The sequence below is a fragment of the Schistosoma haematobium genome, chromosome 3, assembly GCF_000699445.3.
Source record: "Schistosoma haematobium chromosome 3, whole genome shotgun sequence".
Lineage (NCBI taxonomy): Eukaryota > Metazoa > Platyhelminthes > Trematoda > Strigeidida > Schistosomatidae > Schistosoma > Schistosoma haematobium.
This window is the reverse complement of record NC_067198.1, coordinates 12,453,412-12,592,655: the sequence shown is the minus strand read 5'-3', so window position 1 is coordinate 12,592,655 and position 139,244 is coordinate 12,453,412. Positions and strand designations below refer to the sequence as shown.

General features: G+C 34.9%; 4 protein-coding genes across 6 annotated transcripts; 3 read left to right on the top strand and 1 right to left on the bottom strand.

Annotated features, from left to right (window-relative positions):
• Positions 1–13,782: 13,782 nt before the first annotated feature.
• On the bottom strand, positions 13,783–34,135 carry MS3_00005014 (uncharacterized protein). Its single transcript, XM_051213023.1, has 8 exons — positions 33,899–34,135; positions 33,770–33,862; positions 33,603–33,706; positions 30,899–30,988; positions 27,213–27,326; positions 25,163–25,229; positions 18,575–18,674; positions 13,783–16,071 (listed from the first exon to the last, which is right to left on the bottom strand). Exons 1-8 carry the CDS (start codon positions 34,035–34,037, stop codon positions 15,996–15,998), a joined length of 783 nt encoding a protein of 260 aa, XP_051068959.1. The 5' UTR covers positions 34,038–34,135; the 3' UTR covers positions 13,783–15,995.
• Positions 34,136–52,513: 18,378 nt separating this feature from the next.
• Positions 52,514–106,934, top strand: CABIN1_1 (Calcineurin-binding protein cabin-1). Of its 3 annotated transcripts, XM_051207974.1 has the most exons (33): positions 52,514–54,262; positions 54,512–54,634; positions 55,338–55,445; positions 56,886–57,066; positions 60,114–60,243; positions 60,284–60,329; positions 62,926–63,038; positions 63,896–63,953; positions 66,379–66,690; positions 67,341–67,540; positions 69,493–69,611; positions 70,968–71,106; positions 71,966–72,259; positions 73,381–73,487; positions 75,440–75,510; positions 76,922–76,997; positions 78,311–78,450; positions 80,144–80,529; positions 81,988–82,440; positions 82,755–84,675; positions 87,105–87,203; positions 88,591–88,733; positions 89,680–89,742; positions 91,658–91,769; positions 92,824–92,985; positions 94,520–95,038; positions 96,338–96,525; positions 98,950–99,275; positions 100,376–100,500; positions 101,495–101,671; positions 102,593–102,756; positions 104,380–104,881; positions 106,664–106,934. In XM_051207974.1, the coding sequence occupies exons 20-33, from the start codon at positions 84,001–84,003 to the stop codon at positions 106,766–106,768; spliced, it is 3,360 nt and encodes a 1,119-aa protein (XP_051068958.1). In that variant the 5' UTR covers positions 52,514–54,262; positions 54,512–54,634; positions 55,338–55,445; positions 56,886–57,066; positions 60,114–60,243; positions 60,284–60,329; positions 62,926–63,038; positions 63,896–63,953; positions 66,379–66,690; positions 67,341–67,540; positions 69,493–69,611; positions 70,968–71,106; positions 71,966–72,259; positions 73,381–73,487; positions 75,440–75,510; positions 76,922–76,997; positions 78,311–78,450; positions 80,144–80,529; positions 81,988–82,440; positions 82,755–84,000; the 3' UTR covers positions 106,769–106,934. The 3 variants fall into 3 exon arrangements, with proteins under 3 accessions (XP_051068958.1, XP_051068957.1, XP_051068956.1); XM_051207975.1 differs by lacking the exon at positions 52,514–54,262 and having other exon boundaries at positions 54,408–54,634; positions 83,826–84,675; XM_051207976.1 differs by lacking the exons at positions 52,514–54,262; positions 54,512–54,634; positions 55,338–55,445; ... (22 more) ...; positions 94,520–95,038; positions 96,338–96,525 and adding an exon at positions 97,823–98,643.
• A 1,779-nt stretch (positions 106,935–108,713) lies between these two features.
• Positions 108,714–117,880, top strand: UPP1 (Uridine phosphorylase 1). The gene is made up of 7 exons (XM_051213022.1): positions 108,714–108,847; positions 110,044–110,193; positions 111,187–111,301; positions 112,874–112,944; positions 113,898–114,039; positions 115,133–115,279; positions 117,092–117,880. Exons 1-7 carry the CDS (start codon positions 108,737–108,739, stop codon positions 117,235–117,237), a joined length of 882 nt encoding a protein of 293 aa, XP_051068955.1. The 5' UTR covers positions 108,714–108,736; the 3' UTR covers positions 117,238–117,880.
• A 4,369-nt stretch (positions 117,881–122,249) lies between these two features.
• On the top strand, positions 122,250–126,440 carry MS3_00010580 (uncharacterized protein; the record flags this gene model as incomplete). Its single annotated transcript, XM_051218955.1, has 2 exons — positions 122,250–122,793; positions 126,101–126,440. 2 exons carry the CDS (start codon positions 122,250–122,252, stop codon positions 126,307–126,309), a joined length of 753 nt encoding a protein of 250 aa, XP_051068954.1. The 3' UTR covers positions 126,310–126,440.
• Between the last annotated feature and the right edge of the window lie 12,804 nt (positions 126,441–139,244).

The window sequence follows — 139,244 nt, the reverse complement described above, 5'->3', positions numbered from 1 at the left end:
ATCAAGCATACCACATCGTACCATAAAAATAGAAAACAACATTTTGTACAATATTCAACAAGTGAACAGATATCGACCAATAGGAAATATCCATTTAAAGTCCAAGGACACCATTGGACTTAACATGATAATTATTGGTCTATTCCTCCGCATCCACAACAGTTAAGTAACTAAACTGCTCATATTCATGTCCCTCTTATTATGAGCTCTATTTTGACCTATGAACTATTATTATACGATTTACCATTCTTGAATTATGCCCTGTCTATTAATTGCTATCTCCCTAATTCACAGCCACACTTGGCTAATTCTTGTACAAATGTTGTTTCATATTTTATGGTACGATGTGGTCTGTCTGGTTGGTATATAAAACCAGTATGCTTGAAATAAATGATTCTTATCGCATGGGCTCGGATCGGTGTTCTGGACTTAACTGGCTGGGCTAGGCGGAAAGCTGGAAAAGTCAGGACTCTCGACTGCTCGCATGTGTTTTATGCGTCATTGGTCCGATCGATAATTCAATGCTCCCTAATTGGCGTTACCATTACATGTACATTAACAGGGCACACAGGCCACAAGTTACAAGACATAACTTAACATGCAATCTTGGCTGGAGCAGAAGGAAGATGACAAAAGATAGTGGTGGGTAAACTAAGGATGTGGCATCCTTCCACGAAGTCAGTGATTACTGACCTGAGCTATGTCGGTAAAGGCAGATTACCTGGTTAGTAATTCATTAATAGTTCATCTATTTTGTCAGTGGTCACACTATAACCTGACAAATCTCTACGTTTTTTGCATACATGCCTGAATATTAATGTGGTTATTTCGAGACCACTGTATCATAAACTGTTCTAAAAGCGTTAATGACATTGTCAAATAATGATATTATACACCGTAGCTTACAAATAATTGAAACTGGTGTTAACATTCCAGCTCAATGGTAAAATCTTTGACTATCGCATTTGTTAATGAGATTTGTAATCCTACAGAGAGCTTCAATTACTACAAGAGTGGAGATACGCCCTGCTGTCAGGCGATATCCAGCATGAAACAGACTTCCGGTTCTCTGTTATTTGACTTCAACCACCTAATATCAAAATGTTGAGTACGTAATACTGAGTAACTGAAACTGGTGGCCTCATTGTAATCGATCGGTAGAGTTTAATCAATGCTAGGAATTAGAGAAACATGAAATCGGCTGCTAATCAGGGATTAATCAGTGTGAATCAAGAGATTTTAGTATTTTGTTAAATGGTTTAGGCAATAATCAACTATTTCATTCTATAATATACTTCAACATTTGAACTTAAATCATTTTCCCCTGTTGTAGATTCATGTTTTTTTGCATTAAATACAAAAAACCAATATTCGCTTTCTAAGTTTTCTATTACGTCATTATTCTAAACCGAATTAATTTATTACCTTGTATGTAGCTCGGTGTGACTCTTCCTGGAGCCCTTATAGGTTTAGTGCCGGTTTTAAGCCTGGATAAATAATCAGGGTTGGGCATGGGGTTAGCAACCCCACATCCTGTAAAACAGAACCTTGCTAAAAAAGTTATCAGCATAATGAGCCAATCTCTGTTGGTTTAAGGAAAGAAAAACCAAAAAGATAGCAGTAATTAACAGTGGGACGAGAGCAGAGAATGTCAAGAGACAAGCCGAATACACTAAAGCAAACAAACGAGTGATGAAGGGAATTAGAACTGATAAGTGAAAATATCTAGGAATTACAACGGAAAAATCTACAAGAGAAGAGGATGTGAGACAACCGTACAATACAACGACGGATATAACAGGAAAATATATTAAACCCGAGAGACCAGTCAAGGACGAGGAAGGCAAACCGATCACTGAAATTCTAGATCAGATGAACAAGTGAGTACAACATTTTGAAGAGATCGTCAAAAGTCCAGTCCTACTGAACCTACCAGACATCAAAGCAAAACACACAGACGTTCTTTTGGGTGTTATTTCATCAGCGATGAACAAAATCAGAGTGGTCATCAGACAGATCAAGCGAGGGGAAGCAACAAGACCAAACGGCATAACAGCCGAAGCTAGACGTAGATGTAATTGCAAAGTTGCCCCACGTTATATTCAGAAAGGTTTTGGAGGGAGAACAAATACTAACAGACCTGTCACCTGTCACGCTTACGAAGAAATGAATATCAAAGCCATTCATGGAGGCAGCCCACAGATGCATTCCAAGTGAAGAGTGAAGTTGGATAGAGTAGCCGCTTTCATCTTTCCTCTTTCTTATGCTAATTAATGGAATTATGAAGACCTTCACAAGTTATGAGAACCAGGGGATACACTGTATAGCCTAGATGCAGTTAGATGATTTAGAGTTCACATATAACCTAGGACATTTATCCCATAGTCAGCAACAAACGAAGATGAAGACAGCCGGTTTATCATCAGGCTATGTAGCAGTAATCCTCAACATTAAAAAGGAAACAGACGAGATCCACATATACAACACAGCGAGTAGCAACCAAATCACTATTGATAGCGATGTTTTGGAAGAGGTAGAAACTTTTACGTACGTGGGCAAAATCACTGATAAACAATAAGGATTTGATGCAGATCTAAAGGCACGGGCTGGCAAATCAAGGGAAACATTTCTATAACTGAAGAACATCTGGAACTCAAAACAACTGTCAGCAGACATCAGTCATATTTTTCAATACAAACCTCCAGTTAGTTCTACTGTACGTCACTGAGACATGGAGATTTACCACAATCATCATCAAAAAAGTACATGTATTTTTAAACATTTGACTATGCAAGATAACCTATATACGGTTGGCAAAAACTTTCGGAAATAATCTACCCTGACAGAGAACAAAGCAGCTGCCAATTGAGGAAGAAATTAGAAAATGATACTGAAGGTGAATAGTTCACATACTATGAAAATTATTAGACGGTATCGCAAGACAAGCCTCAATTAGAATTCGTCAAGTAAAAAGGAAAAGTAGCAGGTCAGATAACACAGAGCGCCTTGGTTTAAAAACAGCAATCAAGATCATGAATAGTACTTGGCAATAACTGGAAAGGAAAGCTCACAACAGAGTCGGGTGGAAATTCTTGATCGATGGGACGTGACCCACGAGGGGTAACAGGCGTAAGTATAAACTAAGTCAGGTATCTCAGAGTAAAGCAACGAAATACGATGAAATTGTCGTATTCTGTAAACACTGTCGTTCTTTTGGTTTCTATAGTGAGCCAGTTTCATAAAATTACTATTACGAAACTAACAGAACCCTCTGATTCATGTAAAATAATAATACAATATGGTAATACATAATTGGCTCCGCCTGAAGCCTTTCTCAGATTACTGTCTGTGTCTAGGTCAGGTAAAGAAGCAGGGTTATGTGAGGTGTTTGCAACCCATTCCCGTAAAAGAGAACCTTGCTAGAAAACACTGACCAGAAAAAATCGTAACCATTAGTACATTACTGTTATTATTATTAATAGCTATATTCAATATTATATTTTTAGTACTACATTGAATTTTAAGCTCAAAGTATTTCAACAAGCTTCCTTTTCTCATTTCTTGTTCAATCTTGAAAATAAGTATTGAGTGATCGCCTGTTAGATGTTGACAGTTCAGTCAATCAACATCGAAATATTGTACATCCTTTTCACTGCGTATTGCCAGCAACCGTAATGTCTCTGATTGGGCTTTTCGTAACTTGTAGAACGAAAGGTTGTCGACTTTTCAGAAACTCACCTGAATCGGTTATGCGATTAATAGCCATAATGATGTAGTAAAAAAATTAGATAACTTGTTAAAATATCTACATGGCAGGAACAGGTAGCCCAGATTTTCAAGCAGATCGCTGTTAATTCTTTCCAAGAAAGTAACAGAAGAATTAGTCCAGGAAAAAATCTGAATGTCATCAGTTTATAACAACATTCATTCATATTAAATTAAACACTACTGAAATCTTTTTGTAAGCAATGATGGATAGTGGCTAGCAGTGGGATCCAGGACGCGCGTTTCGTCCTATTTGGGACTCGTCATCTGGGTGTACTTGCATCTCAGAGTTGATGTTCACTCTGGGATTCAAACCCACTACCATTCGCTTCAAACGCCATCGCGTTATCCACTCAGCTACTGAGTCCTGACAGCCAATTGCTTGTGCAATGTGGTGAATTTAAAATCACTTGATATTAATCAATTAAATTATGATCATTTATTCAAATTCAAAATACACTTCATAATTCAGCAAACCATCTCATTGTTTCATCTGAATTCAATTTAAGAAGTTTCCAACGATACAATTCCGATGAAAGTAGAAATGTTATGATTCAAGTATTCATCATTGAGATAAGTCCTAGTGTACATTGTGCATTACTTGACTTTTTTTCTTTCTTTTTATCAGATTTGAATGATAACTAAAAGTATTTATCAAATGGATTAACAATAAAATCTCAGTCTACATAGTTCATAAAAGAAAAAGAATTCTATTCTGTAATTGATTGATATTTAACCGGAATGTTGGACAATTATTGTATACAATTACAAAAGAATATTATGAGCAATAACAATAGTAACTATGCTACAGGAATGAATGATATTTGTAAAAAAAATACAGTTATTATTTAACAATTAAATCATTTCAGTAAGGATACTGAATACTAAGACGTGTATCATAATAAATATTCGCTCAATATTAAAGAGAGTAAGATTGAAGATTGGTGCACAATAATATGAATTCATTTGTATACAAATTTACATGGATCTCCCAAACCAGCCACATTGGTAGAACAGAAAGGAGAGCCTACGTCCGATTCGAACAACATATTCCGACGAGTTTAGGATCAAACAGATTAAAAGCATTCAGCAGTACTATCGCAAGACATCTTTTTGACACAGGACACGAAGTCGATACACTGAAGTCCTTTAAGGTGATTAACAAACAGTCAAACTCCAACCTCTTGAAATTTGCCGAAGCGATAGCAACCAAACGTCTAAAACCAGATCTATGTATACAGAAAGAGATAGTAATAATTCTTTCTTTGCCCTAGTAATATTAAACCCCACTTTTTAATTCTTAAATTTTTTTATTTATTACTCATTCATTATTCCAACTCTTTCTGAATTTTTAAAATTACATCATTTATAACTGACTTATTTCAGCTCATATCTTTCTTCATAACCATTCATCTATTTTCAGTTGCTTCATTACACAATCGTCTAATGTTGGATAACTTCATGAGTTCTAATCATGATTTCGATGTTCTGGAAGTTTCCCTCACAAACTTTATTTATTCGAAACAAACAATTTTTATGACCTTATTAAATCTGTTCAAATCTTCGCTATATAATAATACATATAGAATGAATTTATATTATTCTGCACCAATCTTCAATCTTGCTCTCTTTAAGATAATAAAGGGAACTATGTGTATGAAAATTCATTTAATAGTTGAGATCATAAGTCAGTCGAAGCTAGATCACCATGGAAAACCTGAAAGCACTGGGCGGCGAGGCGGGATCGTGGATGCGCACTGCTGAAGAGTGCCACAATAGAACGAATTCATATTATTCTAAACCAATCTTCAATCTTGCTCTCTTTAAGATAATAAAGGGAACTATGTGTATGGAAATTCATTTAATAGTTGAGATCACAAGTCAATTGAAGCTAGACAATCATGCATAGCCTGAAAACACTGCATGACCGTTTCATCTTATTGTGGGACTCCTCGGCAGTTCACCGTTAAATGCCGGCTCAGTAGTCTAGAGGTTAAGCATTCGCGTGCGAGACCGATAAGTCCTGGGTTCGAATCTCACGAGGCGGGATGTGCACTGCTGAGTAGTTCCATACTATGATTGGACTTTCATGATGGTCTAGCTTCAATTGACTCATGATCTCAACTATTAAGTTTATTATAATGTCCACAAAAACCCCTTCTGATATTAATATTCCTTTGTCAACATAACTTACCATTTATACAGGATTATTGAAAAAAAAAATCCATTTAGAAATATTCAACACATGATCCAGTAAAATAAACACAAACTTATTTAACAATGAAAACAAAACACTTTCAACAAACATTAATCTTTGTTCAAACAAAATGCAATTAGTTGTAGTACACACACAATTAACAAACTATTTAGGTCAAGTAATCATGTAAATGAATATGAATAAATTATATTCACTGTTGGTTTGTTTTTCTTTCCATCCGTTAACGCAATGAAGCTACTGAAGACGAAACAATAATAATAATAAAGATTTCATTTTCCGGTTCATAATGTCTATATACACAAACATAGTTGTCTAATGGAATAATACACATAGATTATATTGCCAATCAAATATATAATGTTTTATGTGTAACTTCCTAACTGAAATGACATTTTATATTTTGTAACTATGTCATACTAGTCAATTAGGAAAACTAATTTACAGATTATTAAAACAGGTACCGTTTATTCTAAATGTTAATTGTTCTATTTTAATAGTGTTTAAATATAAACAGAATATGTACAACAATAAAAAAATGTACTTCATACAGTAGCCAGAATGTTTAGAATGCGCTTTTCTCCATCTAAATTCAAGCTGCTGCTTCAGGACTGGTCTGTGTCAACACCTCAACTAAGGATAGGGAGTGAAGTAGTCGAACGCGTTGACAACTTCACTTATCTTGGAAGTCTGATCAGCCCTAATGGATTGGTGTCTGAGGAAATCACAGCGTGAATTCGAAAAGCTCGCTTGGCTTTTGCCAACTTACGTCACGTATGGCGAAGGCGAGATATCTGTCTAGCAATAAAAGGACGAATATACTGTTCTGTTTTAATTTACGGCAGCGAAACATGGCCATTAAGAGTAGAAGACACTCGTAAGCTACCAGAACTTGACCACAGATGCCTTAGAAATATTGCTGGCGTCTGCTGGGATCACCGGGTAAGTAATAGAGAGGTTAGACGCAGAGTATCAGGGAATGATGGTAAATCAGTTGATGAGGTTGTGAATCTTCATCGACTGAGATGGTCGGACCACGTGTTACGTATGCCTGGACACCGATTACCACGACGTGCAATGCTAACCGGTGTTGGAGATGGTTGAAAGAAAGTTAGGGGCGGCCAAACCAAAACGTGGCATCAGTGCTTGAAGTCACTAACTTCTAGTCTGAGCCATGTTGGTAGATGCAGACTACTTGGTTGGGGTCCGCGTGACTATCGTAACCAATGGTTGGAGACTCTTGGTGACATGGCTCTGAATCGATCACAATAGCGTAGGTGTATACACTCTCTGTCTTCCCTTAAACTAAGAGTTTAAAATGGATTCATATCTTTCTTTCTATGAACTAATTCTTTCTTCCTGTACTATATCCTTATTGCAATCTTTCTTTTATATATTTCCACCTCTGAATTAACTACTTTTATGAATCCGGTGTCCATTTTGTTGTGTTAATGAGGTATGGCAATTTGGACTGATGCATATATGTGCCTGGTCCTACGTTGTAGCTGACTGACTGACTTCATACAGTAACCAGTCATATATGTAGATGAATTCTTCTCTCTACTTATATGATCTCAATTGAAATAATAAATTATACGATGATATTATTAGGTAGTTTACCTTTGAGATTTTCGTTCGTAAAAATGTATAACTCGAATACATTTTATCTTAATCTTAGTAATAATGACCTTTGGATTTGTTAATTATTGTCAACAACATATACGGGTTATTTCAAACTACAGACTTGTTTTTTTAACATGTTAATGTTTATTTTCAAATGAATTTTTAAAAACTGAAAGCTTTAACCATATGATAATCTCAATTAATGGTTGAAGATGTTAGATGACATGCCTAGGGATCGGTTACAATGCACCAAATGTATTCACTCTTTATCCCTTTTTAAAATCTAGATTATGTTACCACTTGTTTTTTTGAGGATTCATCTTGATAATTTTATCTCGTTGTAATAATGTTGTATGACAACTTGAACCGATATACATACATGTTTTTACAATTAATTGATCATTGGGTAGTAATCAATGTCAAGTGTGTTAGGTCCTCCTTAGTACAGATTGAATTCTATCGACCAAGTTTTAATGTGACCACTGGAGTAGATGAATGGAAATCGCGTGCACTATCTCATCTCAACACAAATATGTCGTTTTGCATGGCTGATTAAGATTATCAGCTACAGTATTTTTCCATACATACCGTTTCAATATTTAACCTTTCTCATTATTATTGTTACCACAACTATTTCGTCTTCTTTGACATTTACATCTTTAATTCCATTTCACCGTGTTGATGGGATATGATAAGTTAAACTAAAGTACATTTGTCACAGACTTTATATCGATTCTAACTCACTGATAATTTCGCTCAAATACCTTAAACCTTGATGATTATTTTCACAGATTTTATATGTAATATACGTTCATAATTTTTAATTTTATTCCTTATTAATAAGGATTGAAGTTGAAACTGCCTTCAACCATTATTAGAAAATATTCTAAGGAATAAAAAGTATAAATTCATTTATACGTATTTTTATTTAGACGATAAGACTCCCATAACTTATGTAATATACTACCGCAGTGAACAGAACACGAGTGGGGACAATCGAATGTATCTAGCACAACATTACAGAGTTACTTGGTAAAATAGAAAAACTATATAGCGAATCGTTAATTTGCAAACTATCAATCCATCATATCAACTTGGACTGTTCCTGTTGCAAACATCAATCCATTGTCTCACATTTCATTGTTCATGCGGTTTCTTACAAATTGCATTGTGTTCTCGCTCTTCCTTTCTTGATCTTCCCCCATCTTCTGCTGCCAGACATTACGTTCCTGACTCGCGTCATATACTGCTTACATCAATATAAGTAGCACGCACCACACTACTTACCTTATTTATTTGTAAAGAAAATTATGTAGTTCATCGTTTAACTTTAACAAATTTATTTAAAATGATTATTTGTTATGTCAGAACCATCATGTGCTCACTAGTGATTAGCTTCAAGAGGTATTTCCTGAAGTTCTAGTGAGAAGTAGTGACCAGTGGAGTTCAACCAGGTCTGTTATGAGATAGTAACTCACTGAAAACAATGATGGACGTTAGTGCAATTTCGTGGGTTGGTTGAAGGTAGACATTAACACCGTTGGATGCCGGCTCAGTTGTCTAAAGGTTAAATGTTCGTGAGCGATACCAATAGGCCAGCTAGTGCTCTGTTTTTCCATGGTGGTCTAGCTTTAATTGACTCATGATTTCAACTATTAAATTACTAAAACTCTCCACAAAACCCTCTTCTGATATTTACTATATGTTGATCAGTATTTAATAACCAATCATACTTCGAAAAAAGTAAACATATAAGACTTTAAGAATCAGTAAACAATTATCCAAAAAACAAAAAGGGAAAAAGGCTCCAAACATATGTGATATCTTTGATATTATTGCTAAACAATTTAATATCGATTTTCTTTGGAAAGGGATACAAATTTCATGATGGAAATACAAAATCTAACAAGTATTCATTGGAAATGATTAACTAATGGAAAATCAATCAAACAGATCTATATTACCGTTGTAGTATTTTACATAAATCTAAGAAAAATGTCACTTGACATTATAAATAATAATGATTATTTTGTATTAGAAAGATAAACATAAGGAATTGAATATGACAAACAGACTGTGACAAACAAGGGAGTCCAAGATGTGTATCTTGACCCATTTGGGACTGGTCAGTTGAATGGATGTACATCTCATTGTTAATGTTTACATTATGACTTGAATTCAGTACCTTGTAATTCAAAATACAAGTAATTATTTTTCGATTTCCCTTGGACTGTTATATTTCGAAAATACCCATCATACGGATATAGTCTATAAAGTTAAAATGGTTAAGAAAGTAATCGGTTGTCATAAACCAGAAGTAGAACGCCATTCCTGGTCTCCTGAAACCACACTCTAAACTACACGTAGGAGCTTTTAACGTACGAACACTTTGCCAAATAGGACAGCAGGCTTCCTTAGCTAAAACTTTAGAATCTCGCGCCATCGATGTGTGCTGCGTCTCCGAAACGCGCATACAGGATCCAAGTATCGTCATTCATTTGACCTCACCATGCCAAAATAAAGAACCGACTCGATTTACGCTTCGTGTATCTGGAAGCCCTGATTCTGCTTCCCGTAGCCTCGCCGGCGTAGGTATAGCATTGAGTCCTAGGGCAGAACTAGCTCTCTTAGAGTGGATCCCAATAGACAGTCGTTTGTGCGCTGTCCGACTGAACGGAACAGTAAGAATCCGGAAAGATAGGGACACTCGTCGTTGCCTCTTCGTCGTCTCTGCCTATTCTCCCACTGACTGCAGCTCAGATGATGTAAAAGATGAGTTTTACAGAAAGCTTTCGGACCTTCTCCGAAAAGCTAGGCGCTCGGATGTAGTAATAGTGGCCGGTGACTTTAATGCTCAAGTAGGCAAACTAAGTGATAAGGAAAGACACCTAGGTGGGTCCTATGGTGTCGTGGCTCAAAGAACAGATAATGGCGACCGTCTGTTGCAGCTATGCTCAGATAACCGCCTGTTCCTTGCAAATACTAACTTTAAGCATAAGGAAAAACATCTTTTAACATGGCGACCCCTTAATTCGTCCCAACGTTGGACCCAACTGGATCACATCGCTATCAGCCACCGATGGAGGGGCTCGATAGAAGACTGTCGCTCATTCTGGAGCACATGCCTAGATTCAGATCATGCTCTAGTGCGAGCGCGTATTTGCTTGCGTCTTACTGGACGTAGGAAAGACGCTGCAAGTAAACCTCTTAGGGCCCTACTTAATGATAGTCAAGCTAAGAGTATATTTCAGGAACAACTAGGAAAACAGTTAGGCAGCCATGTATGTGATGCCCACCCCGATGCAGCATGGAATGATATCCGAAAAGCTGTGGAAACAGCAGTGATATCTGCTAGTAAGGTAAACCAGAAGGTTAGGGAGCAACACTGGATCTCAGCAGCATCTATCTCACTGATAGATGCTCGGAAACACATTCCACCTGGCTCTGAACATAATGAAGAGCGGAGTCAGCTTAAGCGCAAGCTGACAAGAAGTCTACGCAATGATCGCGAACAGTGGTGGGTAGCGAAAGCAAGAGAGATGGAAAAGGCAGCGGCAATAGGTAATAGCAGACAATTGTTCAGACTCGTTAAGGAAACCGGAATTAGGAACCCGACCGTTAGCGAAACAATCTCAGAGAAAGATGGACATATTATTCATTCTCAATCCAGGAGATTGGATCGATGGGCAGAACACTTTAGGGATCAGTTCAACTGGCCTTCAGCCACACTTCGGTTTCCCACGATCTCTAGTCAACCTGAATGGCAAGTTAATGTAGGTCCTCCGTCCCTTTACGAAGTTGAAAAAGCCATAGGAAATCTGAAACGAGGGAGAGCAGCAGGCCCTGACAGGTTTACTCCTGAGATTTTTAAGGTTGGTGGTCCAGTATTAGCAATGAGATTAACCGAGGTCTTAGGTAGAATTTGGGAACTGGACGTAATCCCATCTGACTGGTCTCAATCACTGATTGTGCCAGTTTTTAAGAAAGGACAAAAGTCCTCTTGTGACAATCACAGAGGAATCAGTTTGACTAATATAGTGTCTAAAATATTAGCTTCAATAATACTTCGACGCCTAACTAAAGCTCGTGAAGAGCAGACTAGAGAAAACCAGGCTGGTTTTCGACCTGGACGTGGTTGTATAGATCAGATATTCACACTACGTCAGGTTCTAGAACACAGACACACATTCAGACGCCCCACAATGGTAGTATTTCTCGACCTTAAGGCGGCATTCGACTCGATTGATCGTGAGGTTCTATGGCAGTGTTTGTCACTGAAAGGAGTACCACAGAAGTACATTAACCTTATAAAGGCTCTCTACTCGAACACAACTGGTCGAGTGAGAGCTTATGGCGAACTGTCATCAGAATTGATCACCTCAAGTGGTGTTCGTCAGGGCTGTCCACTCTCCCCATTCTTGTTCAACTTTGTCATTGACGTACTTTTAGAGATAACACTCTCCTCATCTAAATATACAGGGGTTGAACTTCTACCAGGAGGTTCACTTGTTGACTTAGAATATGCTGATGACATCGTTTTATTTGGTGAAGACACTGACAAAATGCAGAGTCTTCTGGCCACTCTAAGCAACAATGCAAGCATGTTCGGGATGCGATTCGCTCCCTCAAAATGCAAAATGTTGCTTCAGGATTGGGTTACATCGACACCCGAACTAGTGATAGGGAGTGAAGTAGTTGAGTGTGTCGACCGCTTCACTTATCTTGGAAGTCTCATCAGCCCTTGTGGTTTAGTGTGTGACGAAATCTCAGCACGGATACAGAAGGCTCGACTAGCTTTTGCCAACTTGCGTCATTTATGGCGTAGGCGAGATATCCGTCTATCAACCAAAGGACGTGTTTACTGCGCAGCAGTTCGTTCCGTCCTACTTTATGGGAGTGAAACATGGCCGGTAAGAGTAGAGGATATCCGTAGGTTACTAGTATTTGATCATAGGTGTCTTCGAAACATTGCTCATATATCATGGGACCATCGAGTAAGTAACACAGTTGTTAGGAAACGGGTACTAGGTAAGGATGGCAAATCAATTGATGAAGTAGTGAAACTTCATCAGTTGAGATGGCTTGGACACGTATTACGTATGCCCAACCACCGACTGCCTCGACGTGCTATGTTCAGTGGTATAGGAGTAGGTTGGAAGAAAGCTAGGGGCGGCCAAACCAAAACATGGCACAAGTCCATGAAGTCACTGACAAGTGAACTGAGTCATGTTGGTAGGTGTAGACTACCTGGTTGGGGACCGCGAGATGACAGCAACCGTTGGTTAGAGACCCTGAATGACATGGCTCAAAATCGTTTGCAATGGCGCAGGTGCATCCACACTCTGTGTTCTCCCAAATTCTAATCTTCTGAATTCTTCATGTCCCTTTTTTTTTCCTCTTTCCAAATTTCTTTCACTGGATTATACTCTTTAAATAACATCTCCAAACCCTAATCTTCCCGATTACTGCTTATACTCTTGCTACCTCTACCACTACGGGATTTGAATCGACAAGTGCATCTCTGTGCTAATGTGGTGTGGCAACTCGAACTGATGTACGTACGTACGAAGTTCTACGTTGTTACTGACTGACTGACTGAACCAGAAGTAGATAAATCAGTATGAAACTAAATGGCAAAGATGACAGTACCATATCGATTAGTTGTATGTATTCTAATATAAATTACTAAAATATTATCCATTTAAAATGAAATAACATTGAAGTCAAAAAGAGATTGGACAAATATCATGCATACCGGGTAGTATCATGCTTAATAAGTGAAATTAATGCTTTTGTTTATGACCACATTAATTACCAAGATGATGAACGGAAAACGAAAGCAGACACATTGAGAAAATAGTGTTGTTTGGTCGAGATTGTTCTTGGTTCTGAGGTATCCATTTGAATAGTCGTGAAACCATTCTGAACAATAATCAGTAATATATCTAAAAGCATTATGCCTACTACGAGACTCGAAAGTTCCGCATTCGATCCTGTATCGAATAATGATGGTGCACTTTTAAGAGGTGTAAAACGAGTGCAAAATACCTACTAAGTTATCCCTAGTAAATAATAAAACAGAAATTCGAGTGATGCTATTCTCATTGAGAGAGTCAATCAGTTAGTTGTCAACGTAGGTTCAGAGACTAGTGAGATAGTTACAGGTAAACAAAAAATTTTCTGAATCAGTTGTTAAAAAATCCTTTGTATGATATAATTAGTAAGAAAACCTAAAAATGTTTATACATACAAACCAGATAGTTAGTTATTGCGCAGCATCTAGGACGCAGTATGATTATGTATCTGTCTAAGTTGCCACACGTGACATTAACATATCGGGAAATACTCGTTTTCTTATCCATTATAAAAGAAATCAAATCAATGATTAGACTTGGTACAATGTGTTTACTTTTTTCAAAGGTTTAAAGCTGATAGGTGACATGCTATAAGAATACAAACGATAATATAGTAAAAAATATGTATGTATATATCAAGATGCATGTAAGAATATAAAGCGAGAATTCAGTTGACCTTTGAACAATATTTTCGTCCTTAAGAGAAAGATTGAAAAAAAAGCAACTTTTTAAACCTTTAAATTTCATTGATTTTTCGGTTTGATATTACTAAGGGCACAATAAATTTCATCGAACTATGCTAACTATCTGTCTACTTTGCTATGTAGTGAATTCATTGTACCGATGTTTTGGAAATTACTATTGGGTAAAATGATGATCAATATTTTCCTGTAGTGTTATTTTGATGTATATTAGAATGATAATGAAATTTAGTGTATCCGTTTAAAATTTTGTATTAAAATGACTGAGCTTATTTATAACCAAGTGTCAGTTTTCTGACATATAAACCCTTTATAAAACTGGGTCGACTGTTTTAAATCCATCATTGCTCAGACTAGAACCCTATTCCATCTATTTTCGCTTAGACAATCGGATAGTAACACGAACCTCCAAACAAAAGCAGATTATATTTAAAGATGTACTTAGAAAATGTGTCATATTGAAAATTAGTTATTAGTAAAATTTATTTTGAAGAAATCATTTACATTCAATTACAAGACGTTAGTAATGCAATTTTCTACTCATTGGGATATTACTATATATATATAATCTTTTAAACATATTATTAGGTATTGTGATCAAACAGATCAATCTAAACTGAATAGAAATGATATATTTTATTGAAAGCAAATGAAGCGTAGAATAAGAGTGAAATTTAGTGAGTTTCTTTTTTTTCCTCATAAACTCCTGGATTACAACTAATCAGCATACAAAAATATATTAATGCTGCAATAGGTTAGTTAAATTGTTTGTACAAGCTGAATGGATCTTTTTTTTCACATATTCATATTGAACACATTCAGGATCATGATGTTTATTTTATCTTCTCTGAACAAACAAAAACAAAATAACGAAATCATATATATCTAAGTTAACAACAACATCAATATTTGGATCGTAAAGCTTTCAGGTATTGACACTTTATAAAAAACTGATAAATTGATAAGATTAGAGTAAGTCAAAAAACTGAAGTTGTTATTCTACAAACAACTGATTTCATAAAGAAAAGAAAAAAGAAAGAAATGATTCGATTCATTCTCATTCTTCTCCAGCAGTTACTACTCATCAATATGTGAAATTAATGATAAAAAATAATTACTCTTATATTAATTAATATCATTAAATTATAAATTAGATGATACATAATCAATGTCAATGTCAAATTGAATAAAAAGTACTCATTGGATGGCTTGAAATCAAAAGAATATACGCTTAATAGTAATAATAATAATAATAATAATAATAATAATAATAATCCAAGTTTAGCTTATTACACTATACAACACAATTAAAATTTTAGTTGTTTACTGTTTAAAACAACACAACTTGTACAATATTCAATAATAGATTTAATATAGTAAAAGATTTTGTAAAAGAAAATTTTGCTTCTTTTATATTAACTGTGCATGACATATAATGGTATATGATTATCACTGGATTAAACAATGAATAAATCAGATTCCATATATAGAAAAGGAAAGAAATTCACAATAGAGAAAAATGTGAAATAACCGAGAAAAAGAGGATGAATGATGGAGAGTAATTGTTTCATAGAGATCTTTTCTAGATTTCTCATCATTATCATAACAATAAGACATATTATGTTTATACATATACATTAATTGGATAAATAAGAGAAGGCAAATAAGGTGAGAATGAGAACGGGGTATAATGACAATCGGATATAAGAAATTAGATAATCTTTTAGGTGTTCTGTTTTCAACGATTGATGATCATTTTTTGTTTACAAATCTGTGTATATCTCATTATGTAACATGGTTGTTGTTATTTTGATTCTGATCATAATATTTATCAATTCAATCCATTGCATATGAGACAATTGCCATTGAAGTTAAACCAAAAAACATAAGAGTTAAATGAATAATTGATTCCCTAAAAATAACAGAAGGCATAATGAATGAGTTATATATATGATTAAGAAGTTATTTATATAATAATTTAACTATTGAGAGTTTGCAAAAGTATTAGTGTGATAAAGCATTAGGTTAAGAAATATCAAAAAAAAATTTAGTAAACATTTTATTTTAGTTACGTTTCTAAGAAAGAATATATGCAAATTGGTTTACTTAGCGATTAAAGAAGGGCTGATGATAACTGTTTTATTCAATTTCTTTTAATTATAGAATCAGATATGAAAAGGATGAATAACAACTGGAAACAGCTGGAAAAGATTGCCCAGGACAGGGTTGGATGGAGAATGCTGGTGAGCGGCCTATACTCCTTCACAAGGAGTAACAAGCGTAAGTAAGTAATAAGCTACACTTCTTTGAGTTTTATTTATAGTCAGAAGGGGTTTTGTGAAGATTTTAGTAATTTTATAGTTCATGAATCAATTGAAACTAGACCACTATTGAAGACCTGAAAGCGCTGGACGGCCGTTTATTTACAGGTTAAACCCGGGTTGTTTAAACATAGAAAAAGGCTGATATATTAGATATCACAACTTTTTATTAGATGAGTGTACAGTTTAACTTAAAAGCTAATGAATAATTATGAAGATATAATTTTTGATTAGAAGTTTTAATAACCCTAACTTAGAAGAATTTCATTAAAGAGAGAATTGGGCATATATTATTAAAAATCCCTATAGACTATTGAGAAATGAGGAATATTTAAACGAACAGTTGTTTTCAATAACTTCATCATCAGGCTCTACATTTATAAGTCCATAATTATAATATTTTAATAACGCCAAAATAAGGCATGTATTAATGAATTTGACAATGTTATATGTTAAAAATGTCACCACGTTTACATCTGTTACGACATATATACTTCAAAATTGTATTATTTGACAAATTAGAAAGGTCATTCAATAAAGGTCAGGATGATTTGGAGTAAAGTGTTCAGTCACACTAAGTATTATAGCAAAGTTGAAAATGCAAAAAATTGTGTGAATAAAATGCATACTAGAAGAATTTAATCTTGTCAATTGAGATAATAATAATAATAATAATAATAAGATTGACTCATGATTTCAACTTGTGAAATTTCTAAAAATCTCCACAAAACCCATTCTAATAAATAATAAGATTTCACAGGTTGAAATCATGAGTCAGTTGAAGCTAGACCACCATGGAAAACCTGGAAGCACTGGAGTCCCATACTAGGACGAAACGGCCGTCCAGTGCTTCCAGGTTTTCAATGGTGATCTAGCTTCAACTGACTCATGATTTCAACCTGTGAAATTTACTAAAATCTCCACAAAACTCATTCTGATAATAATAAGATTGTTGTGTGAATATAATATGTAATAAGGAGGGTGTTATCAAGGTAATTACGATAAACGAATTGGGAATGATGGATGTGAAGATAGAGATAATAAAAAATATGATAATAAGGAAAATAAATAGAAATAAAGGAAGGGGGTAAGAGGTTTACAATATTCAGTCTAGGTATTCGGTGATCCAGTGGTAGGCCAAGGTAAACAAAGAGACTGGATATATTTTTTCTGGATACATAAATTCCATCTTCTGGAGTTGATCCAGATGGCTTCGGCTATGTAAAGCAGTCGTAATCTGGCTCCTTGAGGTAGATATTTTGGAACGTGATATAAACAGAGAGAGCTTCTGTAGTATCAGTTATTATGCCAAGCCCATACACCTTATTCGAGCTTTCGGACATCCCATTCTATTCATTTTACTTGAGCCATACATTGACCTTGTTATTTATTCGCTTATCAATCTAGACTGTTATTATATGAGCGTATATGTGTGTGCCCTTCTTATCCCATTAATCACATGTCTGTAGCTTTATTTTGTCTGACTATAAATATTGAGTAACGCTTGACTAAAATGGAGTTGGCTTCCCGGCCATCTTCCATACGTGTCATTTTTGCTTTGCTATGCTTCATTCGCTTCATTTACGAAATATATGTATTCTCAATCAATTCTCGTTATTCGACTTATTTAATTCCGTTATTGGATAACGCGATTTAAGTCGACGATGATATACGAGAATCAGCGATAGCAAACATCCATACAATCTAAAAAGGGAGTCAGATTCACGGGCCTCCCCACTTCCTCTATTTTGATATGATCTTCACTATCTACCAAGTGAGAAAGAATGGTGCTGTTAATCGATTTGGTAACTCCTTTTCCCAACCAAGCTGGTACATGTTCTAATTTGCAAATAATACAATTTTGAAGTAAAAATATATCGTACCAGATGCAAACGTTCACCATTTTTAACACATAACATTATTAAATACATTAATATATGCTTTAATTTTGGCCTTTGTAAAATATTATAATTATGGACTTATAACTGTAGAGCCTGATGATGAAGTTAATGAAAACAATTGTTCGCCCAAATATTCTTCATTTTTGAATATATTATTAACATTAGTTGAAATTATAAAGTTTCTACAACTTACTTAAATGATAATTCTTTTAAAATATCAGGCAGAAGAGAAACCAATGCAATGTACAGAAAGCCACCGGCAGTAAATGGAAGTATCCATTTTGTTGTACAGCCTGTAAAGTTGAAGAAAATCACATTATGGAAAATTCCAAATAAATAAATAGATTATGAAGTATATATAGACAATGATAATATTGATTAGCGTATAATTAGATGATAGATCAGATTACTATCAAAAATAGTTGGTTTATATTATATAGCCAATGTGTTGGATCACAGACAAGAACTTAACAACTGTATTTCAATGCTTTCCATCAGTATCACCAAAGTACAGTACATATGAAATATATCGGAAAAGTACAAATTATGGTAGAAATACGGGAGAAATTAAAAGCCTTTCCTTAACTTCTTAATTATTTGTCTTAGTTATCAGATGTAGTAAATGTTTATAGTTTCCAGTATTTATAATAAGCTTGCTGATGCATATATAAAATAAATTTGAGTTCAATGGCAGAAGTATAAAAAGTAGCTCACCAATTAACAAACTGCTTTGTTTTGGGTATCCAGGTAGAAACCCAGTCCACACAAATATTTATGATCAACAATAATGAAACCTAGATGCTATGACACTTCCAAAAATTATACATTGAAATCTGTTCTATTTAGGATTATTTAGTTACTTAATATAAATTGGGTTATTATATTCTATTAAAATGTTGAAATACTTCAAAAAACTAATAAATTAAGCATTTTAAGGTGCTTCATCAATATATATTAGGGAGACATTCATTTAGTTAGCAAAAGCAACAATATCTTACTTACTTACGCCTGTTACTCCCAATGGAGCATAGGCCGCTGACCAGCATTCTCCAACCCACTCTATCCTGGGCCTTCTTTTCTAGTTCCATCCAATTCTTGTTCATTTTTCTCATGTCTATCTCCATTTCCCGGCGTAATGTGTTCTTTGGTCTTCCTCTTTTCCTTTGACCTTCAGGATTCCATGTGAGGGCTTGTCTTGTGACGCAGTTGGGTGCCTTCCTCAATGTGTGTCCTATCCACTTCCAGCGCTTCTTCCTGATTTCTTCCTCCACTGGGATCTGGTTTGTTCTCTCCCACAGTACGTTGTTGCTAATAGTGTCCGGCCAATGGATCTGAAGTATTTTGCGTAGACAATTGTTAATAAACACCTGTATTTTCTGGATGATGGCTTTTGTAGTTCTCCAGGTTTCCGCCCCATACAGTAGAACTGTCTTGACATTTGTATTGAAAAACCTGACCTTGGTGTTGGTTGACAGTTGCTTTGAGTTCCAGATGTTCCTCAGTTGTAAATATGCTGCTCTTGCTTTGCCGATCCGCGCCTTCACATCTGCATCAGATCCACCCTGTTCATCAATGATGCTGCCCAAATATGTAAAGGTTTTTACATCTTCCAAATCTTCTCCGTCAATTGTGATTGGATTGGTGCATTCTGTGTTGTATCGGAGAATCCTGCTTTTCCCTTTGTGTATATTGAGACCTATTGCTGCTGAGGCTGCTGCCACACTGTTCGTCTTCACCCGCATCTGTTGCTGCGTTTGGGATAGAAGGGCCAGATCATCTGCGAAGTCCAGATCGTTTAACTGCATCTTAGATGTCCATTGTATCCCGCGCTTCCCTTCAGACGTTGACGTCTTCATGATCCAGTCGATCACCAGGAGAAAGAGAAAGGGTGAGAGTAAGCAACCTTGCCTAACACCGGTCTTCACTTTGAACGACTTTGTCAACTGTCCTCCATGCACGATTTTGCAGTGTAATCCATCATATTAGTTCTGTATGATATTGACTATCTTCTGAGGCACGCCGTAGTGTCGAAGAAGTTTCCATAGTGTTGTTCTGTCCACACTATCAAATGCCTTTTCGTAGTCAATGAAGTTGATGTAGAGTGATGAATTCCATTCAATTGATTGTTCCACAATGATCCGTAGAGTTGCGATTTGGTCTGTACACGATCTATCCTTACGGAATCCTGCCTGTTGGTCACGAAGTTGGGCGTCTACGCAGTCCTTCATCCTGTTTAACAATACCCTGTTGAAGACTTTTCCCGGTATTGAGAGAAGAAAAGCAACAATATCACGCTTATATAAATGTATAAAAAATAAGCAGAGATCGAGTAAGGACGCGTCAGTGAGTTGAGTTGTCTAAAAAATCTAAAACCTGTGATGATGAAAGTGACTTTCCAACCTTAAGTTTCCGGAAAATTTCATCGAAATATGAAATGGCAAACAAGGGAATTAAACAGCACTTATTCTGCTTGATTTCAGTACTATAATTGGTTGATCAAATTACGACAAGATTAAAAGAGTTCGGAACCTGTGGGCATCTTTGAATAACACGTTGTTGAAAACAGTTGTGTAAGTAATTGTGATAGTATGACTAGTGAAATAAAATCCTCTATACTATAAATCAGACAAAGTTGTGCTAATCTGTATTATTATTGCGATGTTAGTTTGGTTATAAAGATTTGGTGCAGGAAGTACTTCTAGGTGAATGTGAAATCTATACTCCAAACTGAAGATTTTCAAATGTAGTTGTCTCATAAGAGATGGTCCAATTTGGACACTACGTCGGGTAAATAGTTCTAAGGTACAGCGAAAAGTGTTTCAGCTTATCGGGATCAATATTTAAACGTTGAAAGTAGTTTAAAACACTGGTTTCGGTGATTTGAGAACGTTTTACGTACAACATTTATATGATCACCATAGACAGTGTTGTTTGTTACACCAGAATGAGTAGAAAAGACAAAGAGAAGTCAAATAATGAGATGGCGTAAGAGAAAGCTAGATTTTTCCATCAGAGTGACATCATCTAACGAATTATAACCTATTACATTCGATCACAGATACCATGCTACTAGTTGCTTTGAGTTGACTCCAGTTATGTTTTGAATTCAAACTCAATGTGGAACCTGTGGAAGCTTTCTTTACTAGTTTAGTTAAACAATAAAATGTACCTTTCGATAAACAAAATATATGTTTAGCAATCCTAAACATCAATAAAAAGATTCAAACAACCAATACAAAAATGAATTAAAATATATCTTGGTTATTTTTTTTCATTTGCACTATAATAATTTACATAAATATTCTTAATTCGCCGTTACTTTTTGCACAAGGATATTTGCTTAAATTGTGCGCAGGAGTTTTAGGTACTTCAGGACCTCAGATTTATTATAGGCACTCTTTGTGCCAGGTTCTACTTTAATATGTTCACGTGTCACTCTATCAAGTTTTCAGGATAAAAATATAGAATGTATGGTAATACATTCCAACTTTCTATGAACTAATATCAATGTTTTGAAGTTCCGTACATTTGCACTAATATATATAAGTCTGAATATTCGTCATACTTTGAACAAATAGCTCGATTATTACCCTGAAGAAGTTCAAACAAGTTTGCTGTACGCAATGTTGAAGTTATTAAGACTTCAATTGCTGAAATTATTTTGAATACAATTTTTATAAATAATTGAATTCACAAATTATTTGTATCGGTTATTTGAATAATCCCGTTGGTGCTATGGACTGCAATAGATCGGTCTCGTCTGGGATATATGCATCATCTGAGGATTGTCTCGATATTGTCATTAAGTATGATCAAGACTGATCGACTGCAGTTCATAATATTAATGAGAAGATTAGAACAACCAATACAAATTAAATTAAAATTATTACTCATTGTACAAGCCAGTGGCTATCTAGGCTCGGTAGCTAAATGCATAAGACGTTGTTCATTGGAAGCGAAAGATAATGGGTTCGAACCCTGGTGTGGAACTTGACAAATACCTCCAGTTGACGAACCCACAATGAGACGAACTATGTGTTTTGGATACCATTGTTAGCCAGCACATTTAACTTTGCTTAAAAAACCGTACTTATAACAAACAGTTAAATTTACATAAAAACTATAAAATAATACTATTTCTCTATCTTACACAACGTAAATCTAAACATTAGTTACAACAGTCTATTTAACATAATCAAGTGTCATTAAGCTAATCATAGTTTAAATAAACTGATTGTAGCCAACGATCTAAAAAGGATGCTTAATTTTGGTCGTCATTTATCATGAATTATTATCATTGTAACTGGTATAGACCATATATGTATATGTATAGTGTATTGAATATGGCCTTCATATACTTTATAGATTATTTTATTCATGTATATAATATGTAGCAATAATCAAGTCTAGTATTATTATTATCAACAATAACAATCATAAAAACATATTGTTTATAATAGAATTGGAATTGAGAAATTTCAAATGAAACTTATATCAGATTAATTCAATTTAAACAAACATTAATGTTCTGTGAATTTATATAAAAATTCATTAAACAAATGAATTTACTGTACATGTATATGCATATCTTAAGATAACGCGATGGCGTTTGAAGTGAATGGTACTGGGTTCGAGTCTCAGAGTGAACATCAACTCTGAGATGCAGGTACATCCAACTGACGAGTGCCAAATAGGAGGAAACGCGCATCAAACTGCATTCCACTGCTAGCCACTATCCATCGTTGCTTACAAATAGCTTGTGAATTAAGTTAATATCGAGGTATACGCACAGTATGCACATATGCCAATAACAGACTGATCAATTGCAGTCTTAAACCTCAATGGGAAGATACAAGCCAAACAATATCAAGTGAATATCTTAAGATAGTTTTTTCAATGTAATTTATATAGAATGTTTTGTTGGTTGTCCAGAATCGACTAAGACAAGGTAGAATTATTAAGAATAATTGATTTAATTTATATTGTATTACATTTCTTGATCTTAAGTTGGTGAACAAAGTTGGTAGGAAGTTTTTGATGAATTGTAATTTTTGAGCGAAATAGTACAATTGTGAAGCTCGCATTTTCTTCACTTTATGATGTTATCAACATAAACTTATTTTTTTTAAAGTTGGTACTTTCTAATAAGACAACGAAAACTTTTACGATTGAACTATCCAGCTCAGTTAATGTAATGACACTGAAATGTTTTGAACTTTAGAATTCGGATGGTACCGTGGTGTGTACTACTTATATTGACATAAGTAGTATATGATGTTAGTCGCGAACAGAAAGTCTGACAGCAGAAAGACAAGAGGATCGAACAATAAAGGATGAAACAGGATGGAATTTGTATGAAAATGCGAGAAAAATGAAGTCTGGGTCATTTTGAGACAATTGGTGGACATTTTGCAAATTAAGGATTTACTTTATGATTGTTAGATTTTATTAACAAGTCCTGTAATTTCGTGTTAAATTCGATTCTCCCCACTGGTGTTCTTGCTCACTACAGTACTAGTTGCTAAATTGTTGTCTGTGAATATCATCATTTGGCCATATATTCAACTATATAGTCTAGTTCTTTTAGGTGTTTTGTACTTCGCAAGATATTACGTTAAACCTATTAATGTGAACATCAGTGATATTTATCAGCTCTTCAGACTAGAATAGGAGAGAAAGGCCTGAGTTGTAATCTAGTGGATTAAATCCAAACACATAGACTACTAATTAATAATGTATCATGAATTAGAATTCTAAACTATATAACTCGTAAAATGTGATTGGATTAAAAAGTGGAATATTTACTGAATATTTTAGAAGCAGATTACCAAACAGTTGACAATGAATTAATAATTAGTCATTATAAAACTACTAAACAGTCCCAACTAAAAGATATGAAAAGTTGGAGAAGACAGTTGTTCATCAATATGATGATTATTTAAGTAGACTAAAAATAGAAATTATACTAGCTTTCCTATGTTATCGTTCACTAATTTTCTCAGTGAGTCAGAATTACAAACAAGTAAGCTCAACGAAGCCCCCAAACGCCCTGGTATGGTCGAGAGCGGGGTGGGTTCGCCCTCCCTCTCGAAATACTCTCACACGGCCGCGCGTATACAGCCTCTGTCAGGGAAGTCCTACTCACTGCCTTCTCGTGGCGGGGGTGTTGTTTACGAAAATGAGAGGACGAAAAGCGAATGTCCGGTGCTTTAACCTGATTCCAAACCAATGGTGCACATGGGCACCAGTATCCTGAGGGAACAAATGGCGTATGAACCAATCGTTGGTCACCGGCTACCATGGGACTGCATCCCCTTACGATGCTCCACTGCCTTGTGGGTTAGACCTTTAGGTCAAAGGCTTGGGGTGTGGCCCCCTAAGATAACCACCTGCTTCGGTCTGGGCACCCGGGCAGTAACGCAGCCCACACGCAATTAATGAACTGAAATTGTGTGGCGCATATATGTTTGGCGCACTCCTGTACCAATATATATGTGTTCAAATAAAATAAAATAAAATAAGCTCAACGAAATCCTGACAAACAAAATATTCAGCATGTCGGAAAGCGAAAGTCATAAAAACGTTGGTGATTAAAATCTGATTTTATCAATTTATTGAATTTTTTTCGTAGAGCAGTTGTTGAATAAATGAAGTATAAAAGCATCATAAATTGTAAATGGTGCGGAGGAATTACAAATTACTTCCAAACTATCTCTGAGAGTTAAGAAAAGTTTAAAATAATTGGAATTTAGTACATCATTCTGGCTGCATTAATACTTACCGGTTACTGAAGCATTAGCACAAAGTGTTAGAATGGCACCTAAAGTAGATCCAGATGCTGTAGCTAACTGAAACAAAAAACGTTAGTTTATAAAGAATTTATTAGCAAGTTAATTGTTGTTAAGAATAACCTAATAAAACTCAATAATGACCCATATGTTCTTGTACTCAAATCTTAAAACAGTTTGTGTGGAAGGACTGAAGAAACTAACGGCTACCTATAATAGCGTAGTTCAAAATAAAATGAGCCACAGATATATTTTCGTTAGGAAAGAAATAATGACAGGAATTATTTATTGAAGGACTAAAATAGCCCTTCACACTTAATTCGGTTAAGTGACTAGCAGTATTGATCTGACATACACAATCCTGCAAATATCGATAAACACTTAAATTGACGATTTACAATTAACACAAGGATTATTTCAGATTAACATGAATATAGTTAGGTCTGCATTTTTGAGCTGAGTCATGTATTCCAATTTAAAGCAATAGAAGTAACTGATTTAGTATCTTCGTAAAAATTCCAAAAGGCCACTTTTATTTGAAGTTGGCGTTGGCTATGGTATATGCAGTGATTATGAGAACCTAAGACTTAAAATATCTAACTTGAATAAGGTAATACAAATATTTTGGGTATACTAAACGACCATTTTCCTCACTGTGCTATGCTGTTTAGAAACTGGCATAAACATCTGAATGGTCACAGCTACTCATTGTATCAGTCATTTTAGTTTAGCTCTACGTATGACGACGTTTTAATCATGTGTAGTAACAGAGATCAGGTTGGTCAATTAACTGGGTACCTCAGTTTAGTTCATCCAGATTTAAAATTCACCTGCTGGGATGAAATCTAAAACGGGACAAATTTCTTGAACTTAAAGATAGCGAGAAAAGTAGAGGGTTCACAGCTTGACATTTTGTTTAACTGGTGGTGACAATATGTGGGTAAAGACAACATTTGCCCAGTATCATATTGAAAAATACACTTCATTATTTCACAACTATAGAAAATAAAATTGGAACAAGATCCCCATTAAGTTTGGCTGGAAACATCTTAAAGCAACTAGTCGCATGGCGTCTTTGGCCAAATGTAATAGGTCATAACTAGTAAGATGATGTTACTTTGATGGAAAAATCTAGCTTTATCTTCCGCCATCTTATTACTTGATTACTCTCTGTTTTTTTACTCGCTCCTAAGGTTTGAAAACAGTGTTGGGCGAGGTAACTGCAAATAGATCATCCGCATAATAATTTTGAGTTAACTGTAGTTACGTTTTAGGAAGCCTGGGGTACAGCACAGAAGTAATAACATTGAAATTAAAGTCCTTAAATACATTCCTGAATGTTAATGACTAAAATATTGTGTCTTGAATTCATTCCAAAAGGTAAGTTATAACTAAATTGGACAATGTTTACAAGTAACCGATGGTTGGATTAGTCTCTGATTCGTTTGATTGAAAACATACGTGATCGCAATCTTAAGAATTCATAATAAATTTTATTCATCTAATGTTATAAAGAACAACTTTGACAGGTCTTACAACTACATATTACACACATTAAAGTTTTGTAATGGCGATTCTGTTGGTTTTATCCAAATATTTTGATCTGATATTGGACGACTGTTAACCTGTTGGTCAAACAGTGTAAGGATATTTCGAATATAATATCAAGAGAGTGTAACTTTGAGGTGCTCACGTAAAAGAACTAAATATTAAAGTTTTGTGAAATTACAAAATTCTCATTCAGTTACTATAACTCATGTCAATTACTCTTTTGCATTTGCTGTAAGGGCCCAATAAGTTTCCATTTCAATTTCATAATTCATTTTCTTTTGTAAGTGATATTATCCACTTCACTGTTTAAAAAAAATAAAGACTAGAACTAATGCTTTGTATTGTAGTGAGTAAGCGTCTATTCATTGGTCAATAACGAATTAAGTGACAAACTGAAGCCAATTGGAATAACTGATAATTAACTCGAATGAGAAACCATAAGAAATTTGTATTTTAATGATACTACAAAAGTTGGTGAAAATCTTGACTTACTTGAGCTTTAGCAGCTTCCCACCGACTGAACCCACTTCGGAGTAAAATTACAAAATCAGCCATTTCATGAGGAACTTCATGGACTAATATGCAGGTAGTCGTCAAAATCCCTAACTGAGATAGTCAGAATAAAATACTGCCATTTATTTGAACTGATGACATTTACTAAGTAAATATATACACATATGAATTGGAAATATTTCAGAAACTCATATATTAAAACGAAGAGTGAAATGATAGTAAGTTAAATAGATTTCAATTCATTTTTGTATTGATTGTTTGAATCCAACTGTTCGTCCAGCTGATGAGTCACAAATACGATGAAACGTACGTTCCGGCCCCAAATGCCCTGGGATAGTCGAGGGTGGAGAAAGTCAGCTCTCCCTCTCAAAATGTTCTCATATGACCACGTGTATACAGCCACTGACAGGGAAGTCGTACCCACTGTCTTTACAGGGTGTGGGTGTTGTTTACGAAGTTGGGAGGACGAAAAGAGAATGTTTGGCGCTCTAACCGGGTTGGTGGATACGGAGGGGAATCGGAAAACCCTGATTCCAAACCAATGGTGCACATGGGCACCGCGACCCTGATTGAACAAATGGCGTATGAACCAGTTGTTAGTCACCGGCTACCATAGGATTGTATCTCCTGACGTTGCTCCACTGTCTTGTGGGTCAGACCTTTAGGTCGATGGCTCCGAGTGTGGCCCCCCTAAAAAAGCCACCTGCTTCAGTCTGGGCACCAGGGCAGTACCACATACAAATGGAATGAAATGACAATTACTACTGGAAATACTATTCTTGCTTCAATTAAAATTCAGACAATTCACATTCATTTTCATTTTTTTATACACTACGTCACTTATGTACTCTCTTCTACTCTCATTTTGCGTATTCTTATTTTATCAACTTATACACCAGATCGCCTATGGTGGGAGCCCTGTCCTATCTAAATAATCTCGAGGCACTGACTGGTCAAAAGTTGAATACTACCACTGAATACGAATGCTGAAAGTCTTTCTGAAACGAGGTATACCATTCAAACTGGCTCTCTTCAACGTTCGCACATTATTGTAGATAGAAAAACAGATAGGGTTGGCTGTCTTTAGAAAGTCTTAATATTGACATCTGTTGTCTATCCGAGACCCCTATTCAAGACTCTAGTAAAGTACTGCAAATTCGCTCTCCATCTGTAGTCTTGAAAGGCTTGTTTCACGTGCGTTTATCCGGGGACCTGTGTCATATTTGTTGGTGTTGCGCTAAGAGCTAGAGCTGAGGCAGCACCGATCGGATGGATTTCAATTAACAGTCATTTATGTGCTGTTAGATTGGAAAGTTCCATCAAAGTGCGAAATCGGTGAGAAACGCGATCAGCCACCGCTGGCGTGGTTGTATACGAGACTACAGCTCCTTTTGGAGTACCTATTTGAAAACTGATCATTCTCTCGTTTGTGCGAATCTCACTTTACGTTTCAGTGGTTAACAAATTCATCATCCTAAACGGATCGATGTCAGTAAATTGTTTGCGGATTCTGTTGCAACTAAATATCAAACCGAGCTAGGTTTAAGGCTAACTACCATCTCATCGAAAAGTATAGGTGAGCACTGGTTGTAATTGCACAACGCCATGAAAATGGTAAGTAAAGTCGCTTGCGACTTCGTAAAATATCCAGCTTATAAGCACTGGGTTTCTTCAGGCTCCTTACAACTCATTGAAGCCCATCGGTCGACTCCAAGTGACCTCGAGTTTGACTATAAACGAGAACCATACAGTAAATAGTTAATTTGCAAAATATCAAACATTCGTCTCAAATTTGACTGTTCTTTAGTAAATATTATTCAATTGTCTCAGATTTCATTGTTCATGCATTTTTATACCAACTGCGTTCCGTTTCCGTTCTTTCCTTATCAATCTTCTGCTGAAATACATTCTATGCCTGACCACCGTTATATACTACTTATATGGATTTAAATAACCTACACCACACCTATCTTTAAAAAGGGATCACGTCGTTTCTGTAACAACTGTCTGGGGAGATAAGTCTATTTCCAACTGCTTCCAAACTATTGGCTTCGTTGTACCTCGTAGATTGTTGAAAAACCGAGAAGCAGGCTGGTTTTCGTTCTGGTGGAGGATGTATTGGTCATATCTTCACCCTCCACCAAGTGTTAGAACAGCGTTGTACTTACGCCAATCTGGGCCATCTCTGGCGCCTTCGTGATGTTAGTGTAGCTGAAAAAGGTCTGATCTACAACGCGTCGGTGAGAGCAGTTTTTCTCTATGTTCGTGAAACCGAGCCTCTCTGAGTTGATTGTGTTATACGACTCTCTGTGTTTAATCATCGTTGTCTCCGAAGGATTGCTGACATCCAGTGTCAACACCATGTTAGTAATGTGAAATTTCAGCACTACGTGTTTGGGCAAAGCGACGGTAATTCAGTTAGTGTCTCTATCTTGAAGCATCACATCCGGTGGTGTGGACATGTTCTGCGAATCCCGTCTCGGAGAGTTCTACGTCGTGTATTATTTGCCGACGCTGGGACTGGTTGGAATAAGTGGAGAAGTGGTCAGTGTATGATATGGTGTTGTAGTATAAAAGAAAGCTGTACAAGACTGGCTTTTGTTGATCCTTCAGGACTCCCTGGTCGGGATCCTAGGGATGATGCAACACAGTGGCTTGAGACGTTATCCGGTATGGCCCAGAATAGAAACCAGCGACGATTCTGCCGAAACTTTCTTTTATTTTCTTCATATAAGTGGGAGTAACTTATTTAACTGGAATTCTTCCCGATCATATTTCTCTTAACTGAACTACTTTTTCCAGTATTATTATTATTTCACTCTCATACACTAATTTCTGTTCGTTATTGTTCTCCTTTTTCTTATGTGCACTTTACAATCTCTATCTCTTTATATTCTCATTGTTATTGTGGGACGCATATATATTTTGGTGCTGCTTTGTACCAATATTTGTTGTAAAATAAATAATAATAATAATAATAATAAATAAACTGGATTCTATTGCTAACCACCATCTATCTCTGCTTTAAATATACATCATTTACCTGTGACCAACGTTTTGTTATTACAACTGTTTAATCAAAAATTTCTATATTTGTGTGAGAGTTCTGATGCCCAATCGTGATACCCATATTAGATAACTATGAATGGAATATTTATATCAATCATATTAGAAGGATGGAATGGCGAGAGATGAAACCAAGAGTAGCCGTTGTCACATAGTGTGTTGTCATATAACAGGTAAGCGGAAAATCAAAATCCTATCATTAGTCGTAATTAACTGTGTTGAAAATGATATGCTGCTCATTTACGACAATTATTTCATTACTCACTGGTCCAGCAGCAACACAATTTATAAAAAGTTTGGAGACTAGTGAAGATGAACTCTGAAGCTATACTATCTCTTATCTGGATCAAAAACACAAAGGCAATCGTTGTATCATTTAAAAACAAATGTACGTTTTATGATCTACCTCGGTTGTAATAAAAGATAGAAAGGAAATTTATTTTTAAGGAATATTTAAAAGTACATATCGCTGGAGCAAGAAGTTAAAGACGCTTGGAGCATAAACATACCCAAAAACGTTCATAAATTAAGTTTTTTCGTCATTCTCACTTTTACGCACAGGTTACAGAAAGCTAAAAACTTCGTAAAGGTCAACTTACACGAAGAGATACAAGATAACTTCCAGCAATAGCCACACCATGAGTAAAGTTATCAATTATATTGGCAGCAAGATTGAGATAACCTTCGACCTGAAAAAGTAATAATGCAAACTTTAGTCTTCCTGAATCAATCAGTTGAACTGGGGGTGAAAAAAACGCTTGGTAATAATCACATGAAACCAATTGACAGAGTAGCTAGGACAAACACCACAAATAACTTCAAGCAAGATCTCAGATAAAAGGCCATGTCATTATCTGCACGAGACCACGAACATGGTTTGATAATAGTGGAAAAAATAAGCAGAATCCAGAAGATATTGGAATTCATATCAGTCATAACGCAAAGCTGGGATCAGAATATCCGAAAACCTCAGAAATAATGACATATAGCAGTGGTTATTATGGCTCAAATGGCCAGTTGTTTAACCCTGTTTAGAAACATTCTAATTAATCAGAATCGATTCCCTGTGGACTGAAAATTATGGTTGACTGCGTTATACACAAGGGAAATTTAGAAAATTGTTATCTACTATATATTCCATGTGTGATAATCGACTAATTTAGCTAATTAAGGTGAGCTTAATAAAATGTTAATTACTCCAAAATTAGTAGTAACAAACGCCATTAACAAAAAGCTTGAAAACAAAACAGATTTATATACTGAATGTGTTTCCTCCTGTCTAATTTATAACCAAGCCCAACGAATAACCTTAATAGTCTAAAAAACCGTAACTACTTACCTACATACTGGATTACAAAGACCTCCACATCTGAAGGGAAGCACGGAATACGATGGAAAGCCTTCATGTAGCTAGACGACCTAACACTTCTATGCCATACATACAAACAAATGCAGGTCAAGACAACCAGTTTAGCAGAAGCCTCTGCATCAGTAGGCCTCAACATGCACAAGAGAAGAACCAAGATCTTCAAATACATCACGAAGAACACCAACCCAACAACACTTGATCGAAAAACTCTGGGAGAGGTGGAAAACTTCACATATCTGGGCAGCATCATCGGTAAACAAGGAGGATTCGATACGGACGTAAAGGTAAGGTTTGACAAAGTAAGGACAGCATCCCTACAGTTGAACGACATATATAACTTAAAACAACTGTCAACCAATATCAAAGTCAGAATTTTCAATACGAACGTCAAGAACGTTTTATTGTACGGAGTTGAGACTTGGAGAACTACCACAACCATCATCAAAAAGGTACAAGTATTTATAAACAGTTGTCAACGCAAGATACTCAATATCCGTTGACCGAATACCATGAGCAACAACTTACTGTGGGAGAGGAAAAACCAACTACCAAATGAAGAGGAAATTAGGGAAAGGTTCTGGAAGTGGATAGTACATACACTACAGAAATCATCAAACTACATGACAGTGTGAGCACTAACTTGGAATCTTAAAGGGAAACATAAAAGAGGAAGGCCGGAGAACACACTACGTCGGGAATCGTAAGCAGACACGAAAAGGATGAATAGTAACTGAAAGGAACCTGAAGGATTGCACAGAACAGAGCTGGATGAAGAATGCTAGTGTGCGGCCTATGCTCCTCCACGAGGGGTAACAGGCGTAAGTAAGGACAGTATCATACTTATTTTGACTAGCTCTTCATAAGGTCATCTTGTTTAAATATTACAAAGTTCACACGCTAGCTTTGATTTAGGAGTCTTGGAGCGCGACTGTTACGCCCTAATGGTAATCAATCAAAACGCATTTGATGGGTAGGTTCTACTTCGTGTCATTTATTGTTTTATTTGCGTGACATGAAAGCCGATCATTGGTTTGTATTTCTTTTATATAATTTCGCTTATATGGGGATAGTTTGTCGGTAAATCTGCTCTTAATATAGTCTCTGACGGTGTTCAGAGGAAGATCTTGGTAACACATAATGTTAAAAAGTAACAACTGATAAAGAACAATAGTTAGATTGATTTTCTTAATGGTACGAGTAATTCTGTGGATCATTTTTACTGGTGTTCAATTATAATTTATGTGTAGAACTGTTTGACTAATAGGGAGATAGTAGTTTATACTGGATAAAGAAAAACTAAATAGCATTACGTCATCACACATCATAGTCAAACTTCTGAGGTTGTATCAGTCTTTTACAACCACAGATAACATGAAACGAAGACAGGTTCTAATCAGTAAGTTTCCTCAATTATTACATTTATTTTGACAGCTTTGTAATAATGAAGTCGAATTTAAAACTATAGACAAGGGACTGAGCAAACTTGAACACGGTTTATGTATTCAAATACTGTCGGTTTTGAAGTTATGACTAGAAGGGATGTACGTTCACATGAAAATCTTTCTGGTGATACAAACACATCTAAACATTGTCTCGATCAAAATGTAAGGGTCTGTTTTTTGCCGAAGTCCGATTTTTGGCACTGATCTTTGGTTTAAGAGTATGACCTCCACCAACATCTAACGACATGCTAATAAAGTGAAGTTGGTACCAATGTAAAATATCTTAAAATTCGTCATAGACCAGCGGTTAGAATCACATGGAAAGCTGTTACAAGAAAGAGGCCGATGTCGAAACTCACCCCAGAACGAGTCATTATCCACAACTGTACTATAATAACATTTTTATTTTGGAGACAAAAGTAAGACAAAGGAGCAAATAGGTTTACATTGTTAAGATGAAGTACTTCACCATATGTATAGTGAAAGACGTACCTCTTTTTCAGTAGAATCATTAATACATAACTTCTCGATAATAAAAAACAACAGAAGTCCACTGAGTATCCAAAATCCAGGAATCTGAAATGTGTCGATGTCACCTACGAATTATAAATAGCCAACAATATTGTTGGTTTGTGTCGTTAACATTTAGCCACATTTACTGTTAATCCAGGATTCTGGCAGAAGATGGATAAAAACTTCACCAAGAAGACTTCCAGTAGCATAACTAAGCCACCTATTGAGAGAAATGACATCTGGTTTTGGAAGAAATGACGGTAATACACAGTTACCTTTTCTAGGACAAATGCTATCTAGTGGGAGAAATAGAAGCGGGACTACACCACTAAGTCCAACAACGAATGCAGAAAAAATGCACAAAAGCCCTCTCCCCCAGCTAAGAGAGCCAGGGGATAAAAGGATCTCTAACATCGTCCTAATTAATTACGAAAACACCGTCACATTTAAAAGTGTTTCTAGTTGGAAGAGTACCGCATCTTAGTTCACTGAAACAAACTTATAAACCTTAGTCATTCCGTGTCAAGGATTAAGAGTTGTGGTAATGAAACTTTGAAATTTTTTCCTGCATCCTCAAAAAGTTAACTTCGGGCTTCATGTGGAAAATTAAACTATGCTTGAAGGATAAATAAATGTGTAGCCTGTATACGTTTTTATTTACGATCACGTATTCTCAGGAAAACATCATAAGACCCAAGGTTTCGATTTCATTTACTAAAAGACCAGTACAAAGTTTTTCTGGATGGCTAGCAAGTTTACTCAGTGAATGCCTCTGCCTCTTCAACTGACATTGACTAGACATTGTATGAAATATTCCGATGTCAGTTATATTGACTGCTCTGGATTTCGATTTTATGATACGGCACTCGTTAACTAAACGCGTCCTCATTTTTCATATACCATCACAGGTTTACGTATTAGTATTTTAGGAGATACTTGCCCATAATTCCTTGAGGGTTACTGCAATTCAGTGCGCAAATTTAAGTAACATTTCTTAGGTTCACCTGCGCCCGATCAGCGACCGAGGACAATCTGAGTTATCTCCCTGAGTATATCTCCGATTTAGTGATCTTATCATCCTTGGTACAGACGTGAATGGTTTCCAAGTACTATCGAAAAATTTTGTTTGAACGACTATTTATCTTTCATTTGGCAATGCAAAATCAATTGTTGGGCTTCAAACATAAATATATAGGAATACGGGTTTATTAAAAACATCAATAAGCTTTTATACCAGCTGGTATTTTTGTGCCGAGGTGTGAACGATATATATCATAGCCACTTTCTTGAATAAGATCGCGAATTTTAGAAGAGGCACAAGCCTTGTGGTGTGTCGGCTCACTGTATTAGTGTAGTTACTGTTTATAAAGTTCAGCACATTTTACCTATCATCTCATTCAGTGATATTGTGGGACTATAATTTAGTAGGAAATCGTCGAAATAGCTTTGTTCGATCGTCATACTTACTCCTCATACTCATACATAGGGTCGTTAAAAGTCACATTGGTCAGGAAAACTAATATTGGAGGAAAACGAGACAGAATATCCTAACAGACTATTTTCAGTCTCCGTTGAAAGTGATTTCTTACAAGAGTGGTGTTATAGGAGAACTGAAGACTGAAGATTAAAACTTTTTTATTGTATATTAATAATTTACTGTGTTTTTGGATGTATTTGTTTTACATAACTTTTGAACTTGTTTGTTTATATCATTATTTCGGACATTTTGGTTTCCCTTTGTCGTTGGTTTGGTATTTGGTAGTTTTGCTCTGGGAACCTACAAAATTGAAGGTTTGTTTTGTAACTGTTATAATTATTGTTGTTAAAACGACATTTGGTCGACTATTTGTGAATTGCGAATAAATTTGGTATCTAAATTGGAGTTCGGTTCTATTGTTAATTTGGGTTCGTAATTTGCAAGTAGATCGATAGTTCGTACTTCAATAACTGGAACGGGCAAAACTTGGACGTAACAAGTGGTGATTTCACTTAAACAGGTGTGGTCTGATATGACGGAAATAAAAGTCAATGTTCGATTGATTTACTCATTATGAGTTTTATTCAAGATTACTTCCGTTTTTATTCAGTGTAATGATTACTCAATGTAGTATTTGTTTTCTTTTCTCGTATGATATTTTATTCTGTATAATATAAGATATTCTTGTATTCCATTGACATGTACTATGCTCAGTCTGTGATTTGTTATAACTCTAGGTATTTTTCATATATGTGATTTCATCCTAATTAATAGTCAAAATTGGTGTACAATCAATATATAAATGAGTGTATTTTCGACTAGAGCTGTTGTCGTCGTCTTGTTTTGGGGTTAATAAATCATCATTTATACCAGTCTTTGTGTTCTTACTTTCGTGTTGTGGGAATTGCATATGTCGCTCGTTCCGAGTATATGTGATAAACGTTCCGACATAACAATCAGCGACGACCAGATACAAAAAGTAGCATTAAAAGAACCAAGACAACAAGCATTCAAACGACAGGTTATAACATGGTCTAGTTTCGGTTTTGTTAGAACTTAATTTCAATATTCTGGGCGACGAAGAGACAACTCAACATGTGAACCCGTTCAAATTTCACCAACAGTGTTCAAGTTAGCGTTCCATCGTTTTAGTTATGATATACTTCATTATAAATAAATAGAAAAATGCATCTGAATAACCACATTAAGTTTCTAGAACTTTTTCGTAGTTTTCAAAGTAGAAACGACGAAATTCGTTCGATCCTTATCATCAGAACATCAACTATCTATGAAGAATCTGCTTGACACGCTTACAGTAGATTATATGTATGCTAAATGGTATCGGGTCGGACAGACATAAGATTACTCAATTTTTTATTACGCATTATTGTACATTCATACATATGATTACTTGTGAATTTGTTTGTGCATGTTTTCAAGTGAGTGTACTTATTCCTTCATCTCTTTAACTATCTTACCTTATTTCGTCCATGAGGTGTAATAATTCAGAACATCTATGTAGGATCCAAACCACGTTTGGACTGCTGGACAGCTGTCTGGATAAGTTCGATACGCGCCCTCGCCCGTTTGAAACCAAAACAAGGTAATCGGGTAAGATGGCGCGTATCGAACAGGCAGCTGTCCAGCAGTCCAAACGTGGTTTGGATCCTACAGTTCTAAACAAATATTACTTGGCCTAAATCCTTTGGTAATCGTTCGCGGATTTTCTGGAAATAATTGGTCGTTTCGCTTATAATGCCAGTTAATCGTCGAAGGAGATCAGGCTCAAAGTTCGTCGATGTTAACGAAGAATCCCCTATTGTCAAGCAAGTGCCTTTTGATGTCCTTAAGGGTCATGGTTCAGACTTAAATAGGGTTAATTATCAGGGCAGTGATTCTAGTCTTAATTTGATGTCAGATGATGTAAAAAATCTTAGTTTAAAGGAGGAGCAAAGGCCTGAATTACTAGGAAAGAGCATGTCGCCTATAGTCCACGTTGTTGGCCCAGAGCTACCAAAGGTTGAACTGAGTTATTTCGATGGAGAGCCAAGAGGTTATTGGAAATTTATAAGGCAATTTGAGACGTATGTAGCATCGAGAGTCACGGATGATAGCCAGCGCTTGCTCTATTTGATACACTACTGTAAGGGCAAGGCTAAAACAGCTATTGAAGGTTGCGTCATGATGGAGGCATCCTCTGGCTATAAAAGAGCAAGGGAGATTTTAAAACGTTTTTTCGGACAATCTCACGTAATTGCTAGAGAAACACTAGAGGACTTATTCAGTGCTGTGAATTTTGAGTATATTGATGGGGACCAACTATCCAACTTGGCTATTAAAATGGAAAACTGTGCCATGGTCTTGGAACAGATGAATTATACTTCTGATCTAAATTCCTTAGTTACCTTGGAAAGAATAGTGAGACTCTTGCCGCAACCTTTGCAAGCCCAGTGGGCGGACTGGGTGGATAAATTGACTGAAGATAACAGGGAACCGACCTTCGACGAGCTCACTCAGTTTATCGCATCGCGTGCGAGAGTGGCTTGTAGTAGATTTGGACGGTTAGCAAACCGTTCAAGAAAAGGACATAACGTAAAGACGAACTGTCACGTGCAATCAGAGCAAGGGAATAGTTCGACAACGAAAACTAAATGTAGTATGTGTTCCTACGACCATGCCATTGATAAATGTCCACAGTTCTTAGCGCTTACAGTTCAAGACCGATGGTCTCACGCCAAAAGCAAGGGTATCTGTTTCGTCTGTCTTAGACAAGGACATAGGGTTAATGAATGTAAGCTGACAAAGCGCTGTAACGTTGAGGGTTGTGAAAAGAAACACCATTCTTTGTTGCACAGCGAGAGTGAGAAACCTGGTATCTTGAGTTGTTGCGGATATACTAAATCACTAATCAGTCAAGTGTGTTTAGGCATGATTCCCGTACGGTTGAAATCGCGAAAAGCCGAGATTGTGGGTTATGCTCTCTTGGACAACGGGTCTGATGTGACACTGATAAAATCAAACTGTTTGAGGTCTCTCGGGCTGAGCGAAGACGAAGCATCAGTGGTAGTTGAGACTGTGGGCGGTAATAGAACAATGAAGGTCACGAGTGCGCCTTTTAAGGTATATTGTTTAGATCGAGCTGAACATGTTACGATTGAAGGAGCTCTGATTGTGGCAGGTATACCAGGTCATAAGCCAACAAAGTCGGCAGTGAACAGCCTAGTTAAGTGGCCACATTTAAGGGATGTACCGATAGATAACTTAGACTCTGAAGAAGTTCTGTTGATTGGTTGCGACGTACCAGAAGCACACTGGGTGTTAAACCAGCGGTTGGGTGGGAGAAAAAGCCCGTACGCTGTGAAGACGTTGCTGGGTTGGACGGTCTTCGGACCTGCATCGTATCCGGAATATAGGAAAAGAGTGGTCAATCATACCAGTAAGATACAGACCTTGGAGAACGAAATACGTAAACTTTATGATGTAGAGTTTTCTGATGTTTATCCAAATGATAAATCAGCATCACTAGAAGATAAGGCGGCTATAAGGATTGTGGAAGAGGGCACACGCTTCGAAAATGGTCATTTTGTAGTTCCTATACCATGGAAAGTGAACCCAAATATGAAAGGGGGGAATTATGAAGTAGCAAGCAGTAGACTACAGAGTTTGAAGCGTAGATTGTTGAAAGATGACATTCTGTATATCAAGTATACAAAAGGTATTGAAAGTAAATTTATTAAGGGCTATGCGGAGAAGATCCCTGAAATACAATTGCAACCTAGTTATCGCCCCCGTTGGTACTTGCCTCACCATGCAGTTATAAACCCGAAAAAGCCAGAAAAACTGATAGTGGTCCTTGACTGTGCCGCTAAGTTTGCGGGTGTTTCTCTAAATGATACGATGTACCAAGGACCCGACACAACTGCTGAGTTAGTGTGTATATTATTGCGTTTTCGCAAAGAAGCAATCGCAGTCTCTGCGGATGTTGAAGAAATGTTCATACAAGTGGAGGTCCCTGAGTCTGATCGAGGAGCTTTAGGATTTCTGTGGTGGCAGGGAGGAGACATGTCGAAAGAACCATCCGAGTTTCAAATGACATCTCATCCATTTGGCGCCATATCATCGCCGTTTTGCGCGAACTTTACCTTGAATAAGACGGCTCAAATATTCTCTGACGGTTGTGATGGTTATGTTGTAGATGCTGTCAAGAATAATTTCTATGTTGATGATTGCTTGATATCCATTCCCACTTGTGATCAAGCAAAGAGTTTCGTTAAGCATATAAGTGAATTATTATGTAGAGGAAGTATGCAAAAAATGACCGATCTTGAATATTGGTTCAAATGTCCTACTTTGTTTCATGGCGAATTTTATATAACAATCACTGACTGTCCGGAACCTACTCCTGACGATATTGAGTTTAGAAAAACTGCTGTGGTTAACTTGAGTAGTATAAAGCAAAACATGTCACCTATTCTCTCTTATAAATCCGAGTGGTTGAAATTAGTCAGGGCCGTAGCCTGGCTTAGAAGGTTCATAGAATTTCTGATGGTGCTTCGTCCACCGAGTCATGAAGGATCCGTTCATCTAGGATGTTTAAAGGCCAAGGAGCCTGACATCGCCAAGGGTAAGAATTTATTGATGATTCAAAAGGAAGTGTGTGGAGAATTATTTAGTGAATTTAGAAACAATGGTAAATTAGTTAGTCAAAATGATCTGAAGGGCTTGTCACCGATAATGCTGAATGAGTTACTCTGTGTTGGAGGTCGGCTAAACTACTCAGATGTCCCAGATGCCTTTAACCATCCGATTATATTGCCCAGTCGACACTTAATGACAGAAATGACAATTAGACATTATCATGAGGAACCAGGACACATAGGAAGGTCATTAGAAAAAGGATATAGATATGTGTTTACTTGTTTGCAAACATGGGCATTACATATTGAAATGATGTGTAGTTTGATTACTGATTCATTTATAATGGCCTTATTACGTTTTATTGGAAGAAGGAGGAAGCCTCCGGAGATTTACAGTGATGGTGCGTCAAGCTTCATGGAGGCAGTTTCTGAGTTAAGGAAGTTGGTGCAACAGTCGAATCAGCAGAAGATAAATATTGAATTGTCAGCGAGGTCCTCATCCAACAGCATGGGTTGAGTTTGGGGAAGAGTGACTAGGTCTATACCCCGACTGTTGTTGTTGATCACCAGAGATCAGGTGAGGCAGGTCTCCTTGAAGCTTCGGATTACTCTTTGTTGTTATTAATGTAGGTAGGTCGAGTAGGCGTACTGTTGTAAGTCCTACTCGTTCCTATAGTGTGATATGCTACATAATGAACCATGACCATAGGCATCAAGGTAGCTTGTGGGATATGGAGGGATTTTGGGGGCCGATGTAAGATCCATTTTGAATGCCTTGTGTGTTTGTGAAAATCCCTCCATGTATATACTTGCACTTTGTTCCTATTGATCTTCTTAGTTGTACATTGTTAACTTTTGGACTACATTTGAATTGTTAATATTTGTATTTTATTATAGTTTTTGTTTTTACCACACCTTCACTAATTCCCCATGTTTCTTCCCGAACTGCACTTATGTTGTTTTACTTTATACTAAGTCTGAGCGGCAGCCGTTTTGGTTGGTTCCTGCTTTTGATTGCTTGACTTGTGTTGACTGGAATTGTGCATTTTGGTTGTGAATTGAAGCACTCTTCCAGAATTGAAAACACTCTGTGTTATAGAGCGACCAATTATTACCTTTTGAACGAATCTGTACGTGATCTATCCAGACAGGATAGAATAACATTTATTTGTGGTGATTGGTAATTTTCTTGCATCCTTTATCAACTTTCTTATTTATTGTAGTTTAGATTTGATCAATTAAACAATTATTGGTTGGATAGCTGTGTGGTTATATTTGTTTAGAACTGTAGGATCCAAACCACGTTTGGACTGCTGGACAGCTGCCTGGATAAGTTCGATACGCGCCCTCGCCCGTTTGAAACCAAAACAAGGTAATCGGGTAAGATGGCGCGTATCGAACTTATCCAGGCAGCTGTCCAGCAGTCCAAACGTGGTTTGGATCCTACAGTTCTAAACAAATATAACCACACAGCTATCCAACCAATAATTGTTTAATTGATCAAATCTAAACAATCACCACAAATAAATGTTATTCTATCCTGTCTGGATAGATCACGTACAGATTCGTTCAAAAGGTAATAATTGGTCGCTCTATAACACAGAGTGTTTTCAATTCTGGAAGAGTGCTTCAATTCACAACCAAAATGCACAATTCCAGTCAACACAAGTCAAGCAATCAAAAGCAGGAACCAACCAAAACGGCTGCCGCTCAGACTTAGTATAAAGTAAAACAACATAAGTGCAGTTCGGGAAGAAACATGGGGAATTAGTGAAGGTGTGGTAAAAACAAAACTATAATAAAAAATACAAATATTAACAATTCAAATGTAGTCCAAAAGTTAACAATGTACAACTAAGAAGATCAATAGGAACAAAGTGCAAGTACATACATGGAGGGATATTCATAAACACACAAGGCATTCAAAATGGATCTTACAATCTATATTTCTGGGACTGGCGGGATCTCAAAAAGGCCAAGCCTTATCGTCCACCACGCTGAACTGCTTCCATGATTGATGGCTAATCATTGAGTGTTAAACATGCGAACGAGCCTCGTTGAGGTCAAAGATAACCACAGCTGATTCATTAGCTTTACACCACAGAGTGTTCTATGCATCCTCAGTCCACACATAACTGAACCTTTTTAGCTGATAAACGCTGGCCTTTCAATGGGAATCCACTTGTTTAATATAGTCATGAATATTCATGATCTATGTATACGTCATAGTTATTCTCCTCTTCGCGGTTGCATTTATCGGTCCAGCCATGACATGTAACTTTGTCTTATGAGATCTTTCACAACGATACTTGACCCAGCACAGTGAAATGCACAATTGTGGTCTGTAAAAACAGTGTCTATGATATAGCGTCTTTCCCCATATGCAATTGTAATCCCTGATTTTTCTGTCTTAATATTCTGAAAACAAATATGAGTATCAAACTGAAAAGATGGTATTGAACTACTGATCTTCTCTCTGTAGGAACATTCAGAAGATAAAAATGAAGTCATTAGAGTTTTAGTCATATAGAATTTGAAGTTTATATACATTGTAGCCGTGTATTTGCATTGTGTGGAAGGAACTTGCGTGATTATCGGATGTGTAACTAGCAAACACCCAGGAATGTTAAATTGTAAATCTGAAAAGAAAAGGCGAAAAATTAGTGTTAGGAACATGTGCACAAAATGGTGAACTGTGATCTTTGCTAGTGCGTTTTAATGGAGTAAGTGTTCGGGATCATTTAGCGGGAGAGCTTCTGAGGACAGTGAATTTGAGCAGATTATATATCAATCGTCTTTTAACTTAGGTGAAGTTTTGTTCTCTGAGAAGGATGGTTTGGTCTTGGAGCTGTCATCGTCCTTCTTAACCTCAGGTACCTGAAGATCAACAAATACCATGATAAGTGATTGATTTACAGACACCGCCTCGACATATTTTGATTATGAAATACTCATTAACTGGTGCATACACACTGACCTTTTGTGTCTTGACAACATACTTAGATCCTTGGATATATATGGCTGATAGCAACGTGTTCATCCGCCCACATGAAATCACAACTCTTCTGAGTTAATGTTCTGACACAAGTTCGCTATCACAGATCTAGTGGTTGGTGTCTGGCCCTGTATATAGCTTCAGTTTAACCGCACATAAGTACTATGAAAACAAATCTTCCATTCAACTCCGTATATTATCTCTTTTGTGTGACGACGTTGCTTCGAAGCTGGATACGGGATGAGTTGTATAGATTTGTATTGGTCCTAACTACACAACCGTCAAAGCTGAACGTGAGATAATTGGAGAAATTCGTGCTCAACAATTAACACGAAGAAAAGGTCAAAGATGGAGAGGGCGATAACAATTAATTCATTCAACCGGACGGCATAGCTCAGCGTCTCAGTCATGGTCATTCTGTTTAACTTGCCCTGATTCACATTGAATATATTATCCTATCATCAGCCTCAGTGTGTCCTTCAGACGCACTAAGTACTATATTGTTAAGTGCTAGGATACGATGAGCCAGTGTAGACAATGGTGTGAATTCCATACACGATCTTATAGATTAGGCAGTCACATCATGACATCTGCGATTTTAGGATAAAGTCTATTATTACATCAGTACTAATAACGAAGGAGACCATACTTCTACAATTTTATTTCATGCATTCATTTATCCAGAATAAAAAGTGAGAAAATAAAACAAAGTGGAGAGGGCTAGTGAGACAAATCGATTTGATCAAGCGTCGCTTGATAATAACGGATAGACCAAAAAAGTTACAGGCACGTTATGAATAAAGTAGTAAATTAACACACATTTGCCTATATGAATACTGTCATGGTAATAAGCGAGTGATTGGTACGGTTAAAATGTAACTTGAGAATTGATGAACAAATCGGTCTGTCCAGAACCTATAATAAAACATGTTGACTTGACATAGTACCGTACAAAAAAGATGGAAAGCTTATTGATGGCATTAATAAAATTGCTGTCAAAAATTTTATCAACATTTATGGTATCAATAACTCTCAATGTTTGGTTGCACTCGATTCCGTCCATAGCATCCATTACTCGTCAACTGCGCAATCTACTTGAGCATGTGAAATGTCAACAGGAAAACACAAACAACTTGAGGAAAATGCAGCACTCACTGGACTATCTTAGTTCCGAAAAATTCCTGTAGTCCGCTAAGATAATGTATACGAGTGCAGATTACAAGGTGAGTACTGCACCGTACGAAGGAATCGAATATTGTAATCAAAGTGCCATCTATAAGCTACAGACTTAATGGTTATCCAACAGCCCAAATATATTTCATGCCAATGAAACCATTATTATCTGGGTTAGCAAGAATAATAGGGTCGGATGTACTAACATTTCTAATGGAAATTCGTTCCCCATAAATAGAACCAGGAACGCGGTCAGAAGCCTGGACGATAACGCTTGCAGTCCCTGAATATGAATTCGGACTTAGTGACCGAATTCAGAATTATAGATCAATAAGTTTCGAATGAATTATGGGAAAAATAGTGGAAGACCAGAGATTTGGTAAGCTGAAAACCTCAAACTTGATAAACACATTCCATTGTTTCTTCTTAATAACTATGTCATACATTTCGGCAACGACAAACGTTTTGACAAGGTCGTTCAAAATCGTAACCAAACGAAAATAGTATTCATAATATATGTCTCAATAAAGTCAAGATTTGACAAAGGACTGCTCACTATTTTAATAAGGTTAATTACTTGCTATCTTCCACTTTTTTTGAGGTAAGTGTGGAATCTCTCTGCAATACAAATTTATTTTTGAATTCTTGTCTTTCATACCTAACAGCTTACAATTATTCGGAAAGCTGATGGTCGAAGAAGTTCAGTTGTGTTCCCTCGGAAAAATTCCTAAAACTGTGCATCTAGGTGTGACATTCTAGAATTTGAACACCTGTATACACACGATGAGGATAAACTTTATTCTTTCAGATAAATTGATTCACAAATAAACATGCAGCTTCTGCGTTATAACAATATTCATTTACGGAATGAAATGCCTACAGTTGACAGTGGAAGTGGATCTTTAGAAACCCAAAATGCTTCCTGATGAGGTATGAGTATATGCAAAACAGTCTGCCATCAAAAATGAGGATTTCTGATAGACTTGCTAAATAATGTATTAACGGATAGGATTTATCAGATTACGTTGCCTGCCTACGGAGAAATTTAGGTGAAATCGGTCCATATATATCGTTACCCAATGAGTATATATATTGTAATAGCATAGATAATGACAGAAACAGATCTTCTTAAGACATGTATATATTCTATAACGACTTGAGACAATTTTATATCTACAACACTTCACTACCACAACTGAGAATCTACTCATAAAGCAACATACTGTTGCTACCCTAGACTATGTATTACGAATCAGGATTTCTTAAATAGATGAGGACAACTGGAAAGCTCACATTAATGTCTCTCAACATACTGCCTAGTTTAACAAAATTAAAAAAACAGCTTATGAATTGATGATAGCTTGTGGAATTTTGGTTCATTTCGGCATTAGTATTACTATAATAACAGAACCAATTCCAAAATTGTAGATTTGTCATGATGTGACCACGCCATCTATAAGATTTCACGTGGAAGTTACATCATTGTCTGCACTAACTCGTCCAACCTGACAATCAGCAATACGGAGGCCAGCACTTCTGAAGAACTAATATGAGCTGTTGAGAGAGTAAAGTATTTACTACAAAGAAGTGACCGAATCATGCCATTTTGATTCGTTGTTGCTGCGTTCACCTTTGCTAACCTCCTCTTCATGTTAAATGTTGAATAGACAACATTTATTTAATATACATACTGTGAAACTAAAAATGTTGTAAATCGTAGATCATGTCTGTGAAAATGGCATGTACCTGCCCTTGCAGAAGTATATAATAATAAATCTCTATAATTATACGGTCAGCTTCACATAAAGTGAGTTTAAGAACCAATACCACTATAAGCTCAGCTAAAGGACTAATTAGTTTTGACTTTGTATTGTTGAATTTCTGTTGATCGCTTATATTTCATTTCCTAAATGCATTGTTTTAAAAAATAAATTACTCATCAAAACTTAAAAAACTGGATGCTCCTATTGGACATGAGGAAACTTCTTGTGTGTGATGTTCTAACTGACGTATAGCATAAAATTTGAGCAAGTTATCGTCGAAGCAGTTAAAAGCTCTGCGAAGTGATCGTAACACATGGAAAGCTTCGGAGCCGCTGTATTTGGTCGAACGGTTACTTACAAGTCGTGAATCGCAATTACTCTTAAGTCAATTCGTTGATACACACATGGAATTAAAGTTCCATTGATTGTATACTTATGACACCTATCGAGTTCGACGTGGATTGAAGCACACTCCTGAAAATGATTTCTGATCTCCGAATTCGGTGACATTTAATGAAATCGTCAAATTTGGCTAGGAGATCATTATGTTAATCCTCACTATGAATTATTCTCTATACTATTAAATCTGCGGAATTAGATATTGATGAAATAAATAGGCTAGGTCACTTATGGGGAGAGAAAAATTCGGAAATAAGATAGCACATTGTAACCTACCCCTTGTAGTGGTAAATAAATCCCCAACATAAATAGCTCTGTATGTTTTCAGCATTGGTTCTAACCCCATTGGTTTTACTGAACACATCCTAACTGGACGTGGTTAGTCAATCATCCGCATGAGAACACGAATGGGTACGCCGTGCTTCGCATCCGCTGCAATTGCCAGCCAGCTTCGACCAAATGCTTTTTAACATATCGATTGTTTTCCAGTCATATATTCGAACCCTTCCACTTCTGACTTCTGATTTGACTGGGTTGGTATACTTCGATTATAGAGGTGTCACGTGTAAAGGCGTTGCGAAACTCCAAATGTCGTTAGCATCTTTACATTTTTATTAGATTGCAATTATGATAGTGTTTTATATACCCACACTTTCAATCTTTGGCCGCAAAAGTTCAGTACACATTTTATGGCGGACGAGTACAAATAAATGTTTGAGAAAATGTTCGCACGAAATAATGATGATGATGTCACAGGTATTCAGTGTTTGACAACGCTTCTACCAGTAACACCTTCTAATATATTTCGTTCCCACCAAGAGAAATCAAAAGACAGAGTCGAGGAGATCGGAAGAGTATATTTGGCGATGACCAATATATCGGAATTCTCTGATCTAATCTGGCTAGCGATTGCGGTTGATGTTGAGCACGGCGTTACCACACGTGATCTGGTGCGGATGCCTGACCGAGCGCCTTCAGCTAGATGAGTCCACTAAAACATATGGTCAGCATCCAATGTCGAAAACTTAATGCTATTTATTTTGGGGATTTATTTACCGCTACAGATCACTCCCCCCCTAGTGGGGCAGTGACGACCCTAAGACGTGGCCAGCCAGAAGTTTAAACCCAACGAGTTTGTCGTTGGTAAACACTCTTCTGATAGCTTACTAAATTTAGCAGCGTCTGGTCGTCTTTCCTTACTATATGGGACGGAGGTACAACATAGTAAAAAAAGAAAATGTACAATGAAAATTTCGGATCCTCATAAACGTCATCGTTCTTTTCCAGCCGTCCTGGAAAAGAAAAAAGAAAATGTAAGTGCATGTCGAAATACACTCGTATGTGCGTAAAAACACAATGTCGGCGAAAAAATGGAAAATAAACTCATGAACACGTAATAGCATTAAAAAAATTGTTTTTTTTTGTTTTGTTTTTTTTAAATAGAAATAAAAAATATATAAGCATATTAAAATTGTTTTTTTTTTTTTAAATAATATAAAATGTCGAGAAATGCCTTACGTGCAATAGTCGTTTAAATGTTCTGGAAATCTCACCCTTCTTCCAGAACGCGTCGTTTTAAGTTTATTTTCGGATACTGTCGAAGTATCATCGTGTGTGTTGGTTGTCGGATGAGGTATTGTAAGTGTCGGAGTCGTGTCGTTCGATTGTACCGAAGGAAAATCCACGTGGATAGGATTTCCTTCTAAATACGCTGCTTTTAAGCGATCGATGCTGATGCTATCGTTTGTTCCATTCTTATCGACTATATAGTACTTAGATTCACGTTGAAGAACTTTGAAGGGTCCTTCGTATGCTGATTCGAAGGGTCGTCGATGCGAGTATCGACGCACGAAGACGTGTGTACTATATCGTAAGTCAGGTTGAACGAAAACATCAGTTGATTGAGGTCGAGTGGAAGCAGGTTTAACTGAACGCATTGCGTTTGTAAGCTTGTTCGTGTAGGAGGTTAGATCCATGTTCATTGAAGAGGATGAAGGATCCACGAATTCTCCTGGAAGTCGAAGTGTCGTTCCATAAACGAGTTGAGACGCAGTGTATCCAATGTCAGCTTTCACTGCATTGCGGATACCTAGTAAGACGAGTGGAAGAGCGTCGGTCCACTGTGAAACGTTTGCTGCTGATAGCGAAGCTTTCAGTTGTCGGTGAAAACGTTCTACCAACCCGTTTGCTTGTGGATGGTAGGCGGTCGTTCGGAAGCGAGTGATTCCTAAAAGTGTGGTCAGACGACGGAAAAGATCAGATTCAAACTGACGTCCGCGGTCTGTAGTGATGGTTGAAGGGCAACCGAAGTTTGCTACCCATCGTTCGACGAATGTGCGGGCCACTGTTTCAGCAGTGCTGTCCTTGATAGGTACTGCTTCTGGCCATCGAGTGAAACGGTCAACGCAGGTTAAGAGATAAGAGTATCCATTTGAATCTGGTAAAGGTCCTACCAAATCCAGATGAACATGGTCGAAACGGGCATCGGGAGTTTTAAACGAGCCTAAGGGACATTTATTGTGTCTGATAACCTTAGATTTTTGGCAGCTTACACAGGAGCGTGCCCACTCCCTCACGTCTTTATTCATTCCAGGCCAGCAAAACCTTTCTGCTATAAGCTTGATGGTTGCACGAACACCTGGATGCGAAAGTTTGTGCAATGTGTTGAAGACATTGCGTCGATAATGTTTCGGCACGATTGGGCGATCCCTACCTGTAGATGTGTCACAAAGTAAGGTTTCTTTACCTGTTCCCATCTGTTTGATGCGTAGTTTAAGGGTTGTAGACGATAACTCGTGCTGAAGATCACTGTCTTCTTTTTGAAGCTCGGCGAGTTTAAGAAGGTCGATTCCTTGGAAACTGTTCAAGGAAGTTATACGAGATAAAGCGTCTGCAACTACATTGTTTGCTCCAAAGATGTGTTGAATATCTGAAGTAAACTGCGAAATGTAGTCCAGTTGTCGAGACTCACGGGGAGAGTACTTGTCAGAAGGAGAGCTTAACGAGAAAGTGAGCGGTTTATGGTCCGTGAAAAGAGTGAATTCACGACCTTCGATGTAGTGTTGGAAATGCCGTACAGCACAATACATAGCTAGGAGTTCCCTACCGAATGTGCTGTACCTCGATTCGGTGTCTAGCAACCTTCTAGAGAAAAATGCCAAGGGTTGCCAGGAGTTGTTAACCCATTTTTGTAAGACTCCTCCGATTGCTGAGTCGGATGCGTCTACTGCGATGCTAATGGGTGCTCGGGTGTCCTGATGTGCGAGCATTGTTGCTTTAGCAATCAGTTCCTTAACTGTGGAGAATGCTTTTCGTGCGGTGTCGTCCAAATTAATGGATTTCGCATTTCCACGAAGTTGGTCGGTCAGAGGTTTCATAAGTAATGCGCATTTGGGTATGAAACGTCTATAGAAACTTACCAGGCCGTTGAACGTGCGTAATTGCTTGACGGTGGTCGGTTCTGGGTAATCCAGAATGGCCGCCACTTTGGTCCTAAGAGGTCGAATGCCTTGAGCATCGATAGTGTGTCCCAGAAAGTCTAACGAGTCGGTTCCGAATTGGCATTTCTGAACGTTTACAGTAATGCCATGTTTTTGAAGTCGTTCGAAAACAAGATCCAGATGCTTGAGATGTGTTTCTCTGTCCGGACTTGCGATTAGACAGTCATCAACATACGCGTGTACGAAGTTGAGACCTCGAAAAACGTCGTCTATGAATCTTTGGAATGTTTGAGCAGCATTCCTTAGACCGAAAGGCATTCGCAAAAATTCATAGAGTCCGAAAGGAGTTATGATAGCTGTTTTCGGTATGTCGTCAGTAGCCATAGGGATTTGGTTATACGCCTTAACCAAGTCGATTTTCGAAAAGACAGTTGTACCTTTCAAGGTAGCTGTCAAATCGTGAATGTGAGGCAACGGGTAACGATCGGGAATGGTTTTCGCATTCAATCGCCGATAGTCACCAGTTGGACGCCAATCGTTGCTGTCCTTTTTAGGGACCATGTGCAACGGAGATGCATATGGGCTACTTGACGGTCGTATGATTCCTAAGTCCATCATGTGATCGAATTCGTTTTTCGCTAACCTTAGCTTTTCAGGAGCTAGTCGTCGTGCTTTAGAGAATACAGGTGGTCCTGTAGTCGTGATGTGATGTGTAACGTTGCTGGTTACACACGGTAGTTTCGGTTGAGTTTGTTGTATCCCGGGGTACTTATCGAGTAGTGGTTGATAGAGTGGGTCTATCATATGTTTAACTGTGACTGGGGATACTCTACAACCAGTAAAAGAAGTTACGCAAACGGACAAATTAGTGTTCCCGTCTACTAGCCTCCGTTTGCGCGTATCGATGATCAGATTGTGGTGTTGTAGAAGGTCCATACCAATGATTGGCATAGAAACATCTGCAACAACGAAAATCCAGTGTATGGGTTTGCGTAAACCCACGTTAAGGTAAACGTACCTTTTGCCATATGTAGCGATCGGTTTTCCGTTTGCCGCCTGTAAGTTTAGGGTCGATTCGTGTAGTCGGTCGTTAGGATTTGCTGGGAGAACGCTAACTTCTGCGCCAGTGTCGACGAGGTAGCGAACTCTCGTTGTCACATCTGTGACGAATAACAGACGGCTTTGTTCGCCGGCTACGGTTGCCGTTAACGCGTGCCGGCTTGGAAGTTTCCCGAATTGTTTTTCGAATCAGTCGGTTTCGTGTTGGGAAAATTGCAGGGTTTTCTGCAATTTCTGGAAAGCTTTCCATACTGGTTATGATACCAGCACCAGTCGGGGTTATCTGTCTCTCGTGGTCTAGAGACAGATCGCTTACGAGAAATGCTTCTACGTGGTGTGCGTGATCTCTTACGGTCGGTACGAAGACTAAGATAACGCGTGAGTGTGTGACATAAGTCGGTTATATCATTCTGAGTCGTGTGAGGCTTTTCTTTGACTGAAAATACCTCGGTAGTAGAAGACTTCGTAATTTCTAGAATGCGGTCGGCAGATGCAGCTAGCTCGTCTAAGCCGTTGTTCTGGAACGAGACCAGAACTGCTTGCACCTGTTGGGGAAGTTTTAACAAGAAGAGTTGTTTGAAAAGACCTTCGTCGAAAGTTCTTGGGCCTATTACCTCTCTCATCCGTTGCAACATGTCCGTCGCAGAACCGTGTTGCAGGTCGATGTTATTGAAGAGTTGATCTAACCTTTGTCGATCGGTTAGATCTCCTCGTTTAAGAATCGAGCGTTTTAAGATTTCGTAAGGATCGGAAACATCACTAGTAAACATACTAGGTGTTACATACCTGTTGAATTCGCGCGGTAGTGCCTTGACTACTGCGAGGAATTGTGCACGTGTGTCGATCACGCCGTGCTCGTGGAAGTCGGCTTCTGCGTAGCAAAACCAGGCTTCGATGTTGTCGGGCCAGAAAGGCATCAGTTGAAACGAAGGTGGGGACAAAGTCTTAAACTTGAGTACTTTAGGTGTCTGTTCAGTCATGATGAAGTATGAAGTACGATAATGAACGAGGGGAAAAAATATATATATCCAAGAAAAAAGACGAAAAAAAATCACAATGTTCAAAAAAAAATAAAAAATAAGGCAATGATATATAAAAAATCCCAAAAAGGAACAGACTCTCAGTTACAATTAGGTGTACCAGATCACGTTGGGTTCACCAATGATGATGTCACAGGTATTCAGTGTTTGACAACGCTTCTACCAGTAACACCTTCTAATATATTTCGTTCCCACCAAGAGAAATCAAAAGACAGAGTCGAGGAGATCGGAAGAGTATATTTGGCGATGACCAATATATCGGAATTCTCTGATCTAATCTGGCTAGCGATTGCGGTTGATGTTGAGCACGGCGTTACCACACGTGATCTGGTGCGGATGCCTGACCGAGCGCCTTCAGCTAGATGAGTCCACTAAAACATATGGTCAGCATCCAATGTCGAAAACTTAATGCTATTTATTTTGGGGATTTATTTACCGCTACAATGAAAACAGTCAAGAGCTCTAAGACAAATAAGAACAATCATATATTAGGCTGACTTAACTGTTTGTTTGTCGCTAGATTCAGTCCAAGATAAAATTCGGGATCTAGTATCTTTATCGCGAGCTCGTATCAGTAGATCGATTACTTTGTAATAGTTTCTTATTGTTTCTGGTATGGTTTCAGGCACTTGGCAATGATCATCTAATATTTGACGAATCTACTGCTTATAATTTGGACCTTTATATTAGTATTGCGACAGAAAATATGTACTCAAAACAACAACCATAATCATAGTTATAGAGACCGATGCAAAGTAATACGTGGCAACACAGTGTGGTTGATATCATATATATTTGCGAACAGTGGCAAAAAATACATATGTTTGGGTAATGATAATCACACGACAAATATAGCCCCATGCTATAGTCAACAACGAGTGTGAAAAGTTTATAATAAGGCGTCAAAATTAATTAACTCTATACTTTCAAGGCCGTTCGTCTATTTTTCCAGGCGTGACCTTGGCTCTATACTGTTCTTCAGCCTTAGAGCTGTTATCTTATTTTTTAAAGGACAGCATATATAAAATTTCTCGACGAATGTCTCATGGAATTATTTTTACCAGTTCGTAACCTGTAGATAATACTTTGTGTGATCAGTTCGCCCTTTAAGAATATAATTTATGGACGAAACAATGAATTTAATACGACAAGTCTAGAATTTTGTCGCATATCCCATCGATCTGCATGTTTAAATCTCATTTTGGCACAGCAGCTGATGTCGGTTCGTGATTAAAACGCTAATTTAAATTAGGGTTAGAATTCTAACCTTAATTCCTAACTTTTAAACTTAGTCCTCACTCATACTAATTTACATACTCCTGCTGACTCTAGTAATCGTGTGGATTGTCCCAAGGTTACCTTAACGCTAGAGTCTCACCGTTTGCTCAATCGTGTTTCAGCGTGGGGTCTCAATTTTATAACATTTTTAATTGATATATTGTACCGATAGTTATTTTCAAATAAAACTTCACACACATAGTGCACTCTCATTTCTTTTCTGTTTTCGTCTTATGACCGTTTAAATAATATCTATATTCCTGATATTTCACGTTAATTGACTTTACCAAAGTATGTTTTTGGTGCATATTTCTTGACAGTCCCTATATCATAATACTGTCGTTAATTGACAGTCATTTGTTAGTGCTGGGACACTGGTTAAAGAGCCTAAGCTATTCCTTCATTCGACGGCACTTGTCCTTCGGATTTACGCCGTATGATTTTTCTGACGTAATTCAAAATATTGAAGACGTTTCAAATTATTGGGAAAATATCTACTGATAATATTCTCAACGAGTTGTGCATCAGTTGATTTGCAGAAATAGTTCTGCTTATATGAGGCACATGACAACAGTTGTCTTGAATATAACTCATAAAGCTGGTTTTAACATCTTTCCAAAGTCTGTAGGTCTCAACTGTCAGAGTTTTTTTTTTTCAGAGTTAATTATATCGGATAAGGTTACTAAAAGCAATGGTATGGAGTGTTCCGTCAAGTGAATAAATCATAGATCAAAATCGATAATTTTCTATCCTTTCAAGTATTTTAAATTCGTTATCGTTGTATACTAGTTGTTTAGTACATGAAGACCCAAGTTTGGTATGTCATTTCCTAGTCCGTATTTTCCGTACCACATCGACTGGGTCTAAATGGTCCGTTGATGCGGAAAAACTTTTCATGAATACGAAAATCCTAGATTGAATATAATTGTTATGCATTACGTCGGGTGAATTATATTCCAGGATAAATATGCTTGCAATATGTTTAACCTGTTACAAAACTATTGGTAACGAGATATTTGAGCGGAAATATTTGTTATGAGGTATTGACCCGGCTTTTGCTCTTGTTTTGTTACTTCAAAAATGTACAGCCGCTTTTTGTTTTATCTTTTTACAGTTCTCATTCAAAGCACTAAATTTTTCAGACAAGCATTCGTTATGTGACTTAGACTCCTCTAATAGTTCGAGCATTGGTGCAAATGAGCATATAAGTTCGCATTTACCTGAAAGAGTCGGTCACACTATTCTTTCCGATGATTATCAATCAGTAAATCCTAAATCTACAATTATTCCAAGCGTTTGTAAATCTTCGGACCTGGGGGAAATATCACCGAACGTCACTAATCTTTTAAAACCCACTAAGACACGAGAATCCGAAGAGGTAATTAAAACTGACCATTATTTTTTATGATTATGAAATAATAGTCATCCGTTTAAAAATTTGTTTCATATTCAGGAATGTGTATTTAAGTGCGACATTTCAGTTTAGTGTATGTTGGATTCGAGAACAGTCTTATTAGTTTTATCTTAGTCAGGTTCTGTGCAGTAGGCTAGATTGTAATGTGATAATGCTTTAGGTTTTGTATTCACAACTGATTTTGTCCTTATATTTGCATTTTTAACTGTCCAGGTCAGAGTGATCAAACTGTATCATATTGCTTTACGTCTTTGCTCATCTGATTGTCCTAATGATGAATGCAAGGCCAGACCTGTCCTGGAAAGCATTCTAAACAGTTTTGTCATTGAAAACAATGTGAGTTTTTTCAGTTTTTGTAAAATCTCGTACCATCCTGTTTCGATTGGTTTTTCATACTTATGATTTTTTAGCATCCGCACAAACATGCTTATAATAGATAGATAGATAGCTCCTCTCGAAATGCTCTCACATGGCTACGCGTATATAGCCTCTGCCAGGGAAGTTTTGCTCACTGCCTTCTCGTGGTGGGGGTGTTATTTACGAAATTGAGAGGACGAAAAGAGAATGTCCGGTGCTTTAACCGGGTTATTGGACATGGAGAGTCCACCTAGGGGAGTTGGAAAACCCAAATTCCAAACCAATGGTGCACATGGGCTTTAGTATCCTGATGGAACACATGGCGTATGAACCATTTATTGGTCACCAGCTACCATAGGACTGTATCTCCTGACGTTGCTCCACTGCCTTGTGGATCAGACCTTTAGGTCGAAGGCTCCGGGTGTGGCCTTCTAAGAAAATCACCTGTTTCGGTTTGGGCACCCGGGTAGTATTATAGCCTACATACAAATTAAGTGACCTGTGTAGTGCATATGTATCTGATTCCCTCTTGTAACAGTATCTATGTGTTCAAATAAATAAATAAATAAACATTTTTGAGTAGATATTATCTTTTTATGCCAAATTATTGATGTATATTGTGTTTCTATTTTTTTAGGCAAAAGAGCCTAATGAATAATTTATTTCAACTTTTATTTTGTAGAAATTAACTCCACAATTAGCATCGGTAAAATTTGCTAGTTGTAAATTACTTGGAAACATTTACTTCAAATTGAACAAAGATGCTGAAGGTATTGATCTGCTTAGTAAGGTAATAGTAATAATAATGACAATGATAATAATAATAGGTCTTTTGAGTATTTATATGTATTATATACACATGTTATTGCTTTATACATTTTTATGATTGTATGTGAATAAAATTATGATTAGGTATACTATTTTAAAATATGATAGTGTTTTTTTAGCCTAGAACAACCTTCTTTTTTATTGCTAAACAGTTGTTAAGTTTTGCATTTTTAAATGGCTTATGAGACGGCTTCAGTCGATGATAATATTTATAATGTATAGTCAGTTCTTTGTTAGCTTTGATTTTAGCTACATAAGTGAATTAATATAAATTTTGTCTTTTTAACTGTCTCAAATTACAGGATAAAGTATTTCAAGTATTCAGTTGTTTGTTTCCTGTTACGAATGAAAAAGGAGTTTAATTACATAGAGCTTGGAGATGAAAGACTAATCAATGTGTTTATACTATCTTTACTGCTAAGGTTCATAGTTATGTACTGAGTTTAATATGTCAAAACCTGAATACTCAGTGTAACAGAATGCATTTCAGTTGCTTTAGAAATGTTTTTATTCGGTAGTTTGAACGCCTTTATATTCGTCCATGAGTTTTCTGCAGTTTGTTTACCTTCACTTTCTGATTAGTTGTTATTATTTATTATATACTACAGATTTTTGTTAGAATATCCATATAGAAGTAAATTATTAATCAGTGTAGAGTTGTTAATCATTATATTGATGGCTATTCAGTTGATGTCAGTGTAAGATAAAAATTATCATTGGATTTGTCAACTCCACTTATGAGATTAGTGTATTATAACTGTATTACTCATGAGTAACTGGTTTTTCTAATCATTTAGTTTCTTTCTTGCATTTTGTTGATTAATCAAATTAATTGTTCGCTTATTGATTGGCACACTCTTCTCTCTGGGAGCATGTTGAACCGATGACTTTTTGTGTTTGTCTGTGCTGATAGACGACTGTTGTTGATAAGTTTATCAAGTTGAATATGAGTTTTTAAAGTTAAACCGATTATGGTCGCAAAATGTCGTGGGTTGATTACAGTTAGACATTAACATCGTTGGATGCGGGATCAGTGGTCTAGAGGTTACGCATTGGCGCGTAAGACCAAACGTTCTAAGTTCGATCTTCTGTGGTAGGTTCGTGTATGTGCACTGTTGCTGAGTCCTGTGCTAGGACGAAACGACCGTCTAGTGCTTCCAGGTTTCCAATGCTGTTCTAACGTGGGTCGGTTCTTAATTTCAATGAGATTTTTTATTTATTGTAGTGCTATGTATATATATATATATTTCTGTGGAGCCAAAACAGTTTTCTTACGTTGATTAACCTCAAATGAGTTATTTTGGTGGTACTAACACTTACATCCTACACACCACTTATTTTTGTTTTCAATATTTTTTTCAACATTTTGGTTTTCCTGTTTTTATTTTCTTTCTCTTCCTAGGCTTTACAAGTCGATTCAAATGATTTAAGTCTTTGGATACGTCTAGCTCGTGCTGCTATTCGTTCAGGTTTCTTTGAAGTTGCCATCAATTCAATAGATCATATATTAGCAAAAAGGCCATCTCATCCACTTGCATTGCAATTAGCTCTGCCACTGTATTTTGCAGTCTCTGAACTAGAGAGTACGCTATATATATTAATTTTTCATCCATATATCTTTTTTATTGTGATGAGTCAAACAGTTTTTCCTACGTGAAGCATCATGTCTACTTATTACATAGAAATCTTTAACGGAAATCTACTCTCGTGTTGGAAGATTTAAATTAGCAAGATTAACTAAAACATCGAATAAGGCAATTGTTGTCGTCAAACTGAACACTTGAGTATGAGATTTAATAAGTTTAATAAAACCGTAAGCATATGGATGCATACACTCACATTTTGGTGATTCATTTCATTTCATTTGCGAATAATGTAGTACCTAGCATGTTCGGGATGCGATTCTCTCCCTCGAAATGCAAAATGTTGCTTCAGGATTGGGTTACATCGACACCCGAACTAGTGATAGGGAGTGAAGTAGTTGAATGTGTCGACCGCTTCACTTATCTTGGAAGTCTCATCAGCCCTTGTGGTTTAGTGTGTGACGAAATCTCAGCACGGATACAGAAGGCTCGACTAGCTTTTGCCAACTTGCGTCGTTTATGGCGTAGGCGAGATATCCGTCTATCAACCAAAGGACGTGTTTACTGCACAGCGGTTCGTTCCGTCCTACTTTATGGCAGTGAAACATGGCCGGTAAGAGTAGAGGATATCCGTAGGCTACTAGTATTTGATCATAGGTGTCTTCGAAACATTGCTCGTATATCATGGGACCATCGAGTAAGTAACATAGTTGTTAGGAAACGGGTACTAGGTAAGGATGACAAATCAATTGATGAAGTAGTGAAACTTCATCAGTTGAGATGGCTGGGACACGTATTACGTATGCCCAACCACCAACTGCCCCGACGTGCTATGTTCAGTGGTATAGGAGTAGGTTGGAAGAAAGCTAGGGGCGGCCAAACCAAAACATGGCACAAGTCCATGAAGTCACTGACAAGTGAACTGAGTCATGTTGGTAGGTGTAGACTACCTGGTTGGGGACCACGAGATGATAGCAGCCGATGGTTAGAGACCCTGAATGACATGGCTCAAAATCGTTCGCAATGGCGCAAGTGCATACACTCTTTGTGTTCTCCCAAATTCTAATCTTCTGAATTCTTCATGTCCCTTTTTTCCTCTTTCCAAATTTATTTCACTGGATTATACTCTTTAAATAACATCTCCAAACCCTAATCTTCCCGATTACTTCTTATACTCTTATTACCTCTACCACTACGGGATTTGAATCGACAACTGTATCTCTGTGCTAATGTGGTGTGGCAACTCGAACTGATGTACGTACGTACGAAGTTCTACGTTGTTACTGACTGACTGACTGACTAGCACTAAGATGCGCTTTGCGAAATTCCCACACCAAGTCAGCATAGAGAGATTAAATTGGGCAGATAAATGACAATGAAGTAGTTAAAAGTCATGGTTAAAAATACTGCATGTTGAGAAAATGGTTAAGAAAACTGAAGTCAACGATTATAGTATTTCATTAACGCTCAGAATCTAAAAGAAATTCAGGAATGAATACATTTGAGCCTTCATAAATAATTTGAAACCATATCACACAAGGTCTCCAACAATTGGTCAAAATTTTCATACAGATCCCAACTTAGTGGTTTATACGTAACAACATGGTTCAGACTAAGTGTCAATAGTTTCATAAACTGACTGAATTTTTCCTCCTGATTTTCTACCAACCTACTCCTACGCCAACCAATGTCACTTGTTAAGGTATGGTGCGGAAGAAATAGTCGAAAACATCGTTATATTTCTACGTGTGCATTTTTTTGATAAAAATCTATGGATATAAAACGCACAATATATTCTTTTTACGAAAAGTACTTTCGTATTTTACCCTGTCTTTAAGTTAGATTCCTCTGACTACTTAATACATCATGATATATCTACCGTAAATGTACCTATTTAAATTATCTTCATCAGGCAAGATCGAATGTTTAAGATCTTTGATAAGACGGGATGAAAAGTCAGAATTAGATTGATTCAATCATTACGATTTTTATTCATCATTACTTGCGGTTTAATTCTATTTAATGATTATTCAGTGTAGTATTCGGTTTTGTTTCCCCGTATAACATTACTTACTTACTTACTTACGCCTGTTACTCCCAATGGAGCATAGGCCGCCGACCAGCATTCTCCAACCCACTCTGTCCTGGGCCTTCTTTTCTAATTCCATCCAATTCTTGTTCATTTTTTTTCATGTCTATCTCCATTTCCCGGCGTAATGTGTTCTTTGGTCTTCCTCTTTTCCTTTGGCCTTGAGGATTCCATGTGAGGGCTTGTTTTGTGACGCAGTTGGGTCCGTATAACATACGATATTCTTATATTAAAAATTAACATGAACTATACTCAGCATATGATTTGTTATAACTGTAATTAATTTTTATGTGTGTGATTTCATCCTAATTAATAATCAAAGTGTGTGTACAATCAATATATAAATGAGTGTATTTCCAACTAGACTTGTCGTGGTCGTTCATGGTTCTAGCTGATTGTGGAATATATTTCCCACTTTGGAACTTAGACTTCTCTCTCTAATTAGCTAGGCTGGGTTGCGACGGAATAGCTAGCTTATTGGTCATTTTGTCACGTTCGCAGATAGGTGAACTCGTAATCTCTTCAAACATAGGAAGATTTGACAACGAGGATGGGATTCGAACCCACGCGGGGAAATCCCAATGGATCTTTTCATCTTAATATTGATTTAGTCTTTGAAATCTTGCTAGAGAGAAGTTGTGTACTGCTTCCGTATAAATGCCTTCTTTTATTGTTACCATAAAGTGTTCATGAAAGTAAGTTAGTTCAGTGAATTATTAGATAAAACTGTTCATATGAATTGGATACTTGTAGAGTAAATTCAATGTTTGTCATGATCTACAATACACTTGTGAATATCTACTTTTTTTCAAGGAATTTCAGTAGCAACACTACAAAATTCATTTGCATTCTCCTAGAATCCTAAACTATTATTATTTATTGTCAATATTTTGCTTTCATTTTTCCCCCCACATACTTATGATTATTGTTTCAACATTTTACGTATGTTTCTGTTTAGTTTGCTTAGAATTATCAGTTCGTATGTTACAAATAGATCCGTTTAGTGAATATGCAGTTTATTTCATTGATCGAATACTTACAATTCAACCAAGTTTACATGAAATGATTCATGATCTGTTCCTGCAAAGGTAATTATTATTTTCTAATTCTGTATATAAATATATTTAGGCCAGATATTTTGAGTCAATTACCGTCATTTGACGAAGCTGAACGGGTAAATTTAATATTTTAAATGTCCGATTAATGAATTTTTAAAATAAATGGATATATGTTTCATCTTTTGTAAAATTTATTATGGGTAAACTAACTGGTTTCACTTCATATAAGAATTGGCATTTATTGTTGAAGAGTTTAAGCAACATAGCTCGAAATCAGTTGCCATGCAGCTAAAAAGTATTCAGTTTTGATCTTCTAAATCTTTTATTATTTATTTATTTTAACACATAGATAGTTACAAAGAGGCACCAAATACATATGCGCCACACAAATCTCATTCGATATATGTGAGGGCTGTGATACTGCCCGGGTGCCCAAACCGGAGCAGGTGGTTTTCTTAGGGGGCCACACCCCGAGCCTTTGACCTAAGGGTCTGACCCACAAGGCAGTGGAGCATCGTAAGGAGATGCAGTCCCATGGTAGCCGGTGACCGAGAATTGGTTCATACGCCATTTGTTCCCGCAGGATCCTGGAGCCCATGTGCACCATTGGTTTGGAATCCGGTTAAAGCGCCGGACATTCTCTTTTCTTCCTCTCATTTTCGTAAACAACAGTAATGCCATGAGAAGGCAGTGAGTAGGACTTCCCTGGCAGAGGCTATATACGTGTGGCCATGTGAGAGCATTTCGAGAGGGAGAGCGGACTCTCCCCACCCTCGGCCGTACCACTTCTAAGTCTTAATTTCCATTATTGTGTATTTCGTTTTTGAATTTCATTACTTATTTCCAAGTTATATTTTTATGATTGTTGATTTATCACTCTTGCATTGATACTGTTGTTAATGTCACATCTGTGTTACTCACCTTGGTTTTCTCTCTCTACAGTGGTGTTATATGTGACAACGTGGATCAAAGCATATTTATACCAAGTTCTATTTGGTTTTTATGACTGAGTGGATTTTAACCTTTTTTAAATGTTCAGTAGTAATTTATACTATGTACTGTTTCGATTTATATATATGATAAAAAAATCTAATTATTACTAGTACTGGAGGATTTATGGAGACTGTAGAGTTTTTATAGTTTAAATCAACATGTTATTTGAACCATAAGAATTCTAAAGAAGAATTTATTCGTAAAATTTCAGCGAATGAATTTGAAGTAAATCCAACGTTTCGCCTGGCAATCTAGTTCAAGCTTTTTCAAGGATTTACTTGGATTTACACCAAATTTATTCGCTGAGATTTTACAAATATATTCTTCTTTAATGTCTCACATCAACTCGGCGCCCAAATACTGTGAAACTATTCGATCACATTTAGACGAAAGTTCTTATTCATAAGAATTCTATTTTCCATATATTCCCTTAAACTACTACTAATCATATGCTCGCTTGTGAATAGTTTCAAGATACGGCTCCTAATGTTTTAATGAGAAACCGTGACCGAAGGAGTTTAATCTGTGTCGGGTGTGAAACAGTTATCCATTTCAGGAAATGGATGAGGATTTTATAATATTGTGAATTGATTGAAGTTAGATATGTACACCGTTAGATACTGGCTCAGTGGTTTAGAGGTTAAGCGCTCTCTGTGATACCCGGAAGTCCTGAGGTTGATTTCCGGGTGCGGGGCTGTGTATATGTACTATGGGTGAGTCTCATACTAAGACGAAACAACTATGTAGTACTTCTGTGCCTTCAGTGATGACCTAACTAAGATCAGTTCGTAATTTAAACTATGAAAAATAACTATTTTGATAGCCATCAATGGGTGGAGGACTACAATTGACTTGATTTTGACCATTAGATCGTTATAATCTTACCTGAAGTGGAGTTATGAAGCTTTACTCTTACCATTTAATAAAGTATATGGCGGAATGAGTGTCATTTATTTCGTTGTTTCCACATGTTCTTACGATTGTTATCGGGTTAGAGATAAAATTTGTAATAAATATGCTAATCAGTAACCAGAAATTATCTCGGTAGTAATTCTGACTACTTCAGTGTGTTCTGTTTGATAGTAAGAATATGGTTTATAGTAGATTGTGAGATGTTATAAAGCTTTGCCTTTTCAGTAGCTTACTAATATCCATAAAGTCTTTTAGATACTAACAGTCTTATTGCTTTACTGTTGTATGGCAGTTAATGAAGAAATTATCTTTAAGAGTATCTAAATCCTTTTTGAATATCTTTTGTTTGTTGGCGATAAAGCAGACTACTTGACTAGGGTACTATCTGTGATTATGAAGAGTGGTTGGAGTTGTAGGATAACATGGGTTAGAATCGATCACAGTGGCGTAGATACACTTAATCTTTGTCTTTTTTTAGATCCTGTACTTCAAAATTATTTTATTAGTTTTATATTGTGGATTTACTTTTCTTTCTCGTGTCATAGCTTTTTTCTCGTGTTTTTGCTATCGCTGATACTACTGCTACTATCACTTTGATATCCATTTTGAGTTTTGTCTGTCTGTGCTGATATGGTGTATCATCTTCAACTGCATATACGTGCCAGGTTTGTCATTGGTTATGACTAAATATGACTGACTGTTGGTGATAAGGTGAAAATTTAGTATCAGTTTTTGTGTACTGTCCTTCATGTCGTTCTTATACTTAGCTTATAGTTTTACACATTACATTGTATTTGTTTTGTTTAGATTGATCAAGAAATACAGAATATTCGAATAGTATATCGTAGACAAAAAGATGCTGAAACAGAACTACGAACAATTCCATTGGTTAAATTCCCATCTCCATTGAAACATTTAAGGTCAGTGGATTAGTTTATTTTCGCTATTCATTGATATCTCTCTTTTAGCTCATTCCAGTTATTATGTTGATGGGAGTTTCGAACACAGTGGAGGGGGCTCAGCCTTGCTTCCAACTGTCTCTATCGCTTAAAAAATACTGATACTATGTGCAAAGTATTATATTTAGCTCATAATAGGTAATATATTTTATGTATTGATCATACCTTCACCCTCGGCCAAGTGTTAGAACACCACCATACTTATTACAGGTCAGCAACCGTTGTGTTTCTTGGTGTCACAGCCTTCTTTGACTCGTTGGACAAGGCTTTCCTCTCGCATTGCTTATCGGAGAAGGGTGTGCCTAAGAAGTCTATTAACATCTTGAAGGCCTTATATACAAACACCTCAGATAGTGGGGGGACATAACCATCTCTCTCCATTGTTTCATTTAAGCAATGATACCCAAGCCATGCAATCCACACCCAATCAGTTGGAAATCAGTGTCCGTAGGAATCCAGGACGTGCGTTTCGTTCTGTTTGGGACTCGTCGGCTGGATGTACCTGATTCTCTGCTATGTTTGAAGAGACTACGAGTTCACATAATCTGAGAACAGAACGAAGACTGTCGCGTCCAAGCCCCGTTAAATAGAGAGAAAAGTCCAAGTTCGGAAGAACATCAACTCGGAGATGCAAGTACATGCAACTGAAGAGTCCCAAATAGGATGAAACGCGCGTTCTGGATTCCACTGTTTGCCGCTATTCACCTTTGCTTACAATTGGGTAGTGATGTAAACACTCATCAAACGGAGCAATCTCTAAATTGATGATAATGGTGATTATTTCTTTTAACGTTTCTGTTTTTTTACCCATTTGTCAGCTGGCTACATTTAATTCAAGAAACAATAGCAATGTACGATCGTTTAATCTTAGAATCAGTAAGTACTTTATTTATTTATTTTGCTATCGAAACTTTGATGTACGATTGCTTCTCGCTTTATTTTTGTATCCTAGTGAAGATTACATTACGAGTAACGTCTGAGACCTATTAATGGACTAATATTATTTATATATTCTCATGGTATAAATATTCAGTAATTAGATTATGTATATCTATATTCCCTTTGTTATAAGCTTTATTTTGACCTATAATTTATTATTGTACGATTTACTGTTTCGTAAGCTATGTTCACTTTAATGACTACTGTCTCCCACGTTCACAGCCACTTTTTGGCTTTATTGTGTGCAAATGTTGTCCTATTTTATTGGTGCGTTGCGATCTGTTTGGTTGATATATAAACCCAGTATGTCTGAAATAAATGATTCGATTCGATTCACGTAGTGGAAGCTGGTACTGGTGTTCTGAACTCAAGCGGACGGGCTAGGCGGACATAGGACCAATTAGGACGCTAGGCTGCTCATACCGGCCGAATGTCATTGGTTTGGCATAGTGCTAAGATAGTATAAGTCGTATTTTGATTGGTGGGTAAATTGCGTGATAACTAGTGGGCCATAAAGTCATAGCAAATTGGCGACGGGAATTTCGGCGAATAAAAAAATATATACAACAATCGGTGACGCAGGTTTTGGAAGAAATAAGCCATAATAATTGCCGGTGATTTTGGAGTTAATATTATTAGCAGTAAAAAATGGCGATTTTTTTAGAACAGTTGCAGTTAATATTACAACAGCAACAGCAACAGCAGATGTTAGCCTTTCAACAACAACTATTTGAAACAGTTTTGGGCAGACTTTTCACTCAACCAGAAAATAAGAAATCTATTTATGATGCAGACTGGTGCAGTAGTGGACATTTCAGAAGCGTGTCCTGTGGAGGGTTCAAATCCCTTTATACATGAAGCAAAACGTAATATTGGTAAGTTTTCCGGCTCACAACAAGACAATATCTTGCTAGATGCACATGAAATTGTGACAATACCAGATGATCAAGAAACAAAAGATCATGTAGATGAAGCCTTAAGTTCAGAATTAAATGAAGCACTGCTGGCGCTGTCTAACTCTGGAAATAAACTTCAGCTACAACAAAGTTATGGTTCAGGTGATATTAGTCGAGAAAGCTGTGTGTAATCATATCCAGAAAATAACTGGAGCAATAGGATGAACCCAGATGTACCATGTGATACTCAAAATCATTGGGAGACAGAAAATCATAGTAAACCAACTTGTCCGATTTCTCATGACAATGTACCAGGTATGGGTTGCCATAATGATGCACATAATTTTGGTGAAATTCCTTATAAAAATGCGAAAGATATGTCGGCTGAACCAAGCTATAATCAAAAATCTAATCCAATTTTGTTAGATGTTGATTTTCCTAGCAACCTGGTATCCACTAATGAGATTCGTAATGAATTTGAAGAAAGTATTTCAGAAGAACCAAATCCTGATTACCTCAAATCAAATGACCATCTAGCCATTTCTATTGGATTCTCTATTCAATGCGAGAAACATGATTTAAATAAAGTCATGTTAATTGCAACTTGGAGATATGAGGATCCGACATTATTTCGTGGAGGAGGATAATGTTGGAGAATTTAGAGTTGCACATACTTTATTTTAAATCAGAATCTAAACTTTGGATCTTCAAAAAAAGGGGGAGGTGTTATATCCTAGTGAAGATTACATTCACTTTTTTATCTTCTTTTAGATCTTAAGTTTTCAAAATCGTTTCTTACTCTGTCAATATACTCTTCTTCAATTATATTGTTTTTTACCTTATTTTTCCTATTACCGCTTATACTGTTAATACATCTGACTACTCTGACATCTGTTTTTATAATTTTCTTTCACTGTGGTTGTATGGTATGTCAGTCAGTCAGCTACAACGTAGGACCAGGCACATATTTGCATCGGTCCAAGTTGCCATACTTCATTAGCACAACAAGATGAACACCGGATTCATAGAAGTAGTTAATTCAGTGATGGTAAAATATAAAAGAAGGATTGTATATAAGGACATAATACAGGAAGAAAGAATTAGTTCGTAGAAAGAAAGATATGAAGCGATTTTAATTTCATAGTTTAAAGGAAGACAGAGAGTGTATACACCTACGCCATTGTGATCGATTCTGAGCCATGTCACCCAGAGTCTCCAACCATTGATTACGATAGTTATGCGAACCCCAACCAAGTAGTCCGCATCTACCAACATGGTATGGGAACTTGAACTAATGTATGTATGTCCCAGATTCTACATTGCTTATGGCTGAACTGACTGAACTGGTCAATGGTTTTTAATGATTTTCCAGATGACATGTTTTCATGATGAAATCTATTTTCAATTTTAATCAATCTTTACACATGACTTGACTAAATTATTTCATTAATTAATTTAATGTTTAGGCAATTCATTCAGTTCTTGATTTATCATCATTGTTGTGCAAAAATGTACTTAATTTTGAATCAATTCCTAATGAGATAAATGAAGTTCCAAATAACACTGTTACAACATCATCATCAGCTTCTCTTAATTTAAAGTTTGGTGAACAATTGAATGATAATATTGAACATGCTGTAACTTTGAATATTGAGAAAGTGCCAAATGTTGATGCTGCATATGATACAATGAAAGATGATGTAAGTGATTTCAATATTGAGGCATCAAATGATGATTTAACTACTACTGCTGGACTTGAAAAACGTCGATCTTCTAGGGTAGGTTTTTTCATAAAAAGTACTATGTTTTTCTTATTTTGGGATGCCTTATACTATAGGGTCACGCTTTGTCTAACAAAACTGTGTTGTAATTGTAATCTTTGGTTTTAATGTTGTGATAAGATGGGATTTGGGAGTTTCTTACTATTCATCTATTGGGCCAAATTGATTTATATTTCTATCGGGCAACCGGGTAGTATCGTTAATCGTCACAGTGCGCGGCGCGTGCAGCGTTCTTCTGTATTTATGGATTTGGTTCGTGTGTCTGATGCATGTCCAGAATGTCCCTCGGACCCGAAACGAAACTTTGTCAATTCGTTGTACAATTATTCCTGGTGCCCCTCCATTCTTCCTAAGGTATAACTTGACAAACACTTTACCACCCACATTAAAACTTCGGGTATTCGGATTTCATCTGTGCGTATCCATTGTTTTAGGTGGCAACATAGCGTTGAAAATAGTTCGAATATTTCTTCCAAACATGATTTCGGCAGGGGATTTCCCACCTGGGACAGTACGGTTGGGAGTATTTCTATAAACTGTTAAGAATTTTGTGACTACCTGATGTAAACATATCAAGTTATATTTTCACTCGAAATTTATTCAGTGTTAATGACATATACTTAATTTAATTATCTTTATTTGTCTAGGTTAGAACATGCTTTGATTTAACGGATGGTTTAAATCGTTATTGTTCCAGACGATCTGTGGTAGCAGAATTGGAAAAGGCTTCGGACAAGTATAAACCTTCCAGTGAAAAATTAGCTAGCTCACAAAAAGAAAGTAATTATATAAATGATCGGTTTAAATTAATCGATAGATTTCAAACACTTTTACCTCAGGTATTTAGGTGAGCTGATTATCTTTCTCTATTTTAACCGATTAATTGTAATGCTTGAGGTACTCTAAGTATAATCATTTAGAAATTATTAGGAAGTTTTAATCATAAGAAAAAATTTGGAGTAATGGTTACAGTTAAACAAAATTTATTTTCACAGCTCTGTACACTTTGTAGACATTTTCATCTACGTTGTTAATGCACAGTTTTTCCACTACCCTCTGACAACCATTTTCAAACCAGAAAGCTCTGGACAGCGATGTCGTCCCAGTATGATAGCCCTTAGAGTTCCTTATTTATGATCTCGTAGGAATCGAACCTGGGACCTTCAGACCTCGTAGCGAGCGCTTAACCTCTGAACTGTTGAACCGGGATCCTGTGGTGTACATATCAATCGATCGCCCCAGCATCATCTGATACTTTTGGTGGGTAATTGATACGTACGCAAGCCGCTGGAGGATACTAGCCCATCGATCTAATGTTTGAGGACTCTTCACTAGACTCGAAACCCGTAGGTTCGATCTACTGTGGGGTTGTTGATGAGCATTATGAGGAACCCTAGAATAGGATGAGATGGATATCCAAAGCTCCCTGTTTTCCAATGGTTGTTCAACCAAGATCAACCTGCATAATATAAACTATGCGATTGAAAATCTCTATAAGCCATACCATGGTAATAATGACTAATAGCTAAAAACTTGACAATAGTAATACGTCAACTTGTATCCAGTTTAAGTTAAGTTTAATGTCGTCTAATGCAATTTATTTATTTATTTAAACACATAAACATTGGTACAAGGAAGCACCAAATATATATGCGCCACACTTCATCATCTGATTTATGTAAGGGCTGGAATACTGTCTGTGCGCCCAAATCAAAACAGGTGGTTAATTTTTCTTAGGAGGCCACTCACCAAGCCTTCGACCTAGAGGTTTAATTCATACGACAATGGATCAAAGTTAGAAGATGCAATCGCATGATAGTCGGTGACCAACGATAGGTTCATAGGCCATTTGTTCCATCAGGATAGTGGAGCTCATGTGGAGAATTGGTTTTGAATCAGGGTTTTCCAACTCCATGAGGTGGATCTTACGTACCCACCAATCCAGTTCAAGCGCCGGATATTCGCTTTTCGTCCTGTGCATTTCGTGAAGAAGGGCGCTGCTGTGAGAAGACAGTGAGGAGAACTTCCATGTCAGTGGGTGTATATGCGTGGTCATGTGAGAGCGTTTCGAGAGGGAAAGCAGACCTTCCCCACCCTCGATCGTTTTAGGGCATTTTTGGAGCTTTCAGTAATTCCATTTACGACTGGTTCTAATAAATATATGAATTGATTCACGTGTTTCGTAATTGTGTGTTATAATTAGAAAAAAAACAGATAACTTGTTGAAATAATTAAATGGCAGAAACAGGTAGCCCAGATATTCAAGCAGGCCGCCGTTTTTTTAGTGATCCTTACTGTTAAGCCAGACGCTATCGTCAGGCTGACGTGATTTATATGAACCATATTAAGTATTTTTAACATTGTTTACGACGAATTGTTACCAAACAAAACAAAATGCTACGAACTAAAGGTTTTTTCCTCAACAAATGCTTGTTGTTACTCGATGGTAAGTACTCTGACTGTGACATTTGGTGATGCAGATCAGAATTATCGGCGGAGGTGCCAATTCTTTCAAGATTGCAGGCAAAAGTTTGGTATTGGGTTGATTACTTTCAACCGCTTAACATAGAATGAGTAAATTTATTTAAGGTTTTTACAGTAATGCGACCATGAATATGTTCCTGTACGTCAACAAAATTGTGGAGATTGATGGATAGTTTTTAATTTCCTAAAATTATTTAGTCTTACTTATTACATTGTTTGAGATTAAGGGCATACACAAATTCATTGTACTATACATATGCTTTTCTTTCTTTATTCGTCTATAAACACACATTCAATATCACTATCTTATTATAGAGATCTTGGTGTTTTCGATCAAAAACCGAAAATCTCGAAAGAACTACAGGCAACCACAGAAACACTTATTCCATGCACTGATTCATTCACTGAAATCTCATCAAATTATTCAGAATGTGGTTAGTTTGGTCTATTTATCAATTTGATTTTATCCTGCTTATTATAGTACATTAAGTGAGAAAAGCAATCAATTTTGCAGAGTTAAAAAAGTACTAGATGACTTTTTACTTTTAGTTGCATAATTTTATTAGTATCTATTCAAACTAGCAAGATATAAGCAGAGATAGATGATGGTTTTCAGTTAAATCCAGGACGCACGTTTCGTCCTATTTGGGACTTGTCAAACGGATGTACCTGCATCCCAGAGTTGATGTTCGCCGCGGGACTCGAACCCAGTACTGATCAATCACAGTCTTAAACATCATTGGGGAGATTCAAACAACCAATATAAAATGAATTGGAAAAATATAAGTAGTTTTATGGATAAATTAGATTTTTCAACGTTCAACTATCTTAATGTCCAACTTCAACACCATCGGATGCCTGCTCAGTGGTCTAGTTGGTTAAGCGCTTGGCGCGAGACTGGTAGATTTTGGGTTCGAATCTCGCGGGGTGCGGGGTCGTGAATGCGCACTGCTGAGGAGTCCCATACTAGGACGAAACGGCCGTCCAGTGCTTCTAGGTTTTCCATGGTTGTCTAACTTCAATTGACTCATGATTTCAATCTGTGAAATTTCTAAAAATCTCCAGAAACCCCTTCTGATATTATTATTATTAATTATATCACTGATGGACACATGTAGCTAGAAATCACATGTTTCTAATATAAAAATTCCTAGTGTTAAAGCGATTTCAAAAGATGTGTACCGAAACTGTTTTTACGTATCAAGTTTCATGAATTCATGTAGTTAGATTTCATTTTATATCATTCTGTTAATCTGATTAGGAGATACGGTTACTTATCTGGAGTACTTTCAAACTGTTGTTATCGAACATTAATATTTATCACATACTTTCTATGATCACATTATTAACGCCAATAACAGTATCATACGAATCACAGATTTTAGTATTCAAATTTTTGTTTCCTTAGGAAGATCACAGTGAAATTTAACAACTCTATATAGGATGATAATTTTTTAATTTGGTAAATTGTATCTGAAAAATTCTAACCGAGTTCTTTACAGTATCAAAAATGTGTATAAAACCATCCGTAAATTCATAGTACGTAATGGTTTGACTAAGGCATTGATTTTTCAGTAAAATCGAATTTATAAATACTGTTCTTTCTGGTCCTGTGTCTACTTTTTAAAGAAATATGGTTGTATACTACTGCTATAAAGTTTCAGTATAGTAGGACGTATGATGTTTGGTATAGTGGTTTTGACGTATGAATCAACCATTTAGTGGTTTGCAGCTTTTGCAAATTCGAAATGTATTGACCTAGATTTCTGTTAATTATTTTCCTACTTCAGTGACATCAACTTTTTCGAATATGTGGAGTCAAAAGTCGATCCATGAGTTCCTGGTTCTTTTGAATAACATGAAACCAAATATTATTACATTTGGTATATCATTGCTTTTACAAACTAGTCGCCTTTCCGGATACCGCTGGTAAATAGTTTTTCCATTTCGTTATTTGTTACCAATTATTTTATACACATTGGATTGTTTATTGCGAGTACCACTGTTATTCGAAAATTGAAATATATAAGGTGGTTTTTTTAAAGATGACCTAGTTGTTATACAGTGTGGAGAAATGGGTCAGTGGGTAGGGCGTTGAGATTTCAACCATCACGTCACGGGTTCGAACCCTTATCTATTTACTTTTGTCGCTCGACTGGGTAGTATCACTGGTCCTCTTACTTAGAGTATGGCCCAAAGCCGATTACATGGATCTACTCCTCGTACAGTTGTCAGTACTGGGGTCGGAAAAAGATTTAGCTGACAGCTGTATCCTATTATTGACTAGTAGACTATCAATTCATTAGCCAAATTTTTCTTCTGTGTATTGCACTCAGTCTAAGTATCATGTTATTGTTGTTAGTATAGATAATGTCATAAGTAACTTTTGGTGCTCAATTAAACCGTGATTTTAAAATTATAAATCCATTTTTGGGTACTTTTCCATATTGGTTGGTTAGGCTTTTTAATCCTTCTTAATAAGTTATTTTATTACGTATTCCAATATCATGTAAATAATATGTAAGGAATACTTGTTTGGCTTTCCACAAGACAACAAGAATAATTATCTCTACATTTTACGTGCGATTGGATATCTTTAAAATGTGGTTATATGGTTACTTCTCAGTTATCTAATAACCACTTTACATTCTTATACGTATCACCATCAACAACTGACCCGCATTATTTTCGGCATAACTTATATCATACAGTGATTCTGCGATTTTAATTTTCATAAAATTTGTTTAAGTCACCAATTACATATGTCTTTTTCTTGGCTTCTTTATAGGTCGATAGAATTATCAACTGCGTATCTGAATTTATTTGACCGTTTACGACCGTCTTTTCCTTATTTATTAACAACTCCACCCTCCTCATCATTGTCATCATCATCACCGCTACTGGAAACTGTTATTCATCAAGATAAAATACAATCAGAAACCTGCCTGCTACCTGAGGATGTTTTAGCTTTAAAAGTAGCTCCAAAATCATATCACTTAGCATTTTTCTACATTATATATGTAGAATTATATTTAGAAGAATTAGAATCTACCAGTCATAATTCAATGAAATCAAAAGAAAAGTAAGTTTAGACATCAATCAGCGGTTTTGATTTTTCCCACTTCTTATTTGTGAATGTAGAAAGATATTACTGGCTTAAAAATTTGTATTCGATGTAACAGCTGAATGTTAGTTGTTACGAAGTTTCAAAAGAATTTATGTTTTGGAATAGGTTTGTGGAAATTGTTCAGTTTAAAGATAAATCACATTGCAGATTGATTTAGGCTAGGCAACTTTTGAAACCTATCATTTACCGATGGTAATTGTACCAATGCTCATGCAACTCAACTCCACCACTCACGTTCATATCAGAACTTCAGGAATTGTTCTTGAGGTCTGTTAGTAATAACAAAATATTAACTTCTGCCACTAGATACCAGCTCATTTCTGAACAAGTGATACATTCGCCACGAGATCTAAAGGTTCTGTGTTCGATTTCTTGTAAGGTCATGAGTGTACTCTGCTAAAGATTTCTGAACTAGAATGATGGAGATGTTCAGTGCCCTCTGGTTTTATTTATTTTATCAAAGTATGTCATTTTTTCACTGAAGAGTACTTTCGGATTAAGTAAGATCTTGTAATCCTTAACAAGTGACTTTTACGGGCCATTTTTATCTTCAAATAATTTAACATCTACATTATACTTCTAAGTTATCAAAGTTGCAATTAACTTCTCATTATACTGAATTATTCTTCGTCTGTATCTATTATGTCTAAATCATTTATAAATAAATATAGTAGGTTTTATTTTCAAGATAGAAGTGTATTAATTTTTCTCTTTTGTGATGGTATTTTATAATTAAATAGTATTGAAATTTAGTACCCGTTAAACAACTGGGTGAGAATTTTCAAACGAATTTTTAGTTCTCCTACTTTTTTCTTCGTTCCCAGTGACAGACTGATCAGTGTACATTGTTTTACAGTCCTTATTGTCAAAAAGCATGGTCGTCAGTTTTCGATAACCATAATCCTTTCGTCCTGTACTTTCTTTTTCCAAATTCTTCAGTTAGTAGGAAATCCATATCTGTCTGCCTTATTTTGGCTTATTTTCCTATGCCGCATTAATTTTATTGTTCGTTTCAGCGATTTTAACCAGGAAAGGTAATTTTACTATTATCATTATTATATTTTTACAATTTCAAGGAATTCGAGACCGACTGAAATACCAACACAAGTATTCTCTGTGTTAAACGATGTACTTGCAGGATTTGAAGAAACGTCATCAGATTATCCTATTGTTATGAGTCACTGTAAGTGTTTGTATAATTCTATTAAACCTTTGATTATTATTGATGCATATTTAGTTAGATGCCAGTAACTTCTAGCTTCGATTCCGACGGCCAGATACGACTATTATTCCCTTACTTTTTTCTTAACCCATGGTAATCTAATAGATATTTATAAGATAGGTTTATTGTCAGGTATCAGAAAAGATTGATTCGAGCAGACGAGAAATGTAAGTAAATTTATTTACGAAGACTTTAAACGTAGGATAAAAGCTTATCATATTAAAAGATACGATGATTAATGAGAAATTAGCGTCTTTAATCGAGACGAAAAATCATAGTTTACGAGCGAAATAATGGAAATCCAAACCTATAAAAATAGCAAATGGTTTTGTGGCTGTTTAATTTCCGCGAAACTTATTTGCTGAAGATTAAAATTAAAGACAACTGCAACTTTACGGCCATAGTTACATTCTATGAATTACGCCAAGATAAAATTATTTTGTTTGTGCCATGATATACTATTCTTATACGATAAAATGACTGGTGATCGAGATTTCACTACTACTGAATTGGATACTCGGTCTATAGAGACTGTACACGGACTGAGGTTACGTTAACCAGATAAAGAATTCACGATCGAATATAGAGAACCAGAGTATAGAGTAGAAAATACTTTATTTAACACAATTATTAACAGTCCATACTCAGTGGATCAAGAGTAGAAGTCAAAAATAGGAAGAAAATCACAAATTATTTAGTGGGTAAGCTAAGCGTTTGTCTTTGTACATTCAGTGGTTAATCACATGTTCTTTTACCTAGCCTCATGTTAGTATGCATTAAGAGAAATGTATAATATGGGGACGAGACCATCAGCTTCGATATAGTTTTTATAAGGTGTCAAAGCATACTTGGGATCGAAAATGATGCTACTGACCGGTTTATGGCTGATTTTGATGAAAACGTTATTATACTCACCATATACAGACTTTAGGTTTGTTATGATGATATGCATCCAGTTTAGTTGTAGGCGAGAAACGATTGTGGATGATGATGAAGAGAAACATAGCGGCTATGTTTTCAGTTGTTAAACTTACTAGCAGAGAAAATCTGCTAAACTGGACTCACTTTTTTCATGGTTCGCCGATGAATTTGGGATAAGTGATATTGTTGGTAGTATTATATTGGCTTTATTGGACATAGCAAATCAAGTTCACCAGCATTGATGAATATAACTAAAGTAACAGCTGTTCATTAGTACCATTACTGTTGAGAAATCCACTGAAATATATTGGTTATCTTTCAAATCTTCTATAGCGGTATCGAAGAAATTGTAGACGAAAAACGAATTTCCGGCGCTTGAACTGGATTGGTGGGTACGTAAGATCCACCTCATGGAGTTGGAAAACCCTGATTCAAAACCAATTCTCCACATGAGCTCCACTATCCTGATGGAACAAATGGCCTATGAACCTATCGTTGGTCACCGACTATCATGCGATTGCATCTTCTAACTTTGATCCATTGTCGTATGAATTAAACCTCTAGGTCGAAGGCTTGGTGAGTGGCCTCCTAAGAAAAATTAACCACCTGTTTTGATTTGGGCGCACAGACAGTATTCCAGCCCTTACATAAATCAGATGATGAAGTGTGGCGCATATATATTTGGTGCTTCCTTGTACCAATGTTTATGTGTTTAAATAAATAAGTGAATAAATAGGAATCTGGCTAAAATTTGATATCTATGCCTAATTCGTTTTCAAATTCTGTTGGGGTTTATATGTTATAATTTGATCTGCCAATATTCTTACAAAGATGACAATAATAATTTTCATAAAACATGTTTATATGCCTGGCTTATTAAATGGAAAAAGACAGATTATTTCATTATCCTATTTTAGATTAAATTGTTGTAACTAGAATTATAAATTTTATCATGCCCCCTTCCGGTGTTTTTTGTTTGTATCATTGTGTAGTGTTATGGATGCATTATTTAATGAGTTCACAACGTCGTGATTATGCAGAAATGAAAGAGTGTGTACTCGCTGTAAGTTGTATTCCTTAAATTTGTCTGTAAGAACGTCTTATTTTTGATCATGCGTAATATGGATTGTGTTTAATGCATATTACTTTTTATTGATCAAAATACCAATGAAACAGGTATCAATGTTTTTGCGCGATTAGAGAAAGAGAGAAGGTTTATAATAATTTTTCAAATTTTTGTGACAATGTGTTGTATAAACTTCAATAGAATAGCTCTGAACTGTTGTTTAGTTGAGCAATAAGAAATCGAGTTTCAGATGAACTTGACCATATCAATTCGGTAGTGATGTTGGTCCTTGTGGCTCACAAATCAGGGAAGTACAATATTCCGTTACTAAACCCATCGTTTATAGCATCAGGGCAATACCTCAAAAATTACCTTAAAGACAGTATTTAACAAAATGGCTTAAACTGTGTTCTATCATATGACGCTCAAGAAACAACTTTTAATGGATACCACATCTGTTCCATTGTAAGTTTATTAGCATTATCTGGTCAAACCACATTTATTTGACAGTGTTTGCGTTAAAAGCAGCTTCGAACTGGCATGTAAAATAAATCAATAGTGCTATGCATCAACATGTTGACTAACTGACTAATCAATTTATTTCCGGCTGCCTTCAAAATATGTTATGTTCTTTCGAATAGTTCGGAGCTATAACTAATCAAATGAGGAATCTATCAAGTCATTGAGGATTTCGTCTTTGCGTCAATAGTTATCTGTGTTAAACCACGCTTTCATCACTTTTTACTCGTTAATGCATATAATAGCTTTAAGTGACAAGAATGGATTTTTTCACGTTTACCATCAATTTGTTCTGGTTTCTTTTTTCTTGTTTGAATTTTGAACTGGGTAATGGATACTTACATAATCTGGTTATTATTGAAAATTTACTATCGGAATGTGGATTTGTGGAGATTATAATAATTTTTTAATGGTTGAATTCATGAGTCGATATTAGCTAAACCTCAACTAAAAACGTGGAAGCACTAGACGGCCGTTTTGTCCCAGTACGGGACTCCTCATCAGTGCGTATCCACGATCTCGCATGTGTGACTTAAACCCAGGACCTCCGGTCTCGTTCGAGAACGCTTAATCTCTAAACCACTGAGTTAACACAGTGCGCTGCCAAGGAGCTTCATACTAGGACGAAACGGCCATCCACTGCCTCCAGGTTTCCTATGATCGGTTCATGAATTCAACTATGAAAATTTATGAGTTATATATGTAAACATTATTCGGAGCTCATCTAATCAGTTAATCGCCACCGAATATTCCTGTAGTAATAACAACGTATTAATCTTCAATAAAGTGTTTCATTGTATTTTGACCTATATAACACCCTTATTTATTCATACTACTATATTGTTTCATAATTTTCTTGTGGTTGTTAACAAAACCTCTCTTTCTTTAGCTAAAGAAGCTGATTATAGAACACAAGCTTGTTGTCATTAGATCATATAGTGTACATCATGGTGACTTAACAGTTGGTTAGTTTTCTATTCTATTTTAATGATAAAATAACATTTTTATTGTTGTATAGTTTTGTAGTGTTGTTGACTTTAGTGTTTATTGTAACTTCCATTTCTTTTTTGTTGATGATATTGGTCATTATTCATTATATAATTTGACCATTATGGCGACAGTTTTTGTGGAATAGATAAAATGTGACTAGTAGTGGGATTCAGGATGGAGGTTTTGTCCTATTCGGGACTAAGACTGGCCGGATTTCAATTACAATGATCCAAATCATTACAAACTAAGTTAAAATCCATACCCATTGCACAAGTGATTGGCTGCTTGGTCTCAGTAGCCATGTGGATGACGTGATGGCGTTCTAAGCAAGTGGTACTGGGTTTGAGTTCTGGTGTGAAAATCAACACTGTTATGCTGGTACATCCACCTGGTGAACCCTAGATAGTATGAAACGTACATCTTGAGTTCCACAGTTAACCACATTCCATATATCCTACGTAAACTGGTGTCATAACGGTATCTCACACAGGATTGACATATAAACTAAAACTGATCAAAATTCAGTTGAAATGTCAACAGTGGGACAACATAAATTATTTCAAGTTAAATTTCAATGATGAAAAGTTTTCTTTTATTCTGAAGTTATTAACGTTGCGTCAAAATATGACAAATATTTTTACGGCGTTTTGTCTGTTTATTTCTATTTAAAGTGCCTTTTTCAATAATTGAATGTATATCTTTCGATCAGACAGCATTTTAAACCCGTAGCTTGTTCTTTTACAACTAGACTCTTCATAGGATTTACGGAGATAAAAATATTATTCACCTTTAAATTGTTCTGTAATCCCCTAATTTGATTTTTTCATTAAGTCACTAATTTATCGTGTGTAATGTAAGTCTAACTCCATATTTTTGGTCATGCCGAATCGAATTCCATACAGCACTTAAATTTGTCGAAAGTTCTATGATGAAATACTGGTTCATGACTGTGAAAAGTGTTGGAATAAATAAATATTTTATTCAACTTTTTGTTGTTATTAAGTCAGTCTACATGACAAAATGCTGATCATGCTCATTTATATCCATTTAAAAAAATACCATTTCGCTCGGTCGATTGCTTTCCAGGATGTACTACTAACAAATTGTTATCGACTGAAAGATCATTGAATTATGGATAGCTGTAGAACATTGCTTTTATGTCGATTTCCACATTCTGCATTACTTTTGACTGACTGAATGATTGGCTAACTATTCTAGGATATTTTTTTCAGCATATTGTTGTTACATAAAGTGTATCTAAAAATATACATATTTTCTATTCCTATAGATTACATGAATCATTTATTAATAAAGTTAAAAGATGTTTCATCTTTCGATCACCTGATCCAATTATCAAATGAAGGTCAGCATGAAGCTGTTGTAACGGAGCTAATTAAAACATTCCAAATTCAACGTAATATAAATTCAGTATGTTAACATAAATTTATCAGTAGTAATGTTTATTATCAATAAACTTTTGAAAGTAAATTTCATTATTTATCGTTTGTATCATGGTATGACTATGGTCAACTAACCGTTGAAAATTTGAAAGCATTGAGCATCTATTTTATCCGAGTATAGGGCGGCTCAACACCCAAAACCTTTCTGCAGGGAATCGAACCCAGGAATTCCTGATCTCGTAGTGATCACTTAACCTACTTACTTGCGCCTGTTAACTATTAAACCAATTTTAGTATCCAATGGTTTACACTTCTAACTTCATTCGATTTGCAACGTTTCACAATTATCGTCTGGTGTCATCGGTGGGTAACTGTTGTGACCAGTTGAGTTCAACCATATCAGGTGTAAGGCAGAATGCCAGCTCAGTGGTGAAGATGCTTAGTGATCGTCAAGAGACCTGAAGATCATGAGTTGGCTCCTCTGTGATGTTGTATATGCGCATTGTTAATGAGTCCCATGTGAAGACGCAACAGTCATCCGGTGCTTATTGATTTTAAGCAGTTGTTTAACTAAAGTTATTTCATGATACTAGCTATAAAACTCAACAGTGTCCACAAATCCCCTCGTGCTAATATACATTATATATTGATTATGATAAACAGATTAGCATGTAAATAGAAAACCTAATTCAGCGTCTTATTGATTCGAATAACTTTTTTTCTATACAGGGGTATCAGTAATGAATGAATGATAAATACACGGTGGTCGTATATACATTCAAATGACAAAGCCAGACAAATAATGGGATGCCATTTTTAATTTTATGTTTAATTGAGTTAGACTTATGTTGAAGATTTCTTTCTTCCATTTTTCAGATTTGAGCTATTAAAATTACAGCTTTTACAACACGCCTTAGATAGGTAACTCTTAGTCTTCTTTTGCTTATAGAAATTTGAACGTAATTGGCTTTTATAAAATCCAGTTAGTCAATGTACTATTGTGATGTATGCTACTGTCAGCATATCCAATCACATCACTGATCATTGAATGTGTTGTCATCGCAATACTTCCAATTTACTTATGATTAAATTTGAAACAACTGATCCTTGCGAGAAACGTAGGTAATGCAACGAGATGATGTTTATCAGAACTATGTGATATGTCATTAATATCATGAATCAACATAAGTTAGAGATCCATGAAAAAGCAGGGAACACTGGACGGATCCTCTAACCTGGTGTGTGACACACGCGATCCCACTGTAGGGGATTGGACCTAGAATCTGCTGTCTCTCATGCGAACGCTTAACTTTTAAACCACTGTGCCGTAATCTAATGGTATATTTATGCAACCTCGGTCAATTCACGATATTTCGCAACCATCTTCCATTGTTTCTGGTAAGTAACTAACTTACATCCGGCTCGCGTTCGCACGCAAGACGAAAGGTTCTGTGTCCGGTTCCCTGTGACAGAAGTGGAATTGTCTACTGCTGAGTAGTCCTATATTAGGACAAAACAACTGTCCAGTGCTTTCTGCTTTTCAGTTAATATCTAACTTAGGTTGGTTCGTGCTATCGATAACCATCAATAATCGCCACAAACTTCTATATTGATAATTATGTGATATATATATTGGCAAACAATCTAAGCAAACATTAACTTGTTAAGATATTTTTTCATAAATCGAATATTTGTTCGTTGTTTTTTCTTCATTATTTCAGAAACAATCTTCATCCGACTCATATGATCATTATCAATCTATCATCAAACAACTGGATTTATGCTATGGTTCATTGAAACATTTAATCATGAATTTAACACTAAATAATGACAAAATTGTTCGTAATAATAATGATAATAAAAATAACAATTCTCCTTCTTGTGAAACTAATCATACTACGACTACTATTAGTAGTAATAAAGACGATAGTAGTATGCATACAATATCTTATTTAGATGTTCACTCATTATATTGTTATTGTACTGTAGTCATTGAGGAGTGTTTAATTCTATTGAATAGATTAAGTCAACATGAACAAGTAATCACTGAGGGATCTGTTCGTAGTGTTGGATCAATTATAATCAAAGTAATTAAATTTTTAAATAGGTATGTGTGTAATTATTTGTTTCCTGATTTGTTTGTTTGTTTGTTCAAATTTTAAAGATTATCTATACTTTTTTTTGAATGATCACCGTAGATTGAGTCTTGTGTATGTAATAACTATAACTCAGCTGTAGGCTTTTATTTATTAAATTTTGATGAATTTTAAGAGGATAACATTTGTTATCCACCTATTTGCATTTTTATATATTTGACTCACACTTCAATACATAGATCTATACATCTGGTTAATGAAAGAGTTGTAATTATGTGATACGTGTGATATAATATTGCATTTTAGGTAATGTACTAGTCAGCTTTTTTGTCTAAGTAAATGTTGACGAAGTATTTATTATTTATTTATTTAAATACATAGACATTGGTACAAGGAGGCGCCACACTTCATCATCCAATTTATGTGAGGGATGAAATACTGTCCGTGCGCCCGAACCGAAACAGGTGGTTAGTTTTTTTTAGGGGGTTAAGAACTCTAAAAACTACTGCTTAGAACTACTAATTACCGTTTAGGACTACATTTGGTCAGTCTCTTTTGGTATATGTACATCCTGCCCGGATCGTCTCAATATTGCCATCAGGTGACAATCATTTTGGGCAGAGGTGGATGTTGACTACCAGTGGAATTCAGGACGCGCGTTTTGTCCTGGCTCTGTATCTCCGAATAAATTTTCACAACAGGATTTGAATCAGTAACATTCTCTTGGAACGTCATCACGTTATCTACTTAAATACTGAATCCAGTTGGTCTCTACCTTGTGTAATGGGGTGAATTTTAATTATTATATGTTCCTGCTTAAAATGTTTGTGACTTACTGGGGATATCAAGAGAGTCCTCACAGGATGCATATATACCAAAAGAGACTGATCGATTGTAGTCCTAAACATCAATAAGTAGTTTCAAACAACCAATACATATGTATTAAAATTTATCCTATTGCAGAATGCAGTGACTATGTGGACTCAGTATTTAAGTAGATAACGTGATAACATTTCAAGAGCAAGATACTAGGTTCAAGTTTGAGATGCATCCATCTGACGAGTCCTAAAGTAAGAAGAGACGTGCATCCTATATTTCACTGCTAGTCACCATATATTTCTACTTAAAATATATATTACCTATTTCATTTTGATGACCAATGTATCAATATACATATGGAATCATAGATGTACTTGTTTTTCTTGTCTATTGATTTACTCATTTGTGAATGTTGATATTTCAATCAATGTTGATAAATGTAGTTGGCTCTTTTACACCTAATAATGACCCTTGGGGTTGCACAAATATGATTCAACTGTTAAATAGTGTAACTTGTTTTTTTATTTAAAAAAAATGCCATTTAAAATTGAATAAAGTTTGTCAATGTATTATCTTTTTCCCTTTAGAAGTGTAATGATTGTTACAACTTATCATTTAATTAAAAAAGTTGTTTCTTTATATCCATATAGGTGTTGGATATTAATGGGTGATGGGTATATGAATGACAATAATCAGTCTTATTCAAATCAATCAATTATAAAATTAAACACATCAACTGATATATCCTTATATGCTAATTTATCATTAAAGTTATTCACATCTTATGATGATAATGATGATGAGGTAATAATTACCTTTGATAATAAAGATAATTATGATGGTTTTAATAAAACGGTGAAGAATAACAATAGCACAGAAAATAATCAATTGAATTCATTCAACAATCATGATGATGATGACGATGATGTGTCAGTACATGAAATGAATATAAATAAAGTAACAATTTCTGAAGCATGTCGAACGGTAACTGTCCTCATTGATTTATTAATATGTATTATACGTACATCGGTTAATTTACTATCGAATTGGAAAATGAATTTTTATTTACAATTAGTTTCTTTAATATATGAACATTTATACTGGTAAGTTCTACACTCATTGTTTTTGGTTAATTAAGTGTTCATATTATTATTATTATTATTATTATTATTATTATTATTATTATTATTATTATTATTATTATTATTATGTTTTAAATACACGAGTCTGGTCAAAGAGAGCGTCAAAAACACTGACGCTACATAAATAGGATAGTTATGAAGAGATAAATGAAGGGAGAATCGCACAATCAATCGATAGCTGAATATAAATAGTATTAAATAAAATACTAAATTTGGTTTAAAATACGGCCATGAAAAACGTCTTTCAACTCAAAAATGAGTTATCTCACTTTTAGAAAGAATGTAATAGAAAACTGTAATATGGTTTTGCTGTGAGCGAGTTATATGTGACCGGAAACTATCAGCAACAGCCTACTGTGGGAGAGAATAAACCAGTTTCTTGCTGAAGAGGAAATTAGGAAAAGAAACTGGAAATAGATAGGACATACATTACGGAAATCACTAAACTACATCACGAGGTAAGCGCTAACTTGGAATCCTGAAAGGAAACGGAAAAGAGGAAGGCCGAAGAACGCATTACATCGGGAATCGGAAGCAGACATGAAAAGGATGAATAGCGACTGGAGAGAATTGCACAGGAAAGAGTTAGATGAAGAATGCTGGTGGGCGGCTTATTCTCCTTCACGAGGGGTATCAGGAGTAAGTAAGTAACTATATGTGATAAAATCTCAATCCATTGAGTTTCAGAATTTCCAAGATCTCGACCAGGGAGTTTTGACGTACAAACATTTACTAATCATATACAGCTATCTTGGATGTCAGTGAACCATGTGACCAACTAATCACTTCTCCGGTTTTTATGAACAAGTTCTAGCATCGAGGATATTGAATATATTACTGATTATTTTTTATCCTATTTAATTTAACTGTCTAATGTCTACATCACTTTTGTTTAAATAGTTATGTTTTAGTCACCAACTAGTTTTAAATAGACCACCATTGAAAACCTAGAGGCACTGGACGGTCTTTTTAGCCTAATATGGGACTTCTCAACAGTACGCAGCTACGACCTCACCACAGGGAATCAGACCCAAGACTTTCGGTCTCTCATGCAAACGTTTAACTTCTCATACATTGGCTGATATGGATAAATATATCACACTCGCCACCGTTGGACTTCGATGGTTATGGTTTCTCGTTAGAGTGATCTCACGGTCCAGGGGTTAGGCCTTCGGATGCCAGACCAAAGGTCGTGGGCTCGATTTCATGACGAAACAGCTATTGAGTGCTTCCAGGCGTTCGATGATGGTCTAGCTAAAATCTAAACTATGAAAATTCTACAATCTTCACAAATCCCCTATACTATTTACTTATGCAATAATTGAATTTACCATTATTATTTTTAGTATAGAACATAGCATTCCTTGTTCAGCTTTGCCTATTGAATTGAGTATTTATCGATTTGATTCAGAATTAACAGTTGATGATATACCATTTGAATTGAAAGTTAATGCATATAGTGGAACGGTTAGTGCACCTCCAAGTATTGCATGCTTACATTTATTCCATGAACTGTCTCTGATGTTATTTGCTTATAATCAAATGTCCGGTGTAAATATTCCATGTCGTGACTGTCCAGATTTATTGAAATTATTAATACAGATAGTGATACGGAGTAGTAGACAACTACAATTATTAAGTGCAAAGTTTTATTCACCTGATATACGTACATATCTAGAAACAGGTAATCGTAGTGATTATCTAGCTGATAAGATTATATCATGTAATAAAATTTCTACTGAATGTCCAACTATTCTTCAAACAAATGAAGAATTCATAAACCCGGTTTCTCCGGATGATAATACAATAGCATGTACAGATGATCTTCAGAAGAGTATAACTTATAAATCTTGGCCAATTGATTGTGTTTGTTTAACTCAAGTATTAAGTTGTGCTGTGAAATGTCTATTGGGTGGTTCATTAACACGTGAAATTACTACTGTCTATCAATCACCAATGGAGAAATACTTATTCTTGGAATTACTAGAATCATCTGATTTTGCAAAACTTTTTGATTGTATCAAAAAGAAATCCGTCGATAATTATGTTAATTTTTTACCTGAATGGATTAATACTTTAAAGAATTTATACACTTCTGATATATTTGATCATCCATATCTACAACAACCAATACAGCAGAATAGTTTGAATAAACCTAATTGGTGGAATCCAGCCACGATTGATGATCAACAAAGAGTAGGTTATTTACTGTTTTCTTCTTGATTATTACTGTTTATATGTGTTGTATTTGTCACTTTTATATTTGTGGATTGCTTAACTGGTTTATGGTTAGTATTGGGACCCTGAATCTAAAGACGCGTAGTGAGGACACAAAAATTAGTGATATTGGATTTATTCAACCATGGGAATGAAGCGAAATGATACATAAATACACTTATTCATATATTGATGTTACTTAAATTTGGTGTCTAGTTAACAGTTGTTATATACAGAAGAAATACACTGGATTTCTACAAAAACTCAAGCTACATATCTTACTAGATGAATTCCATACTGAATTGGTGCAAATAATATCATATCTTGAATGAGCATCATACTAAGATAACGCAATGTTATACTGAACAAAATATCACACTAGAAACTAAACAAGTAATAGACTGAATAATTATCGTATTGAATTAAAAAAGGGAAGTATTGTTTAACAAAATTTACAATAAGTTAATAATCTAATTTTGCATTTTCATCTTGTTCTATCACCTTCAACTCCTTAAAAACAGGTCTGACTGGAAGCGTTGAAATGGGTGCACATTAATTTACTTTTGTGAATGTGAATTAATTATATCTGAGGCTGGATGAGTCTTCTCTAGTGATGTCAGCATGAATCTATACGTAAACCTGTCTATTATAAGGTCTATATGGAACTCCGAGGGCTACTGCCGGTCCCAAGCCCGGATGAAGGAGGAGGGTTGGGCATGGGGTTAGCGACCCCATCCCGTAGAAAACTAACTCGCTAAAAAAACTCTATCCATTAGAATATCGTTAAGTTTAATTTTAAATTTATTTAGTAAGTTTAATAAAATAGTTATAAGTAAAGAGAATTATTTAAACGAAACGAAACATCGACGATGATCAGTGTGATACATCAGTTATTTATGTTTTGGGATTAACACTTTTACCTGTATATATAACAATGTCTTATCGATTATCAGTTCCAATGAAATTATGAAGAACAAATGAAGATTTGACATGTGCAATGTGATAGTCATTTAAAAGTTCTATATAACGGACTGAATAATTTCATTACTAAACAATTCTTATAACTGAAAGATGATTTCCAGCGTAATTTGGGTTGATTAAGAATATAAAATTGTTAATTACACCAATCGAGTCTGTTCAATTCTAAAAGCTAGTGTATTTTATAGTTGTTGATTTAATTATCAGCTGTGATTTACTTTAAGGATTAATCAAACAGGACTGGAAAGCTGTTTCTCATGTTCACAACTGGTCTGTACTGATGTATAGTTCGACAATGGAAAATCAGCTAACTGATGACTTCACCTGTCTAGGTAATCTCATTACCCGTCATGTGTTGGTGACTAATGAAATGTTGCTACTCATTTTGAAAGTTAATTTGACCCGGATACAGGTTTTCTGCTTGAATCACATATGATAATCAGAATCAATAAGTGAGAAGACACGATTCAAAATCGGTTACAGTGGAGCCGATATATTCCTTGTTTCATTCTTTCTATTTTCAAACTAAGTTTTAATATTATTCTTATTTTTCATTTGTAGTCATTCTTTTCAGGTCGTACTCCCTGACAAGTCTTTTACTATCATTGGAACTATGGCTAATTTTGATCTTGTTACTTTTTTGTCGCAATTCGTGTGATAGATAGATTTTTTCTCGGTTAATATATGCAACTTAAATTAGAAGTATTCGAATACAAAATGGCATGGTTACTTAAGCACAAAACTACCTGTCGTCAATAATGCATATGTGTCATATTGAATTGTTAATCTACCAAAAAATGTTATTTATAATGTTATAATAATTTTACAACTGCGATACAAAAACATCAATTCTTTATAAGATAGTTCCACAGGTTACGAATTCTCGATTTTCTTCCCATTACATGATATTCGTTACATATTAATTTTAGTTTTAGTACTAAACCATAACAGTCAACTTGTTAATGATTACAATTCAAGACATTCGTTATGTTCTAGTGACAAATTCGTGATGGAGTTTAGACATGTCAGGAGTGAAATATTTGTCTGTTGGTTAGTGGTTTCATTATATCGAAAATTGATTAAAGCTGAAATTGTACCATTGAACACGGACCCCAGTGATTTTGATAGTTAAAGGTTCCTAACGAGACCAGAAGACCCTAGTGGGGTCGTGAGTTCATAGTGCTCATTAATCCTAAAGTTGAACGAAACACTTGTCTGATGCTTCCTGGTTTTAAATGATATCCCGATTGAGATCAAACTGTGATGCATGCAACCCATGAAGTTGAAGAAATCACTGTTTATATGTTTTTTCTCAATCATGTACCAGTTAAACTTTCAGTGTCCATATAATATAATAATTTTGTTGAAATTTAACCGTTACTAGTTCACCGTGCCTTAATATTTTTGTTTTTATTCCTCTTTCATTTTAGTCACTAGATTGGGAATGTGTAAAGGTCATTTTTTTGATCTCTTATCCTAGTCCCTTCCCAGAATACGACAGTATTAAAACACTTTCTGTATCAACTGAGGTATGTTAAAATAAACCGATTAGTTAAATTATCATTAGTATTAATGTCTTTTCATACACTAATGTTTTATTGGATGTTTTAATTATAAAAACTATTCATAATGAAGCAGGTACAATATAACTAACGTATTTGACGTGACATTTTGGTGTTCTTAACTTTCTTTGTATAACTCTAAATTTTAATGCTTCAGTGTTATGTGTTAATTTGTTAAAATTCAAGGCCCATAACCTTTAATTCTTTAATGGTTTATATTTAAAATGTAACAAATAAACAGAGTTCTCATTTCACTACCACAAATAACGTAGGGTATTTTAACTCCATGGGTGTTTTCATAATTCCAAGAAAAATTTATAAGTGGAGTAATATGGCAACGAAATCGTGTAAGGAGACAGAGATAGGAAGTTCAGTAATGCAATTCATAGCGTCAGAATAATAAAGAGATAGTCAGAAGCCACAAAATCTGTTGTATTGATCATGATATTGAGACCACGTTTGCCTGCATGTAGTATTTCCGAAGAAACTGAAAAAGAAAGACTACTTTATCTTGTTGTCAAGGCTTTAAAAAGTACACATACGCGGCGATGTAGTACTTGTTTTTTAGTCGATTCTAGGATTAGCATCTATATATATATATCATAGGGTTTTGGAGATTGTTGAGTTTCATGGAAATCATGAACCGATCAATGTTAGACTACCATTGAAAACTTGGAAGCACTGAACGGCCGTTTCGTCCTAGCGTGGGACTCCTCGGGAGAGCACACCCAAGACCTCGTAATAGGTACTCGGATGCAAACCTTTAAGCTCCAGATCACTGAAACGGGATTTATTTATGATAGTGACAGCTGATGGCTATTATTCATTGGGGTTTATCCTATTGTTAAATTATTTGTCTATCAAAAACCTCATATAATCCAACTTGATGAGGTTGTTTATGGTGTTTTTTAGATTTAAAACTTTTATTTAGCAATTGGTACTTGAAAAAAACTTTTCGAAATCTGGATAAAAGGTTTTTACCATTGGATTATAAACTGATGTGAGATATCTTTCAAGTTCGGAAATATCAAAAAAGATCGTTCAGCTCCACTCCTTGGCTTTAACAATGGGAAGTTTCAAGTTGTTAAAGCTGAATTATAGTTCGGATTATATGCACAAGCCGATGGGTATATGGACTCAGCTAAGTTGATAACAGCCTGGACGTTTAGAGTCTAAAAGTACTAGGTTCGTGTCTCAGAGCGAATATCAACAGGTAGGTGCAGATATATATCCAGCTGGCGATTCGTAAGTAGGATTCCACTGCTAGTTACTATTCGAATGTGTTTAAAATAGCATAGTATACTCTACTGATATTGTTTTCTTTCTTTCTTTTTTTCATTCGATACTTATATAGATGTTGAAATTTTTATGTGATGCATCAAAACTCATATCATCTAGTGAATCTAAGAAAATTTTACCAAAAAGTGAAATAGACATGATAATTCAATCAAAGGTGAAAGATACTCAACATTTGCCATCTGTTCCTAAAGGATTAAGGTTAGTGGTAATAATTTTGAGTACTATCTATTACCGACTTATTTCATTACAGTTTTATCGTTATCTTAATGTATTTTGTAAATAACTAAATTTGTTAAAAGTTGCAATAGTATGTGCTTTTCTGTTGGGATTTATGAAACAGTTATAACCTATGGTTACTAATTTTAGTTAAATATATCTGTAAACCAGCTGAAACGGCAATACGAGTTCCATGCAGTTGTTTATTGGATGATTTCACGACTTTTAGAGAACTTTCGAGGTTTGAAAAGTGGTAACCCTCATTATCAGTAGACTTTTCATATCGTAAGACAAATCACTCATTTCATCGGATAATCGTAGTACCTATCAACTATAAATTGACTGAAGTTATGAATTCTGACCTTTATATCTCGAGTTATTGATCTTGAATTACCGTGTTCACCGCCTGCGAGGTTTGAATGTCATGAATTAGATTCTGTTTGAGGCTCCTGGATTTTCATTACTTTATGGTCTCAAACTAGTACAAAAGCGTTGTTTATATTATTATTTGCATAGGTTTGAATAATCTCGTTGCCAATACTGAAGATAGAATTTGTTTGTTGGCATTCTGTATGCATCCAGGGCGGATTGCCTCTTTGTCACAAGTTTGAGTATTTACCCTTAGGATACCTCAAACACTTTAATAATTATATAGACGTCAGACCATTTTTTGTGTGGAAAAACTTAGTGACTATCTGGATTCATTAGTTTAAGGTATAACACATTGACAATTGATTTTAGTCCCAATGTGATCATTAATACTACATATCACAAATAGAACTAGACAGTATTCTGGATTCCACTGGTAGCCATAATCCATCTATTCCAAAAATAATCATTGTTTAAGAGATTATGCAGTTGGAATATTTTTTCTTTATTAATAAACCTTATCCTCATTTTTCAAAATTTTTATGTCTTATACTTCTAGTTTTCTGACCAAATCTATGTATTATTTAATCGCTGATCACTATATGAAAAATAATCATTTTGAGTAAGTTGTATTTTGTTCTTCTTCATTGAACTCTTTTTTAATTGTTACTTATTACACGTTGATTAAGCGAGTATGGGTTAAGGGTGATAGTTGTTAGGTCTTACATTCATGGGGTTACTTTTCTGGTAGTAGATACAGTATAATCTTTTTTTAAAAAGATCTCTACATGATTCTTTCAATACATCTGACTACCTATCCAACCTTCTTGGAAATGCTTAATTAACTCACTAACCAAGTAGAAATTGATGTATCGAGCCTTAAGCCAAACTGTATTGTGCTGAGGTCCGATGATGTTATCTGGCTTCATGAATTTAATGGATATATATTTTTGTACTGTATCCAAGATCTACCATTAGTATTGTGTGTACCGTTGAATACCTATTCAGATCATATTGAACCATGAAAGATTGGCTTAGTAATTCATAAATTCAAACAAATCGTTTTCCTAAACCTAATATTGCTCATTTGGTGGCTCACGTATTACGCAAAAATGGTTCTTTGCCATTTCGATATCAATTTTCGTTATTGTGCAGTCAAATATGAAGCGTTTTTACGCATTACACTCAACTTCTGTCGTATTTATGAATTTTCGAACACCTATTACTACTAGATAAATAGAGAGACTACCGAGAGACCTCTGTGTTATGTAGAATCGGTGGCTATTCGCTACCTAAATCCCAATTTCTGTGTACAAAAAGAACTTGTGGTTCACCTGGTTCTATCATGCTGACTGACTCACTGTCTCCTTTCCTTGGATTTTTTTCTCGGATTTGTTTCATTGATCTCATCTTTATTTCACCACATTAACACTTTCATTGTTAATATTATCCAAGTTCTCATTTCTATTTTGTGGCTGTTTTAACTAATCTTATTATTTTAAGATTATTTGATTTGAACATCTAAGTACTTCAGTTTTCTCTTATACTCATTTAAACTATTATCGGCATTAATAAAAGTACGTTACCATTAGTTTTTGGTGGTCGTTATCAGTTTCACCATTTTTATCTTTTGTAATCATGAAAATTTGCAAATGTTTCTTACATTCGATTGACTATCTTCGCTATCCCGTCATTTTTACTTCCAAATGTCCTGGTACGGTCGAGTGTGCGGAGAGTCAGCTCTTCCTTTCGTAATGCTCTCAAGTGGTCACGCATACACATTCACTCCTAAGGAAGTCCCACTCGCTGTCTTCTCACGGCAGGAGTGTTGTTTACGAAATCGAGAGAACGAAATGCGAATGTCCGACTCTCAAACTGGGTTGGTGGGTACGTAAGATTCACCTCAAGGACCTCATAGTAAACTAAGTAAATTTTACGTGTTACACATGAAATTACCATTGTAACATTTATTTCTTTATACAGATCAGTGAGTGTGTTAATGTATTGAAGTGCATAATCAGATGGGATGAATTCACTGTATTTCATGTTGTTCATTATTTTTGCTTTATAATGGATCATTGTAGCATGATTTATAACTTTGTAAGAACCTTTTATTTGTACACAAGATCCACTCAATATTTCTTTTATAAACAGTATCTTGCTGGAATTGCCTTGTGGATCAGACCTTTAGGTCGAAGGCTCCGGGTGTGGCCCCCTAAGAAAACCACCTGCTCCGGTTTGGGCACCCGGGCAGTATCACAGCCCTCACACAAATCAAATGAGATTTGTGTGGCACATATTTATCTGGTGCCCCCTTGTACCAATATTTATGTGCTCAAATAAATCAATAAAATGCTGGAATTTACTTGACACGGAATTTCTCATTTTGTTTTGTTTGGCAATTTGTTTCTTTCTATTCGATTGAATACAAATTATACTTTCTTCGTTAAATATTTACAAACAAAATACCATTATTCGTTAAAACATGAGTTGATCAGTCGATATTTGTTACCTTTGTATTTTCTGTTTTCATCTAGTCGTGCTGTGGAGTATTACTTACAAGATTTATGTGTTTCTCCACAACGTGTAGATACATGGGCTTCATTGGGTTTGATTTATTCAAGTGAATTGGAACAAGTTTTAAATTTGGTAATCATACTGGTCTTTATCATCTGTTTTCTCTATAAAATAATTGATATTTGTTAGTTAGTTTACTGCATAGTTTTGGCTTTGTTTTTCAAGTGTAGTTGGTCATGTACAGATCATACAAAAGTTCTTATTTGGTTGGCGAATTAATTTGAGCCTATCGTTTAAATGATAGTTTAGATCAACATTGTTTAACTGCAACCGAATAATTACTTAGTTAACTCAGTTGGTAGAAGAAGACCGTTTGTATGCTACCGTGGTTCAGGTTCTGTTATAACTCTCCTTATTTAAAACTCGTTTACAAGAATCTGTTTCTTAATGAAAGCTATTTCAGGTGGTTTCGTCGAAAGTTAATTTCGTTAATTGTTCATGTCAGGAACTCCCTCTTAGTTTATTTATCAGTTTTATTCATAGTTTTATTGTATCAAATTTCTACGAAGTTACTAAGTTCAATGAATGTTGTATAATTGCTAGTTGCATAATGAGATGCGATGTGGTATGACAAAAAAGAAGTAGGATTTGTTTACATTCGATAATAAATACGACTTAATTACGTCCAGTAGGATAAGCATGACTTGAAACTAGATTAAAAGATTTATAGCTAGGCTGGGCACTTGATTGACACATCAGATCATTATATAAATTACTTGGAATCAAATACACAAAGTTCGAATAGCGATTGAGAATCCTCTATAAGCTAGAACAATAGTTTGCTAACACAGCCTACTTACAGTCCATACAGAATAAAATCCGAATTAAATTAATAATGGAAAGAGTTTACATTATGTAGTGTCGTATATTTAGTGTAGCTGGATGTGTCCATCTCCGCTCACTGACCAATTACATCTTACTTTTATCATGAACCGATCAATGTTGGGTCACCATTGAGAACATAGAAGCACTGGACGCCCGTTTCGTCCCAGTATTGAATTCATTATAAAGTATCAATGCATCACTGTCTTGAAAATGTTTCCTAATTGAAAAAAAATTTAATAAATAATGGTAGTGGTGTTGTATTGCTTGAAAACTCATTTCTTTCTTAATTTTTATATTTTAGACTAATCTAAAAACTGAACGAGTTTCTGCTGAAGCTGTTACACGTTGTTTACGTTGTTTTAATGTTGCATTACATTTACAACCTGATACTGTCACATTATTAATTGAACGTGGTTGCTTAGCCTATCAATTGCATTCATATGGTGCTAGAATTGTGAAAAAAGTATGTTTAATGTTGATCTTATTGTTTATTTAAACATAAACATTGATACAAGAAGGTACCAGGTATATGTGCACCACACTTTGTCATTCGATTTGTGTAAGGTCTGGGATACTCCCTAGTTCCATAAACCGAAGGGGGTAGTTTTACTAGGGGTTCACCCTTCGAACCTTTGATCTAGAGACCTAATCCACAAGGCACTGGGGCAACGTTAGGAGATGCAGTCCCATGGTAGTTGGTGACCAGCCATAGATTCGTGAGCCATTTATCCCTTCAGAATTCTGAAGCTCATGCGCACCTTTGGTTTGGAACCAGTATTTTTCAATCCTCGTAGATGCACACTAACCCGGCTATGCGAATCCTTTATTCCAAACATACTTGGTTTATATACCAACCAAACAGACTGCATTTCACCATAAAATAGGACATAACATTTATACAAGATTAAGCCAAAATGTGGCTGTGAACGTGGGAGACAGTAATCAATAAACTGGACATAAGAACAGTAAATTGTATAATAATAATAATAATAATAATAATAATAATAATAATAATAATAATCTATAGGCTAAAATGAAGCTTATAACAAGGGGAATATAGATATACATAATATAGTTACTGACTAGTTATACAATAAGTATATATATATAAGCCCATTAATAGTTCTGAGAAGTTACTCGTAATTTGATTTTCGCTAGGATATAACAAACTGCGATATTTTCGTCTCAGTTTGCCAGTATTTTATATCATAATAATTCCCAAAACTTTTAATAATAGCGCGTGCATTGATACATTTAGCACTCATAGTTATACAGTTCAAAGAAAGAACGTTTTCCTGATAATAACAGGTTCATGACTAATTTACAGCATGGATTAGTGAATTGAGTAACACTACTCATGTAGAATCATTAAAAAGATCAATTCCGTACAACAGAGTATTCTAAAAAAATGGTTGGAGAAGATTTGTAGCTTAGGTTGATGATTTAGTTGGAGTTTCATTCTCTGAGCTGGATGGTTTGGTCACGAAGCTTTCATTATTTTTCTGAACAACTTCATCAACATAAACTTCAGATAGTTTGTGAAGTTTGTTTTTATGATGTTGTTCAGAAGAACAATGAAAGGTCCACGACCATCCAGCTCAGAAAAGAAAACTCCACCTAAACATTCAAAAAATATTTAGCGATAAGTTATTAAAGAATTTTATATGATAGAACTGTGTGATAAATTTGGAGTTTTTATAAAGTACTCGAAAACAGGTGATATTGTAGCAATTTTGACGTTGGCGAGTGCATATATTGTCCAAGTTTGAATAGACATGGTCCAAATCTGAAACAGGTTATAAGTGTAATATTCGTATATTGGGAAATATGTAGCGTAAGGGTTTTTTGAACTGATGATAGTGAAATGTATTTTTATGCATATTACAATACATGATTATATAATCGATTTTTAATACTAAACAGAATCATTTTGTCCTTATTCTGATTTTTTTTCTCTCTGCCATTGCCTCATTTCCTATTTTGGCATGACTTTTCAGTCAGAATATAGGAATTTTCCAGATGCTCACTTGAATCTCTGTCGTAAATGGCGTTACCGAATGTTACAATTAGCCCGTTCATCTTATGAAAGTGTACTAAATTTATGCAATATTATGAAACATCAACAAACCACTACAACGACTATTACACAAGAAATAACAACAAATGATACAATGAATAAAAATGAACATTTAAATACTAGATTAGAAAATCACTTGTCTGACAATAGTAATAATACAAACAAATTAGTTCAACAGAGTAAAGAAGAAGAAGAAGCATGGTTATGTCATTATATGTTAGCGAAATGCGCTGAGAAAGATGTACAACTTATGCAACAATCTGGTGATACACATTCATCAGTTTCATCCAAGTCATCCTCATCTTCACGATCTTGTTTAATGCATGTTCTACGTTTATATCATGAATCACTGAAGGCGTTAGATTTAGCTGGTGCAAAATATCCGAAAAAAATTATCGTTTATAATAAAATACCTTTTAGAGCTGTCGAAGCAATTGAAGTATGTATTTACTGCAGTTTTTTTTAAAATTTTACTCTTTATGAAGTCTAATTGTTGTTAAAGCGCTAGCCCTGTGGTTAAATTGTTCAGTTTCCAATCAACCCAAATGCATACCACCTACCTTGGTTTGGGCAATTGAATAATATTACTGGCTTAAAGCTTAGTACACCAATCTGTATCTGGCAAATAGATTACTAAAATAAAGTACTACCTGTTAATAATAGTAATGATAATAACTACGGCGAATAAATTATATTCAAGTCAACAAATATTTTCTTACTTTTTAAGCAGAGGTGAATGGTGGTTAGCAGTGAAAACTAAGACGCGCGTTTCGTTTCATATGAGACTAGTCAACTGGAATTGCTTGCTTATGTTACATCCTGGATTCCATTGCTAGTCATCATCCATCTCTTCTTTAAAAGAAATACGAAAATATTTGTTGACTTGAATATATATAAAATCATCTTGAATTGGTTGCATTATCGAATCAGTTCGCACATGATGTACATATACCAATGAGACTTAACAATTACAGTCCTATACGTCAATGGGAAGATTCAAATCGTAAATACGTAATTAATATTTACATATATTTGTACACACTACTTGCTCTATTATCTATTTGAATATGTAGGGAATGATGTTAAACTGAATTTCGTTTATTGTTATTAAGTAATCTAAAGTTATTTATCAGTTTTATCCGTCTGTTTATATTCTGTACTCATATTTAATATGCCAGAAATTAGAGTAATATTACTAACATTATTTTCAAAAAGCCAGCCTTTACAAATTTGTTAAATATCCTACTAGTGCTCTTGTTGTTCAATCCTATTAGTCTCGATAAAATCGGTATCAAGAAATCTCTACAGTGTCCATATCAGCAGTTCGATTAGTTCATATGTCTAGTATCCCTTTAAATACTCCACTTCCTTCAACTCTTTCAAAATTATAAAAAAAAGTGGAGAAAAACATTGTATGATTCCATTAAATCTAAAGAACAAAGAAGATACAATAGTAAAAAATATTGGAATTTATATAAAATGCATGTAAAACTTTTCTCGTATCTTTTTCACTTGTCTATTAGCGCTGATTTATTTATTTATTATTATTATTTGAACACATAAATATTGGTACAAGAGGGCACCAAGTATAAATGCGCCACACCATATTTGTGTGTGTGTGGGCTGTGATACTGCCCGGGTGCCCAGACCGAAGCAGGTAAAGTTGTATATGATAGATATTTTAAATGATTATTTTGTAAATACCTATGTTAATATGATATTTAATTTTTCCCCTTAGGTTTATTACAGAATTCATGCATTATCTCTTAAAACATTATTAAAGCATGGACCACCTACTACTACTAATGTTACTAATCAATCTTCACAATCGACTTATTCTATTTATCCAATTAATTTAATAGAATTAGACCAATTTCTGACTATGATTGATTCATCTGATTTTGTTACAAGTGCAAAAAAGCCATGGTAATTTATAAGTGTTTCTGGGGATTTTAAATTACTTCATTAAATGGTGCTTATTTATGTTTGAAGTTTATTAAATAGAAAATTCGAAAATTTCCACAATACATGATAATTATCATGTGTTCTGTGGATAATAGCTTCAAGATACGATTCTTAAAGTGAAAACTCGTGACCAGTGAACTTCAACCGGGTCGGGTGGGAGGAATTTTCTCAATTAAGACAATGGGAGATGCCTCAGTACCATGGATTGATTAGAGTTAGACATGTACACCATTAGATGCCGGCTTAGTGGTCTAGAGGTTAGGCATTTGCACATGACACCGAAAGTTTTGGGTTCTATTCCCGGTTTCAGGATCGTGGATGCGTGGCCACGTGCATACAACCACTGCCAGGGAAGTCGTTCTCACTGCCTTCTCACGACAGGAGTGTTGTTTACGAAATGAGAATATCCAACGGTTAAACCGGGTTGGTGGGTACGTAAGATCCACCTCACGGAGTTGGAAAGCTTTGATTCGAAACCAAAGGATCCTGAGGGACTGAATGTCGTATGAACCTATTGTTTTTCACCGGCTATGATGGGACTGCATCTCCCAACGTTGCTCTATTGTCTTGTGGAACAGACGTCTAAGTCGAAGGCTCGGTGAGTGGCCCCCTATGAAAACCACTTGCTTCGGTTTGGGTACCCGAGCAGTATCACAGCCTTCACATAAATCGAATGACGAAGTGTGGTGCATATATACTTGGTGCCTCCTAGCACCGATGTTTATGTGTTTAAATAATAAATAATAATATAGATGTTCACTTCTGATTAGTCCCATGCTAGGAAGAAACAGTCGTTCGATGTTGTCTTGTTGTCTGACGTAGCTCGGACCGTGACTTAAAGGAAATCCAACAATCTCCACGATCCATACTAATAAATATGTGTGTATCGGATATATATGTGCTTAACGTTCGGATAAAAATTGTCTTTCACTGTACAGTTATGTTTTATGAATTAATATTTCGGTAGCTAATGATATAACTGTTGTGATCTGCTAGTCCAATTTTATGGATAAACACGCTTTCTAAATGTTTAACTAACCCACTATGCGAGGAAGGAAATTCACATTTCCTAAACGAATTAATAATTACAGAAAACATATTTATGTATATGGTACTGGAAGGGTCCAGACTATAGGATATATATATATATATATATATATATATATATATATATATATATATATATATATATATATATATATACTTTAGACTAAAGAGGGGATAACCCACTCTCTCATCATAGATGGATTACACTTGCATTCTTTACTTCTCATGCAGCCTTGTGACAACATGTGGTCCGTTTGACTTTTCAACAACATGTACTGTATCTGAGATTGCTTGAAATTCCAATAGTTCAGTATATACTGATAGAAGTGACTAGTACAGTAGTAACTTAGTTGACTAGATTTTCGAATTGACTGTCTTGGGCACTTTAAATTTCTTGCTGCCAGTAGCTTGGATAAAATGGAACATATTATAACCATTATATCACCTATCCTTTAATAAAATTTCGTGAAGTTTTTGAAGTAAGCAACTAGTACTACAATTATTTAAATTATATACTGAAATAATACAACAAAAAGCTGACAAAAATTTCATAGTTTTTCAAAGATTCATGTCATTCTCACTTTTAATAAATGAACTACTGTTCTCCCATTGTTAAGATAGTTGATTTTAGATCCTTTCCACTTCGTTATTTCATTCATTTGTAACACATCCCAGCCAACTAAATGGTATCGGTTTGTTTCGGGGTATAATTTCAATAATTGGTGAAATACATACGTATATTCAGTATATCCTTACAAGAACATATTCACACTGTAGTTTGATTTTATGGAAATAAAATTTATTTCATTTCGAAATCAATCGGCAAATTTAAAGTGTCGTATAGCTACATAACAGTGACTGTTTTGAAAATCTATGTTTGTTCACAAACCATGTTTTGTGTACGAAACGTTATCATCCCAAAAGTGTTCACTCGTAACAATTGTGACTCATAATTCGCTATTTCTTTTAGGATCTTCGAGTTCATTCACATCAATATTGGCTGGGGATGGGATTTCTACGAGAGCTTTTCAGGTATATTTGTTAGGCTTAGCGTCCAGCATTTGTTATTACTTTGATTCTTTTAAGAAATACTTTTTTAACGTGATGATAGTCAATGTAACTTCTTTTATATTGATGTCATACAATTCGTCTTGAATAAAGCGCAGACCATACTTCTATTTTTAGTACTTTAATATGCTATATTTTTTTTTAAGTGACTAAATATAATCACCTCCTGTATTCTATTGTATATGGAAACATAATCAGGTGCTTTTATTGCGTAATCTAATGTTAAAATTTGTAGACTAGCATGCACCATGCTCTCTGTTTTTTTTTCAGTCGTAGAACTCGTAAACGAACAGCCAATATGGCAGGATTATCTAATAAACACAATCAACTTCAAAAATCAACTAATCAACTTGGATCTTGTGACAATCACAACAAACAAATGGGAACAAATGAAACTAATATCAAAGAATCTAGTGCAGATAAATTGGTTCAACCATTAGATATTAAACTTAACCCAAATACTATTCCATCACAAGATGAATTTATTGATCTCATTTCACCTGATCCACATATAGTAGTTGATGAAGAGGAATCTACAAATTTACTGGAACCATCATCATCACGTTCATCGGTTAACGAATGTGTCAATAAGCTAGGTAAGCGTTTTCTCTTCGGAAGTATCTACATTTTACTTATCTATCTGTCATTATCTTCATCATTGTTAATGTTTTCATGTTTTTTTTCTATTTTATGGTTGATTATTTCAAGTCTGACGCTATTCAATCGGTCGTTGTGTTTTTGCGTTTTTCACTTTAAAATCTTATCTATAGTTTAGCAAGTGATGATAATCTCTCTAGATCTCCATAGATCATATGTTATAAGTCCCCATATTTGTTCATCACTCAGATTTCAATCATTTAAATCTTAACCATTTTACAACACTTGTAATAATAACAAGAAAGTGAATTGCTTATTTAGTATTGAAGTTTGTAATAAATATTTTACAGTTTCTATAAATATTTTAAATTAAGAAATTGAAGTTATTTTTATGAGCGAAAATGGATAGTGGTTAGCAGTGGAATCCACGACGCGCGTTTCGTCCTATTTGGGGTTCGTCAGCATGATGTACCTGCACCTCAGAGTTGATACTCACTCCGAGACTCGTACTTAACGAACACTAACTCTGAGATGCAGGAACACCCAGCTGACAAGTCCCAAATAGAACGAAACACACGTCTTGGATTCCACTGCTAGCCACCATCCATCTTTGCTTAGAATGTTTGTGACTCAAGGTAATACCGAGGCAATCTGCGGAGGATGCATATATGCTAATAAGGGATTGATCAACTGCAGTCCTAAACATCAATGGGAAGATTCTTGTCTTATTAATCAGCGGAGAATTAGTGAAAAATATAGTGAGCTACCTTATGAGTAGAATTGTTAATATATTTAGCATAGATTATCCCTAATAAAATGTTGACATACTAATCATAAGCCATTTCGTTCACACTTTATGTTTCGAAAAACATATACTATTTACATTTTTTAATATTGTTGAGCTCTTAAACCATAGACACTTTTATTCAAAGACTCTAATTATCATTCTGGATAAAATTTTCAGCAAGTAGTCGATGTAAACAATCTATTTAAACTATGAATTTACATCATCGCTTTCAACTGTTCGTTGTAAATGTTAATGTATAACAGATTCTGTTTTTGTTTTCTTATTTCTGTTCAATAATTTTAACTGTTTAAGGTTTATGGAAAAAGTGTATTGATCGTTGCCGTTGTGCTTTAGAATTGGTACTTCAAAGATTACCACTTCATTATAAAGCAATGTATCGACTAGCCTCTCTATATTTGCATGCTCCCCATTTAAAAGTAAGATAAATCTATTGTTTCTTGATGATATTATTATTTCGAAAATATATTTATTTATTTGGTGTGAATTGAGTGATGAAGGTATATTTTCGAACATGTTCGTACTTTATTCAAGATAGATATTAAATTTAAAACAATTAGTCCCTTTGATAAATTTCGATAGTGTTGTAATAAGAAGACGAAGATCATCAATACATTTCGAACAATCTGATGACAGATAATGTACTTGTTATGAATATTTATTTATAAAAATAAAAGGTCAACTAGACTAGAAATGGAGGGTAAGAGGAGACAAGGATAATAATGGGAAGACAATTTAAAATCTCATCACTAGATAATAAGCTAATATTACCAGGGTAGGTTTAAGGTGAGAACAAACGAATATCTACACTAGATTCCCCCGCAGCGTTTATTCTACAGGACTTCGACACAACTCAGATCAAGAACATGCGATTAGCCTGACCAGAACGTAAATATATTTCCATACAAAAAACCCGACACAATCCAACAACAATGAACAATCAATAATGTTAATAGTAATAATAAGGATATGGGAATATATAACTCATCTAATACCTGCCAGATTATCTGCATGTCTGACTAAGCAAACAAACAATCATTATCATTCTCTCCCACACATCCAATTAGTGTGCTCATTAATAAAAACGATTAAAATCCTTAAGTTCCTGTAATTTCAAAAAGGTATTTTCATGGGACAATTAAACATCGATGCACCGAACAGAGAATGGGAGCAATTTTATGTCACGTATAGTTTGTGGTAAATTATTCCAGAGTCTAGAAAATTTACTAGTAAAGTAATTCATATAGAGAGAGGATTTAGAATAAAACAAGGAGTTCATAAATAATGAACTTATCATCCTAACTAATTTTTAAATAGATGCGATTTAAATTTGTAGAAATTATTGAACAAATGCTTTGTTAATATATTTCGATTTACTTGTATTACTGTGTTATGATTGCTTCCACGTTATAGGATCCTTGTAAAGCATTGGATATATTATTAGGACCAACAGATGAATCTCAAAAACATTTGGCATCTACTCATACTAACACTTTGAACGACAACAATAATGTTAACACTACAAATGCATCTACTCATTTGAATATTGGAGGTTTATTCAAAGATAGGAAGCAGAATAACTTTTTCTATGTATGTTATTATTATTATTATTATTATTATTATTATTATTATTATTATTATTATTATTATTACTATTATTCACTTGTTATCCGTATTATGTAGAATATTTTTAATTGCATTTAGATTATTATTATTATTTGTGGAGGCCCTCTGGGTGACGCATAAGTGACCTTGGGAAAATCCACCCACGCACTAGGGTCTAAAGAGTGTTATAAATTGGCGTGAAAAATCAGAATAGGGATTTATGGTTAGGAATTAAAGTTCTGTTTTTCATCACGAACTGACATCAGCTATAATATCACGATTCTATTTAGCTAAATGGTTAAATGGCATCACTCTCTCCCTTAAATCTTATTGGTTTGTCCATAAATTGTAATCTCACCACTGTTTCTTTTTCTTAGTTATCTGATTGATTTCATTTTTGTTGAAACATCCTATACAGACTACGAACAATGAAACCTTTTGTATCATTTGGAAGTACATGATAAAATAATCAAATATCTACTTTCGTTATCGTACACTATAAATTAAGCGATGTGTCACTACGTTTGCTCAAATATTGCCCATTCCGACATGTCATACAAGCTTGTGTAAGAGTAAATTGGATTGAAGCTAGAGGTTGGTGGAACTAAGATATGGCATCAATGATGTTAGTAGGTAGGTTGACAGCTATTTAATTGGGTTTGGAGCGATAACCACGACTAGTAGTTGGAGAAGTTTGATGACGTGGTTTAGAATTCATCATTGTAGTTCAGTTGTATTTAGTCCTTATTTTATGATTGACTGAAGTCTTTTGATATTATGAAGTCTTTGCTTGGAGATATGTGTGTATGTGTACTTCACAAGTATTTACATTTTGTTTACTGATAATATTATCCCAAAATGAGCACAAAATGTACGATGATTGATTGTGTTTGAATTTTTTTACAGGGTGTTTGGCGTATTCCAACGGCTGATATTGATCGAAGTGGTAATTTTGCAGCTCATATGTACCGTTCAGTTTGTTTAACCCTATCTCTACTTCATGATCATGGTGATTGGAGGCGTTTAGTGCAAATATTTCATCAATTAAGGAAACAACCTCCGGAAGAGAAGTTAGTTTTTATGAATGATTTCAACCTAATTTATTTCTTGCTTTTGCTGTCATCATCTATTGATGTTACCTAATATTAATAAATAGTATAAACTAGAAGATAAAAAGTGGAAGATTCTCGTGAATGGGACAGAAAAATTTTCTTTATTGAATCACTCCTTCTCCTATATCTCAGGAAGTGCTTTTGGTCTGTTTGCAGGGCAGAATTTCGTCTTCCGACTTTCAGAAGGTTAAGCGAAACGAAGTTATGTGATAAACAGTTTTCATAACACGTCGTTGTCATTAGTAGAGCTGATATTGTTTCCATGGGCTTATCGTGTAATCCTGTAAAGATTCCGTATTATATCGGGAATAATTATGCATCCCATCCTCAATAACCATCAAGTTGATACTTACAATATCAGGATGATGCAATATCGCTTTTCGAACTACAAAGAAAGGTCAATAGCTGAATCTTTCCATATATTTCTTAACCTTACTGACCTCACTTGAAATGAAGGGCTCACTATCCATCCGACTTCGATCATTTATCCTGACTAACATGTATGATTCTGTCCAAATTCTACACTATTATTATACGTACAAATTCAACCACGTCTTTTCACGTTATAAATTTCACATTTTTCACCCATTAACACATACACAAATACGGGACATATCCCACATAAATCAAATAACATTGACTTAGTCTGACCTTTTTTTCGATTAGTCGGACTAAATACTTTTGCTTTGCTCCCCTGTTCCTTATTTAAACTTTTTGTTGTTAATTTAATGAATTAATTTATTCTCTGAAGAAGTGGCTTACGCTAAGTCAAAAAAACCCATTGGGATATTACAAAGAGAATATTATGTTTATTAGTAACAATCTACCGAATGTTAAATATATTCGAGATTGTCACTTCAAACATAGTAATGATAATTACATCTTATGCTTACTAAGTTACTTCCATGAAGTCCTCGAAATTGGATCACTTTGAGATTATATCGTGGAATAAATGAAATTAAGATTATGAACTAATTATTCGTAACACAATGATTATTAAAGTAACCCAAATACTTCAGTGATTTATTCCTCATGGCATATTAGTTGTTGAAGATTGCTTAGAAGTATCATATTGTGATGAGAGATCTGTCATTTGCCTCTATGGTACTGCGAATTATATATTGATCACTAACATATATCATCAAGAGAATTCCAATCATATTCAGATTATTAAAATAAATAGAATTAGTTATTTTCATTGTTTACATTGAATTAACTCACGTTCTGAATACTCACTCTTGATAAGATATAACTGAGATGATTCTTATCCAATATAGTGAACTTTATGACTTAGATATTTATTAAATATCTTTGTCCATAGTATTGTGTTAAGATTGTTCTTTAGACTATTAAGTATTAAGAAAAGGAAAAAGCAACATCTTTTGTTGAAGCTACAAATAATCATACGTGTTTCCATTCAAAATTATAAACATTAATTAGGTACACGTGCTTAATATTTCATAGTTATTATTTACAATTACAATGGTATTTATAATCATGATGATAATAGTAATAATTCTTGTGACTTTGTTTGACTCATATTTTTTATCTGTGTTTTCTTTTGTTTACATGTTAAATTAGGAGAGGATTTCTTGGTGAAGGTGATCGTGTTTATTTAGCTAGACGTGCATTCAACCTGATACAACCTACTTTGTTAAATTGGCTAACCCAATTATCATTATCATTAGCTAATAAAATTAGTGAACAAATTTCAAAAGATCATACGTTTGTATTTAGTTCTGATATTTCGTGTATAACTTCACAAGGTTTTTTAACTAATGAAATTTTAACACAAATCTATCGACTTCATTGTGTTTCATATTCACGTAATTCTTCATCTTCCTCGTGTTCTTCTTCTACTACTACTAATACTACTTCTGGTGTATTAGATTCCACGTTGAATAGTCTAAATTCAAGTCTTTATTCTCCTACTACTAATAATAATGTAAGTAGTACGACCGCTAATACAACGACTAATTCTGGTACATCTACTCTTCTTGATGTAAATACTACATTGGCAGCTGAAATATCTGGTTATGCATCAGTTCTACAGTTAGCCTATCGACTGTGTCCAACAGTTTGGGTTAGTTTAAAGATGTGATAAAATTTCTTTGTAATTTATTTACACTCTGTAGTCTTTTTTACGAATATTGTAGTTGTGAATCGGTTGATTATTAGAAAGAGAAAGAGAGAAGGAAAGAGTGAGTCTAAATTATGGAATAGTTTAGTGAAACTTTAGGGGATCATTTGATGAAATTGTCCACTAGATTCAGTGATTAACATTATTGTTGTTATTGAATGAGAGAAAAGAAGAAAACAAACTTTAAAATTTCATTCTGTTAATAACGTTGTTTCGAACTTCGGTTAAATATCATAAAATATGACTATATTCAAAAAATTATCAACCCTATGGATGTCTAAATGTTTTTTGCTGTAAATTCAAATTCTGTTTGCTTCCAATAAGTATGCCTTCTTAATTAGATCACTAAATTATTGAGTCGTGTTTAATTCTATGTATCTGTGTTAATTGTTGTGTTGATTGTCAGAAGTGGCATCGACTTTGTGACTTCTAAAGAATTTCAGCCTTCACTATAAGGCGTCATAACTCTTCTATTTGTAGATCGTTGAACTTTTAGGGGAGGTTTTCAACGATCTAAATGATGCTCCAAATGGAGTTACTGAGTTTGGATTACTCTAATACTATGAACTGCTCTCGCTTAAGGAGCATCCTCATTAAATACATTAAGGCTTATTATTCTATCACGAAGATTCTTCTTTTAATGTTAGAGCATCAAGGCGATGTATTTTCTATTACTGTTTCATGTTAGTATCTATCAGTTATAAAACCACAGTTCATAATAAACAGGAAATAAAGAATCTATACATAACTAAATCATTTGTAGTACAAAATTAGGGGAAACGGTAACAAGCTTAAATATCTGTAATTTATGAAGGGAAAAAGTGTTATATCAAAAGTTAGTGAATTCACGAGTCGATCTAATCTAGACTACCATTGGAAATCGAAGCACTGGATCTTCATTACTGAGGAGTCCCATACTAGAACGAAACGGGCGTCTAGTACTTCCAGGTTTTCAATGGTGGTCTAGCTTTTACTGTATTTTTGATCTTTTGCAAAAATCTATGGGGCGCTGTCTTATTTCCGATTGTTTCACTCAAGATCATCGTTATATTATGGTTTTGACACACTCAGAGTTATCGTTTCTAGTAAGATTTTGATATTGTTGTCGAAATTCGCATAATCTTATGATCACCTTAGCAAGGACAAGTGAGTACTTGGTCAGAATTACACATTTATTGTGGTCGGTTTTAAACTCTACCATCAGATAGAATTTTAAACGGCTGACTTTTATAACTTCAATCAAAAATCCTACACTCTTCCACTTGGTTCAATGTTCCATGTATATTTGCTTTTTTTCTACAATCTCATCTTACCCAATCATTTATCTTCAAACACAAAGTAGTTTTCGGACTATTGATCAGTTTGATTTAAACGTTGACTACAGCTGAGGATAAACTCCACGTTTTCAAGTCATCTAATTGTATCGTAGTCAGTAATTACAATTCTGTCATTAAATTGCAGATATCTTGGAATAACTTCTATTATAGAATTATTTGGAGTTATGACTTTTGCTGTGTTGCAATTTATCTTCCATCATGCCTGGTTGCGCTACACTTGACACGTCCGTAGCATAAAGGAGTGGTGAATATAGATATTTTGTTGTTGTTTGATTATTACAGACCTCATTATTTTCTAGAATATTTTTCACTAGACGGATAACATGTATTTTTGACCATGAAATTATTCACTTGACTTTTCTCTCGGTTATCCTTTCTTTAATTTCAGGATTCTCGTGGACCGTTAGTTCCACTTGACTGGATTCTACAGAGATGCAGTGAGTTAGCTTCATCAAGATCCCAAATTGGTTTGGCTGATAGTTCCAGTAAATAAATGAATGAAACTTGATCGATATAGAATTTTAGACATCTTTAAATTACATTATGATAATATTTTTATTGAGATTCATGTATTATTGACAGATCTTGTATTAATTTGACTCTCTATGATGTTATCTCTTGTATATAGATGTTTGAAGTTTAAAAAAATACACATTCCGTATAATCTTTCTTGTTTATATAAGTTTTCTATGTCTGTAACCTATATAGAACTCAAGTAATTTATTGGTCATCTATATGATATGAAAGTCTTACAATAGTCGAAGGTTTTATGATGGAGTTTGTGTAGTGGTGAAACAAGTTAATCAATTTACGTTAAAGATTTAGTTTACTGGCGTAACGAATCATATTATCGATAAGAAAAATGTCATCATTACCTAGTTAGTTCATAAAACTGTTGCACACATTGTTAATTTGATCACTCATGTTTGAAGCGTCTGATGAACTATGCAATTTATGTATTTGGTAGTGGTATTTAACTTCTTAGTCAGTAGTAATTTGTATTTGGGTAAAATAATGTGACACATTGTAGTAACTCTATTTGTGTCTATTCAAAACGGAACAGATCACTTACTGTGGATTGATTTATCTGATCACAATCAGTGTTGATGTTATTTTAAAATAATGTAACAAATAATAACCGAGTAGTGAAACGTGAGTAAACGTGGAATGATGAATTTTACAATAGAAATTACTGGTAAACGATGATTGATAATACATGTAAGGGACTTTATACATTGTAATGAATCCAATGATTTATGTAAGCTTTCTGGATTTCGTATTTGGGTGGTTTAAGTATTTAACTTACTGAACTGATTTACTGTGTTTAGTAAATAAGTAGATGAGAATACGGATTGGTTATAAGCTGTTCGAAATCTTCAGAAATTATGTCACTTTAAGCTTGTTATAGTCTTGATCAATTTATAGGATAGGTAATTTAATGCCGATACTATATTGATTATAGAGTTGTGTAGATCGTTGATATTCCGTTGAAATCACGAAGCATTTTAAATAAGACATGCATTGGAAATCTGGAGAGACTGGATGGCCGTTTCGTCCTTGTATGGGACTGCTCGGCACTGCACACCCGTGACCCTGAGAGCGTGGATTGAACTCGAGACCTTCGATCCCACTCACAAACAGTCAACCTCTAGAACACTGTACTGGAATCTGGCAGTGTATAAGTCTTGTTCTAGTCACCTCATAGTTTTTCGCGGTTATCTTTCATTGTCTTTGGAGGGTAGCATCCTCACACTTGATACGGTTTAGCTGTTTTAATTGTTTCTAAAAGTGTGAATTATGAATACCTGTATCAGTTCAGACGAACATTGGGATTTTGTTGAATTCTTTCCGATGATGTATTACTATTAACACCTGTTTAATTTACTGGATTATTACAATTAATCCTTTAAAAACGATTGGGAGACTGTACCTTAGATATTTTTTATCTGTTATTCTTCTTGAAGCTTATATAAGTACAGTAATACATTTCAGAGTAATGATAATCCTTAATGGCTCACATGTCAAATATACATCTGAAATAATTAACGTTAGAACGTTTATTAATTTTGAGTATTTAGATATTTGGTTAGTTACCTAACTAAACAGTTGGTGATTAGAATCAATTTGAATACTAAATAACTTAATATTTGAAAATGAAAGTGATTAGATGAAGTGTTATTTTGTTTGAAAATATTGTCTTGATGTTGGCTTTAAAGCAATGTGATTGAGAATGGTTAGTAAACTGAGAAAAAAGTGTTTATAAAGACAAGTTTCATCCAATAGGTATTTTGATTGGCCTGGAGTATGCAGACTAGAATCTGATTGAGATGATCATCCAATCAAATATTTTAGTGCTACATAAAATAATTATTGTATTCAATAGATTAAAGAGTAACACGTTTGAAGTAATATATATATTCCTAATATTTGAATATATCAGTTATCATTAAAAATGTGCACAATGCAGCCGATTCTGAATAGTCATTTGAATGAACTAGATGAAGATATCTTCCATCATTTCGGATTCACAACAAAGTCATTTGATTTCAAACAAAAGTTTGGTGATGTCAAGGTAGTTTTCATTGTTAATTAATTCATTTTGTTACATAGTCGACAAGAATTAGTTTCCCTTCAATATTGTATACGTAATTATGTTTATTGAATTTGATATAGTTAACTGTTGAGGAATTTGCAAATGAAGTGCTAAGTAAAATTAAGTTGATTATAGTTTCCATAGAAATATAAAATCATTTCCTGATTTGAGTGAAATATATTAAGCATCTTAATTGTTCACATGCAAACAAGTGATTGTATGTCTTTTCAAAGATTAATATCTATACAATGGTCAATAGTTTCCTAGGTTCATTTTGATAGTATTTATTCAAGTATTATTTTTACATGTGCAGTAAATCCTCCATAAACTTATCTCTTGATATATTCATTCATTGAATGAATGTGACGCATGTAAATTTGTAAGTGATTTATTGTTCCGGTTTTACACATATCTCTTTCATAGACTAAAAAGGTATACTATAGAATGGAAAAGAATTTTGTATATATACTACTTGGATTATTTCATGAACATTAAGAATCTTCAATTGTTATTACTACTATCACTAAAAACGAGTTATTTGTATGTACACTGTCTGGTATTCATACTGCCAAACTACCGTCGTGTAAAATAAATAGTTTAATGCCATCAGATTCTTTCATATAGTTATCTACCTTGTTTCACTGTTTATATTTACATTCAACTAGTTGCAAATGATTTGGTGTAGCGAATATTTTCTGTTTAGAAATAAAATAACCTGACTAGAGTTAAATAATGTCGAGTCACCTAGACTGATGGCCACATTGCAACTTGATCGATAGCATTCGATCTGCACTAAATAAGGACTTGACACGCATGACATTGATCACCACCCAGTGATCAATCAATTGTGATTACGTCATGACCCGGGTAGCTCAGTGGTAACGTCTCTGAGTATGAAGCTGGGTGACACGGGATCGGACCCGTCACGGAGCACCGGTTCTCAAGATTATAGGTACACCTTGATGACAAGTGCCAAGTAGCACGAGACCCGGATCCAGGATTTCCTGTTGACTAACTCTAACCACCACCTAATGATTCAATGAGAACATTCCCATTTCCGCATATTGTCATCATGAAGTCAAATGGATGTTTTTTCTTTGAAAAAAAAGCGTTCTTATTAAATTATAATTTGCAATTTACCTTAGATAATCTTTTGTCTTTTCTTTTTTAAATAGTTCGTCTGTGTATGTGGTAGCAGTAATAGAATTCATAATTTTGCAATATCAATGGCTAAATTATCTGGTATACAGTTACCTGTAGAAAATATTGCCGGTTCTCATGCTAGATTTGTACTTTACAAAGTAGATCATATATTATTTGCAGATGTAAGTTAATAATGAAGCTTTGATTAGGATAATTTATTTGCAAAAATTGTCCTTAAAAACATTGTTTTGTTGTTGTTGTTGTTAACCGATACTCGTTGTGATGTACTTTTCAATGAATATAAACTACAAATCAAATAAATTTGGTGAATAAATCATGTTTGGTAGTTAAAAAAACTTTATCATTTAAATAATTGACTGACTTTGTTGAAACAATCATCAAGACCTACGATGAACTGAACGATTGTTTCACCGAAGTATGTGACTCGTAATGAGTACAGGTACACAAGGCTTTCAGAAGTGGAACCTGGGACCCGGAGAGTTCTCAGTGAGTGTTTAATCTCTAGGGCACTTCGTTAAGTCGTGGTCTTTGGTTATAACAGTTGAAACGAATCACTATAATTACTCAACGAATTAAGGCTGACCAAAATATTGTGTTCATTATTTATCTAATAGTTGGGTTTATGAAGACGAATAGAAAGTAAATGTTATCAAATAAAGAATATTTGAGCAAACAGTTGTTCTCAATATGTTCATCACCAAGCTCCACAGTTATCAGTCTATAATTATTGTAATAGCTTGTAAACATTCACCATTTTTAACACATAACATTGCCGAACTGATTAACGTATAGGTAATTTTGGCCTTCTTAAATTATTATAATAATTATGGACATAGGACGTTTCTTCCTATTGTGGGACTCCTCAGCAGTGCGCATCCACTATCTCGCCTCGCCGTCCAGTGTTTCCAGGTTTTCCATGGTGATCTAGCTTCAATAGACTCATGATCTCAACAAGTGAAATTACTAAAATCTCCACAAAACCCCCTTCTGATAATAATCAATTCAATTACTTTGACTAATTTGTTACTTAGAAATAGATTGTTTACTGAAAATTTCATCAGTATGACTTTTGTTGTTATTGGTAACAGAACAACATCAACATTATGTTTTAATGACTTCATGGTTGTCTTCATTATTTTATTTCTTACATATAGCATGGAATTGGTATACCATCAACATTAATTCTAATGCATGAAATGACAAAATTATTACATTATGCTGGTTGTAAAGATGTATTGTTTATACGTCTAGGAACATGTGGTGGTTTAGGTAAAACAACTATTTTAATCTTATAAAATTTATCATTTCTATAGAAGTAATGATATATAGGGATAATTTTCCGTATAAAATTTCGCGTGAAACACTCTCTGTCTCTTGTACGATTCCAGTTGTGTCGGATTTGTAATGTATGTTTATCTGTACCATAATTCGCTTAAATATTTCATTCAGTGATGAATTGAATGACTATTGCTCCCTTTAATTGTTTGGGGAATATTCATTCAATCAACACTTAATGTAAATGGTTTACAATAGCGAATAAGATTAAAATATTTGAAAATATCAATTCTTATACAAAACTGCTATACAAGAACTACTATAGTTCGAAAGAAGTCAATAACACCAAGTGATGGAAGTCTCAAGATGATTCTTGTTTAGATTTTATATATGTATATTGTATAGCGTATTCAGTGTCTGGATGATAAGGCAATCAAATTTTATTTCATCAAAATTCATAAGTAGGATTTCATAACCGATTAGAATCTGTCGATAAATCATTGAAAAATTGGAAACAAATTTAATCAATAAAACAATTTTTTACTGCTTGCATTCAAATCACTAACTAGTCTCAGTGAAACAATTATTGAATGCCAAAAAGCTTTAAATGTACATTTTGTCATAGTATGGGACTTCTCGACAGTGCACATCCCCGACCTCACAGTCAAAAAATTGTATCCAGGATCTTCAGTCTTACGTGCGAATGCTTAAACTCTAGACCACTGATTCATAATCCGATGATTTACAAGTCAAACTTCAGTCGATTCACGACCATGTTCCGTCCGTTCAATGTTTCTATCTTTGTGATGGTTGTCCAACTTTTTCAGTCTGTCAGTCAGTTACAACATAGGACCAGGGACGACCGTTGTTGCTACCTTGACGTGGTGGTCAGGCTTGCCTATCGTGATGAAACAGTTGAGCTGTACTGGCTAAAACAATCGTTCCTCAAGGTCCTACCATGCCAGATAGTCGGTTGAAGAACGGTAAGACTAAAAGTAACAGACCCAATGTTCGAAGGCGAAGTCGTACTGCTGACTATACAAAGGTGTGACGGCAGTTAGGTGTTCCTTCAAACAACCAGCATGATAGTGATGCCGCCTTCTTACAAGGAGGGGTGGGGTTAGAAAAGGTCGGCCCTAAAAATGCACACCACGCCTTATCCCACGGATATCCGTCTCTGGTGGTAAGGTCTCAACAAGTACGGAGCTAACATGAAAGTTAATCACAAAAAGGTCGTGTGTGACCGACCTCAAGCAGTTGTCCCTTGGACACTGCGGTCATGCTCTCAGGTCACTAAGACCACCTCTAATCCGATTTCATTTTCAGGCACCTCCAGAGGAACCCTTCCATGGTGTGGGCAACCGGGAAGTGATAACCGCCCTCATACCTCTAACAGCACCCAAGACCACTATCCAACTTTGATAGGTTCGTGATTCGAATAAAAATCAACACCTTCAAAACCTCATGCTGATACTTCCAAGTTTTTTTTATTCATTTGCAAAGTAACTTAGTTGTTTTGTGAAAATATTATCATAATGGTCTGTTTTATTATTTTTTTCAAATTAGGAGTGAAGCCCGGTACACTTGTGATGTCCGATCGTTGCGTAAATACCAAATTAGAGCCATATAACGAATTGGTATGGAATAGTTTAAATATCATGAATTGTAAAATCTTTGAATTATTCTGGATTGTTGACGTAATTTGTGTTATTGGTTTCACTGAAAAAAATTATTAAGTAAGCATAGGTGGTAAACAATAGTGCACCACAAGACATAGTTTATCGATTGACTGTCAGTCAACGACAACACCTCAGTTAATTAACATTTTATTTACTAAATATTCGTTTCTTATAAATTGAAAAGTTACTTTAAGTACAAGTATGTAGCTTAGATAGATAAACATTAATGAAACTTAGTATAATGAATCATGAATTGTTGATTGAAGATGAAGGAAAAATGAGCTTCATTTCCATCTTGGAAGTATTTGAAACTGAAATCTTTCATTTCGATAAACTGATAAAAAGTCTGGAGTTGATCTTTGGCAGACTACTCGAATCTTCTGTATATGTACAACCAGTGAATAACTGAATGGTGTTTAAGAGTCTGCTTAGTCACTTGAATAAGTAATTAATAGACTAGTTCGGTATATCTATCTATTGATTATCCAAAATATGTATTGATTCGGTAGGAACTTTGTTTACTGGGGAAGAGAAATATGAGCTTTTAAAGTCCTGGGAAGTTTTAAAAAGTCTATGGAGTTGAAGATTAACTCAGCTCAACAGGTATGGGCTTCATATTATTCTACTTTTCCTAAGTGTTCTCACTTTGTTCGGTTAAAATGATTCAGTTTTACACTCCGTAATATTTTGGGATTTTATCGAATGTCCAGAAATGTTTCCATTATTGAATGTTATATATGAAGAGTAATGTGTTGCTAACCTTTATCTTCATCGCCTCATTCAGAAAGATATTGTCATATGTCATATCTTTACAGTGATGTTATTTCTGAAATGATATCGTCTTAAATGCTTAATATTCTAATAGTTCTTTTGTCTAGTAGCATTATTTGAATGACTAAATTGAATTTTAGTGTATTCTTGGTAAACCTGTCCGTCGACAAACTAAAGTGGACTTAAACGCTGTAAATGAATTAAAAAAGCTTTCTGAGAATCTTTCATTACAATGTTCAGTTGTTGTTGGGGGTACAATCACTGCAAATGACTTTTATGAAGGTAAGACTAATGATGTACAGCATGTAATTCATTTTTAAATGTTGAATTATTTAAAACAATGGTATGAGTACTACTAATGTGTTAGCTACTGAAACCTACAGAAACTCTATTGTAAGAACAATTGTATTGAACATTGTCATATTTTTTCATATCGATTTGCTATACAACTGATGAATGAATTTTGAAAAAAGCGTTGAATGTAGCTAGTGATCTGAAACGCTACTATCGATAATGAAGCATTTATAAATAACATATTCTAGAACTTAACAGCTGTGACTGTGATACCACTGGAAATATTCTTTACAGTATTAATACTTTATTAGCTGGAGACTTCCATAGACCCTCTTGGTTGGAACATAACTTAAGCTCACTGATTATGACGTTCACGATTGTTTTCTTAAGGTCTCAGTGGCAAACGTCGATCAATGGTGTTTCGCGTCGTATTTTATTAATAAATTAGTTTATTTTTAGTTGTGTAGGCTGTGTGCTATTCTCTAGAGTGATTGCACTTCAATTCACTGTACACTGATAACAACATTATCTTATCAGTACAGTGAATCAAAATGGTAGGTAGGTTAAGCGTTCGCGCGCGAGACTGAAGGCCCTGGGTTCGAATCCCGCGAGCGGGATCGTGGATACGCACTGCTGAGGAGTACCGCAACAGGACGAAACGACCGTCCAGTGCTTCCAGTTTTCCAATGGTGGTCTAACATCAATCGGTTCATGATCTCAATCAAAAACTTAACAATCTCCATAACCACTATACTGATACATAAATATGGATCGATCTTTTCATGTTAGCTAGATGCACAAATTTCAACAAATCATATCATTAGTAATATATGAGATTGTTTTAAGTATGTAAATCATTTTCAGAAAAAGTATTTAAATATAACCAATTTTTACTTTGATTATTTGCTAGTTATGTATAGAACTTATGTTATTTCCTTATGGTATAATGATAAAATCTGAATATAAACGTTTGAGCAATTGTTCACTGAGTATCTGAGTATCTGACTTAAGTTTTCTTTATATTTTATCCAATTTTTCGATTTCAGTTTATAAATAGTTATATGTTTGTTTAATTTTATAGAGCAAGGAAGATTGGATGGAGCGATTTGTTCGTTTAGTCAAGAAGAGAAATTGGCTTATCTTAAGTCGGCTTATGATCATGGCATAAGAAATTTGGAAATGGAGGGTACTGCAATTACATCTCATTGCAATTCAACTGGTCATCGAGGTGATACATTCAAATGCCTGAATAATTTATGTTATTTTCTTCTGATATTGTGGTATTCCGATGAGTTTTTTAAATTACAAATACTAAAAGAGGGAAAGTTGGGAGCTAGCTGACTTAGGTTGATAAATGTTGATAATTGTTTGGCATGGGGACTTTTAACTTATGCCGAGAATCATCTGTGACAGTGCACAGAATTTATGAGTTTGTAACACAATTCGGTCAAGTCTTTTGAGTGGTATAAGAAATTTGGTTTGTAAAATGTTCTAAACACTAAGATTTTAAAGGATGTTTTGATATTGTCTGCAACTATACGTTTACTGCATAATAAGTTTATAAATAATGTTGAAATATCTAGATGATAGGAACAGGTAGCCCAGATGTTCAAGTAAGCCGCCAAGTTGTTGTTTTATATATGATGAAATGAAATTTACACTTTTGTCCTTGCAAAGTCATATCGTCAACTGAGTCGACTAGATGGAGAATTGATATTGTTGCCTGAATTTCGGTTGCAGTCTATTAATTTAATAAAATATACTGTTCTCAGATTAGAAAAAGATGAATTTGTTAATTTCATTTTATTTTAGGAATATATCGAATCATTACAGTAAACTAAAGTGATATACGGAAATTAATTATATAGTAATGTATTACTTTAGATTAGTTATTAAAGACTGACGAATATTATATTGTATGAAGTATCCTTACTGTCTAAACAATGAGTGAGAATATCAATTCCAGCTATAGTGAAAAACTGTGGTTAGTAGAATTGAATCTTGTCAAGATAAAAAGAGAGAGTTAATTATCACAGATAGGGTAGAGTAATTGACATACAACATCACAAATGAATGAATTTAGAAATGGATGTCATTGTAAAACCACTCAATCTTCTAAACCTATCTTGCTCTCAACAAGAACTATATATTTTAGTTTTTATTGTGAGTCTTTAAATAACTTAAAGAATCTTTTTAACTATTTACAGTTTATCATCAGAGAGGGGTTTTGTGGATATTATAGTAATTTAGTAGTTGAATTCATAAGTCAATTGAAGCTAGACCACCATGGAAAACCTGGAAGCACTGGACGACCAACTCGTGCTAGTATGAGACTCCTCAGAAGTGTGCACCCATGATCGCGCCTCGCGAGATTCGAACCTAGGACCTATCAGTCTCACGCACGAACACTTAACCTTTAGACCACTGAGCCGACATCTGGTTATAATCACCATATGCTCACTAGTGACGGTCTTTAAAAGGTATTTCCTGGAGCTCTAATGAGAGGCCGTGACCAATGGAGTTCAGCTAGTTCTGTTATGAGTTAGTAACTCACTGATGACAATGGTAGACTATGGCGCAAATTCGCGGATTGGTTGAAGTTACACATTAACACTGCTGGATGCTGGCCAGCTCGGTAGTCTAGGGTTTAAGTGTTCTCATGCGAGACTGAGGGATCCTGGGTTCGACCTCGAATCTCGCGAGGAGCGATCGTGGATGAGCACTGCTGAGGAGTCTCATACCGGTTGGTTGTCCAGTGCTTCCAGGTTTTCCATGGTGGTCTAGCTTCAACTGACTCATGAATTCAACTACTAAATTTGCAATTCAAATGAATGTCTAACTGATATCAATCTATGCTAAAAGGAAAATCGACTTTTAATACTGATTTACCTAATTAATGATGGTAATGGAGACCACTGTGTCGAGTTAACTTCACACAGACAAATAGTATGTATATATTTATCAGTGTATAAATTTTGATTTACAAATCATTGTCTTTGTGTTACTAATCATTTTTGTGTGATGGTTCATTTTACTTTAGCTATTCTAGTTTGTGTAGCAGTTGTAAATCGTCTTGAAAATGATCAAGTTACAATATCTGCGGATGATTTTAAATTATTTGAACAGTTACCTGGTAAATTAGTTGGAGAATATTTGAAAAGAAACAGTGGGCTAATTGCTCGTTAATGCATGAAACATAATTGTTAAATAATGTGATCAATTTTGATAACTATGAATGAACAACTGAACGACTTTTAATTGAGGATTTTTATGTAAACTTTACTATTTGATTAGCTTACTACATTGTAATTGGCTTTTTAATTGTTGTAGTGGTTATCTTTGACATTTTGAAATATTCTAGGTAATTTTAGCTACTTGATTTCTTTTGTTGTTAAAACTACTTTAGATTGTCTTTTTATTGTTAAACTAAGAAATGTAAATGTATTAATCTTCATGAATTCTAAGGCTTTATTTATGTTCTAAAGACGGTGTTATGTTATTGGATCACCAGACCAAAACATGGTACAAGTCTATGAAGTCACTGACAAGTGGACTGAGTCATGTTGGTAGGTGCACGCTACCTGGTTGGGGACCGCGAGATGATAGCAACCGATGGTTAGAGACCCTGAGTGACATGGCTAAAAATCATTTGCAGTGGCGCAGGTGCATCTAATCTTTGTGTTCTCCCAAATTCTAACCTCCTGAATCCTCCTTGTCTCTTTTTTCTCTTTCCAAACTTATTTCACTGAATTATACTCTTTAAATAACATCTACAAACCCCAATGTTTCCAACTACTGCTTATATTCTTACCGCCTCTACCACTACGGGATTTGAATCGACAACTGCATCTCTGTGCCAATGTGGTGTGGCAACTCGAACTGATGTACGTACGTACGAAGTTCTACGTTGTTACTGACTGACTGCTATTAGATCGCCGAATCGGCTTCGAAAAATCATTCTTCCTATACACCAATTCCAACCTCATACGTAAGTAAGATGACTAAAAGTGACTAGGAAGCTGTGATTATCGAGCTGAGTGGATGAGTGTACAACTCAATTGTGTGTGTACACAACTTGATACAGTGCATAAATTGATTTAACCAGTAGAGTGTTTCGTTTAACATGTCAAACCCACCACTTGGTTTTGCATTGACATGTGCGCACAGGTTCAGGATTTCTGGATACCCACAGCCTATCAAAAACTGATTAAGTGATAGAAACTCAATAAGTTGAATAAATTATGTTGGAAATATTAACTGATCATATGTGAGATCACTGTCTTATTGTCAGTCAAGGTGATTTATAATAAATGAACTGTTCCAAATACATGACAGGTTATAGGTCTAATTAAATTTGATATTGGTAATGGTACATCCAAGTATCATCCGACTATGAACTAGTCTCCGATATATATATGATTGGTTTATTATTATTCAAAATACCATTGGGAACCTTTTCCAAACTCATGAACACATTTACCTTTGATAACAGATGAGTATACGAATCTAGCATACTTAAACTGTTTAGTTGATAGAAACGTTTTATCTACAAAATCCGACAAATTCAAATTTGTAATATGGACTTCAAATCTCTATATTGTTTGAGTGTTGGACTTCTTTCTGATCTCAATCTATTTAGAAGAGCTATATGGCTAATCGGGTCACCAGAAAATAAATAAAAGAAACACACAAATGTAATAACTGTCCTTACAGTTCTCTGTGCATGAAATATCGGAATAAATACCGTTGGTTGGCATTGTATTTTTACTTCTCAATCATGTTACAATATATTTGCGAAGAATCAAATAACAACAGAGAGTGAGAACATTGTTTTAGAGTTTAAGGTTAAATGATAAATCAGTAATTACGACAACATGGTATTGATCAGGATTTGGCTTAATTATCGAAAGAACGCATATCCATATTTTCAATCAGGTTTGTGTACATATTTTGATTGAGTTTAGGTAGTACAGTTTCTTACTCACTGTTGAGTTTTCCGCTCAACTAACAGGTTTTGGTGACTTATAGAAATCGTGTATATCAGTATCAGAAATAATAACTGGCTTTTCACAACAAAACTGTCCCGAAATTTCAGGTGTTAAGAACAGTTGTGTTATGATTGGTAAAATCAGTAAGGGTTATCGATATGAAGTATGATATATAGTTACCAGTTAGAAGACCACCAAACGATAAAGAGGTTTATGTAAACTTAATAAGTTACGGGGATAGTAATAACCACTAATTTACAGGAATAAGAAATTAGAGGAGCGGTTTAAGACTCCAGTAGAATAAAAAATACTAATTAGTTTAGTTTTCAATAGTTGGATTACTGGAGCCTGTTCAATGCGTAACTATTCTGTTCTACCTCTGAGGTCATTACCGTGGTTGACTGGATGATTTTGTATGATAATTATTGTGGGGCAGAGTGGTTAATATTGAAGAAGTGTTCCAAACTGAAGGTGTGATTGATTGCAGAACAGCGTGTTGAAAAATACTTTTAGAAAGCGTTCGTCTCAATGAGAACTGTTCCACATTCGAAAGTATACATGTGTCTGCACACCTGTTGTTTGAAAAGTGGCAGTTTATTCCTAACATATGTACTAAAATCAGAAACCGGTTGAAAAATTTAGTGAGAAGCTTAGCATAATAAATTGGTTTTCTAAAATATTTCCGAGATCTGTTCTTCAGTATTTCTGTAACTGTATCTCTTCTGAATTCCGCGCATGTGAAGACGTCTTCCTTCTGGCTGTAGCAGGTGTTTAAAGTGTTTGTTTAGACTGCAAGTTTATGTTAGTAAACTTGGGAAAGAAGCATTTTTGATGTGAATTGACAGATGTTTTCCTAGTTCTTTGTCAGTTGTGTCGTGAAGGTGAATTTACCTGCAGCTTTTGAATAAAGAAAGAATTAGTTTTCTGATCTCATTCAATGGAACCCAAATGTGAAAACTAATTCTTGACTGTTCCTGTTATGCTTCCTGAATTTTAAATTATTTTTGTTGATGATGCGATGAATGTCTTTCATTGTTTAGAGATTAAGAAAAACTTCATAACATCGAGAGTTTTTGATGAATTTCTGTGATTATCCCTTAGTGCTGAAATGGTGATTTCTTAAATCACATATTACGAGTAGCAAATAAAAACATGTATACCCAGTATCATACTATAAGATAATTCATTGAAATAATATTCACCTGAGTAACTGACCTCTGAGATATCTTACACTTAATTATACCTTCACCATCATCAGAAATCGTATAAAAGGGTGTGAAAAAGGCATGAATTACGTGAACTAGTAGAGGATAAACATGAAGATTTGAGAAACAATTAGATATACTTGAAAACAAAGCCCTAAAGAGAAGTGAATGTTAAACCAACGACAAGTTCAAAGACAACAGGTGTTTAGATCTTCACAGAAATGCTAATGATCTATGTGTTTCACTGCACTAGCATTTCATTACCCGACTTCCAGTATTTGCCAACGTTTATAACGAAATGTCAACCACGGACACGTCAACCCGCAAAGGGAATATTATAAAGCTTTAAATTAATACAGATAGAGTGGTCTTCCAGTTTACTCATCCTTTATCTTTCAGAGAATCATTCTTCTATTTACAGGTGATATCATTTACAGTAACAAGGATTATTTTAATCTATGCCAAGATTTTATCATCCACTAACTCACTTCATTAGATAAGACTTTTGAGGTGGTCAAATAGATGTTCATGTAGATGCTTCTCAAACAAAATTTCTGAGTTTGAAAAATTAGTCTTCAACTGTCACAATTTATATAATAGAACATGAATTTTACCTAATTTTTTCTTAAATTAGACAATATTATCTGAGTGCTGAAGGTTGATGAGAACTTTTAGATTGGTGGTCATTCTTTGTAGATTCAGTCAGTCAGTCAGCTACAACGTAGGACCAGGAACATATGTGCATCGATCCAAGTTGCCATACCTCGTTAACACAACAAAATGAACACCGGATTCATAAAAGTAACTAATTCAGAGGTGATAGTACATAAAAGAAAGATTGCATATAAGGAAATAGTACAGGAAGAAAGAATTAGTTCATAGAAAGAAAGATATGATGCGATTTTAATCTCTTAGTTTAAAAGAAAACAGAGTGTATACACCTACGCCATTGTGATCGATTCTGAGCCATGTCACCCAGAGTCTCCAACCATTGGTTACGATAGTTATGCGGACACCAACCAAGTAGTTTGCATCTACCAACATGGCTCAGACTAGAAGTTAGTGACTTCAAACACTGATGCCCAGTTTTGATTTTGCCGCTCCTTACTTTCTTCCGACCATCTCCAACACCGGTTACCGTTGCACTTCGTGGTATTATTTTCAAGACACTCAAATTAGAATAAGATAAATTCGGTGATAAATGTCGAAGTATGATTGTTTAATGTTCTTCGTATTGTATTTGAGGATCTTGCTTTTTCATTTGTATATGTTGAGGCCTACTGCTGTAATAATCAGGGACTTAAACAAATGTCATTCACTTGTAATATTTAACTTTAAGCTCATTATCATTATTCATGTTTGTGAGAGATTACACCTCTACAAACAGCTTCTCATAACACTCATATCAAGTATGTGTTTTTTTCTATCTAACAGAATAAATAATTTTTAAAACACAAAGTTTTTATATTTTCAAAAGGGTTTTCGTAGATATTATAAATGAGATCATGAGTCAATTGAAATTAGACCATCAAGGAAAACCTGGAAGCACTGGACGGTTGTTTCGTCCCATATTTGAAAAAAAATATTTTATCCAATATTGAAAGTAAATGGACAACATAATTCGATAGAATTTCACTTCATAATGAAACATTTCTGATTACTATTTCTATGATCATATGATATAGAATGTTTTCACAATGAATGCCCTATTGTTTCTTCTCATTGCATGTTATATGTAAGATCAAGTCCTATTGTTTTATGATACCAGATTTTGTATTTTTTTATCTTAGAAATAATAAAGAACATAAGTTTCATTTGTTCAAATCATTGAAACAATGCTACTTAAAGAAATCTCTAATAATATGATAGACTCTATATACAAACCATCATTTAAATACGGTTGCCTATTTATGTATAAATACGTTTTAAAATGAAAAACCACAATTGTCACATATCATCAGGTTAACTATTTTTCAAAGAATAAACCATACTGTTTCAAAAAAATATGTCAGGAGAGACGAATAAAGAAGACGTTTCACAAATGGAAATAGTCGGGAATGACAATATGGATAGTAATAATAATGATAATAATAATAGTAATAATAATAATAATAGTAATAATGAAAACGAATTTACAGATAATCCTGAAAGTGATGTTAAGGAAATTGTACGTACTTTCATTAACAACACACTTGATAAATTCATAGAAATCAATTCAAAACGAGATAGTATAATGAGCACTTCGAGTAAATTGAATCAATCTAGCAAAGAAAATGGAATGGATTTGTTGAGAATGGAAGTGCAATCAGTTCGTTATATTATTGAAAAATTGGATAAACACTTAAAACTACATTTAACACAACAAATTAGTTATGAGGAGAAATTATCCATGTTAGAAGTTAAGCTTAATGAATATAAAAACATTTCAAAACCTACATTGAAACAAAATCGTTCAAGTTTCGTTTACCAAGATACAATACAGAAAACTGAAAGAGATCTTATTGAAAAGAATTCTGTTGGAACATCAATGCATGATTTAATAAAAACTGGTAAGTTTTACTCTTTATTAGTCTTTTGTTGTATACTTTTATATGTTTTAGATGAGAAATGTCTTTTTTTTTAGCTATAAATTGATTAGTTACCAAGATATCAAATGGTTAAATTTGTTTAGTTTGGTCAGCTAACCATTGTCGAATGACGCATCACAGGTTGACTGAAATTAAGATTATAGAATATTAGTTTTCAGTTGACTTGTCTATCAGTATCCCAATAACTGTAACACTTGAAAGTGTGGTTGCTGAACTTATTTACTTGATTTGGTAAACTAAAGCGTTATCAAAAACCCTTCGCTTTTATTGATTAGTTAGCTGTTGTTAGTATGTTGCAATCATCATTATTTTCAATAGCAAAATGTTTACAAATATGTAATTACAAATATTTGCTTTCGTTTATTCAGTGGGTACATATTGAATATTGGATTGTGTACTACTCCTACTACTTATTGGATTCTCTTTATTTTAAAACACCACTTCGTAAGAGTATGTATACTAAACCAGAAGTCAAAAAACCTATTTCACAATTGATTGATCACTGGGTGGTGATCAATGTTATGTGTGTCAAGTCCTTATTAGTGCAGATCAAATACTATCGACCAAGTTGCAATGTGGCCACCAGTCTATGTGACTCGACACTACGTGCACTATGTTGGGATTAAAAGGTGGTTGGAGGTAGTCAACAGAAAACCCAGGACTCGGGTTTCGTGCTACTTGGCACTTGTCAGCAAGGTATACCAGTAATCTTGAGAGAACCGGTGCTCCCTGACGGATTCGAGTTATCTAGACTGGTGGCCACATTGCAACATGGTTGCTAGCATTCGATCTACACTAAATAAGGACTTGACACACATGACATTGATCACCACCCAGTGATCAATCAATTGTGATTACATCTCAGTCCTACAGGAGGTCAGTCGTGGCAGAGATAGCTCTGTGGTAACGTCTCTGACTGTGAAGCTGAGTAATACGGGATCGAATCCGCCAGTGAGAACCAGTTCCCTCAAGATTACAGGCACAACTTTCTGACAAGTGCCAAGTAGCACGAAACCAGGGTCCAGGGTTTCCTGTTGACGGGTTCGAAAAGCTCGCTTGGCTTTTGCCAACTTACGTCACCTATGGCGAAGGCGAGATATCCGTCTAGCAACAAAAGGACGAGTATACTGCGCCGCAGTTCGTTCTGTTTTACTTTACGGCAGCGAAACATGGCCATTAAGAGTAGGAGACACTCGTAAGCTATTAGTATTTGACCACAGATGCCTTAGAAATATGGCTGGCATCTGCTGGGATCACCAAGTAAGTAATAGTGAGGTTCGACGCAAGGTATTAGAAATGATGGTAAATCAGTTGATGAGGTTATGAATCTTCATCGACTGAGATGGTTGGGCCACGTGTTACGTATGCCTGAACACCGATTACCACGACGTGCAATGCTATCCGGTATTGGAGATGGTTGGAAGAAAGTTAGGGGCGGCCAAACTAAAACGTGGCATCAGTGCTTGAAGTCACTAACTTCTAGTCTGAGCCATGTTGGTAGATGCAAACTACTTGGTTGGTGTCCGCGTGACTATCGTAACCAATGGTTGGAGACTCTGGGTGACATGGCTCAGAATCGATCACAATGGCGTCGGTGTATACACTCCATGTCTTCCCTTAAACTAAGAGATTAAAATCACTTCATATCTTTCTTTCTATGAACTAATTCTTTCTTCCTGTACTATATTTCTATATGCAATCTTTCTCTCATATATTACCACCTTTGACCTAACCACTGCTATGAATCCGGTGCTCATCTTGTTGTGTTAATGAGGTATGGCAACGTGGACCGATGCACATATGTGCCTGGTCCTACGTTGTAGCTGACTGACTGACTGACCTCCAACCACCATCAAATAATCTATTTAGATACTGATTTCGTTCAAGTCAATATAATCTCAAGACAAACAAGATTATGATTTTGTTCTACTTTCAAATATTAATTGCCAAAAAAATTTTCAATTCCAGAAAAAAAGTTTATTATTTAATTAACACTTAATTAACAATGACAAAATAATAATATAACCTCTGTCAACAGTGGTAACATAAATTTTTGGTAAGATTGATAAGGGTCAATTATGTCATAAATACTTAGAATCTAAGGAGAAAAAATTAAGAAGTGAAAATGAATGTCAGCAGATAATTAGTGATTACTTTTTAAAATAAATGAATTAAGGTCACATTTTAACGTAAGAGATATTTTTCTAAAATATACCACTAATAATGTAACTGGACGATCTAGACTTCGTAGATGATCTGGTACTTCTATCACATACGCAATAACAAATGCGGGAGAAGACGAACAGTGTGTCAGTAGCCCCAGAAGCAGTAGGTCTCAACATACATAAAGGGAAAAGCAGGGTTCTCTGATGCAACACAGCATCCACTAATCGATTTAGAAGATGTAAAAACCTTTACATGTTTGGGCAGCATCATTGATGAACACGGTGGATCTAATGCAGATGTGAATGCGCGGATCGGCAAAGCAAGAGCAGCATATTTACAACTCAGGAATATCTGGAACTCAAAACAGCTGTCTATGAACCAACACCAAGGTTAAAATTTTCAATACAAATGTCAACACAGTTCAACTGTATGAGATGGAAACTTGAAGATCTACGAAAACCATCATCCAGAAGATACGGGTGTTTATTAACAGTTCTCTATTCAAAATACTTCAGATCCGTCGGCCGGACACTATCACCAACAACCTACTGTGGGAGACAACAAACCAGATTCCGGCGGAGGAAGAAATTAGGAAGAAGTGCTGGAAATGGATAGGATACATTGAGGAAAGTATCCAACTGCGTCACAAGGCAAACCCACACATGGAATCCTCAAGATTAAAGGAGGAGAGGAATACCAAAGAACACATTACGTCGAGAGACGGAGACAGACGTGAGAAAAATAAACAACAATTGAATAGAATTAGAAAGGAAGGTTCAGGACAGAGTGGTTTGTAGAGTGGTGGTTGGCGGCCTGTGCTCCATTGGGGTTAACAGGCGTAAGTAAGTAAGCATACTAGTAGTAATAATGTGACCAGACAGATAAACGAATGTTACCTATAGATTGATTTTTCACCAATATTATCAATATCATTACCATAATTGTTATCAGTATTATCAAGAGATGAAAAGATGATCATTATCATTGATAATTAGAAGCATATATATTATGAAAAAACAGACTGATAATAATGTCTGAATGTTGAAGAACGATTACTTTCCATTTTCACGAACACTCAACGCTTTTTATTTGCACATTTTAGAAGAAATGAGTTCAGTGATTGAAAGAAGACAATCACAAACGAAATCGTTTTCTAATAATAAAAACGGAACTAGAAAATTGTCCCATGAAAATGTCAATAATAATATTCATAATAGAATAAACAGTGAAGAGGATGAATGGTACGCAAGACAATTAGAAGAGATAAAACACTTACCAATTCATGAAATACTTCAACGTATATTACACTGAAAATTATGTTGTTGTGATGGAGATAATAAACATATTTACTTTAAAAAATAATTCACTTTCATATTATTGTAAATTATAATTGTCAACAAATATTCATTGTCTGTAGTTTCTATGAGTCGAATATATCCTACTTACTATCCAGTAAGCCAAACTTTTACTACAGTTACTGAGAACACTGTATAACTAATCGATTTTAAAATGTCATGATTCTGTTCATCTGAACCTCTTCTATGGTTACTGCCCATGCTGAGCCCGGATAAAGAAGAGGGGTTGTTCGTGAGGTTAGCAATCCCATCCTGCAGAAAGGAAAATCTGTAAAAACCTCCAACGTTAATTATTCCTGTATTTTAATTGATTTGTAGAAATGAGTAATGATTTTTAGCATTGATAAATTTATGATCGTAATTTATTTTGAGCTTTGATTCCTGAATGAAAATTAAATATACAAAGATCTCATTGATGAATACATTCTAAATATTATGTAACAATGTCTTGTTTTTCGATGAAAGCACTTTTCCGACTGTCAACATCATTTAAAGAGCTCATTTAGAACTGCCTTCACTGTTAAAACCAATTCTAAGTAGGAAAAATATTAATTCAATATCATGAGTCATTGTCGTATATTCATGTGGTAAATAACTTAGAAGACGTTGAGACTTATTTCGGAAATGACAGACTATAGGAATTCCTGAGTCATATATGTACCACCATATTAAATGTAAATAATACCATACCGTTTATTAAGAATTCAGAATTGAGCAAATGCTCACCAAAGGAAATCTATCCACACGCAGTAATGCTCAAACCGAAAGGTCAATTTTAGAATTACACAGTGACTATTTTGAGCTCTATACTGAAAATATTTCAAATATGACAAAGCCCATAAAGATAAAATGAATAAACCATTTGAGGATTATGTGGATGTAGAAAAGATTCACCCATGCTGACGCTATTGTAGATATCGCTTTTGTAATCTCTAAACAGAAGCGGATCCAAAGCACCATTTTGTATTACATCACTTGTTACCGGACGGGAAAGTTTATTTCAACTATTTGCTGTCGTTGACTGATAAGAGAATCAAGTCAATCGAATATTGAGTCTGTAATTTCATAAGACATGAGTTTGAACATAAGTGGCTTATGGTTAACCATATTAAAGATTTAGAACCGTAAGTTGATGCGATGCCGTCTACCCCATGACTCTTTGAAATTCTAAGGGAAGTTATGGCCTTGTAAATTTAGGATAAGTGAAATAAATAGATTGAGTAGGGTTCCCAGTTCTTTATGTTACTTCTAATCCTCTCTTTTCGGTAGGTTTATTTTTGGTCACAGAATACCATTGCAAACGTAAACGATAATTTTCGAGTCATGTTCAAATGAATCAGTATATGAAATACAAGAAATATATACGTTTTAGAATCAAGTTAGACTTTTGTTGAATCAATGTACAGAATTTTGTAATTTGAAACACTGTTAATCGCTGAAAACTATTCCATAGTAGCTTTTACCTTTTGAGTTTCTAGGATTTGTCTAAAAATTATAGTTAATTGTGAAAGTAGAGCAAAATCATTCTAGTTGTAGCTACTTATGTATACTTGAAACATTGTATCATAAAGTGATACAATGCATTAATATAAACTGTTATGTTACCTAAGCAAGTGTAACGGTAACGTTGTTGGTTTTATTGTATGAATATTTGTTTAGCAACATTTTTGTTTATATTACATTTTGTCAACAATTAAAAATTTGATTAACTTAGTCTGGTCAATCCGAGTGTTTATGAATGAACTTGCTCATTATGTCTGATTGTTAAATATATTTGCATGAATTTTATTTTCAATACATTTCATACTTGGCTTTTCAACATCACCGTTGTATGACTGGGGATTAGCTTAAGAATGTCATTCAACATTAGATAAAATAAGGGATAAAATTCATGATTACTATCATTATTATGACTAATATCATTATTAGTAGTATTAATATCATAATTATTGTCAATCGGAGTCAGAATACAACGTCTATAAAAGACTTCAAGTAACATTTATGCAATAGAGTTAATTCGTTGAGATACTTATCTGGTATGGATAAATCATTATATCTAGTAGTCCTGTATGTTTTCACAGGTGTAATTGAATATAAGCACGAGTTATTGATTTGATGGAATATGTCTAATTTATCTGCAAGACTGCTGCTCCAGAAGACGTTTCCTCAACATGAACACCTCAACAAGGTTTTCAGGTGGTTCCAGTTAGCATTTTTGTAGTCCGGATACTGAATAGGTGTTTGTTAAGGAATGCTATTAGAGAGATTGGTAGTAATTAAGAGAGAACAGACAAAAGCTCAATCCGCAATACATTTAACATATTTGTTAGCTTGCATGCAAAGTGGAATAATATCTCGACACAATACTAGGTCAGGCATGTTATTATGCCGTTGGGATTGTATACTTACGGCGACCAACAATTCAAGTGTGACTAGGAATTTTTCATCAAATGACTGTCCTCAACTAGTAGTTCAGTTGATTCTACAGTGGTTAGAGTTTTCGGATTTAGTGACTTCCTCATAGACATTTAGAACAGAAGCATATGTAAATACGTTAGTAATAAAAATATCCATGGTATTCGAAGTATATGAAGCTGTGTGTCCACAACCCAGTAGTAAACTATGCTTCATAGTGTTAACTGAGATCTATACGTATTCTGGTTAATTGCCAAAAACTCTGTATTTGACTACATCAGTCAACAGACAATCCAGGTAGTATAATAAGTATCCACCCCTCATTTATCCTCTCTACTACGTCGATATACTCCATTGTTCTGGATAAATAATTCTGAGTCAGAAAGTGAAGAAGAGCACCATTATTCTTTGACAAGTATTGAAAATGGCTTGGTTGGTAAGACTATGGTTCTTAAGTTTGAGATTTCCCTTAAAACTGAGCGTCAGTTGATTAGTAGTAAGTTTAGAAAGGTGCGATAAGATCATCGTCAGTACTATGTATTTTTGTGGTAACTAGATTTGAGTGTAGTTGGGTTGTCTGTTTGCTCAGATTATTACCCGAACAAGCTTGAGCGAATGAAGGACTAGGTATTGTTGTAGTAATAAAATAATTATATGAGTAAGAGAAATTTCCATCTTCATATAGATTTGCTGTATAATTATGAAAGAATGTTTGGTTGTTGGTGCAGAGGTGAAAACAGTGTGTGACATAAAAGCCGTTCATGTGTATGCTTAGTAAATGAAGGAGGAATGTTATAACCACCTGGGGATCTTGTATAAGATGTTGTGTAACTAGCCAAATAATCCCTAGAGGTCTGCTTACATTAGGGTTATCGATGGGTTTATGTGTTAGCTAAGGTTTATTCGATTAGTTCAAGGAGTATGATCGTAGCGCACTACCTACTGTCTGTAGGCTAGGGATGCTCCCGGGTTGACCTGTTTTTGTTGGTGGGTCTTAGCGCTGAAATTCACATTTCTTTCACTCGTTTTAAACTGTCAAGTTAGATCTTGGAAAAGATAATTATCTATGTTGTGATTTCTTAGTTCATATAGCGTATACTCACTAAATATGGAGTCTTGGAATTGTATTCAAGAGTAACGTTATCTTCTATACTACGAATTTCTAAATATGAGTTCAAGTCAGTGTCTTATATGTTGATTACTGAAATTTTAAGACTTTTTAGAGTTTAGTTTTTCGATAGACCACTCATTTCTACTTTAACAACTAAAGTATATTCGGGTTTATTTGCTAACAGAAAAGCAAGTGAGCAAAAAATAATCTTCAAAACATTTGTAAAAGTAACCCATTAATCAAACGTATTACATAATATATGCTACATTATACTCTATTTTACATAGTGTTTACGTAATACAATAAAAATCTATTTAATATATCATAATCAGTAGAAATTTGAATCTCTGACATTTCGTCACTTAGTGTAATCCAACTCTTCAGAATAAGTAAATAAATGAATAACCATTTTAAATTTATACAAATTTAAATAATATAAAGGAATAAAGTAGAATTATTAATCTTTAAGGTGACTTGTTTGAATATCTTGTCTACCTGTTCCTACTATTTGAATATTTCAACAAATCATTTGTTTTTATCTATTTTAACATATCATTAGACATTAACACCGTTAGATGCCGGCCACCTCAGTGGTCTAGTTGGTTAAGCGCCTGTCACGAGACCACTAGGTCCTGAGTTCAAGCCTCGCGAGGCGGGGTCGTGGATGCACACTGCTGAGGAGTCCCACAATGGGACGAAACAGCCATCCAGTGCTTTCAAGTTTTCCATGGTGATCTTGCTTCAATTGATTCATGATTTCAACTGTTTAAATTACATATCATTATGTTTATTAATGGTAAACCCTATTCAAAAGCATTTATAAAATGTTTACGACATTTCACTGTACAATTTACAAAAATGTACAATCATAAACTTCATGATGGTTGCATTGAGAAGAATGAAGATTATTCAGTTGTCAAGTCCTAGACTGCTAACTTCTAACTAGTGACTATTCAGTACTTATCGTTAAGATCAATCAAGAAGTAAACAAACAAAAGCTTATTAAAATACTTTATACTGAAAAGTCTATATTCTATCAAAAACATAATATTGAATAAAAGTAATAATAACAATAATACTATCAGGACTCAGTACCTTAATTGGATAAAGCAATGGTGTTTGAAGCGAACGGTACTCGGTTCGAGTCCCAGAGTGAACACCAACTCTGAGATGCAGGTACACCCAGCTGATAAGTCCCAAATAGGACGAAACGCGCTTCCTGGATTCAACTGCCAGCCACTATCCATCACTGTTTATAAAAATACTACTACTTAGTTTAAACAAAATCAAAAACTAAAAACTGTCAGTTTATTTCAATGTCATAAATTGTTTAATCAAGATAATTCTATATAAAACATTCCTGTGTATATCTGTATAATAGAAAAGTAGTTATGATAAAGGTGAAATTTATGGTATGGAGTTCAAGTGTGTGGGTGCATATCAACTGTTAACTTTTTTATTATTTTTTTGTTGTTGTTGGAGAGATCAACATAACTTAATGTGGTTGTTTAAATAAACAATTCAAGTTAGATGAATGAACTAGACTTGAATAGAAAATGAGCTACACACAAATACACAGGAATGTTTTATGTAGAACAATATTGATCAAACAAACGAAAAATTAAAAACAATTCACGACCTCAACCTAATGAGACTACTATTAGTTTATATTCTTAGTTCAACTAAATATTCTACCTTTAGTCCTTTATGTTATATAAGATTATAATAATTTAGATTGATCATTTATTTATTTACTTAATCTGAAAAAATTAGATTACAGTGAATTAACTCATTAACTTTCTATACAATTCTCAATTTAATAGTTGAGATCATGAATGCATTGAAACTAGACCATCATGGAAAACCTGGAAGCATTGGAAAGCCATTTTGTACTGGTGTGTGACTCCTTGGCAGTGAGCATCGACGATCTCGCTCGGTGGGATTTAAACCCAAGGCCTATCGGTCTTGTGCGTGAATGCTTAACCTCTAAACAACTGCGCTGGCCGGTATCCAACGGTGTTAATGTCTGGCTTCAATTAATCTACGAAATTGAGCCACATGTCCACCATTGTCTTCAGTGAGTTACTATCTCACAACAGGGCTGGTTAAACTTCACTGATCATTGCTTCTCAATTTATTTAAAATTATCAAGTCAAATCTTTGTATTGATGCCTGTTGTGTTTACAAATTTGATATGATTGGTTTTTAACATATTTCTTGCTTTTAATGTAGAACAAAATACTTAAAACATTTCAACTTTGTAAGCAAATTGTCTTTTCCAGATTACTGTTTATAATTTGTTTACTTGGTGTTCCAGATATGAATGAGTGACCACATAGTATCAGAATACGGTGTACTGATTTTTGTAGAGTCATCCCCTTGACAATGATATTACATTTCTCAGAAAAGATTTTAAACATATCTAAATTTTAGATGGGTTTTGTGGAGATTGTAGTAATTTCAATGGTTAAGATCATGAGTCAGTTGAAGCTAGGCCACGATGGAATTTACAAGTAGTCACTTATGGTACTTATGTTCCATATAAGTAGACAAACGTTGTACAAAGAAAATAATTGAACATTTGAAATATTAGAAATATAATTCCGACATCCAAGTCAGAATCTGCACTACGAACGTCAACACAGTTCTATTGTACGGAGCTGAAACGTGGAAAACTACTAAAATCATCATAAAAAATGTACAAGTATTTATAAATAATTTTCTATGCAAGATACTCAATATCCGTTGGCCGGATACCATCAGCAACAGCCTACTGTTGAAGAGAACAAGCCAGCTCCCAGCTGAAGAGGAGATTAGGAAAAGATGCTACAAGTAGATAGGATATACATTGCATAAATCATCAAACTGCATCACGAGACAAGCGCTAACTTGTAATTTTGAAGGAAAACGGGAAAGAGGGAGGTCGAAGAACACATTACGTCGGGAATCAGAAGTAGACATGAAAAGGATGAGAAGCAACTGGAAAGAAGTGGAAAGGATTGCCCAGGACAGGGTTAGATGGAGAGTGTTGGTGGTTTGCCTATGCTGCTTCATTAGGAGTAACAGGTGTAAGTGAATAAGTGAGGAATTAATGATATATATTTATGGATTTTTCCCCATGATACCATTTTCGTATCAAATGTACGTGATACCAAGAAATGCTAATTCAGGAAGTAAGATTACGTGACATTTCCAACTAAAAGTGTCGATAATTTTCTTAGAAAGTACATCTTGAAAACTGTAGTCTTAATTCGATTGTAGAAATATATAAAGTCTTATTCGGTTTTTGTTGAATATCATGTCTGGTTCTGATCCTCTTAACATGAATTTATGTGTTATTATTCGGGCTGGAAGTATATAATAATTACTTTTAGCATCTTCATGACATTGTTTCATAAGTTTTCTAACACTTAATTTAAAATACGTTCACATGGAATTTAGTTAACGTTACCAATATTTAAAAACAGATATCTAAAAGCAACATTAAACGTGTGTGTATATTAATGCAGACTGTCACAAGGTGACTTAAGGGTATGGAAGAATAGATATGTAAGAATACTGATGCCAACAATACTTCGGATTCCTTGGCCAGACACTATTTGCAACAACCTACTGTGGGAGACAACAAACCAGATTCCAGCGAAGGAAGAAATCAGGAAGAAGTGCTGTAAGTGGATAGGACACATTGAGGAAAGTATCCAACTGCGTCACAAGGCAAGCCCTCACATGGAATCCTCAAGACCAAAGGAGGAGAGGAATACCAAAGAACATATGACGTCGAGAGACGGAGACAGACATGATAAAAGTAAACAAGAATTGAATAGAACTAGAAAGGAAGGTTCAGGACAGAGTGGTTTGTAGAATGGTGGTTGGCGACCTATGCTCCATTGGGGTTAACAGGCGTAAGTAAGTAAGTAAGTAAGTGAGTAAGTAAGTAATTATAACATCTAATAGATACATGTGAAAGGAGCAACTGAAGACAATGAATAAATACGCAATATATGTAGGTAATAAAATGAATTCAGCTATACTAGTCTACTTGATCCTCTCATATATTACCTGCGGTTTTTATTCAAATCGATTGTTTAATTAGTCGTAACTGAGAAGCCTTTAAGTGTTTGTAAGATTAAGACTGAGAGTAATAAAATATATGAATTGATAATATGACAAGTGAGTAAACTGTGAAATATAGTAGATTTTGGAAGTTCATTTATAAAATTTTATTCATTGAAGAGGATCTAATTTAAAAGATATAAGGACTTTAGTTTATGTGTTGTGTTCTTTTTAATGATATAAAGTGTTGTTTTCAGTTTACTGATTTCGACTCAGTCTAACGACGGTAACTAAGTACTAATCAAATAAAATATGGAGATGTTCTTTCCTAATTTTCTGAATTAATTCATATGCAAATCGATTATAATTTACTAGTTTGAACTAATATCCGAAAAGATTCAGAAATTTGTTTATTTAATGATTTGAATATACCTTCAGAACATTCAGCGATCGAAATGTTTCATCATTCCATATTTCAGATACACATGTAACCTTCTCACATTGAAAAGTGAATATCATACACTAGTAAGTATGTGGGTCATACTTTACATATATGATATTACTTTGAAGTCATATCATAAGTTTGTCAGTATGATGTGTTTTTTAGTATCGGTGGGGTACAGAGAGCCACATTAGACAGCATTCTACAGTCTGCGTGCAAGTCTATTTTTCACTATACACGTTAGTAACCCAACCACATTACTGATATAAATGTTGTGGCGGTCATAAAAACAATCCTCAATTTTATTAATCTCACAATTCCTCAAAAAATGGAATGTTTTTTTCATTTTATTCTTGTAATAATACTAGATGAATGAATACTTTTTCTTAAACTAAATTTCAGTTTTTTTTTAGTTCTCAAGAATATATCACCTGAACATGCTTAGAAATGGCCATCATTTATATCGATCATCCAGTTTCATTATTTACTTTTAAACTAGATGATGAAGTGTTCTAATTTGTTCGCGTCACCAATACAGAATCCATACGTTGTGCCTACTTGAAAACATGACGATCGCTTAGAAATAATGAGTTATAATTAATTAGGCTTGTGTTGTGACTTTTAGCCTGGCTAATTATCATGTGACGTATTCGCCATTCGGAATATGACCTAAACAATCTTATCACTGTACCAAACCAATGACGTTCGATGTATTTGAGCAGCCTAGCATCCTTATTGGTCCTTTGTTCTCCTAGCCCTTCCAGTTGAGTCCAGAACACCAATACCAGATTACACTATACGAATCATTTATCTCAAAAAATACCTGGTTTCTATATAAGCCAAATAGACGACATAACACCATAAAATAGAAAATAACATTTGTACAAGGTCAAGCCAAAAGTGGCTGTGGGAAGATGTAATTAATAAACTGAATATAATTTAAGTGTAGTAGATCGTATAATAATGGTCTATAGATCAAACATAGCTTACAATAAGAGGAATATAGATATACACAATCTAATTGATGGATAGTTATACTATAAGAATATCTATATATGAGATTAGTCCATTAATAGTTCTCAGAAGGTACCAGTAATTTAATCTTCACTACGATATAACAGTTTGTCTAAAATTAACACTAGAAATTCACAAACTTGGTATTTGAAAATGGTTGTGTGCCGAATACATGATTATAAACTGTAACAAAAGTAAAATATACTTCATAGAATACAATTCTAAGTTGTACTATGAATCTCAATACAACCAGTTTTCGAAAGAAAATTTACATAAGGAGCTAAATCAAAACACTGACATAAAAACGTTGAATGAAAAAAAGAGACTCATTGGAATAAGTACTTCATAGAAATTACTCGACAAATTACAAACTACTTATTATTATCAGGCATATAGAGTAACTGACCTAAATATATGCAAAGAAGAATTGTAATTCGACAATGATAATTGTCATCTATAACTTTTGCAAAAACGGTCTTTGTTTTAGCAAACATACAATGAAACATTTGATAAAAAGTATCAGTCATAATATACCGGTTTTAGTGACACAGAAACCCCAACTGTTTGAGTTACAGTGTGAGGATTAGCTAAAGTGTATATGGTAGGAATAATAATAAAGGATTATAAATGGGTTCAGATTCAATCTTTGATTGTACTATAGAAATCAACTTCTTAGGAAAACATGAAGAGAATTTTAGAAAAATGCGCTCTTACGAAAAAGACTTTTTCCCAAATAATATCAAATCAACTTTATAATTTAAGATCTCACTGAATTGCCGAAAATAACTGTAAATAAAAATAAGTAATAATTTCAACAGTTGAGATCATGAGTAAGTTGAAGCTAGACCACCATGGAAAACCTGGGAACACTGGACGATTGTTTCGTCCCATTGTGTTATTATTATCATTTTTGTTATTATTTTTAATCATCTACAACTAGAGAGAGTAAAATGAAAATAGAGAGCACGGAACAACAAATCAATAATTACTCAAATTTGTCAATCAGATCTACCATAATGCATATGTTATGTGACTTAGTGATATACTGTTCATGTTAGATATTATTCAAATGAATTAGAGTTGTCAATGGCGGTGTTAACGTAAAGTAAGTAGACAGGTGGTATACTTGGTGAATTCAGTAACAAGAATGGCTAAATATTTAAAGTTTTTATAATCTCACTGGTGGAATAAGATACACTTGCAGGTGCTAGAACATTTAATGCATTTTCAAAAGAGCAGTATGTATCAATGCAACGAATAAAAAATGGGAGTGATTTTACTGTACAGATAGATTGTGGTAGATTATTCTAGAGTCTGGAAAATTTACAGTTGAAGTAGTTCATTGAGACAGATAATATAGAATGGGTTTGTTTCACTGGTGACAAAGAAATACAGATGTCATAATGAGAAGATTTTATATATTGAATTAATTGATTGAATGTATAGATTAGTTTATTGAGTATTTTAAAGAGAAAGATAAGATTTTGTTTAAGTCTTATGTTCCATAAACCATCGAGCTCAAGGTTGTTATATCTAGAATTATAACTCAAGGTACAATCAATTCCAAGAATATGTAGTGTAAATCGTCTCTGTACTAATTCTAGCCTTAATATCTATCCTTTATACTCGTATTACTAAGAATAAACGTGCAGTATTCTAGGAGCGGTCGAACACAATCTTAATTATTACTATAACTATATATATATATACTATTGATTGTTAACACTCAGAGATGAACTTTACTATTTATGTATTTATTTTATTATTTCTATTAGTCTATTGATCAGTTAATGAAATCTTCAAATGTGAAATCTTGAAAGTTATATTTTTTCACAGATTGAAATCATGAGTCAGTTGAAGCTGGACCACCATGAAAAACGTGGAAGCACTGGACGGCCGTTTCTTCCTAGTATGGGACTCGTCAGCGGTGCGCATCCATGATCCTGCACCCCGCGAGATTCGAACCCAGGACCTACTGGTTTCGCGCGCGAGCATTTAACAATTAGACCACTGAACTGGCCGGCATCCAACTGTTAATGTCTAACTTCAACCAATCCACGAGGTTGCGAGGGATCGTGGATGTGCACTGCTGAGGAGTCCCATACTAGGACGACACGGCCGTCCAGTGTTTCCAGGTTTTCCATGGTGGTTTAGCTTCAACTGACTCGTGAATTCAATCTGTGAAAATTTCTAAAATCTCCACAAATCCCTTCTGATAATTATATTTTTCTCTTGCAAACTGATATTTTTACTGTTTACGTTTATTTACTCTTGTTGTTACTGTTGTTTTTATTGTTGGGATGATTCAATTTCCTTAGTTATAAAAAGAATTCATATATCTATATATATTCATTACTTTACTTCATTATTGTTTATACCTTTATTCAATCTTCCTGTTAAATAGGCATGTTTTTTTAATTAAATTTTAAATGACCTTTATGAATGAATGAATTAAACAGTATACTCTTTCAATAAACTTATTATAATCTACAGTTAGTTCCTGAAGAAGAAGAAGAAGAAAGGTGTTTAATCAAATAGAACATTTTAATTAAAGGTAAACTCATATAATCTTTGCAATCAAACAATATTAAATAACGATAGGATATAATGAAAAGAGAAATATCTTTATGGAATTCATTCTACTAATGACATGGATACAGAAAAGCATACTGATTACTGGTAAATTATTCATGTATGATATGATTCTCCTTTTTAAAAACGAGGTTCAGGTATATTGGAATGTAAATTTTTAAATGTAATTTCTTTATCATATAAGAAGTTGAATGAATAATTGAATATTGATTACAGATATAATGTCTACTAAGTGTGAAATTCGTTCATTTGATTTTCAATGGATTATTAGTTTTTTGATTAATTAATAGTTGAGTTCATGAGTTAATTAAAGATGGACCACCATGAAAAACCTAGAAGCATTGGAATGTCAACTCGTTCTAGTATGAGACTCCTTAACAGTGCTCATTCATCTTCTGAATTCTTCATGTCCCTTATTTTCTTTCCAAATTTATTTCACTGTATTATACTCCTTGAATAACATCTTCAAACCCTAATGTTTCCGATTACTGCTTATACTCTTACTACCTCTACCACTACGGAATTTGAATCGACAACTGCATCTCTGTGCTAATGGGGTGTGGCAACTTGAACTGATGTACGTACGTACGAAGTTCTACGTTGTTACTGACTGACTGACCGCATCCATGATCCTGCTCTGCGGTATCTCAACCCAGAACTTATCGGTCCCGCGCACGAACGCTCATTTCGATAATTATATTATCAATAATTATTGAATTTGATTTGCATACAACTGAACGATATATAATGTATTTCAACTACTTCTAGTATCATAAACAATGGACTATTATCTCTACGTTTGTGTTTTGTAGTAGTCCGAGGAAAGATTGGAGAAAGCTATTGAATCCTTGTTCACCAAGTTATTAATTTTATTGTGATTATCGCAGATACATCAACAAACTAATATTACACAAACTTTTAATAAAGTCATCTATGGATAATTACTCAGACTTAAAAAAACAAGCAGAGACGTGTTGTGTTTTAGAATTAATTAAGGACTTTTATTCAAATATTCTGAGAAGTGTATTTTGTTTTGACATCAGTGAAAACCTGGAAGCACAGGACTGCCAACTCGTCTTAGTATGGGATTCCTTAGAAGTGCGCATCCACTATCCCACATAAGGGACTTGAACCCAGGACCTTTGGTCTCGCGTGCAATCGCCTAACCTCTAGATTATTGAGCTGGCCAGTATCCAATAGTGTTAATGTCTAACTCCAACCAATCCACGAAATTGAGCCACATGTCTACCATTGTTTTCAGTGA

Bases quoted from the DNA above. Each gene is read 5' to 3' on its own strand.
- MS3_00005014 (XM_051213023.1), bottom strand. From the start codon at position 34,037: ATGTTAGAGATCCTTTTATCCCCTGGCTCTCTTAGCTGGGGGAGAGGG. The intron at 33,863-33,898 runs GTAACTGTGTAT...TTCCAAAACCAG, and splicing joins TAGCATTTGTCCTAGAAAAG to ATGTCATTTCTCTCAATAGG. The intron at 33,707-33,769 runs GTAAATGTGGCT...TATAATTCGTAG, and splicing joins GCCAGAATCCTGGATTAACA to GTGACATCGACACATTTCAG.
- CABIN1_1 (XM_051207975.1), top strand. From the start codon at position 60,137: ATGTTACAAATAGATCCGTTTAGTGAATATGCAGTTTATTTCATTGAT. The intron at 60,330-62,925 runs GTAAATTTAATA...TGTTTTGTTTAG, and splicing joins CATTTGACGAAGCTGAACGG to ATTGATCAAGAAATACAGAA. The intron at 71,107-71,965 runs GTAAATAGTTTT...GCTTCTTTATAG, and splicing joins CGCCTTTCCGGATACCGCTG to GTCGATAGAATTATCAACTG.
- UPP1 (XM_051213022.1), top strand. From the start codon at position 108,737: ATGCAGCCGATTCTGAATAGTCATTTGAATGAACTAGATGAAGATATC. The intron at 110,194-111,186 runs GTAAGTTAATAA...TCTTACATATAG, and splicing joins ATCATATATTATTTGCAGAT to CATGGAATTGGTATACCATC. The intron at 115,280-117,091 runs GTGATACATTCA...ATTTTACTTTAG, and splicing joins CAATTCAACTGGTCATCGAG to CTATTCTAGTTTGTGTAGCA.